General features: G+C 46.8%; 2 protein-coding genes across 2 annotated transcripts; one reads left to right on the forward strand and one right to left on the reverse strand.

Annotated features, from left to right (window-relative positions):
• The first annotated feature begins 18,913 nt into the window (after window positions 1-18,913).
• KCNK15 (potassium two pore domain channel subfamily K member 15) lies at window positions 18,914-25,411 on the forward strand. Its single transcript, XM_033186507.1, is given in 3 exon segments — window positions 18,914-19,256; window positions 24,563-25,232; window positions 25,234-25,411. Coding segments are annotated over 3 exon segments (990 nt in total). The 5' UTR covers window positions 18,914-18,973; the 3' UTR covers window positions 25,271-25,411.
• Window positions 25,412-26,244: 833 nt separating this feature from the next.
• On the reverse strand, window positions 26,245-84,606 carry RIMS4 (regulating synaptic membrane exocytosis 4). Its single transcript, XM_033186508.1, has 6 exons — window positions 84,235-84,606; window positions 46,108-46,246; window positions 32,494-32,606; window positions 32,091-32,192; window positions 31,310-31,449; window positions 26,245-30,807 (listed from the first exon to the last, which is right to left on the reverse strand). Exons 1-6 carry the CDS (start codon window positions 84,329-84,331, stop codon window positions 30,589-30,591), a joined length of 810 nt encoding a protein of 269 aa, XP_033042399.1. The 5' UTR covers window positions 84,332-84,606; the 3' UTR covers window positions 26,245-30,588.
• Window positions 84,607-144,179: the final 59,573 nt, after the last annotated feature.

The raw sequence follows: 144,179 nt of genomic DNA on the forward strand, positions 1-144,179 counted from the left end.
AGGCCACCTGCCGGGAGGAGGGTCTTCAAGGGGCAACTCCAACAGCCTCTCTGGTAGGTATCCCCCCACCTTCTGCCTAGGAAAAGGGAGGCGACCAATGGCCACCATGTATCATGTGCTAACGAAAAGGCCTCCTGCTTCTTCATGGCTAAAATGTGGTCTAGGGTCTGAGGTGCATTCTCAGCCATCTGATTCTCAAGAATTCATCTTTTTTCACTTCCACTGAAATGAATTATGACATCAGGGAGAACCCAAGGGCAGAAGCAGGGGCCAAGTCCTCTTTGTCACCTCCAGGTTGGCTGACAAACTTGGTTGCAAGTGGCCCCATCACACTGGCTTGGTCTTTATCCATGGCCCCTTTGTTAGAGATGTTAGAACCAGAGCAACTCCATTTTGAGCAGGGGCTGGGTAAAATAAGGCTGAGACCTACTGGGCTGCATTCCCAGACGATTAGGCATTCTAAGGCACACGATGAGCTAGGAGGTCGGCACAAGATACAGGTCATAAAGACCTTGCTGATAAAACAGGCTGCAGAAGATGGCCAAAACCCACCAAAACCAAGATGGCGACGAGAGTGACCTCTGGTCGTCCTCACTGCCACACTCCCACCAGCGCCATGACAGTTTACAAATGCCATGGCAACATCAGGAAGTTACGCTATATGGTCTAAAAGGGGACACATGAATAATCCACCTCTTGTTTAGCATGTCATCAAGAAATAACCATAAAAATGGGCTACCAGCAGCCCTGAGGGCTGTTCCGTCTATAGAGTAGCTATTCTTTATTCCTTTACTTTCTTAATGAACTTGCTTTCACTTTGTGGACTCGCCTCAAATTCTTTCTTGCAGGAGATCCAAGAACTCTGTCTTGGGGTCTGGATCAGGGCCCCTTTCTGGTCACACCTCCACTGCCCAATGCCTCCTCACCACTGGCTTTCATGAAAAAGGCTTTAATGTCTTCACCGGGCCAGGTCTTTTCATCCAGTCTCTGTTGGATGGCCAGTAACCTAACATGAACCTCTTCAGCAGCTTCTCCCCTGCCCTGAAGCCAGCAGGGGTGGGACACAGGTGACTGACTTGACTCCCTCTACCCTCTCAACCACCTCCCTGCCACTCACCTCAAGGACACGACCTCCAGGTCCACCAACCCTCCTGCCTCTCTCAGTCTCTGAGGCATCTCGCTGCAGTCCCACTCCCCTGCCTTGCCTTCCTCTCTTGACCCCTGCTCTGTGGCCACCTGACTAAAACCCAAAGTTTGAGAACCTGGTGATATCGCCGCTTACTCCAGATGGCTGACGATCTTTATATTCTGGAGCGGGTCCCAATCCAGACCCCAAGCTTGCACAAGAAATAACTCAGGGAGAGTCCATAAAGTGAAAGTGAGTTTATTAAGAAAGTAAAGGAATAAAGAACGGCTGCTCTAAGTCACAGGATTCTAAGTCACAGGATGAGATAGGAGGTCAGCGCAAGATACACATCACAAAGACTTTACTGGTAAGACAGGTTGCAATAAAGAAGTCGGCTAAATCAGAACCTGGTGGCAGAACCTGGTGCCACGCTGCTTACTCCAGATGGCTGATGTGGCATCTGTGGAATGCAAAGTCTCCCTAAGTCTTTTCCCCACGTCAGGCAGATTGCTTAAGTATCAGACTGCAGTCGCCAGAAGAAATCTAAATTTATTTTAAATGTTCATGTCAACAGTCATATTTGTAATGTTTTTCTCCTTAAAAAACATGGTGTACATATGGATGTTCGTCATTGCTATTTATACCTTTATGCCTGTCTTTATTAGCTAGGGTAAACCAGATCCCAGTAATAAATAAACTCCAAATTCAGTGGCATACCAAGGGACCAGGGGAGGTGGTGGTGTTACAGGAAGGGGGTCCCAATTCAGACCCCAAGAGAGGGTTCTTGGAACTCGCATAAGAAAGAACTCAGGGCGAGTCCATAAAGTAGAAGTGAATTTATTAAGAAAGTAAAGGGATAATGATCCATAGAGCAGCCCCGATAATGGTTACCTATTTTTATGGTTATTTCCTGATTATATGCCAAACAAGGAGTGGATTATTCATGCCTCCCCTTTTTAGACCCTATAGGGTAACTTCCTGAGGTTGCCATGGCATTTGTAAACTGTCATGGCCCTGGTGAGAGTGTGGCAGTGAGGACGACCAGCGGTCACTCTCGAGGCCATCTTGGTTTTGGCGGGTTTTAGCCGGCTTCTTTATTGCAGCCTGTTTTATCAGCAAGGTCTTTATGACCTGTATCTTGTGCCAACCTCCTATCTCATCCTGTGACTTAGAATGCCTTAATCATCTGGAAATGAAGCCCAGCAGGTCTCAGCCTCATTTTACCCAGCCCCTATTCAAGATGGAATCGCTCTGGTTCAAACACCTCTGACCGTGGGAGTTTTCTCCCTGGTAAGAAGGAATATTTTAATACTGGCAATGTTTAGAATTGCTGGCATGTGGTGACAATAAAAAGCAGATTGACTTTTAGATCTTTTCATTACTGTTTTAAAATTCTCTACAGACAGTATACCCCTTTATCACCTGCATCCACTTCCACTACCACTAGTGTCATTGGAACGTCACTGCCAAAGTGCTTACTAGCCAAAGCACAAAGTCTAATTGTGTTACATAACATTCCCAGTGGGTGCTTCTGCTTGGTGGGCTCCCCCACATGATGATCCAGGAATTCAGGCTCCTTCGTCTAGGACTCTTCCTTCCTCTCCCCTTCTCCCAATCATCTGCATCCAGTAAGGCCTGAATAGGTCAGGGAGGAAGCCCAGACAATTAATTCATGGAAAGTCGGAGCCAGGAAGTTGCACACAGAACTTCTGCTCTTGTCTCTTTGGTTAGAACTCAGTCACATGGTCACACCCAACTGCAAGGGAGGCTGGGAAATGTAGTCTATCTACATTTCATGTGCTATCACAAACATCTATCAGTCTTTGCCACAATGTCTTAAATATTTCACAATAAAGAAATGTTAAATGTCTGTGTTAGACAAGAATGTGGATAAACTACCTTCTATGAGTCTTCTTTCTCTAGTATAGGAATTTTACCATGGGACAGATAGTCATGGTTCAAAGTCATGAGACAAATGATGTCAAATTTTATACTGTCCCAGTGACCAGAATGCTAAGTTCACAGAGCTTTCCACTGCCTCTTTCTCCTACTCAGATGCTTTCCCTTCTGTCTCAGTACATGCCTAGACTACATTTCCCAGTCTCCTTTGCAGCTAGGTATGGCCATATAACTCAATCCTTACCAATAAAACATGAAGGGAAGTGACATGTGCCACTTCCTAACCTGAGCCTTACAAGTTTCTGTGCCTGCTTCATGAGTTCTTTCCCCTTCCCATTGGCTGCAACCCTCTGTGCCCCAGCTTCCACTGTGCAGATAGGAATAGTATCCTAGGGCAGTGCAGGGATTCTCAAACTTGCCGAATCACTCAGAGGGCCTGTAAGGACACAGATGGCTGGGCCGCACACATAAAGTTCCTGATTCACTAGGCCCAGGATAGGGCTGGAGAACTGACATTTCTAACAAGTTCCCAGGTGCTGCTGATGCTGCCAGTCCAGGGACCACCCTGGAAACCGCTGTCCTAAGGAATGATGGCATGCACTATGAAGAAACCTGGGTCTCTGAGTGGCCCCCTGGATCACAGCTGCCTTGACAACTTGGCAGCTCAGTTGAAAAAGAAGTAAACTTTTGTCTTCTTTAAGTCACTGCACTGCTGGGCATCTTTGTTACAGCACCTTAACCTTTTACCCGCACTAACAGAGTTGGGATTCTGTCACTTGCAACCAAGAGTCCTGATCAATACAGACTCAAAGCTTAACTTCAGTAAGTTCCACCACCAAGAGAGTTTGCTTCTTTTTTCCTGCTTATCCCAAACCCCCAGTTTTTTCATCCTACCTTAGTATTGACCAGGATTCTGGAAGGAGATATGCATATGCACCAAGCCCTAGGAAGGAGCTGGAAAATGGAGAATATTCCACTCTGTTACAATCTTTTCAAACATTAACATTATTATTATTATCTCAACTACTTGCCTGAGTCCTTTGAACACAGGCCTAGCTCTGAAATGTAGTTGCCATGGGGTCTGGAAACAGCCCAGACACCCACTCCTCATTGGTGGGTACCTCTTGTGCTGTTTTCCTGGGTCTAGGTGAACACTCACACTGTGCAGGTAAAGGAGGGTGCAAATGCAGGATATGGGGACTCATGTGGCTCAAGCTCTACCTTGGAATGTGTGGCTTAAAGCCTTGGAGATCAAGCTTGGCAGCGGGAGAGGAGGTGGGAGGAAGGTTCCATGACCCTGTGAGAAGAGAACTCACAAAGTCTTCAGGGCTCTGTTTCCTGAGGTTAATGGGCCCTCAGCAAGGCACTTTAGAGGGTGTTTCTGTATTTCTCTTGCCTACTCCTTTACCATGTATAGGTGGGCCACAAAGAGGTCTATGTAGAACAGTGTTTTTTCCTATGGTCATTTAGCAAGTCTGGGACAGAGTCCATTTGAGAACCAGGCCTCCTATCTCCCAGCCCAAGGATTTAAACAATGATCCCATCCTCGTGTGGAAAGCAGCCATGTCCCCAATTGTAATATGGGCTCTGGCCTTTGGAGGACCAGAGAGAGCCTAGCAATGACCTCTTCCTTTCTGGACTAGACTCAAACTTTCCCCAGCCTCCTGGAACATGCCACAGAGCCCCACTCCAGCCCCATGTGGTCTTGGTCAAGATTCGTACTCTTCCACCCCCCAGTCTGAATTTCATAGGGTGCTTCATAGCAAATAACAGGAAACCCCACCCAAACTAGTTTGAACAGTAGGAGATGAACTGCCTACAATGTTTTGTTATGTTTTGAGGGTTAAAAAGTTACCTATTGGGTACAATGGCCTACAATGTTAATGGAGTCCAGCAGTAGCGTAAACTTCAGGTATGGTTTGATCAGGGGTATTTCTCTGCAATTCTTTCAGCTCTTTCCTCCTCTGTGTGTTAGCAATAATTTCAGGCTGGCTTCTGTGTTGTGCAGAGTTCCAGCCTCAGCTCTTCACAGCATAGCCTCCAGGAGGATCAGGAGACAAAGGATTCCCAAATTCCTAGCTCAGATCCTAAGCCTCCTGCTTAAACCAGTCCCTGGGGCCAGGGGTTTGACAGGTACTGACCGGTTTGGGCCTGGCTTTCCTGACCCAATTATTATGGCCAGTGAGGGGAGGGTGCTCTCAGTGAGAAGTGTTTTCCAACACTGGTGTGACTGGCATTTTGGGTGAGACAATTTTTAATTTTGCCAAATTATCTTGTACATCCCAGAACATTACAATCCCTGGTCACCCCACCCCCAACTAAGTACCAATAGCCCCCTCCAGGCACCTTGATAATAGGCTTGCCTTCACTCTACTACAAATGCTGTCCAACCCACCCCCAGCAGGGGGTTGGGAGTGCGTAGTACTACTTCCGAAGAGAATCTCTAGGATCAGTTAGTCCCAGCCCTGGAGCTGAGGGTAGGGCTAATCTCACTGAAATCCAGAACTACTAAGCAAGATGGACAGGTAAAAGGAATTTGGGGGCTGGGTGCAGTGGCTTACGCCTGTAATCCCAACACTTTGGGAGGCTGAGATGGGAAGATCACAAGGTCAGGAGATTGAGACAATCTTGGCTAACATGGTGAAACCCCATCTCTACCAAAAATACAAAAAATTAGCTGGGAGTGGTGGCACATGCCCATATTCCCAGCTATTTGGGAGGTGGAGGCAGGAGAATTGCTTGAACCCAGGAGGCAGAGGTTGCAGTGAGCTGAGATTGTGCCACTGCACTCCAGCCTGGGCTACAGTGCGAGACTCCATCTCAAAAAAAAAAAAAAAAAAAAAAAAAAAGGAATTTTGGGGAGATAACCCCTGATTCTGCAACCATCTTCTACTCTGAATAAAGAGGGGATCCATCCTTGCCAGTCCTCCTCATCTCTGCTTCTAGGTCTGGATTGTCTTGGTGATTTCTGGTGACCTTATGCTATTGTTTTTTTCAGGCTTAGAAGCCCTAATTCATTACTCTATGAATCATACCTGTTCTCATGTGACAAGTGGCTCTGTGACTGGGCCACCACTTCTGAGAGGATCTCAGCCTCATCCCTGGGTTTTTCTGCTATCCTGCTACTTCCAGTTGACCAGACACAAGCAGCCCATCCTGGGTTTACCAATCATAAATACAGACCCAGCCTCTCCATCTGAGTCTGCAGGGCAAGGCACAGACACATTCCTATCCTCACGGAAGCTGAGGACTTCATGGAGTTCTCATTCCCTTCCTGCTATTGTCATAAATGGGCAAAGTGAGACCAGAAGAGAGAGCAGACTTACTTAAGGACCATGACTAAGGACAGAAAGGTAGAAGTGGGAGATGATCAGGGAGGAGGCAGTGGAGAAAGTAATGGATGGGAAGTCAGCAGACTTTCTACAGGACGGCTCCACCTGGATATCCACCAGAGTCTCAAACTCAACCTGCTGAAACACAGATTCCATGCGGGCAGGAGCTGCAGCTGTCCTGTTTACCACTGAGTCACCAGCTTCCAGCATTCTGCTTGACATAGAAAGGTACACAATAGACATTTATGGAATGAATGAATGAATGAGCCAACTTCCCCTTCTTTGTTCTCCCAGCACTTGCCCAACCCTCTATCTCCATTACCCTCTACATCCAGATGGTCATCAAGATCTGGTTATTTTTCCTTAAAAAGCTCTTGAATATTGCCTCCCATATCACACACTTTATTCCTGTAAACATACCCTGTATGAGTTATTTATTACTGCATACAAAACAAACCACCTCAAAACTTAGTGGATTAAAACAATTATTTAGCTCACAATTCTGAAGTTGGCAATTTGGTATGGGCTCAGCAGGGTGGTTCTTCTGGTCTCAGCTGGGCGGTCTCATACATCTGCAGCCAGCTGTTGGCTGGGTAGCAGCTTTACTTTTCTTAGCTGGGCTTGCTCACATCACAGGGACTTAGGTGGGATGGCTCAGATCTGCTCCATGTGTCTCTTACCATCCAGCAGTATGGCACTGGCTCGTTTGGCTGGGCAGGGTGGCTGGGTAAAGTTCCAGAAGACAGAGGGAAAGTCTGCAAGGTCTCTTTTGAGGCCTAGGCCTGGAACTGGCCTAAGAAAATTATAAGGCCTGCCCAGATTCAAGGAGCAGAGAGACAGATTTCCCTTTGTGATGGGGCATGAATATAAGGAATAAATAATGACAGCCATTTTTGCAATTTAGCATCAACCCTATTCCAGACCACCCCAGTGTTTTATCAGTTGGCTTTCTAACTGGTCTTGCAATATCACTATAGTCCCTCCCATCCCACCTGTCATCTGTATGCAGTTTCCCAAGTGTTATGGTCTCTTCACTACTAGGTCTTTATACATGCGATGTTCCCTGTGCCTGGTGCTCTCTCCTGCCTTACCTTCCCCAACTTCCAGCCTGGATTACCTTCTCCCTCTGCTCCCATAGCAGCCAGTACTATCACCACCACTGCCATAAGGGGCCTCTGTTGGTTTTGCCTTCCCAGCATATTTTCTCTTTTCTTTGAGGGACAGTCCCCCTATTTTCCTTTGGGAGGCCTTCCACATCAGTCCCCATGGTTCAAAGGAGGCTGATTAAAGCACCCCAGTTGCAGATGCCAATATGTGACCAAGTCTGCTCAATCAAAATTATAGTGATTGGTTCAGGGATAGTCATGTGACCCCATTCCAGCCAATGAGAGTCAACCTCAAGACTGTTTCTGGAACAATTGGGAAAGAGGTACCATCTTTTGACTCAAGTTGCCAGACTAGTAGAGGATAAGCCTGGAATCTCTGTGGGCTATCTTTATCACCATGAGATGAGACCCTGTCTGAAAAATGAACCCACACACACTCCAGAGAATAAGAGAAACAAATTTCAGGGAATATGGTTTGTGAAGCTGGATCCAGCCATGCCTAAAGCCTTACATTTCTGAAATTTTTATTATGTGAACCAATAAATTCCTCTTATTAAACTAATTTGAGTTGGATTCCTATCTCTTCAATTAAGAGTCTTGACAAATATAATTATATGTGGTAATATAATTACCTATCAATTCTTGGCTTTTCTATTGGGCATTCTCCCTAGAAGCTGAGTGGATTTCTGGTTCATCTCTGTATCCCTGGACCCCAGCACAGAACCTAGGACATAGTAGGTATTTAATACATGCCTGTTGAATGGTGATTGAGACCATTGTAGCCCTGATTCTGCCTCTAGTTTGTGAACTTGAGCATCCATTTCTCCTGAGTTTAGTTTCCAACTCTGAATATGGGAATGATCCTTCTTGCCCTGTCTTGTTGAGGGCTGTAATGAGGACCAGATGAGCCCAGGCTTATGAAAGTACTTGACAAACTCTAAAGCTCTGTATACATGCAAGCTATAATTCTATTTTCAGTGATGTACATTTTGTCCTAATTTCACCAGCCCCCAATAAATTATAAGTTCTTGGAGACACAAAACAGCTAGTACATTGGAAGAGCAAAAGGAAAATCTGAGAAACTCAATCTCAACCATCCTTAGAACTGTCTCCATGCAACACAGACTTGTTGCACATGCAAATAAAATAAGGAAGATTGGTACCTGGTGCCCAGTACCTCCCTCCCTCCTACTACCTGCACAAATCAGGGGATGCTGGACAAGAGGTCCCAGCGTCTCTTTAATTTGAGTCATTGCAAGTGACATAATGGGGCAGAGTCTGGCTTGCTATTCTCTGAACTATCTCCTCTTTCCTCCTGAGCACCCAGAAAGGTGACTGAGGTCTCCCAGCCAGGTGTCTGAGGTCTGGCCATGGGATGTGATTCCAGACCTGGATCCTTACAATCTTCCAGACTCCATCTCTGTCTTAATCTTCTGGGCACATGCAGAGAATCCGGTAGAGGACTCCAAGGCTCTAGAACATGATTCCTAACCTTTCTTTATGAACCTAGGGCCCCTTGAGCAGCTGGTAGAGTCTATTGTATCCTTCTCAGTTAATACCTTTAAATGCGTAAAATAAAATACATGGAATTACAAAGGCAACAAGTTATTAAAATGTAGTAACCAAAATGTAAAAAGTATGTGATATGAAACAATAAGATCTAGTCTAATTACTGTAATTTCAATGTCATGATAGTATAAACAGTATTTAAAGTTATCTGTAATAACATCAATATAATATGAAAATATCTATGATTTCTATTGGCAACAAATAGGTACTGCTAATACCACTTTGTTATCTATATTCATAATGGAAAAAAATGTTAAATGTCAGAGGTTAGTGTAAATAAAGATGCAATTATTTTCTCTTTCAAGTTCATGAATTCCTGAATTCCATCCATAGATCCCTTGGGGGCCTGTTGTCTCCAGGAGAGGAATTTCAGCTTTAGGACATGGAAGATCACAAGAAAGGAGCCTGGATCCTCGGATGACCATGTGGAACAGAGATCCCTCCAACACATAATTACCCTGGATGAAAAGACTATTTTTTCCCAGAGCATTGAGACCCTGGGACCAGGCCTGAACCCAGCTGGGTGACCCTGAGCAAGTCACCTAATCTTTGGAAACTCCATATCCTCATAGACTACGTTCCCTGCTGTGGTCTGAATGTTTGTGTCCCCCCAAAATTCATATGTTGAAACATAATCCGGTATTAAAAGATGGGGCCTTTGGGGGTTGAATGAGATTAGCGCCCTTATAAAAAAGGCTTGAGGGAGCTTGTTAGCCCTTTGCCCTTCCCCCATGTGAGAACACATAGAAGTTGCCATCATCCAGGAGAAACAGGCCCTCACCAAACACTGAATCTGCTGGAACCTTGATCTTGGGACTTCCCAGCCTCCAGAACTGTAAGAAATAAATTTCTGTTGCTTATCAATTACCTAGCATAAGGTATTTTTGTTAGAGCAGCCTGAATAGACTACGACAATCCCACTTTTGTAGGACCATCATGAGGGATAACAGCTCTGAGTGCTTATATACTTTATGGTAATTTATACCTGGAGTCTCCAAACATGGGCCAGTAAACTGTACTAAAAATAAGGGCAACCTAGTGAATTCTCTTCAGTTAAATGGATTCCATCAGAAGGACTGTCCTTTACTCTGAGATTATGACCTTCCTAATTTCAGGGGTTATGAAATTAATTCTTTTATAAAATGAAGGTGATTATAAACAGCACTTGCAGATTTTTTCCCATTGTTCTCACTTTGCAAACGGAGTTGCCATTCTTATTTGGATTCATAAATATTTTGAAGTATTGGCCAGGCATGGTGGCTCACGCCTGTAATCCCAACACTTTGGGAGGCTGAGGTGGGTGGAACACTTTAGGCCAGGAGTTCAAGACCAGCCTGGTCAACATGGCAAAACCCCATCTCTACTAAAAATACAAAAAAAAATTAGCTGGGTGTGGTGGCGGGCACCTGTAATCCCAGCTCCTCAGGAGGCTGAGGCATGAGATTGCTTGAACCTGGGAGGTGAAGGTTACAGTGAGCTGAGATTGTGCCGCTGCACTCCAGCTTGGGTGACAGAGTGAGATCTTGTCTCAAAATAAATAAATAAATAAATAAGAATAAATTAAAAAAATATTGAAGTATTATGAAAACCCAGAAGTATGTGGATCATTGCTTTCTATCATCCCAAAAGTATTCATTTGTATTATCACTCAAAAGTAATAAAGCTTAGAGAAGATTTCGTTCCTGACCTGGCACAAGTTTGAATAATAATAGTTAAGATGTATTGAGTTAAGATGTATTGAGGCTTTCAGTGTGCCCCAAGCTGATCTATATATTTCATGTGTCTAACTGGCTTATTGAATAACCTGAACATGATGAGGGATACACATAAATGAATTTAGCTTTTCTTCAACCATTGCCTTTCCAATACATTCAATGAAATCTCTCCTTTTTGCCCATGCCTTTCTGTCCAGTTTCAACATCCAATCATATCATATTTTACACTTTCCCTGAATCAAACTTGGCCCTTCACCTCAAGAATGTTATTTAACAGTCAAGTAGTCTAACTATGTGCACCTTACAAGGCTATGAGGTAGGTACTACTACTAATGGCATCTTACATCCACTAAGGCCCAGAGAGGTGAGGTAGCTTTTCCCAGATCACACAGCTAGTAAGTTTTAGGCACAGGATTCAAATACAGGCTGTCTGGTTCCAGAAACTTGCCCTTAACATTTATTCATAATCTTCTGCTTTATGTAGGCTGAGGGGGCTTTTCAGAGAAGGAAAGCTTTCTTCCACGTCCTGAAGAAAGTCCTGCAGGGGGTGGGCACAGTGACTCATGCCTGTAATTCCAGCACTTTGGGAGGCTGAGGCAGTGGACTGCTTGAGCTTAGGAGTTCGAGACCAGCCTGGGCAACATGGTGAAACCCCATCTCTACAAAAAAATACAAAAATTAGCCAGGCGTGGTGGCTTGCACCTATAGTCCCACCTACTTGGGGGGCTGAGGTGGGAGGATAGCTTGAGCCCAGGAGGCAGAGGTTGCAGAGCCAAGATCGCACCACTGTACTCCAGCCTGGGTGACAGAGTGAGACCCCTATCTCCAAAAAAAGTCCTGCAGGCATGATATGGTGGTATTTGACACCTCTTGTCTGTCCTTGACTTTGGGGCTTTAGCTGTAAATCTGAGACAATAGGAAAAGTCCCATTTAAGAGTCTCTTACATGTGTGTCATTTAACTTAATCCTCATGACAGCCCTATATGGGAAGTGTATTGAACAGGGTAATGCTAGTTGCTATAGCAAACAGCCCCCAAGATCTAGTAGCTTAACACAATAGCAGTTTATCTCTTACCTAATATTGCAAGGCAGGTGTTTGTTCCTGGTTGGAGAGCAGATTTCCTTTACGTGGTGATCCGGGTGACTTCCATGTTGCAGCTTTGCCATCCTGCAGGGCTTTAGGGTTCTCTGTATCTAGACAGACAGGGATGGAGAAGCTCACCTGCTTCCTCAAGGCCCTGCCTGGAAGTGACACGCACCACTCCTGTTCACATTCCATTGGTGGAGACTAGTCACATGGTCATACCTAGATGCCAGGGATGCTGGGAAATGTAGTCTCCAGTGGGGCACATGTCTTCCGGAGACAATTCCACACTATGGAGTCTTTTCCAGAGTTAGTGCACAAAGTCCTCTTACCAATCTGTTTAACCAGCTTGCCAGGCTAACCAGTGCTCTCCATGCTGTCTGAATGCAATGCTACTGCCTCAGGCACATTGAATGCTTATTCTCTAGGCCCCTGGTCCCCTTTGGCTCTTGGCTGTAGAAGGGCATGCTTGCCAACAGTCCACTGGGTCTGTTCCCAAATCAGTTTGCACAAGGCACACTTAATATTGTAACAATGTAACTGAATTAGATATTCCATAAACTGATGAAATATGAGTGCAAAAGGAAGAGATTTGTTTTTCTGAAAACTCAGTGAACACTCGTTGCTAAAAAGAATACTGTCAAATTAGGTGTAGAAGAACCAACTACAAAACATCTGGAAAAAAAACCACAAGAATCTAGAGGGATTCTGCACTCCAGTTGCTATACAAATGTCTGCCGGTCCTTGCCCCACTTTAAAGAAACCAGAATTGACCGGGGACAGTGGCTCATGCCTGAAATCCCAGCACTTTGAGAGGAATTACAGGTATGAGCCACTGTGCCCAGCGTCTGCAGGACTTTCTTCAGGATGTTATACCAGCTTTCCTTCCCTCAAAAGCCTCCTTAGCCTATATAAAGCGAAGATTATGAATAAATGTTAAGGGCAGGTTTCTGGAACCAGACAGCCTGTATTTGAATCAAGCAATCCTCCTGCCTCGGACTCTCAAGTATCTGGGAAAATAGGCTCACACCATGGCACCTGGCTTGAAATTTCAGCTTAATTCAATTTTAATTAATTTAACTATAAATGGCCACATATGGTTACTGGCTGAGGCATTGGATAGGGAAACTCTGTGTTACACTAACATTAGCACATGTATTTCTTCACGTCTCAGGCTCTTTATCTCTTTGCCTTGACTCTTTCTAGCCCATGATGTCTTCTGCAATGCAAGTCCTGCCCCCTTTAATTCAGACAGACAGCTCTTGATTCTACAATATTATGCTGACTGGGAAAGGGAGGGGTGGTCCTTGGCAGGAGGAAAAGGGACAGGCCTCTGTCTGTAGCAGCTAGGCTCAAATTGCCATATGGCAGCAACTGCCACCTGTAACAGCACCGTGCTAAGCTCCTCACTGGCAGGGAGGGGCCGCCGTCAAGAGCAAGAGCTCAGCAGCTGGCTCCCCCTCTCTTTGCAATTGTGACTTTGAAAAAAATCTCTGCATCCTTCTGAGCCTCAATTTCCTCATCTATAGGGTGGAATTAACAATGCCTACTGTTGTTCACTAACGAAGTGAGGCCTGCTTTGTGCTTGGATCATACTAACTACTCAATCAATGTTCTTATTTACTCTAACTCTCAGAGTCACCTCCTACTCAGACCAAATAAACAGCAGGGGAAAAAATAGGGTGGGATGGACAGAGAGAAAGATTCTTTTAAAAAGTGTTTTATTGGCCGGGTGCAGTGGCTCACACCTGTAATCCCAGCAGTTTGGGAGGCCGAGGAGGGTGGATCACCTGAGGTCAGGTGTTCGAGATCAGCCTGGCCAATATGGCGAAACCCCATCTCTACTAACCACAAAAAAAAATTAGCCGTGCGTGGTAGCATGTGCCTGCAGTCCCAGCTACTTGGGAGGCTGAGGCAGGAGAATCGCTTGAATCCGGGAGGCGGGGGTTGCAGTGAGCCGAGATTGTGCCATTGCACTCCAGCCTGGGCAACAAGAACAAAACTCCATCTCAAAAAAAAAAAAAAGTGTTTTATTGTGAAAATTCTCAAATATACATGAAAGTAGAGAGAATGGTTTAGCAAATCTCTATACTCCTATCACTTAGATTTTCAAATCTAAAACCACAGCAAAGTTTTTTTGTTTTGTTTTTGTTTTTTGAGGCAGGGTCTCACTCTGTCACCCAGGCTGAAGTGCAGTGGCTGATGGACCAAACTCCCCAGGCTCAAGTGATGTGATCACGGCTCACTGCAGCCTCGACCTCCCAGGCTCAAGTGATGTGATCACGGCTCACTGCAGCCTTGACCTCCCAGGCTCAAGTGATCCTCCCACCTCAGCTTCCTGAGTAGCTGGGACTACAGGTGTGCACCACCATGCCCAGTTAATTTTTTTTTGTATTTTTTGTAGAGACAAGGTTTTGTTGTGTGACCCGGGCTGGTCTTGAACTCCTGGGTTCAAGTGATCTACCCACCTCAGCCTCCCAAAGTGCTGGGATGACAGGCATGAGCCACCGCACCCGGCCCAGAGTAAGGGTTTTAATAACTCCATTAACTCAAATATATGGATCCTCATGAGGCTGAAGAACAAACCGTCAATGGCTCCAACTAAATGGTCACAAACACGTTAGGACTTCTCTGAGCAGCCCTGCCTAAAACCCATCAGAGAGAGTCTTGTTCAGACAGTTGTCATTTGTTCCCCAAATAATATCCTCATTGGCCTGGGAGCAATGGCTCCCCCTGCTGGGTTTGGCTGTGGTGTTTTCTGGTGATACTCAAGGTTCCATCTCTCTGGATCCCCCAAACCGTATGTTTTGTCTTTCAGTGCCCAGAAAATTATGAGAGACCCCAAATTCCTACCAGCAACGTTGCTTAAATCAGCAAGAGACGGCTTTTAATTTCTGGTAATCTAGATCCCTAAATGATAATCAGGCTACAGAAAGGCCACAGCTGCCACCTCTAAGGAGCTGGCACCTACTGTCCCCTGAGGTTAAAATAATCAATTCTTTCAGGAGAGAGACAAGAGAGAGAACTTATTAGGGAATGTGCCAGGTCTTCTGGCTTCCTGGAAAATTACTGGGCTATAGTCTAATTATAAAAAATCAATCCCTTAAGATCCCAGTAGCCCTGGGGAATAGGTAGTGTGGAAAAGGGCAAAGAAGAAATGAATTGGGTGGAGGGCAGTACTAACTTTTGCTGGGCATATTCTGTGCTGAGCAGTTCTTCACACACTCCATTTAATGCTCATGGGAACACTGTCAGGCAGACATTCCTAGCCCCAGGTCACAGACAAGGAAACTGAGGCTCAGAGAGGTGAAGTTACTTGCCCAAGACAGAACCAAGGTCTGGCTAACTCTGACACCTATGTTCTTCCTTGCCACTGCCTTACCCTGTGTGGCCTTAGGTGGGTCTCTCTCTCTCTCCTTCTGAGCCTCAGTTTCCTCTCCCTGAGATGGGAATGGCCTGCCTGACTCACAAAGGCCTCAGAAGGATCTAGACTCCTAAGTGCTTAAAAGCATGCTTAGGGCCCAGCCTGGGACTGGGATTGCCTTTTTTGTCGTCCTCAAAGCTGACAACCTTGGAGCTCTGAAAGAAGAAAATCCAAGGCCTCATTGAGGGATGCAGGTGTGCCTCTGGTGCGATGCAACAGAGGAAAATCACTGGGTTCCCTTAGGTCTTCAAAGGAGGAAGGAGGGGAGGAGGCAGAGAGGTAAGCTGAAGACGGAGATGTCTCAGGTGTTGCTGTTTTTGATGACTGCTCAGCTGACAGCTTTCCAATCTGAGAAACACACATACTCAAAGTCTAACCTCCTCTGGCTTAAAATAGAGCCACTGAACCAACAATGCCAAGTACAGGGCAGAGTCACCTGCCTGACGGGGCCAGACACATCCCCCGTGGCCCCAGTAACACCCACCCCCAGCAGGCACACCTAAGCGCCTCTCAGCTGTGCATCATGGGATGCTCAGAACAGTGAGGGAGCACAGCCAGCCACAGATCCTCGACTCCATCCCAGAGACAAGGAAAATGAGAACTATAGAGGCAATGGGAGGGGGATAAAGCTAGCAGCATCTGGCCTGACAAGGATCATGACCTGGGTAGCCAGACAGCCCTGAGTTCAATCCTGGTTCAGCCACAGCCTGGCTGGGAGGACTCGGCAGGTTAAGTATCCCTTGGCAGGTTAAGTGTCTCTGTGTCCTGGGCTGTAAGGTGAGAGTCCCGTGAGTGATGTCTGTGACTATGGCTAGCACAGGCAGAGTGTTTGGCCCTGCCCTTGCTTATGGAAAAAGAATTTTCAACACCTACACACACACAGTTGTGAAAAAGGAGGAGAAGCAGCTACTGGCTAAGGGGCACCTGGAGAGTGGCACAAAACAGTTTCTATAATCCTCAACATGGTCCTATGGGGTGAGTGTCATTACTACCCCCGTTTCTCAGATGGGAAAACCAAGGCACAGGGAAGTACAGGTGTTCTGTTTATGGACACCCAGTGGTATGGTTTAGCTCTGTGTTCCCACCCAAATTGCATCTCCAATTATAATCCCCGCGTGTTGAAGGAAGGACTTGGTGGGAAGTGATTGAATCATGGAGGCAGTTTTCCCCATGCTATTCTCGTGATAGTGAGTGAGTTCTCACGAGATCTGATGGTTTAAAAGTGTTTGGCAGTCCCCGCCTCCTCTCTCTCTCCCACTGCTATGTAAGACATAGCTTGCTTCCCTTTTGTCTCTGCCATGATTGTAAGTTTCCTGAGGCCTCCCCAGGCATGCAGAACTGTGAGTCAATGAAACCTCTTTCCTTTATAAATTACCCAGCCTCAGGTAGTTCTTCACGGCAGTGTAACAACGGACTAATACACCCAGCTAGGAGTGGAGGAATTCAAACTCAGGTCTTACTGACTCCAGTTGTGTCCACAACCAGGCCCTCATTAACTCTCCCCTGAGTGGGCCCTGCCCTTCCCCCAAGATCAGGCCATTCCCCACATCCCACTGTCTCCACAAACTCTTTTTGGGCTCTTGTTGGGCTGTGGGTCCTTGGAGCCCCACTCACTCTGACTCTGAGACTTTAGCCCAGGTTTCTGCTCCTCTGAAGTCTGGGCAGAAATTGGAATGTTAAACTTGCTGATGCTGTTGCTAAAAATCAGGCTGAGGTAGTGGCACCAGCACCCTGTTTCCGGCCCACTGAGCTTCATCCTGCTTCTCGGGAGAAGAAGGGATCCAAGGCCCTCTCTACCAGGTACTGGGGCCCAATTCTGCCTGGGAACTGAGTCGGACAGGCACCGGGTTGGACATCCCTACAGGCCCCAGGCATCTGATCACTTGTGATATCTGTAACGGTGGCTCACACTTCTAAACAAATCCTCAGGGCCAAGCTCAGCTCTCCAGCTCCACATCTACTGGTTCATTTAATCCTCACAACCACTGTATTAGCTCCCTGTTGCCGCTGCAATAAGTTATTACAAACTTGGTGGCTTAACACAAATGTATTATTGTCTAGTTCTGTAGGGTGGAGGGCTACACAGGTCTCACTGGGCTCAAATCGAGGTGTTGGCAGGACTGAGTTCCTTTCTAGAGGCTTCCATATGGAAGTATAGCCTCCTCTGGGACCTGGAGGGCCTAGGCTGCAGGCTGGGCCTCAGGGGCTTAACATACGTCAGCGACTTAATACAACAGGACAGAAGCTCAAAACCCGGGCTCCTGATTGGGGGTTGGGGGACGACCTTGCAATGTATCATTCAGCCCCACGGTTTTCCCGTCTTGTGGGCTCCCTCTTGTCTAAAGACTAGGTCTCTGCATTCAGCCTTCCGGTGGGGAAAAGAGATAGAGCACGTGTGGGGCAGGGTTTTATGGGCCAGGCCTGGAAGTGGCATACGTCACTTCTGCCCATGTTCCATGAGCTAAGGCTTGGTTACATAGACCCTGCTAAGTGCAAGAAAGGCTGGGCAATGTGGTCAGCTGCGTGCCCAACTCCACCACCCCAGTGCATCCCGGGTCCCTCCATTTCTCTCCATCTTCACACATTTGGACCACACTAGCCTTCGAACTGGCCTCCACTCCTAGCCACCATCCCTTTTCCCCATGACAGCCAGAGGCTCTTTAAAAAATATAAATCAGATCATTGTGGTGTTGTTGTGTGTGTGTGTGTGTGTTTGTATGCCTGTGTTTGTAATACAGCCTTTCCATGGCTTTCAATAAACCCACATAAGGGCTTGTAAGACCCTGTGTGAAGTTGCCTCTTTGTCTTCCTTCTGCTCCGCCAAAGTATCTGCACTCCAATTCTCTAGCTCCAGCGACACTGGCTTCCCTGCAGTTCTGGTTGTCAAGCCATGCTCAGTTCCGTTTTTAAGCACCACCTTAGGTCGTGGGGTTCACCTTCCCCAAGAAACTATCCCCTTTCCTTCTTTATCACTCTTGTCTTAAATTAGTTTTTTGTTTGTTTGTTAGCTGGCCCTCCTTACTAGGACTTCACCTTTACTTACAACAGGAATGTTGTTTGCACCAGTAGGTGCTTGGTAAATATTTGTCTGAGGATTGATTGACTGAATGAAAGAAGGAAGGAAGGAAGGAAGGAGAGAAGGATGGGAGGAAGGAATGAAAGGAAGGAAGGAATGAAAGGAAGGGAGGAAGGAAGGGAGGGAAGGGAGGGAAGGGAGGGAGGAATGAAAGGAAGGGGGGAAGGAGGCGAGGGAGGGAGGAATGAATGAAAGTAAGAGAGGAAGGAAAGAAAGAAGGGATGAAGGAAGGAATGGAAGGAAGGGAGGAAGGGAGGGAGGGAGGAAGGAAGGAAGGAAGGAAGGAAGGAAGGAAGGAAGGAAGGAAGGAAGAAAGAAAGAAAGACTGGTACAGGGTCACAACATGAGTTAGCGGCAGGAACAGGATTTCTGCAGGCCCGGGGATTTGGGCCTTTGCTTCAGATCTCACTATTCGCAGACACATGAACCCCGGGCAGGCGCGTGGGAGGCGGACAGGGGAGCGGCTCTTCGGTCCGGGACACATGGCGATCCCAGCCTCCAGGTGCCCAGCAGCCGCCCCGCTCCGCCCCGCCCCGCCCGTCACAAAGCTGCCGTGTGGGGCCGTGGCTGGAGGGGGTGGAGCGCGCGGTCCGGGCACATGGAGCAGGTTGGGACCGGGGCGGGTACCGGGGCCGGGGCGTCATGCAGAGGCCGAGCGTGTGCGCGGCAGGGCTGGTCCTGTGTACCTTCTGCTACCTGCTGGTGGGCGCCGCTGTCTTCGATGCGCTCGAGTCCGAGGCGGAGAGTGGCCGCCAGCGACTGCTGGTCCAGAAGCGGGGCGCGCTCCGAAGGAAGTTCGGCTTCTCCCCCGAGGACTACAGCGAGCTGGAGCGCCTGGAGCGCCAGGCTGAGCCCCACCGCGCTGGCCGCCAGTGGAAGTTCGCCGGCTCCTTCTACTTCGCCATCACCGTCATCACTACCATCGGTGAGCCGCCTGGAGCCTCCCTCTGCGCCCGCTCCAGCCCCAGCCGTCCCGCGGCGCCTTTGGGTTTCGGTCCCACCTCTGCCCCCGCCCAGCTGAGCTACTTCAGACGGGTCATTTCGGCTCACCGAGCCTCCCTCGCCTCCCTCGCCTCCCTCGCCTCCCTCGCCTCCCTCGCCTCCCTCGCCTCCCTCTGCTGAATGGAGCTGTCAGCCCACGCAGGCAGGGACGGGAGGAATCAGTAAATCGAGTTTGCCAAGAGGCTGGGTGACCCGGAAGTGCTCAGAAAACGTCCAAGGGGCTTGGAGATAGATGAAGCGGGGCTCTGAGACCAAGAGGCTGGAGCTGCTTTTCTTTGCCTAGTTGCATCACACTTGCTGTGTGACCTTAGACAAGTTGCTCAACCTCTCTGAGCCAGAGTTTTCTCTTCTGTAAAATAGTGTCGCTAATTGGCCTTATCTCAGGGCTGTGGTGAGAGTTATTATCCAGGAGACAGACTATGCACAGACAGGGCCTGTGCTAAAATGACACATACAGAGCACTACAAAGAAAACATAGATTTTTGATTATTGCAACTGTTGTTGTTACCCCATAAGAATGGGGACCTAGTCTGTCTTAGGGACTGCTGTATGACCAGTGCCTAGCGTGCAGTAGATGATCAATAAATACTTGTTAAAGGAATGACTGATAACCACAGGCTCTGGACCTTGCCCTCGGGGATGCAGAGCAGTTCCTTTGGAGCATCTGGACCACCAGCTGTTGCCATGACTACCATCTGGCTGGTATCTGCTGAACCTAAGCCTGGGGGGACAAGGAGGAGAGAAGTGGGCTCTGCAGGGTTCCAGGCTTGGTGCTGGCCACTCCCCAGGCTCCACTGTGAGTGTCCAGGCACCCCCGTGGGGCTTGGATCACCAGGCTGAAAGCCAGTGCCTTGGGGAAAGTTTCTCCATAACGCTCTTGCAAGTGAATGTGAGCTGTGGCTTTTGCAGTGGAGTTAAAAGCATGAGTTCTGGAATCACAGAGACTGGATTTCTGTTCTCATCTCTGTTGCCATGTGCCTTCTCTGGCAATTGATTCTACCTGTCCAAGCCCTGGTTTCCCCAAAGGCAAAATGCAACTGTTCCTACCTCACTGGGTGGTTGTCTGGTTTCAGGAAGGTCAAGCATGTAACACGCTTGACATAGTGCCTGAGGCCAAGTAGGCACTATTCATTAGTAATAATTCGTTATTTGCCAACATGGCCCCAGCTTTTATTCAGCTCTTTTGCCCCCTCCTGTCCACATGGACACCCCTGCTTCCTATCTTGGTACAGCCTGAGACCCTCCTGATTACCGTGCCCACTGCTTTGGGATGCCATCAACCTGTTCTCTCTGCCTTGTCCACATTCTTTGGAGGCTTGCCAGGGGGTTTTGGCCTCTTATCCTGGTTCTTTACCTCTGAGGTACATCTGGGAGGCTGATATAAGAGACTCAAGTGGAAACAGGAGGAATTTTGCCTTTTCTGGCCACTTGGGGGCACCACCACCCTCTGTGGTCCAGTTGGCTTAAGCTAGCCTTGCAGAGAGCCAGGTGCCAGGCCCCAGGAATTTGGGTTTTGCTTGGATGGGAGAGAGGCACTGAAGCAATGGAGGATGTTTTTTAATAGCTCAGGCCCATGGAGGGTGCTGGTTAATAACTCTGGCCCGTGGAGGGTGCTGGGTAATAGCTCAGGCCCGTGAGGGTGCTGGTTAATAGCTCAGGCCCGTGGAGGGTGCTGGGTAATAGCTCGGGCCCGGGGAGGGTGCTGGGTAATAGCTCAGGTCCGTGGAGGGTGCTGGTTAATAGCTCAGGTCCGTGGAGGGTGCTGGTTAATAGCTCTGGCCCGTGGAGGGTACTGGTTAATAGCTCTGGCCCGTGGAGGGTGCTGGGTAATAGCTCAGGTCCATGGAGGGTGCTGTTTAATAGCTCAGGCCCCTGGAGGGTGCTGGGTAATAGCTCAGGCCCGTGGAGGGTGCTGGGTAATAGCTCAGGCCCGTGGAGGGTGCTGGGTAATAGCTCAGGCCCGTGGAGGGTGCTGGGTAATAGCTCAGGCCCGTGGAGGGTGCTGGGTAATAGCTCAGGTCCGTGGAGGGTGCTGGGTAATAGCTCTGGCCCGGGGAGGGTACTGGTTAATAGCTCAGGCCCCTGGAGGGTGCTGGGTAATAGCTCAGGTCCGTGGAGGGTGCTGGTTAATAACTCTGGCCCGTGGAGGGTGCTGGTTAATAGCACTGGCCCGTGGAGGGTGCTGGGTAATAGCTCAGGTCCATGGAGGGTGCTGTTTAATAGCTCAGGCCCCTGGAGGGTGCTGGGTAATAGCTCAGGCCCGTGGAGGGTGCTGGTTAATAGCTCTGGCCCATGGAGGGTGCTGTTTAATAGCTCAGGCCCCTGGAGGGTGCTGGGTAATAGCTCAGGCCCGTGGAGGGTGCTGGGTAATAGCTCAGGCCCGTGGAGGGTGCTGGTTAATAGCTCAGGCCCGTGGAGGGTGCTGGGTAATAGCTCAGGCCCGGGGAGGGTGCTGGGTAATAGCTCAGGCCCGGGGAGGGTGCTGGGTAATAGCTCAGGTCCGTGGAGGGTGCTGGTTAATAGCTCAGGTCCGTGGAGGGTGCTGGTTAATAGCTCTGGCCTGGGGAGGGTACTGGTTAATAGCTCAGGCCCCTGGAGGGTGCTGGGTAATAGCTCAGGTCCGTGGAGGGTGCTGGTTAATAACTCTGGTCCGTGGAGGGTACTGGTTAATAGCTCTGGCCCGTGGAGGGTGCTGGGTAATAGCTCAGGTCCGTGGAGGGTGCTGGGTAATAGCTCAGGCCCGTGGAGGGTGCTGGGTAATAGCTCTGGCCCGTGGAGGGTGCTGGTTAATAGCTCAGGCCCATGGAGGGTGCTGGGTAATAGCTCAGGCCCCTGGAGGGTGCTGGGTAATAGCTCAGGCCCGTGGAGGGTGCTGGGTAATAGCTCAGGCCCCTGGAGGGTGCTGGGTAATAGCTCAGGCCCGTGGAGGGTGCTGGGTAATAGCTCAGGCCCGTGGAGGGTAGTGGTTAATAGCTCAGGCCTATGGAGGGTAGTGGTTAATAGCTCAGGCCCGTGGAAGGTACTGGTTAATAGCTCAGGCCCGTGGCCTTTGGGCAGTTTTGTCCCTCTGAACCTCGTTTTCTTATCTATAAAATGGGAATGAAAACATGTCATATAGTCATTGGGAGGGTGAAATCTGATAATGCATGCAGAATACGTGGATTAGTTACTGTCATTATTAGTTATTATCTTTATTCATTTCACTCTTTGCCAAAACCTGGCACAGTCCCAAACAGCTGGAAGCCTCTTATTCCTAAAGAGACTCCTCTGTTTCTCACTAGCACCCCCTTCAACTTGGTTGAGCTTCAACTTTCATTGAGCATCTAGTCTATCTCGAGCTCTGTGCAGGACCCTGGTGATGGGGACTACAGAGAGGTGACCACCTTCATCCCTGCCCTCAAAGAGCTCAGTCTGGTGACGAGCAGGTCCCGTTTCTCCACAAAATAACAGAGAGGCAAAGTGATAGGGTTATGCAACAGAAATGTGGAAGTGGAGCCACAGGCCTTTAAATGTATGTAGCGCTGATATTTTGAATAAGTTATATATGCATACAGTACACACTTCACAGAGCACAAAAGGGTATGGAATGAAAAGGAATTCTCCCTCCCACCCTGTCTCTCAGCCCATAAATTCCCCTTCCTGGGTCAAATACAGTTACCAGTTTCTTGTGTGTCCTTCTAGATATATTCTCTGCCTATATATTCCTTTAAAACACATACACATACATTATATAGACATTATACACACAGTTTTGTCTCTTGCTTTTTTCACTTAATATATGTTGGCGATGTTTTTACGTCAGTCTCTAAAGAGCTGCATCTTCTTGTTTGTAGGGCTTTTCAGCCTTGGAACTACTGACATTTGGGGCTGTGGGGACTGTCCTGTGCATTGCAAGATGTTTAGCAGTGTCCCTGGCCTCTACTCTCTAGATGCCAGTAGCACACAGACATCCCACTCCTCCCCCCCATTTGTGACAACCGGAATGTCTCCAGATGTTGCCAAGTGTCCCCTCAAGGGCAAAACCACTCTCGATTGAGAACTGCTACTGCGTAGTATCCCATGGTTTGAATGGCACTATAATTTATTTAACCAGGCCCCTTTGGATGAACGCTTACATTGTTTCTCATTTTCACTACGACTGACAGTGCTGCAATTATGACCCAAGTGCACACATATTTTTGCTCACATGTGTATATTGAAGGGCTAACTTCCTAACTGTGGAACTACCTTGGTCAAAGGATTTATATTTTTTGCTTTTTGGCAGGTAGGGCCAATCTGTTACAGGAGGCACATTCTTTTTGGGAAGATCCACCTGACTGTTCCTGGGGTACAGGCTCCTTTGAGAATACCATGAAAGCGACTGCTCCTCTTTCCAGGAAAAGATACACAATGAGATACCCATTCATTCCCCTGCAATGGCACGGTGTTCCAGGACTGAAGGTTGCCCAGTCGTGTTTAGATTCCCTATAGTAGTTGAAGGGACCCAGTAAGAATCCCCACGCCAGACAATCAGAACCAAAAGGTGTTTAGTGTGGGCAGGCTGAGCAGTGGAGGGGGAGGTAGTCAGGGGAAAAGGCATGTGGAGAGGACATGCTAGCTGGGGAAGCAGCTCGGCGTATAGCTGGAAAGTGGGACAAGTTTTGCTTTTTTTTTTCATTAAAACATAATTTACATACAGTAGAACTCACCATTTTCCTGTGTATGCGCCTGACAAATGAATACCTGTCAGGTAACTGCAGCCGCGATCAATTCAGAACATTGCCATCAACCCCCAGAATTCTACCACGACTTCTGTAGTTAAGCCTGTCCCTAACCCCAGCTACTGGCAACCAACCATAGATCTGTTCTCTGTCGCCACAGTTTTGCCATTTCCAGAATGTCATTTACATGGAACCATGCGGTCTGTAGGCTTTGGAGCGTGTCTTCCCCCACGCAGCTGGAGACAGTTGAGATCCATCCTTCGTTGCCGCAAGTTACAGGAGTTCATTCAGTTGCTGAGAAGAATTGCAGTGTTTGGATGCCCCACGGGTTGTTTACTCATTCTCCAGTCGAGGGACACTTGGGTTGTCTGCAGTTTGGGGTGATGAATGACCTAGTTAGGACTAGTATTTGGAGATGCCCTTCCAGCCCCGGGGCCCGGGAGGGACGCCGGGCAGGCAGGCTGCGGGCGGGACTGTAGTCAGCTGGAGCTGGGCGCTCACAGCCCTCCCCTCCGCTCTCCCTGCATAGGGTACGGCCACGCCGCGCCGGGTACGGACTCCGGCAAGGTCTTCTGCCTGTTCTACGCGCTCCTGGGCATCCCGCTGACTCTGGTCACTTTCCAGAGCCTGGGCGAACGGCTGAACGCGCTGGTGCGGCGCCTCCTGTTGGCGGCCAAGCGCTGCCTGGGCCTGCGGCGGCCTCGCGTGTCCACGGAGAACCTGGTGGTGGCCGGGCTGCTGGCGTGCGCCGCCATCCTGGCCCTCGGGGCCGTTGCCTTCGCGCACTTCGAGGGCTGGACCTTCTTCCACGTCTACTACTACTGTTTCATCACCCTCACCACCATCGGCTTCGGCGACTTCGTGGCGCTGCACAGCGGCGAAGCGCTGCAGAGGAAGCCCCCCTACGTGGCCTTCAGCTTCGTCTACATCCTCCCGGGGCTCACGGTCATTAGCGCCTTCCTCAACCTCGTAGTCCTGCGCTTCCTGGCTGCCAGCGCCGACTGGCCTGAGCGCGCTGCCCGCCGCCCCAGTCAGCGCCGCCCGGGGGCGCCCGAGAGCCGCGGCCCCTGGCTGCCCCGCCGCCCGGCCCGCTCCCGGGGCTCCGCCTCCGTCTCCTGCCACGTACACCAGCTGGAGAGACGCGCCCGCGACAACCTGGGCTTCTCGCCCCCCTCGAGCCCGGGGGTCATGAGTGGTGGAGGCACCCAGGCTCGGGGCCCGGCGGAAGTCCATCTGACAACCCCACCCAGGCCCGGGTCGAATCTGGAACGGGAGGATCAGGCTTCAGCTATTAGAGCACCCTCCCCAGGGTTTGGAGACGGTGAGGGGCCTCTAGGCGGTCTTCTGCCACGAGCAGTTTCTCATTACCGTCTGTGGCTAAGTCCCCTCCCTCCTCTCCAAAAATATATTACAGTCACATCATAAGCACAAAGCAGGCTCTAGGGTCACCCTGTAGGAGCAAATTCCTTGTAGTCCAAATTGTATGAGGGCGTGGCCACATCAGCACCCAGGAGAGGCTCTGCACAGGTCTACGTCAGAGCCGACCCTCCAGAGCAACTTTTCTGTTGTGAAGAGGCTGGTTTTCTGAGTAACGGTTGAAACGTGCAACTTTCAACACTGGAATCCTCGCTGGAATTAGTGAGGTCAGACGCTCACATTACAAGAAGCATGGGGAACAAAGGTGGACCAAATGGGACCGTGTACAGTCCAGTGTGGACAAGTGGGTCAATCTCTGCGCTAAATGATCTCATTCTCTGCACGGTGTGTAGAGTGGAGTCAGCCCACGTGTGAACGGCGGCCTTTCTCCCCCAGAGGGCTGATGCTCTGTCCCTGGCCAGCCCCCCTTCAAGATGAGGGAGGCCTTGCTGTCACCCACCTGCCACGTACTGGGACCACTTGGACGCAGCAGAATGCCATGGGACGAGCTGTGTTCCGGGTCCCATCAATCACCAATGTGACCTTGGAGAATCTCATCCTCTCCCAGGGCCTCAGTTTCCACATCTGTAGAATGATTGGGTTCATCCAGAACCCTGCTCCCTCTTATGCATCTCTGGCGGGACTTTCTGGAACAGGCCCCTTCACCATAAGGGGGCAGAGACAAAGCCCGAGGTGTGGCATCCTGGCACCCCGTGGCACTCAAAGCCTCCACTCACTCACTTTCCTTGTCTTCCCAGATAGGGCTGTCTCAACACAAAGCATGAACGAGCCAGGTTAGAAAAGCCAAAAACTTTAATTTCAACATGAGCTACATGGTCATGAACACAATGCAAAGTGACCCCACTCCAACCCAGGGGCCCCAGAAACCCTCCCTCCCTAAAGGCCTGGGCGGCTCCTGCTCCAAGAGAGGGAAATGAGGGAAAGGTGGGTGGATGGAGAGAGGCCCCCAGCCTAAGGACCCGGGCTCCTGCCTTCCCGCCACCTGCCCAGGAAGCAGTCATAGAGTGAAAGGGCTCCAGAGGTGATGCCCACAGCCCTGGGTTTGGCTCCACTCTGACCTCACTGAAGCACTGGGTTCAGTGGGTACCATTGGCCCACCTCACAGTCTCGGCGTCGGGTGAGCTTGTGGACGCTAATGCTTTCCGTCCACTCTGAGGTGCTGCTCCAGACGTGAGGCCCTCCCAGAGGGCCTCGGAGACACCATGGGGGAACAGGGAGTGGGGCTCGGTCCCTGGGCCTGATACAGCGCTGCTGCTCAATAAATAAACGCAGGTAGCCTTGCCTGACGCAACAGCTGTGCCTCCAGAGGGGCTGGGACTTGGTGCTGTTTCTGACACGGAAATGCACCCAGGAACTCCTGGCTGAAGGGAATTGGCTTGTGAAGTGCATAACCACCCCCTAAGCCATCTGCTCCACCTCTGGGTGTAAAAGAGTGAGCTCTGGGCTATTGGAGAACCGAGTTCCAGTCCTGCCCACCCATTAATACAGTGGGACCTTAGGACGTTCCCCTCCCAAGACCTCAGCTCCCTGCTTTGAAATGGGGATGACAGCACAGGCCACCACCTCCTCCCCAGGGGCTCCTGTGAGGGCAGAAGGGCACACTCGAGGTAAAAGCATTCGGAAAACAAAGTCTGAAAAGCACAATAGGAAGGCCAGGTCTCATTGCATGTGAAGGTTTGCTGACGACTTCCCTGAAATGAGGCGCCCACAGCTGCTCCCATTCCCTCACTGCCCCAGGCAGGAGCTGGTGTTTCCTAACTCTCCCACCAGTTGGTCCTGAAGATGCGATGGCCCCTTACTGGGGGCCTCCACCCAGGCCTCAAGGTCTAGACCCAATCCTGTGTACCCTCAGTCAGCTGGGCCAGCCCCCCAGGAGAGCTAAGTCTCCCTGGCAACCCTCTCCCCGAGACCCAGGCCCAGAGAAGTCACTGGCTTATAGAGGTGGAGCCCAGCAGGGCTATGCAGCCCAGGGCTTAGAGGCTAGGAATCCTTGTTCCAGCAGACATGCACTGGAGCAACGGTCTCCTGTTGCCTGAAGAACAGTGGCGCCCCTAGTTCTTCCCCCTTTGTGCCCTTGCTGAGGGGTCTTGTGTGAGTCACTTCCTGTTTCTGGGCCTCAGTTTCCCAACCTCTCAGATGGGCTACAGATTGTCCTGCCCATCTTTTGGGGGCCATTAGGCTTCAAAGAAAGAAGGGAGGAGAAGGTATGGGCAGTGGCAGCCCTACCTCATACTGCCCTGGCTCCAGCTCAGCCTCTATTGGGAGGAGGGGACCCAGGCTGGGGGTGTCACTGAACACACAGGTGACTCCAGGGGTGGCTTTTCCCCCCAAGCTAGGTCTTGATTTCCTTGTCTGTAAAATGGAAATGGACTAATGGTCCCAAAGGCCCTTCCCCTCTACTATGCAAAGGGGGTTCTGGAGAAGGAGAGTGGAGATGGCTCCTTCCTTTCCATGGTATCCTGCATGTGATCTTGGCCCAGAGATTGAAAAGAGTCACCCCCTGGAGACCCCAGCCCCCCTGTGGCCCCCAGTGCCACCCTCTCTGCTCCTCTTCAAACAGTGCAGCCTGAGTCAGCAAGGGGCCAGGCAGTAGTGGGGACAGGATGGGCTTGAAGCTTCTCCAAAGCGAATGATGAAAATGTCACTCTCCTCCCCAAACCCCCATCCCTTGGTGAGGACAGACTGTAGTGCCCACTCCCAATGGTCACAGCCCCTGGGAAGGGGGCACATGCTCACGATGATACAAAGAAGCAGGGCTCCAGCCCCCAGCTGCTCCACCCCTCCAGGAGGTGCGCGGGATTTCACAGAACAAACAAGAAAATCATTGAGGGGGCCCTCACTGACCACCCCCAAGTGTTGTTATTGCTTCGGAGCTCTCTCTCTCTCTTTATAAAGGCTGTGCAGACACCAGGGGAAGGGCTCAGGCTGTCAGGGCCAAGCCCCTGCTCCCTCTGGTTGGGACAGCCAGGCTCTGCCCTGTTTTTGAAAAGCTACCCCTGAACAACCACAGCGGTGATGGCTGGAGAGAGAAGGTGCTCTCCTGGCTCAAAATATTCCAACGGTGAGTCATAAACGAACAGCAGAGAAATCACACTGGTTAGAAAAACAAACAGGCAAGGGGCCAATTCTGTGCCTCGAATGCGAGTCCCTCCAGAGCCCTGCTCCGTCTGCCCCTAGCCTTGGGATTCCACCCACCACGGTCCCAGGAAGCTCTGAAGACTTCCTGGGTAAAGGGGGCATCTCCAACTCCCCTTCCCAGTGCAGGGTAAGCAGCTCTGTGGAGGTGATATACATCGACCAGAACTTTAAAGGATACCCAGGGCTTACACAGGCTAAGGGAAGGGAAGGATTTCCAGATGGAAGGAGTTGCCTGGTGGGACTGGGACTGGGACCGGGACTGGGAACAGGGTGGGACCAAAGGCAGCCTGGGTGTCCTCAGGGGAAAACAACACCCTCTAATGGAGGCCAGGCTCCCTCTGCCAAGGTCCTACAACCCTTAGGAGTGCCTCATAAAGAAAGTCAGTACCAAGAATAATAAATCAGAACAGCCGAGTCTAACAGGCAGCTCCAGCTATAACCCTACAGGGGACAGGGGAAGGAAGGGGGCGGAGGAGGAGGAGCTGGCCTCCTGTGAGCCAGGCTGCCCCATCTAGGCCCAGGCCAGCAAGGAGACAGTGGTCACCTGGAATGTACTTGAGTCTCCTCTCCACCCCCGGTCCTGGGACTCTGTAAGGACTATGCATGAGCTAAGAACAGGCCCCAGGGCTTGGAGCACTAACTACCTAGCTGGCCTGGACTATGCCCTACACAGCAGGGACTAGGTCAAGAGTGGCAGGCTTCTGGGTGCCTCCCAGGGGAGGTGGCAGAAATGTGCTTCTATAAAGAGGGGCCAGCCTCCAGCCTCCCTTGCATGCAAAAGGGCTCCCGCAGGCCCCAGGGAGGGCTGGGCTGGGAAGGCAGCTACCCAGGCCTGCTGGAAAAGGAATCTCCCAGTTCTTACACTCACACATCTTCACTCTTCTCTCGTACCATCATCTTTCCTTCCGCCAAGGTAACTGAGGCCGGGGCAGTGGGTTCTGCCCTTAGTATAGGATGGTTTGTTTAAAAAGACTAAAATAGGGGGGCTCTATTTGCCTCCCCAGCCCCCTGGCCTGGAGGCAGGGGGGGTAGACAAGATGACCTTCGACCTCATGCAACAAGGAGGGGTTCTCCAATTTGAGAAACCCTTATCTTGGCACCACCAATTCCAATCCCAACTTTCCTTAGCCTCCCCCTCCAATACAGCACCCCCCAAATGCTCTCTAGGGTTGGGGTTCTGGAAACTCAGGTTCCACAGCTCCTCCACCAGAACAGAGACGACAACATTCTTTCCAGTCCGCCAGCGGTTCCTAAACTAGCTTGTTGCAATCCCATGGAGCGAGGCACCTGGGGGTCTGTACCAGGCCCCCGGCACCTCCTCCTTTCCTTTGGTCCCTGCTGAACCCCAATTCCTAGAGCCACCAGAAGAGGGGCAGGCAGGAGGGGACGGACAGATGGACTCGGACAGGCTGCGGCAAAGCTCCTTCCACGGGCAGGCAGAGGGAAGCCCAAGCTCCGCTTCAAGTGGGGGCTCTGGGCCCCTGGGAGCTGGCTCCGGATCCTTGCAAAGCTGCCCCTTCATCTCTGGGGCAGGAGTAGCTGCCTGAACCCGGTGCCGCAGGAAAGACACTTGCTGGTAATTGGCACCATGGAAATGGCCGGCTGGGTTCTGGACTTGGCTCTGGGCAGCAAGCTTCCGAGGAGGCAAAAAGGGGGAGAAGTTGGACAGAGTTTGGGAAGGGAGAGTGGTCTGCTCTGCCACCTCAATCTTTCCTTTCTCCGGACTGCAGCCACATCCACCAGGTCAAGAACCAGCCAAGTCAAAAGTGTAGCCAATCCCGTTGGGAGAGGGAAGGTCTCAGGGGGTAGGAGGCAAAGAAGGGGTGAGGAGGGGCCCAAGGGGGGCAGGTCTCCCCATTCTGCTTCCCCACTATGGGGGAGAGCCCCGTCCTCCTGTTCAATGTGCCCCTGGGCCTGGGGTCCCAGGTCAGGGCTGGGTGGTCTCCAGGCCATCTTGGGGAGCCCCTCCCCATCCCAGCACTAAGAGCGCTCTCCGCAGGGCCCCACGGTGCTCTCGAGGGACAACTGGGATGCCTGCCGGAGCAGGGGGCCTGTGGCTGGGTCCACCATGGAGGAGGTGGGGAAGAGCTTGTACCAGCCCACGGCCAGGGTGGTCAAGTCCAGCTCCTCCAGCAGCACGCGAGCCACACCCATGAACTGCTTCCGCTCCATCCGCCCGTAGTTCCCCCACACGATCACCTGCGGGGCAAGAGACACAGTGGTTCAAATCCTGCCAGTGCCACTCACAGGCCGAGAAGCAGAACCTGGGTCGCCCCCATGCCCAATCCATCTCAGTCCTGTGATTTCTACCTCCTTAAAATTGCAACTCCTCAACAGGCCCTGGTGATGCCAAGCCCCTGCCTCCAGAGGCTGGTGACAGTGATGATGGCAATGGGTAGAACACTTGCTGTAGGCAAAACTGCAAATACTTTTCCTGCACACAGCACACATTCCACTGGCACCAGAATGTTATCAGGTAGGTACCGTTAGGGTCCCCACTTTATGGATGAAGAAACTGAGAGTCAGAAGGGAACTTGTTCAAAGTTGCACAGCAAGTTGTGGACAGTGAACTGAGGGCCTCACCTATTTCCTCCAGGCGAGGCCCTCCAGAGACACCCCCCGCCAGGGGTGCCCTCCTGTCATTCTGGTCCTGTGCATATGTGCTCGTGCACATACATGTGAGCGTACTAATGCCCCTCACCTGGAGGACTTTGCCCTGGGGACTCTCGGGAAACAGCAGCACCTGGTTATACAGTGGGTCCAGCGACTTGCGAGCAACTTTGGTCTTCTTCTTGGCAATGCAGACGCCATTCTCTAGCAGGTAGGCCTTGATATAGGCCGCTGGGGACAGAGGCCAGCAGGGGTGAGTTCTAGTTTGGCCCTCAAATCGTGGACAAAGGATGCAACAGAGGGAGGCTGCCCACCCTCTGCTGGAGATAGGTGTGCCCCCATGGGGTCTGGGGAGGACGCACCAGGACACATGGGGGGTGGGCATTTGGGGGCAGCAGGTACAGCGGGGCTTGGGTGCAGCCTGCCCCACCTTCTCTGGTGGTCCTCACTGTCTCCCCTTCCTTTGCTCACTCGCTCACCTGTTTCCTCCCTCAGTCCGTGATGTGCCCACCCTCTCCCTGGCTTATGCGTCCATCTGTGGACCCACTCACTCACCAAGCCTGAGCACCTACTGCAGGCCAAAAACTCTGCTAAGCACTGGGGTATAACGATAAGCAGGAAAGATGGTTCCTGCCTTCCAGCTCTTACCACTGGGCACCATGTGTCCAGTGGAGGAGAGGAACAAGGTCAACAGACAATCTCAACTGGCTCCCCAAACAAACCCTAAACTACCAGTTCCACATAAGACATTACAGTTGGGACGGGGGTCCCCACAGTTGGGCCCAATTTTCTCTCTTCAAGGCCCTCGGTACCCATCAGGATATCCTCCCTGACCTCCACCCCAACCCTGCAGGGGAGGGTAGGCCCCAGACCTGGCAGTGTCTTGGAGCCTGGCTTGGCTGTCAGTCCCCGGGCCTGGATAATGTCCACTTCCAGCTGACCGTTCCGCTCCTGCAAGCCAATCTCCACATCCCCTGCAAGAGGCACCAAGAGATGAGACTGGGAAATGGCTCAGAAGCTCAAGCTGGGACTCAGCTCTTCCCCTCTACTTACAGCTGAAACCCCCTTCCCCTGCTCCCAGCCCAGGATAAGACCAGAACCAACTCCCACCAAGTGCCCAGGCTCTGCTGAGGGCTGGAGAGTGTGCCCTGGGCTCTAGGTGGCATGCGCAGAGGATGGATCAACAGGCAGAGGGGAAGGAGGGAGAGATGCTGGGCTTCTGGTGTGACCCCCCACCTCCCCTAGTCCATTTGAAACCAGCCTTGGGGCACTCACCCATGGGTGTGGTGGCCAGCGTCTGGCGGCCCACAAACTGTGCTGGCCCCATGCTTCCCAGGAAGTCACTGAACTGGGCATCCGATGCCAGGCAAACTCCTCCATAGTTAAGGCTGTGAGAGGAAAAGATGAGACAAAGCACATGTTCCCAGTGGTTCCCAGTGGCTGACTGACAACTCTGGACTCAGGCAGTCAACCTCCATGAAATGGATATGCTGAGACTTCCCTCTTGGGATGGAGATAAGGTTTACCCAGTATCTGGCTCATGTGGTTTAGTGCCTTGATACTCCAAATGTGGTTCAGAGACCAACAGCATCAGCATCACCTGGGAACTAATTAGATACATAGAACTGCAGCCCACTCCACCCCCAGCTGCTGAATCAGAATCTGAATTTTAACGCGAGCCACAGATGATGCCCTTGCATGTGAAAGTGTGAGCTCTACTGCAAGGGGCTCTGGACTCTGAGGGGTGCATTTCTTGCTGCTGCTTGGCCACCTAATATTCACTTCCCCTTCCTCTGGTAACAGGATCTCAAATTTTCTTTGTGGAGCCCCCTCCCCATGGCACATGATCACAGTGGGGTGGAGGGAACAGCTCCTGAGACTGGGTCTCCAGCTCAGCCTGGTCAATCAGGGCATCCCTTCCCCTTGGCCAGTGATCGGCTCAGAGACAGGCATGTGGCCCAGTTCAACCAACAAGAATCAGGCCTGGAAGCTTTGTTTGAACTATGGTGAGTGAGACGCTCTCTTTCCCACCAGATTTGAGCCTGAGATGCAGGACTGGAGCTTCTGGTGCTATGTGGCTACCATCTGGATCCTGAGAACAAAACCATCAAAATGACAGCATTGTGTGAGCTCCTGGATCAAGCTCTGCCTGAAGCAAGCTACTTCATCTTTTGGTTACATTAAGTCAATATCAACAGCAACAACAAAGATAATTTTATTATTTTGCTTAAGACAGCTTGAGTAAGTTCTCCCCACTCCCTTCACTTCTCTAAGTGTCTCTTTCTTATCTGTGAAATGTGAATAATAATGTTCCCGTCTCTTAGGTCTGTTGTATTAAGTGCGATGAGGCACTAAGTACCATGCCTGATGTGCCCCTGTTATCCTGAGGACCAAAGCACTTGCAACCCATTTTCTCATCTGATCCTCACCACAACCACAGGAGGTTTTTTTTTTTTTTTTTGACACAGAGTCTCACTCTGTTGCCCAGTCTGGAGTGCAGTGACACAGTCTTGGCTCACTGCAGCTTTGAACTCCTGGGTTTAAGCAATTCTCACGCTTCAGCCTCCCAAGTAGCTGGGAATACAGATGTGTATCACCACATCCAGCAAATTCTTGTGTTTTTAGTAGAGACAGAGTTTCATCACATTGGCCAGGCTGGTCTCGAACCCCTGGCCTCACGTGATCCACCCACCTCAACCTCCCAAAGTGCTGGGATTACAGGGGTGAGCCACCACACCTAGCCCAAGAGGTTGGCTTTTGATCTTTATCACCATCATTGAGATAAGAAACACATCTGCCGAGCAAAATGGTGACCCTATTCCCTGGCCAGAGCTGATGCATACAGAGTTAGAGGCTTAACCCAAGTCAGGCCAATCAAAACCTCTCTCTGGGAAATAAAAAACAGAATCCTGGAGACTAAAAGTCACAAGAATGGCCTGCCCTCATGCAAAACCCATAAACTCTACTCGCTACCCAGTCCTGGCTGCCCAATTCTTCCCTGAGCCATGTGAGGTCCCCCAGTGTTCTGTTTTTATTTAAGCTATCTGCAGAGCTAATGGCAGAATATTCAGCCTGAGTGCTTTTCCTTCTCCTGATTTCCTAATACCCCTGGCCTGCTTTCCCCATTCAGACAGTAGCCAGGGTGTCCTATGTTTGCTGCCTCAGAGAAGGAATGACCCAGCAGGAGGTACAGAGCAAGAGACTTGGGCTCCTGACTTTTCAGTTCCAAATCTAAGGAACAGACTTGAAAGAATAAGTACAAAACTAGGCTATCCTGCCCCGAAACAGACATATCCTCAGCCTGGGAGAGCAGAGGAAGTCAGGCAAGGAGGGAAGATTGCTGAGATGCTGCAGGATCCTTGAGGAAGGTCTGCAGTCCCCAGCTGGTGAGTGCTGGGGGAGACAGAAAACTCCAGATAGGCTGGGGGCATCTGAAAGCAGAGGAGACCTGCACCCACCCTGCTTATTGGGTAGAGCTAAGAAAAGGGCAGAACACTCTAGAGAAATGGCTGCTTGGGCATCTTGTCAAGTGACCCCCTGGGAGATCTCGGAGGCTCTCTGTATGTCCCTCCACACCCTAAAGAGGAAAATATGATCCAGGTGCACTGGATGGAAGGGCAGATTCATAGAGTCCTGGTGGTCTGGGCATAGAGAAGTGGCTGAGACCAATGGGAAACAGTGACCGGGAGCAGACAGTCAGATCATGTTCCAGGAGATAGCAGAATGACGGACGATGATTGAGGAACACATACTCTGTGCCCAGTGTCTGAGCACCACAATAATAGCAGCCCATGCTACTGGACGCGAGCCCTCATTGACATCCAGCTGGTACACCAGGTGTTATGGCCAGCATCCATATGATCCATTCATTCATCCAACAAATGTTTACTGAGCATATACTATGCACTCTATTATGTCCAGGCACTATTCTGGACACTTGGAACATGTCAGTGAACAGTGATTCCTGCCCTTGAGGTGCTTAGATTCTAGTAACATATTGTACACAATTAATATCATAAACATTACAGTATGTTAGAAGGTGGCAAATGATAGAAATCTTAGGAATAAATAAATAGAAAGTTCTTGTGGGCCGGCGGGTGGGCCGGGGGGGGATGTGGGTTGCAATACAAAATAGTGTGATTAGTAGCTGTGACCTGTGCTTCCGATTAAATACTTTGACTGTTACCCTGGGCCTGTTCTAGAAATTTACATGGCTTCTTTCTACATAAACTTCCCCAGGACACAGGCATAACCTTTGGGAAAATCCTGAACTAAGTGAGTCTAAGTTTTCAGCAAACAGAGGACACAGGGGGACTTGATACACAGATTAGCAACAGTGAACTCCCAGTGCTCACTAAATGCCACAAATGTCAAAGTGCTTTATACTTATTAATTCATTTCAGCCTCACAACAACCCTATGAGGTCAATACTATTACTGGATCCATTTTATAGATGAGCTGGAGAGTTAAGAACCCTGCCCAAATCACACAGGTACTGCACGGCCCCACCCTACCCCTTGGCACTCACTTCTATACTTGGAGGCTACCTGCTCTTATACCTGCCACTAGGTCTGAGGGCTTATTTTCTGGCTGTGAGAATTCTGAATTTTGCTGGGGGAGAAAATTCAGCCTGTGGCACAGGGCAGGCTTGGAAGCACCTGAGCGTTCATGGCCCAGAAGCAGCCCCCACCCAGTGACAAACTGGGAGTCTGCAGTGGGGATAATGCAGGTGAATGTTCACCTAGCCTCCCAAGGCTCCCCAGTGGGCCTGAGCTCCAGCTGCCCTTAGTGGTAGCAGGCTTGATGATGCATCCGTTATTAGCTCCCCTCCCTTCCCATCCCATTCCTTGCAGCTCCCACACTGGGGATTCCTGGGATGGCCTGCCAAATATCCAATTTCCACTTGAATCTTTGAGTCAGGGTCTGCTCTGGAAAAAACCAAACTAAGACAGAAGCTGAGTGGTATCTGAACCCAGAGAGTCAGGCTTCCAAGTTTATTATCTTAACAATTATGCAACAATGTTTTTTTATAGAGAGGAAGTGTGAAAAAAATAAAGTCACTTAAGTGTCTGGGGACTGAAATGTGTACCCACTATTCTTGCAAAACGAAAGACCCTCAATTAACAGCACAGAAGCCATGGTCTAGACCAGGGGTCCCTAACCTTTTCAGCACCAGGGACCAGTTTTGTGGAAGACAATTTTTCCATGGACTGGGGCAGGGAGTAGGGGATGGTTTTGGGATGCAACTGCTCCACCTCAGATCATCAGGCATGAGTTAGATTCTCATAAGAAGCCCGCAACCTAGATCCCTCTCATGCACAGTCACAGTAGGGTTCACGCTCCTATGAGAATCTAATGCCGTCACTGATCTGACGGGAGGCAGAGCTCAGGCGGTAATGCTCGCTAGCCCACTGCTCATCTGCTCTGTGGCCTGGTTCCTAAGAGGCCAGGGGCCAGTAACCCTGGGGGGACCCTGGGGTTGGGGACCCCTGGCCTCTTGCACACTGGTGACGTGGCCTTTCCTCCATGCCCCTGCGTCTCTTTTCCACCCTACCCTCCCAGCCATCTGGGGGGTCAGGCTCCATTTTGTAAGGAGTGTCTGGGCTCCAAAAGCCTGAGAAATGGTGGGGGTCTCACAGATTCCAGGCATAGAAGGAGTGCAGCCTCCCAGGCAGAGGGAGGCCCTCTGCAGCCTGAAATTGAAAGTTTCCTCCAACATCATCATGTCTGCTCCTCAGTTCCTGGTGGGATTGTGAGCAGACAATGGGGAACTGGCAGGCCTGGTAATTAGCGGTAATTGTTTATAATATCTGGGCGGCTGCCTGATTTCCTATCCCAGGGAGCCTTGCTAGCTGCCAAGGAACCCGGCTGACGCCCCAGAAACCCTGAATAGGTTATCACGTCCTCCCGGGGGCTGGAGGAAGGTGGAATAAAGTGGTGGCCAGGCCCTACTAGCCAGAAATCCAACTGCATCAGAGACCTGACTCCACCTTGGGGTCTTTCCTGGAGCACGAAAAGAAGGCAGAGGTCACAAAATCAAATCTGCCTCTACTCCTCACTAGCCAACCGCTTGCTGTGTGACCTCTGACAAGTTGTTACTGCCTCTGCATTTCAGTGTTCTTAACTGCAAACGAAATCACACTGCCTCATGGACAGTGTCTGGTCTTTTCGTTGGCCAGTGCCTGTGCTGTCTCAGTTTCAAACGTTTTTCTGCTTACGGCATCCATGAGCACAGGGGTATAAAAGAGCTTACTGAATTAAGTACTGCATATGTGCTACAACTTTGACAAGTGCTTGTATGCAACAGGAGCTCAATAAATGTTCACTGCCAAGCCCTACAGCAGGACTCACACTGGGAAAATAAAGGATGGGTTGAAGACTGGATTTGGTGTAACACAGACCCTGGATTCCAGTATTATACAACCTGTGGGAAGTGTCTTAACCTCTCTGAGCTGCAGTTTCCTCATGTAGAAAATGGGAATAAATAGTAATCATCTTGCTGAGTTGTTGGGGAGGGTCAGAGAGCTAGTGCAGGCAAGGTGCTTAGCACAGAGGACCTGCTGAGTGAATCAAAGGGTGAGATACCGTGGCCTGCTGGGCCTGCTGCCTGGCCTGGGAGAGCCTCCTTGCTACATTCTTGGCATTTTCATGGCATTTCAGATTCTAGACCTGTTAGTAAGTGCAGCATCTGGATGCCTGAGAACAAGCCCAAGCCATTTTGGGGAGGACTGCAGCAGCGGATCCCTTCCAGGGACATGTGCCACTTGGACAGGCGCAAAGCCCTGAAACAGGATTACAACCTGTGTTCTGCTGGCCTTTTATTTTGTGTTAATGGTGAAATGAGATTTCCTGCATTTCAAATCCTATTACTCTTGTTTGCAGAGCTGAAACCCACTGGTCTTTTATTCTTAACCTCTGAGCTTGGTTTGACCCCTGGATTTTCTGTGTTCTTGATGGTGAAAGAAGTAACTAGGTCACGCAGGGGTTTCACTCCATTCTCTTTTCCAGATGGATCACTCGTTTCAACAGCATCAGAAATTAAAAGGTTGCACAGCCCTTATGGTGATTATGGGTTATGTGGTTCTCAAAGGTTTAGGAATTTATGGGTTCCCTGTCCATCCATTCACTACATGCCCGCCCATCCATCCATCCATCCATGTATCCATCCATCCATCCATATATCCATCCATCCATTTATCCATCCATCCATTCATCCATCCATCCATTTATCCATCCATCCATCCATCCATCCATCCATCCATCCATCCATTTATCCATCCATCCATTTATCCATCCATCCATCCATCCATCCATCCATCCATCCATCCACTTATCCATCCATCCATCCATCCATCCATCCATCCATCTGTCCATCCATTTATCCATCCATCCATCCATCCATCCATCCATCCATCCATCCATCCATTTATCCATCCATCCATTTATCCATCCATCCATCCATCCATCCATCCATCCATTTATCCATCCATCCATCCATCCATCCATCCATTTATCCATCCATCCATCATCCATCCATCCATCCATCCTCCCACAAACTCACCAAACCTACAATATAGTCAATTCTGCTGTAACATGAAATATACATTTCTAAAAATTACTGTGCAATGCAAAATCCTGCTATAAAAATCACAGAGCTTATGGGAAAATGGGGTCAGTGTCACATCAAAAAAAGAAAAAGGCAGGAATGCAGTAAAAATGACAGCATGGTTTTATATATGTTAAATGCTTTAGAAATGCATAAATACTACAATAAAAATGGCACATGACCTTGAAAACAACCTGCAGTTTGCTTGTGGATGGGGCTGTCAGAAGAGGTGCAGCCTGTGAGTGATTTTGAGGCAGTGAGGGAAAAACTGAAGTCAATGGAAAGTTGTACCACCAAGTGTGGACGGGTGTGGCTTATAATAGTAAACTGAGGGTGCCGTGGATGTCTGAGCCACATGCGTTTTGTGTATTCTTATGTGGGTGCAGTTTTCTTCATTCATCCAGTGTTCCTCGTGGATAAAATTGCACCTGAACAAATGCGAAATTTATGTTATGCTCAAATTGTTCCCTAATACTTGAATCATGTTGGAACAAATTCTCGTTTTCAAAACAAGCACTGTAGCAGAATTGCCCTGTGCCAGGATATACCATATCACACAATGCTGACTCCGACTTCTCAAGAATTCAAGATATTTCCAAGCCTGACCACCTCTATGAGACAGTGTGTGGCTCATGGATACAAAGCCAAGGATTTTTTTATTTGTCAAAAATTTGTCATGAGTCAAGCACTGATAGTACTATTTATCAATGTTGATCCATTTAATCCTCTTAACAACTCTATAAAAGCTAGGTACTTGTAATTAATACCCATTTTACAAAAAGGGAAACTGAGGCACAGAATTGTTAAGTAATTGAACCAGAATCACTCTGCTAGGAGTGGAAGACCTAGGACCTAAACCTGGAGAGTCTGGCTCCAGAATTCACCCTCTTAAGTACTACGTTATACTGTCTCTATTTGTCTTGAGGGGACCTCAGCCTTGCCCAGAGCAGAGCACAGGGATTTGCAGGCCAAGCTATGGGGTCAGGCAGGCCTGGAACTGAATCCTGACTCCACCACTCACTAGTCGTGGAGGCACATTCTTCACTTCTCAGAGCCTTGGTTTCCTTCCCAGTAAAACAGGAATAAAGAACAATAGGATAATCCCAGTGCTATTGTAAGTATTAAATGAGATAAACACCTTAGAACAGAGTCTGGCACAGTCAAATGCTCAAGAAATACTAGCGCTTATAAAACAAAACAAAACAAATCCCTGTCTCCTAGCCACAGCTGCATCCAGTTCTGCTTTGTCCTTTGGGCATGGGGATGCTGCTAAATAATAGAAGTGGGGAAGAAAAGGGGTTCTGACCACCCACCCAGACTCTTGAGCCTTTGGTGATCAGGAAACAGCCTTGACAGGACCATGACCCTGAGCCCGGGGGCAGTGGCCCTGCCATCGGCTCATACTCTGCTTCCCTGGGCTGTGAACACAGTGACCCAGACACTCAGAGACCCGGATGCTGATGACCCAGACATCTCAGGACAACAAAGAGCAGAAGGAAGAAGCAGGTGGGCGCTGGGAGCCAGCCTGGAGTGCTTCTGGGTCAACAGAGAGGATGCCAAGGCCCTGGATTCTGTGTGCTGAAGGGGTGGGAAGGAGTGGAATGTATGCATGCTTCTGCTCACACACACCCACCCATTGTTCATCAGAATGTGCAGAGCACCGACTGGGCCAGCTAGACAGGCACTGAACTCAGCGTCTAGTGGGACAGACAGACACACATGTGACAATTAAGATAGAGAGTGTAGGGCACTGTGGTGGGGGAGGGACAGGGGACTGTGAGGGCTGCTGATACAGGCAGAAGAAAGGTAGGCCCGACCCGTTCCATTCCACTTCTGCCCACGCCCAGGACAGACATTGCTAATCAACCTCAGCTCTCCTGCCAAGCCTGGACTTGGCTCCAGAATCCTTCTCAACACAGCACTCCAGGGAACCACTATCAATTGCTGGTGTTGGCACATGAGATACAGCCTTTGTGCCAGTTCTCAGCTGAGGTCTGGAGAAGGAATGAGTCAGAGGGTGAAGAGGGAGCAGGGGTAGAGAAGGAAGCGCCAGGTAGAAGGCACAATGGATGCAAAGACCTGGAGGTGAGAAAAGTGAAGGGTAAAAGTTCAGGGTGGTGGAGTCCCCACATGGTTGGGGACTGAGAGAGGCTGGGAAAGGTCAGAAGAATAAGTGCTGGGTGACAAACTGTGATGTCCAGACAAAAAAGGAGACCTGAAGGTGTCCAGGCAAGAGCAATGTATGGCCTTGACCAGGAGATGGAGATGGGGAGGAATGGATGGATTCAAGAGATCATTAAGAGTAAAATGGCACAGCATGATTATGGATTGGGAATGGATTATGGATTGGAGAGAGAGAGCTGTCTGCGAGAACCCCAGATTTCTGGTTTGGGCAGCCGGTCAGATGGTAGCCCTATGCACCCACACAGTGTAGCAGGCTCTGCTGGGCCATGTCCTCACCCCTTATTATGTCAGTGCTTGCTGACTTCTAACCATCAGCATCTGCATGTCTTTGCCCAGGCTTCTCTGGCCCCTGAAGAGCTTCTCTAGCCTCTAGAGCCTATTTTGCCACAGGAAGAGCCAGAGAGTTAACAGGGAGCAGCCGCTGCTCAGTAACTGGTTAAGAGCTGGAATGTAAATACCTCAGCTCCCTCGCCTCTTGAGGAGATAGCTCCCAGATGCATGTTCCACACGGGTTCCCAGAGTTCCCCATCAGGATTGGCTCTGGTTGCCCCCTGGGAAAGCTGGCTTCTTATGCTTTATTGGGTGCATCACCTCTCTCCCACATGCTCCTCTGCTCTTATTTTCTAGAATCATCTCCCAGGTGAATCACTTGCACTTGAACCCATGTCTCAGGTCTGGTTCTGGGAAAACCCAAACTAGAACACACAGTCAACAGGGAGTATCTCAGGATTAGGGCAGGTGGGGAGTATGGTATGTCTGGAAGGTTTTGTTCTCATGGCCCCATCTCAGGGGGCTTGAGCTCCAGCTCCTGCCCTTTTCCTAGGTGAGATGGGCCTGGCATGGTGGCATGGCTGGTTGACTCTCCATCCTTAACCCACAAAGCTCCAATTTTTGATCAGGCAGAAACAGGCTCAAAGAAAGAAAGCCCTTCCCCAGCCCCAGGGGATCAACCATGGCTGGCCCATCATAAGGCCCATAATGTGGAAAGAGAGAGGGGTTCTGGGTCCTTGATGGCATCCTTGAACTACCAAACCATCCTGGAAGCCTCTACTTCCAGAAACCTTGATAAATGCAACCATTAAATGAGAAAAAGAGTTGAGTGTAAACGTTAAGGGCAGATACCCAATGCTCGGATTTGAATCCTGGCTCAGCCACTGACTGGCTGTGTGACCTTGGGCAACTTATTTACCCTCTCTGAGTTTCCATTTCTTCATCTGTAAAATGGGAATATTAACAGTCCCATTGTCAGGTTGTTGTGAGAATTAAATGAGTCAATATAAGTAAAAGCACAGCACAGTATCCGCACTTAGCAAGTGTTCTCTGCAAGAGTTAGCTATGGCCATTATTACCATTAAGCCAGGGCTTCTCTACCTTAATGTGCATACAAACCACCTGGGGGTCTCATTAAAATACAGATTCGGATTCAGTGGGTCTGGGGTAGAGCCTGAGATTCTGCATATTTAACAAGCTCCCATGCCAGTGTTGCTGGGCTGTGGACCACACTTTGAATAGCAAGGGCTGAAGCCACTGTCCATTGGTATTACATAACCCGAGACTCAAGGCATCCTCACTGGCAGAGCGGCCCAACCCACAGGCACCCCTTCCCCATCCCTGACACCTGGGAACACAGCATTTCCCAAGTTTTCTATACCTGTCCTTTGCAGCTCTCCTCACACTGCTAGTTGCTTAGTCAGTGCCCAAGAGTGGAAGCTCATGGAGGACAGGGTGTCTGAGGTGCCCAACCCAACTGCCTGGCACATTCTAAGTGCTCAATCACATCTGCTGAAATGAAAATCCATGTGGGAGCACTCCTGTGCCCACCTGCAGGAATACATATGCCTGGCGATCCAGCGCAGTCAGACAGACCCAGTGGTGCCAGGGGCTGCAGCCTTGCAGGGGCTGCTCAAGTGAGGCTGGCTCCCTGTAAGCCTCAGCTGGGCTGGCAGAAGCCCAAGGGGTGGGGAGAGGGAAGAACAATCCCTTCCTGTTTCAGAGCCTGGCATTTGGGCCCAACCAGTGCCCCAAATGCCTGCAGAACAAGGAGGCTGACTACAGCTCAATGTCCTCACCCATTCCTTCTGTGTCCCTACCTTGCCCAGGTGTTGGGCAGGTGGCAGCGCTGGGCCTGGCTGGGATCCACCAACACTCAGCCCCTCTCAGGAGGCCGAGACTGTCCCCTGCTGCTGGACCCGTCACCCTCCAACCCACCTGAAACCTCCACAGTTGGGCTCAGAACACCCACCTCAACCCTTTTAGTTATCGTAATCATCACAGTCAACACTTAACTCCGTGCTTACTCTGTGCTAAGCACTTTATAGACACAATTGTATTTGGGGTGGCTCACTATATCTGTTACAACGCAACTGACCAAAATAGCAAAATAGCCAACAAACAGTGGCTTAATTAACAACCAACAATAATAGATAACAATTACAGTGCCGGTCACTGTGCTAAGTTCTTTTACATGTATTAACATATTGAACCCTCACAACTCTGTAAGTATCTGCACTGTTACTGTCCCCTTTCTATAGATGAAGAAACTAGGCTCAGAAAGGTGAAGTAACTTCCCCCAAAGCCACACAGCTACTAAGAAGCTGAAATGAACCACACACCAGGGCAGTCTCATTCTTGAGTCCTAGCTTTGAACCTGTCTGTCATGTAATTAGACTCTCTGGTCCCTTAAAGCCCATTACAGCAAACGGTAACAAGAGCCATGTTCCAAACACCTGTCCCCTGCAGGCATCACCACGTTTCTTCCTCACAACACACTCTGATAATGCTCCCCTTGGTCATGTGGCCTTTCTGAGCTCCTCTTCTATAAAATGGACATGCAGGTTTGACTTCTCTGCTGCTGCTCACTGCAGCACGCTGCCCTTCCCATAATCTAGGTGTCCAGACCTGCCTGCGAGGCTGACAGATGTTTACTGGCCTCCTCAAACATTAGGGAGGCCCACTGATGTGCCCAAGCCCACTCAGGGGCATGAGTGGCAGAGCCAGGATGAGAACCTGAGCTTCCTGACTCCCTGCAACTCACACCTGTCAGCAGGGCCCCACTGCTCCCCAGATGCTGAGAATATCTTCCTCCAAGTTCTGCTGCCTTGCCATGTTTCTCAGGTTAAAGAAAACACTGGCTCCCTTCCTCCTCCTCCTCCTCTCCCTTCCGCTGTCCTCCTCCTGTTCTCACCCACGGGAAAGTCTCGCTAGGAGGTGGGTGGAACAGCAGCATCTGCTAAGGCAAGGCCATTCACGAGGCTGGAGATGCCCAGTTTAGGAGGGGTTGGGGGTGGGTGGGGAAGGCTTTTAGCCAGCAGGAGCCCCCAGCTGAGGGGCAGGGCCAGAATGAAGGGAAGAAAAGGTGGAGGCCCACCTCTCAGTGGCCGTGTGTCTGTCCTTGCACAAGTCACTTAGCTGGTACTGTTCAAAAGAATTTTCTATGTATGATGATGGAAATGTTCTATTTTCTACACCACCCAATATGGTTGTCACTAGCCACAAGTTGCTAGCGAGCACTTGAAATATGGCTAGTGCAATAGAAGAACAGAAAGTTTCATCTTATTTAATTAGCCACATGCGTCTAGTGGCTACTTTTCTGGACAGTTGTGGCATTTAATTTTTCTAAGCCTCAGTCTTCCCATGTGCACAAGAATCATGATGTCCCACCCCACTTCCCTGACTTTAGAGGATAGCTAGGACCATGAAGCGATGCAGTGCTGGGAAATAACCCCTGGCTGGGAGTCAAGACTCCTGGGTTCCAGGCCTGGTAACATGCTTCGTGATGCAGAGTGAGCTCCTTAACCTCTCTGAGTGCCCTGGCCATCTATATGATAAGGAAGTCGCTTTGGATCAAAGTTTCTTTGACCTAGGGATCCACGGATGGTTTTAGGGGACTCTGATAACCCCTGTAGTTATGAGAAAAGCATGTTTGCAGGACTGTGTGTGGGAGAATGAGTGTGTACTTGCACTGGGGGCTGTGTGTATTGGGGAAAACTGGGCCCAGTGCTTTCCTGAAATTCTTAAAGGGTTCTGTGAAAATGAGAAACCCCGAGTCCAGGTGAGTTCCTCTAGGATAAAAGCTTTTTGGCCGGGCGCGGTGGCTCAAGCCTGTAATCCCAGCACTTTGGGAGGCCGAGACGGGCGGATCACGAGGTCAGGAGATCGAGACCATCCTGGCTAATACGCTGAAACCCCGTCTCTACTAAAAATACAAAAAAAAAAACTAGCCGGGCGAGGTGGCTGGCGCCTGTAGTCCCAGCTACTCGGGAGGCTGAGGCAGGAGAATGGCGTAAACCCAGGAGGCAGAGCTTGCAGTGAGCTGAGATCTGGCCACTGCACTCCAGTCCGGGCGACAGAGCGAGACTCCGTCTCAAAAAAAAAAAAAAAAAAAAAAAAGCTTTTTAACAGTGGCGTTCTCAGGCCACATTCCCAGAGACTAATTCAGCAGCTCGGACGTGGGGCCCTGTGAGCTGCATTGGTAACGTGTTCCCGTGATTCTGACGTGAAGCCCACGGAGGGAAACGCTGGCAAGGAGCTAGCCGCACTACTGTCTAGTGAGCTGATGCTCAAGAAATGCTTTTATAAAGCAGTAGTGTATATTTTTCAAAACCAACAGGATTTAGGAAACTAAAAAAGTAAAGAGGAAATAATGATGATAATAAAACCCCTCTCTACCCCCTCCTTTATTTCTTAAGCAGCACGAATATACAGCACTTAGTGCCAAACACTGCCTTATGCTGTGTATAAACATTACCCCTGCATTATATGGATTATAAATGTCTAATCCTCATGACACCCCTATGAAGCTGATGCCGTTACTCCCATTTTACAGATGAGGAAAGTGTGGCACAGAGACCTTGCTCAGGGTCACACAGCAGGAAAGGGGTGGAGCCAGGATTCAAATCCAAGCAGTGGGGCTCACTCTCCCTCGGGACTTTGCTGTTACACTGTCTCCCTTCTGAAGATGGGGGATGAACTTGGAGCCCTGAGCTGGCATCTCCACGGCCTGGAGCTGCCCCAGGGCTCCCAGAGGGGTTGCTCAGTCCCTCCTGTGCCCCACCACAAAAGAATGCAAGAGCCAGAAGGGCTGGTGGCCCCACACTTACTTGCCCTCCGAGCCATAGCTGTTCATGCTGTCCTCAATGGACTCGTGGCTGGCCTGGCGCAGCGTCCGGCTGGGCATCTCCACTGCCAGGCCCGTCTCTGTGCTCCTCTGGATGGCCCCCTTCAGCCTCCGGCTGTCTCCTGGGCAAAGCGGCCAAGAGAGATGGGGAGAGAGACACAGGTGGGAGGGCAACAGAGAGAAGAGTCATCTGGTTAGCAGTGTTTCAGCAGTTGGGGGCTATCCAGCTTCAGCCTCCATCCCCAGTCCATCAACCTCCATGGATCCCCAGCCTCACCAGTAACCACCCCACCAACAAACAGTATTGCATGAGTTTTGTTAAATGATGGATTCATTTACATGTGCTTTTTCTCCCCCTTGAATTCATTTCTCCCCTGAAACCTTCTCCAAATCATTTCTCTTCCTCCTCTTCAGCTACTATTTATTGAGCACCTACTACGTGTCCTACTGTGTCAAGTGCTTTGCATGGATTTTGACCAGGGTTTCTTAACCTCAGCACACTGGCTCTGTGGATGGCATACTGCTTTGCAGTAGGGGCTGCCCTGTGCATCACAGAATGTCTAACGGTATCCCTGGCCTTTGCCCACTAGATACTAGTACAACCCCAACCCCACCCCGCTGCAGTCCAGTTGCAGCAATCAAAAATATCTCCAGACATTGCCAAATAGCCCCTAGGCAGCAAAAATCACCCTTGACTGAGGACTACTCGTTCTGAAATCAGATGGCATGAGTTCAAATCCTGGATATCTATCTCAGTGGCTGGGAGACTTTAGGCAAATTACTCAGCCTCTCTGTGCCTCTATTTGCACAACTGTCAAGTGGGAAGAATAACAGGCTTTTATGAGGCTAAATGGCCCCCATCAGCAGCCCACTCCTTCCATTCTGTGGTCAAACATCATCTCATCTGAGATCTTTCTTGACCACTCCTGGCCCCTCCAAAACAGCAGCCTTCTCCCACCCCCTGCCCCTCTCTGCCCCGACTCCTGCTTTGGTTTTGCTAACGTTTATCACCCAAATGCATTAAACAATATTGGTGTTTTGGCCGCTTCCTCTGTGAAGACCATAATCTCCATGAGGACAGGGAACTTTGTTCACTCTTGAAGCCTCAGCACCAAGAACAGGGTCTAGACCATTGTAGAGCTCAACTAATAGCTGTGGGATGGACCAGTGTCTGCCTTGAGAGCAGCCTTAATCCTCACAACCAACCATAAGGTGGATGCTGCTGTTCATCCCCATCCAGTGCCCAAAACTGGAGGTACAGAGAGGTCAGGACTTGTCCACGCCTGTAGAGCTAGTAAGGCGGGGAGCCAGGACACAGCCCCAGGAGGGTCTCTGCTCCCTGCTCCGTGGCCTAGTGATTCAAGGGACTGTGGGCTTGTTAGAGGTGGGGTAGATCATTAGTGGGATCTTTTTCATGGTCCCACAGAGTCCAGATGTGGGCTTATACCCAAGGGGATCCTTCAATGCTTGCTGATTAACCCACTGGGGAAAAGCAGCCCCAATCACACCCAGTCATCCTGCTCCTACCAGAGGACAGGAGAGCTAGGCCTGCATACCAGGAGCAGGGCAAGGCCAGGACACCTCTCGCCGGTCTTCTCCTGGCCTCCCTCCTCCTCCCAGCTCCAGGATGGTCTCTCCTTCCTCCCTGACTCTAAGAATCACACGCACATGTACACACACACATGCATGCGTAGATACAAACACTGTGTTTCTCAGAACGTGTAGCCTCATATTTCTGTCTCCCACACGTGTCTGTGTTATTGAGACACACAGACACCCACATTCAGAAAAACACACAGCAATACACACACACACACACAGGAAGATGCATGCAAAGACAGTGTGTTAATGCAGGTCTGAGTGTGTTCCCAGCGGTCTCCACACGCCTGTCACTCTGTGTGTTTGAGGCTAAGAGGGTAGGTATATACACATCCTCCCTGGGTGTTTCTGAACACGTGGGAGAGCGTGTGTGCCCTTATATTGGTGTTTCTACTCCAGTCCATCATCTGTTCTCTCCCTAGCTTGCATCTGCAGCCTCCCTCCATCCTCCATCTCCACTGTTTCTGTATTTTTCTGTGTATAGCAGGTACAGTGACACAGAGAAAGACAGAACCACTCACATGCACATTCAGAAACACAGACTCAGACAGAGACATCCCTGTACACACACACACACACACAAACACACACACACACACACACACACACACAGCACTGTACATATGTCCCTGTCAGATGTGCAGGAACAAACACCCCCAGCCCCACACTAGGGATACAGACCCATGACTGGGCACCCTGCAGGCAGGCAGCACACACCTGCCCCGGCTCCCTCCCTCTGCTGAGCCCTGTTCGGGTCCTCCCACCCTGGTTCCATCTCCACCTACCTGGGTCTGACACATTTCTCCCGGAAGAGGGAGGAAAAGAGCATGACAAACAACTCAGTCCCCCAGAGCGGTGCCTTGCATCTGCGTGGCACCCTACAGCCCTGAAAGCAGTTCCCAACTAGGCCCCTAGGATCTGCCTCACAGCAGCCCTGGCTCCCCACACAGGTGAGCATGGTTTTGCAGTCAGAAGGCCCAGGTATGGAGACCTGGGGCAAGTCGGACGGCATCTTCCCCACGGAGCTGTTGAGAGGGTTACATGACAGACGTTTCCCACAGTGCCGGGCACAAAGTAGGCGCCGAACATAAAAAGCCCAACCACTGCAGAGGAAGAAAGACCTTCCAATGTCCCCACACCTGCCCTTGCCAACTGTCTTGCTGATGCCCTTGTAAATGTATTTTTCCCTTGACACACCACCTTCCCCAAACTGGAGACCATGACTGGACCCAACCACAGCAATGTCCACTGTCCAACCTCCCCCTTCTGTGGGTCCTCTCTTGCTAACTGGGCCATGGTCCCCAAAGTGACTGTTCCAATGCTTTCCCAACTACCCCCACCAAGATCCATCCATCTCAGGTGGCTGAGATGTGTTCCCTTTGTTCTGCTCTTCCTCACTTCCAAATGTCACTGTGATCGTTAATAGTGAGTGTCAACTTGATTGGGTTGAAGGATACAAAGTATCATTCCTGGGTGGGTCTGTGAAGATGGTGCCAAATGAGATTAACATTTGAGTCAGTGGACTAGGAAAGGCAGACCTGCCCTCAATCTGGGTGGGCATCATCTAATCAGCTGCCAGCATGGCCAGAATAAAAGCAGGCAGAATGTGGATCTCATCTCAGGGTCTGGTTTGGGAACGTGGATCTCATCTCAGGGTCTGGTTTGGTGACACCTGACCTTAGACAGGCTGGCACCCTAAGCCAGTCAAAGTTCAAAAATCTTCACATAGGTGGGCTCCCGCATCATAACTATACCTGTACCCATTTACACCCAACCAGAACATTGGGAAGGAAATTTATTTCTCTTTTGTATGCTTCTATGTCATTTGAATTTTTATAATTAATGTATTAATTCTATAATGCAAATGAAGGTAAATACAAACAAGTTCATAAATAAATCACAGTTTCAATCATACCACCATCTTATTTAAAACCTTAGCCAGGCACGGTGGCTCATGCCTGTAATCCCAGCACTTTGGGAGACCCAGGCAGGTGGATCACTTGAGCCCAGGCATTTCAGACCAGTCTGGACAACATAGTGAAACTCCACCTCTACAAAAAAAACACAAAAATTAGCCGGGCATGGTGGTGGGCACCTGTAGCAGAGGTAGGAGGATTGCTTGAGCTTGGGAGGTTGAGGCTGGTTGCACTCCAGCCTGGTCGACAGAGTGATATCCTATCTCAAAAAAAAAACCAAAAACCAAAACCAAAAAAATACCTTAGAATGTTTCTTCACTGCCTGCTGAATTAGGTTCAGTTTTTGCACCCAGGCACCCAAGAATCTCCATTTTCTGACTCCCTCTCCATCAGCTACTGGTCTCCCTCCCAGTCTCTATATCCTAGCCCAGCCAGACACCTCAGTGCTCCATCCTGAGAAATACTGTACATCCTCAATAACTTCCCCATCCTGGTTCTCACTCCTTTCTTTTCCTCCCTTCCTCATCTTCCTATCAAATTTCTAACCATCCTCCATAGTTTAGCTTTTAAATAACACCTACAATTTATCAGGCACTCTGTACTTCAGTTTCTTCATCATATAATAGGGATAAAAGCACCAGATTCTCAGAGCTATGTGAGCACTAAATGTTAACAAGCAAGCAATGTAAAAATGTAATAACATTTAACCTAACATTTAACCCTCAGGATGGCCTAGGTAGGCTGGGATACACGGTCAGCCCTCAACAAAGTTGACTATTATTAATATGGTTATTACCATTTTGCTAGATGCCATGCCAAGTGTTTCACAAAGGTATCATCCCACTTAATTCTCACAATAAACCATGAGATAGCTACTGTCCCCCTCTACAGAGAAAGAAAATGAGGATCGAGAAGGTTAAGTAACTTTCCGAAGGACATGCACGAGTACTAATGGAGTACTAATGGAGCTGGACTTCAACTCCAGGCTATTCTGGCTCCAAAGCCATGTTTTAAATGCACCCTAAAGTAAACTCACCAAGCTCCACACCAGAACTCTAACGCCATGTCTTCCACAAAGACGTCTCTCATCAGACTCCTTGAGTCCTAGGGGCATTTCAGTCTTCACTTCTCTTGGGGTAACTATTCCACGGCACCTTGAAACACAGTTCTCATCCATCTAGTCGATGTCTGTGTTTATAGCATGAGCTCATTCGTCATTTACTTCCATTCAGCACCAGGGACAGCGCCCACACTGCCCATCCCCACTGAAAGTGTGTTAAATTGAATTGGCTTTAGGATGTGTCCCCAAGAAAAATGTAAATTCTCTCTGGTAAAGAAAACAAGTAGATCTCACTCTGCTGTTTATACTTGAATATGAATGTGTCTAATGTACGTTCTCCCAAAAGTAAGGATTCATAAGGAACAGGATAATAAAACGATAAATTATGAAAACAGATTCTATTGTTTTTAGTATTTACCCTGTACCGTGTACAAATTATATATACATATATAATTTAACCCCACCATAACTCTGAAAGACAAGTATTATTATCCTAATTTTACAACAAGGAAACAGGCTCAGAGCAGTTCAGCAACTTGTCCAAGGTTATACCAGGTAAGACAGAGCTAGGCTTGAAACCAGGTCTGTGTGAAAACAGCTCATCATATACTCTTAACCATGAGACCTCAGGGATGTGGTGGGGGGAGGGAGAAGGAGAGAACTCAACCAGTCCCCACTCTGACATTTTATTGAAGATGGACATTATCAGCTTTGACTTCCAGATGAGAAGCCCCAAGCCGAGAGAGGCTCCATGACCTGTTCCAGGTTCCCAGGCTCTAAAATCACTAACCACATCCTGGTCAGTGTGTGTCCACTCCGAGTCCATAGAGCAGCCTGTGAAGTTCCCCCAGACACAAGAGCTCTGGGTGACTGGGCTATTTTAAACCAGGATGCAAAAGGCACCAAGGCCCTTGGCTCACTGCTTCCCCTTCCCACAGCAACTACTCTTTCTGTCTCTCTGAGATAAATACCCTGGAGGCTGCTGCCTCTTCTTCCTCCATGGTCAACCTCTCCCTGGCCTGGTTATTCCCAGTGACATGGGCCTCATATGCCTCCCTTGTCCAGGTCTTGAAGTCCATCTGAAAATCAAGGGCTGAGAACCATCTGCAGGTACTCAGGCCTCCACGGCACTGATGTTGCCTCTGGTTGTGTCTCCAAGGATGGGAGGAGGAAGCACAATCCTGATTACTTCTGTGAGGGCCCTAACCTTCCCCTTCTTCTCCCTGGAGCTATAGGAAGCTGCCCTCCCTTAAAATAAGAGACGGTTTCATCTGGAGGGAACTTAGGGATCACCCAGATCAATACCTTTATTGTACAGAGGGCAACTGAGGCCCAAAGAAGGGCAGAAGTCAAAGGCCATGTTGATATTAGAATTCAGGCTGGGGACAGTGGTTCATGGTTGTAGTCCCAACATTTTGAGAGGCCAAGATGGGAGGATTGCTTGAGCCCGAGTTCAAGACCAGCCTGGGCAATATAGTGAGACCCTGCCTGTGGAAAAAATTTAAAAATTACTAGCCGACACTGTAGTCCCAGCTACTCAGGAGGCTGTGGTGGGAGGATTGCTTGAGCCCAGGAGTTTGAGGCTGCAGTGAGCTATGATCATGTTGCTGCACTCCAGCCTGGGTGACAGAGACCCTGTTTCAGGAAAAAAAATTCAGGTCTTCTAACTGCTAACCTCCCTGCTCCTTTTCAGTTGACAGCCTTTCACTATTTCTAGAGCATCTTCAGGAGGCAGCATGGCCTAATGGTTAAAAGCATAGACAATGGAGCCTGAATGCTTGGGTTGTAAACCTGGACCCAGTCACTCTACTAGTTGTGTGATCTTGATAAAGTTACTCAATCTCTCTGTGGCTCAGTTTCCTCCTCTATGCTAACTGGTGTCCACACCACCAGAGTGTCCTCTTCGGCCAGTTTCTTCTCTACTCAGCAGCCCATCTGAGCTTCCCAAACCTCAACTGTGAACACACCATCCCTGTGATTAAAATCCTTCAATGACACCCCATTGCCTGCAGAATAAATTCCAATTTAACACACACTGTCTTTCTGACATGGTCCCAATTTACATTTCAAGCCTCAATTTTTCCCTTTTCCCTAGTGTTCTCTACATTCTATTCACGCTGAATAATTCCAAATCTTCCATGTGACCAGCTGCCCCTCCAATTTCTTACCCATCATCCTGCATACAAAAGTCTCAGCATTCTCTTCTCTTCTGGAGAAAGGTGCTTTTTAAAACAATTGTTTGTTGCAGGATAATACACATAAAGAAAACTGCACAATTATATATCACACAGTTGTAAGTGTATACCCTGATGACCATTACAAAGTTCTATGGAACCAGCACCCAGATCAAGAAGCAAAACACTACCAGTGCCCTACAGAAGGCCCACATGCCACTTCCAGTTACTTTCCACCAAAAGTAGCATTATCCTAACTTCTTTTTTTTTTTTTTTTTTTTGAGACAGAGTCTCGCTCTGTCGCCCAGGCTGGAGTGCAGTGGCCAGATCTCAGCTCACTGCAAGCTCCGCCTCCCGGGTTTATGCCATTCTCCTGCCTCAGCCTCCTGAGTAGCTGGGACTACAGGCGCCCACCACCTCGCCCGGCTAGTTTTTTGTATTTTTTAGTAGAGACGGGGTTTCACCGTGTTAGTCAGGATGGTCTCGATCTCCTGACCTCGTGATCCGCCCGTCTCGGCCTCCCAAAGTGCTGGGATTACAGGCTTGAGCCACCGCGCCCGGCCCGTTATCCTAACTTCTAACAGCACAGACTGGTTTTGCCTATTTTGCAGTTTTCACTACATAAAATCACCTAGTGTATATTCTTTAGCATCTGGCTTCTTTTACCCAAAACAACATTTGTGGGGTTCATCCATGTTGATTGTTTCATTGTAGTTCATTCATTCTCATGACTTATTGTAGTACATTGTGTGAATATATCAAAATGATTTTCATTCATTCTATTGCTGATGAGCATCTGGGTGGGTAACCTCCAGTAATGGGATATTACAAATAGCTCTGCCAAAACATTCTTGTATGTGTCTTTTGGTGACGATTTCTGTGCAGTTCTTCAGGGCACATACCTAGGAGTGCAACTGCTGGGTTACAGGATATGCATTTGAAATGCGTTTTAGGTGGGTTAACCACGGTGTGGACTGGAAAGGTTAACACGTTAGACTATCATTCAGCAGGAAGCAATGTTCTGAAGAAATGAGGCTAAAAATTGGAATGTTTTGAGGAAAACGATGGTGGAAAGACTGTTGATTTACTGTATATCTGGCTCACATTTATATTCCCCAAATGTAATCTTTGTTAAGAGAATATGTATAAAGGGCAAACAGCACCCAGAACAGGAGAGGAAGGAGGGGGAAAGGCCTGGAATACAGCTGGCATTCAATAAATGCTGGCTATTATTATTAACCTCTCTAAAGGTCAATGGTCAACTGCTCACTGATACCACCTCTAGTAAACTCGTTATTTCATCGATTCTAAGACAAGCATTTTTTCAAGATGTGAATGGCAACCAATGGCATGTCAGAGTTAAATTCTGACATGTTTTAGCTTCCTTGGTGGTATATAAAGTTGTGACTTGCAACTGAAGGCCTCTAAAATGCAATTAAGTCCACAGCAAAGAACTGGTGCACGCAGGAACTGTCCGTGGTGCTGACTGAACAGAGAGGACTGGGCCTGCCTAGGGCGAAGGTGGGGCTCACAAGGGAGATTTTAGAACTACGAAGCATCACTATCCTGTGGTTGTTTTTAAACTACAATTCCTTCCCACTGGCTTGCTGATGCCTGAAATCCCACCCTCAAAGAATCACCTTTCCACATAAAGACAGGAACTTCCATTTATCAAGTTGAACCAGAGCCTATGAGAGGTGCTTACCATTCATCATTTCATATAATCTTCACAACCACCAGTGAAGTAAGTATTGTGTTCATTTTCAGAAGGGAAAGCTGAAGCTCAGGGGCTAATGAACCCGCCCATAATTACAAAGCTGGCACGTGGGATGTGATCCTGGTTCAACGCAGACCAGAGTGCAATTTTTGCCCTTTAGGCTGCTCTACACTGGAGGGAGGGATGAGTGCCTCAGACCTTTTCCCAAGAGGATTTGAAGAGGAAAGAGGGAGAGATCACAAAGACACAGAGATGAAATGAGTGAAAGCAAGAGAGGCAAAAGGCACATGATAAGGATTTGAGAACCCTAGAGAGGGAGAGGAAAGATTTTGTGAGAATCAGCTGGGTAATAAATACAGAATGTGCTTTGTAACTCTAAAGAGTTATGCCCCTGGAAGGAAACGTTACTCTCACTTATCCAACAAAATATACATTTATTGAGCTCATTTCCTATGCCATGCTGTTCTTGGCTCTGGGGATTTGAATAAGATACAGTATTTGACCTTAAGGAACTTACAGTGGGGAGGGGACATGAAACAGATAAGTAATTATCATTCAACAAACTCTTTACTAATTGCCTATTCAGGGCCAGATCCTGTGCTGTAGACTTATAACATAGATGAATTAAACCGAGACCTTGCTGAAACTCCCAGTCTACCAGAAGAGATAGGCAAGAAAAGGGGAAATTGTGCAATAATTACAAGGCAGCATAATGTAAGGGCAGAGATATACACAGAATATTATGGGAGCAGAGGAGAAGGGTAATTAATGCAGCACTGGAGTTAGAGCCACGGTGTGGGTTGTAAGCAGAATTGACTCAATGCTGAATTATACTTGATTGCAAATAAAATCAGAAGATTTCATTGTACATGGAAGCACTACTTTCCAGTACAACTGAAGGTTATATTGACAAATAAAAACACGTAGACAGAGTGAAGGGGAAAATGTGGAACCAAATGAAAACTGAAGACAAGAAGTCCCAGAAGCAGACGAAATGCATTTGGGGTGGGGGAGTCCTGTGCTGAGCAGGGGTGGTCAGGGGAAAGTCATTTACTCTCCTCAAGCCAACGTGGAAAGACTTTCTAAAGAAGAGGCATTTCCGCGATCCTCGGAAGGAAGACAACTCACAGCCCCACAAAAAGCTGTTTTTCCTCAGGAAGCTATTTCCATCAGCATTTGGGACAAGCTAAACAAGCCTTGGAAGGAACTGGGTTGTGGGCAAAAGGTAGAGTCTATGGCCCCATATGGCACTGGGAAACTACACAATGCACACAGCATTCAAGACTTCCAGGATTTGCCCCAAACCTATACTACAAGTCTGCCATGATGCACATACCAGGTGTTCTATCCACACGGAATTACTCATCATTCACCAAATACAGCCCACGTACCTCCGTCTTCTTAGGAGAACAGGCTCTGGAGCCAGAAAAACTGAGTTTGGGACTTGAAGCGTGCCTCTGCCACTTTCTGAGTAAACTAAAGAAAGTTACTGAACCAATCTGAGCCTAAGTTCCCCTGCAAAACAGGAAAAATAATAGAACCCACTCCACCTATTGTAAGGATTAAATGCATTAGTAAGCTCTTACTAGGTTATGCCGCAATAACAAGTTACCCCCAAATTTCAGTGGTTTACAGAACAAAGTTCTTGTTCATACTTAACATACTTTTTTTCTTTTTGGAGATGGACTTTTGCTCTGTGGCATGTACTGGAGTACAGTGGTGCAACCTTGGCTCACTGCAACCTCTGTCTACCAGGTTCAAGTGATTCTCCTGCCTCAACCTCCCAAGTAGCTGGGGTTACATGCATGCACCACCATGCCTGGCTAATTTTTTTTTTCCCTTTTTGTACTTTTAGTAGAGATGGGGTTTCACCATATTGGCCAGGTTGGTCTCAAACTCCTAACTTCAAATGATCTGCCTGCCTCAGCCTCCCAAAGTGCTGGGATTACAGGCATGAGCCACTACGCCCAGCCATACTTAACATACTTTATGAGTTAGCTATGGCTCTATCCCACGAACTCTTCTGGGACCCAGGGTGAAGGGGCCAGCCCTACCTGGGACAAGCTGGTCTCATGGTAGAACAATGATGGAACCATGAGGGAGTTATTCCAGCTGCTGCACGTTTCTCTGTGTGTATTTCAAAACTTTTAAAAGAAAAGGAAGGGAAAGAAATATGGCCTCTAACAGAGAGACAATGCCAAACGTGTAGGGGAGGCAGGGAAGCTCCCTCCTCCCCACACACACTGGAAGGAAAACTCCTCAAGGCACCAAATGGTTTGTTCCAACAAGGTAGCATGTTAGCCCATGATAGCACAGATCCATGTTAATTGTGAAATAAATCTCTCATACCCCTTGTGGGACTGAACTCAATGACATACCATTGCACAATGACTGTCACAGTGATACATGCACTCAGTAAATTGCAGCTACTATTATAAACAATACTCTGAGATACAGAGTAGTGTCCCTGATTCTCAGAAACTCTCAGAAAACTGAGGCTCTGAGAACTGAAGCAATTTGCCCAAGGTCCCACAGCAAGTAAAGGCTGGAGAGGAGGAATGCAAAACAAATCCACTCCGTCCAAACAAAGCTGAACACAAGTGTTCACAGTAGCATTAACTGTGACAGTCAAAAAGTGGACACAGCCTGAATGTCCATCCATGGATGAATGAACAAATTGTGGTATATCCATGCAATAAAGTATTATTCACCCATAAAAAGCATGCAGTACTGGGCCGGGCATGGTGGCTCACGTCAGTAATCCCAGCACTTTGAGACGCCAAGATGGAAAGATCACCTGAAGTCGGGAGTTTGAGACCAGCCTGACCAATATGGTAAAATGTTGTCTCTACTAAAAATACAAAAATTATCTGGGCTGTGGTAGCGTGTGTCTGTAATCCTAGCTACTCAGGAGGCTGAGGCAGGAGAATCACTTGAACCCAAGAGGCTGAGGTTGCAGTGAGCTGAGATGGCGCCACTGCATTCCAGCCTGGGTGACAGGGAGACTCTGTCTCAAAAAAAAAAAAAAAAGAATGCGTTATCTATACATGCTTCAACATATATGAACCTTGACATTATGCAAGCAAAAGAAGCTGTTCATAAAAGACCAGCTCTTCTATGACTCTATTTACTTGAAATGTCCAAGATAGGTAAGTCCATAGATCTAGAAAGCAGACTAGTGGTTGCCAAGGACCAGAGAGAGGGGCAAATGGGATATGACTGCTCACGGGTACAGGGGTGACAATAATATTCTACAATTGACTGTGGTGATGGTTGCACAACTCTGTGAATATATTAAACATTAAAACCCATTGTTCACTTTAAACTAGTAAACTGTATGGTATGTGAATTATATCTCAACAAAGTTTATATACATTTCCTTCCAATTCATCTCATCTCCCAGGCTAGGCTGTTAACCCCTATTCTACACTGACCCCAAGAGGGTCAAGGAGCCCATAGTATGGCAAGGAGGCTCCCCCTGAGCCAGAAGCAGTGTGGAAAACCTGCTGCAAAGGCCAGAGAAGGCCAAGCCATACAGTCTGGCCCCTCACATGTCATCTTCAGATAACACATGTGAACATGTATCCCCACAAAGGCCCACAGATGAAAACATGCAGTGGATACATGGGGAGCAGGGATGTAGGGGATGGGGTGGGGTTGGAAATGAGGGAATTCCTTCCTCCCAGTCTCACCAGGGCAAGCCTCAGGCTCCCCACCACCACCTTCCTCAATCAACACATGGCCAGCTTCCTCCAGAACCTGCAAGACCTAGAGCTAGCAAGGCTCAATTAAGACCACCTGAAACCACCTGGCACCAGCACTCACCACAGCAAACCCACCTTGGACTAGCTGTTCTCAGCACTGAGGCTGTAGTGATGTTGGGCTTAGGCAGCACATCCCCTGTTGCTCCAGCTTGGCTCATCCACGTCCCACAACTACTTAAAATCCATCTCTCTCCAGGATAGCAGCTAACCTGGTGTCCACTAAGGTTTCCCAAGAACCTCCCACATACGTGCTTAATGCACACTGGGTCTCCTACTCCTTGGATGAGCAGCGCTACCCTTTATCTTGAAGCAGTTTAAACAAACTCTTCCTTGATTTGGCCTCAGCAGAGTTGCATAGCAGCTGGGCCCCACCTTGGCTAAGGCACCTCCGTTGGTTGCTTTTCTCTCTCTCAAATGAGGGCAGGGACACTGGCTGGCACAAAGCAGGTCCTCCACACAGACACCAAAGTCTGAAGGAATTCCAGCTCATGGCTTCTCAACTTCAATGTGCAAATGGATCACACAGGAATCTTGTTAAAATGCAGATTCTAATTCAGCAGGTGTCAGGTGAGGCCTGAGATTCAGCATTTCTCACAACTCTTAGGTGAGGTCAATGCTGCTGGTCTTTGGCCCACACATTGAGTAGCAAGATTCTAGCCCATTCCATTCACTCTTTTCTGATTTCTTTGCCTTCTTCATTGTTCAAGGAGCCTCTTGAAAATGGATAAAAGTTACTCTCTCTTAGAAAAGGACCTGCCAGCACATACACACAGTATGTTGCATAAAGTTTGGGAGCCTGCAGTCCCTGGGTTAAAAGCCATTCTTCTTCATCTTTTTTTCTTTTTTCTTTTTGAAGAGACAGGCTGTTACCCAGGCTGGAGTGCAGTGGCACAATCACAGCTCACTGCAGCCTTGCCTTCCCAGGCTCAAGTGATCCTCCCACCTCAGCCGGTACTACAGGTGTACACCACAATGCCTGGCTAATTATTTTTTGTAGAGACAGGGTCTCACCACATTGCCCAAGCTGGTCTCCAACTTCTGGGCTCAAGGGATCCTCCTGCCCTGGCCTTCCAAAAAGCTCAGATTACAAGCATGAACTACCTACCATGCCTAGCCTAAAAGCCATTCTTTTGCATACACAAACCTGCAAACCTTAGTTCCTGTGGAAAAGAGGATGCAACAGGGGATAGAAAAAGAAAAAGCCTTGGCAGGGAGTCAGAACTCCTAGGTCTTGTCCCAGCTCCACTACTGACTTCCGGTGTGACATCAGACAACTTTCTGCTCCTCTCTTGAGCTTCAGTTTTCCCACCATGAGAGGAGTGGACTACAATGGGGATGATAAATAGGTTTTCTTTTTTTTTCTTTTTTCTTTTTTTTTTGCCAACTCTGCTAGCTGTTGCCTGAAATACCCTGTGCTAAGAATTCTTAGACTGTGCCTGGACTTGGCAGAAAAGGATGCCATGATTGATTGGTGATGCCTGCCATGGTCCCAGGAAAGGGGGCCTTGATTGATTGGTGTTGTCTGCCAAGATCCCAGGCCTGGAGGGTGACGGGCTTCCTGCCAGATGTCCGCCTACCCCAGAAAGCCCTTCCAGCTGTGACATTCCACACAGCTCATTCACAGTCATGCCAGACTGGGGAAAGAGAAGTCTGTGCCTGTCCTCAAGGGGGCAGGAAGGGATAATTCTTTAAGCTTCTGGCTTCTCAAACCTGCCGCCCTACAGCCCCCTTTGAGAAGAGGTAGCAGAATCCCTGCTCAGTGGTAGAGGACAGCATGTCCTTGTGCTCCCATGCTTCCCTATTTTTAACTCCAAGGACAGCAGCTCAGGCAGAAGCTGAAGTATGGAAGGGCCACCCAGCCTCTGAGGGAGGGAACCACACCCCACCCTCATTCCCAAACTGCTCCATGGTTGGCCAAGTGAGAGCCGAGGCAAGGGACAGAAGGTTCCTCACCTCCCGTGTGAATCTCTCACAGCCCCATCCTATCCTTCCCCAGACAGAGCCAGTCACCCTTCCTTGGTACACCCACAGACCTCTCTGCTAGTCCCTATCCTGCTACACCCTGTATTTGTTCATTCATACACCCCATTTACATATATGTGCCAGCCTTCATACTAGTGCCGAGAACGCAGCATTGAACAAGACCGAATGGGGGTCCTCACCCACTGAGCTCTTCTAGTCTAGGGTGGAAGACAGACAACAAACAGGACGGCAGCATAATTCTATAGTTACAACTATAGTCTAAGTGCTTAGAAGAGAACTGTACCATGGTCACCCCACGTGCCTGTGCACGCCTCAAGAACTGGGATGTTCTCACTCATCTTTCTATCCCTGGAACCTAAGGCCTAACTTGGCAGAAAGGAGGGTTCAGAGATTATTTGTTGATTGAAAATATTACACAAGAGACATCATGTGAAGCTTCAGAGCCCTACAGAAGCCTGTCTCAGACTAGATGAGATTCATTCATTCATTCACTCACAAAGTAATTTTTTGAGCACTTTCTACATATCCAGCACTGTTCTAGGCACTGGACCTAGAGCAGGAAACAAAATAAGGAAAAACGAACTGTCCTCCTGAATCTCCATGCTAGGAGAGGCAAGCAAACATCAAGCCAGACAAATACAGAAAGATAGAGAGGATACTAGAAGGCAATGAGGGCGGGGATGAGTGTTTCTCTCTGAAACAGAGTGATCACAGAAAGCATTCCCAAAACAGGGAACAGAAACATAAAGGCCCATGGCAGGCATGTCTGGTATGTTCGAAGGAGACAACAGTGGCTCTAGCAGACAGAGCAAGGTAGAGTGGTGTGAGATGAGGTTTGAGATGATAGGGCACGAGGAGAGGGCAGACTGAAAAACTGACACTCCTCACACCAAGCTGGCATATAATGGATGGAAGAGATGGTGGTGATGACAATAATGACAATGACGATGTGATGATAAAAGCAGCTAGCATCCATTGGGCACGGGTGACAGGTGCCATGCTACTCAATTAACATGGATTTGTTTACCTAATCCCCACAACAATCTGTGAAATATGTCCTGTATCATACCCATTTTACAGATAGGGAAGCTGAGGTTCAACAAAGTTTACGCAGCCTGGAGGTGGCAGGGCTGGGACAGGAACACTGGCCGTCTGGAGCCAAAGTCCACTGGTTCGCTAATCACACTCTGTCCTGTTCCACATGCACCATGAATACCAGTTTCCTCCCTCCCAGAGTTCCTAAATCTTCTGGAGTCCTTTGAAAATCTGCTGGGAGCTGCTTTTCCCCAGAGAAAAGTTTTGATTTTCTCCAGGAAAAAAAAAATAGAGATGCACAATGATATAACTTGAACATAATTTCAAGAGGTTCAAGGTTATAAACTCCAGCCCTAAAAGTAAACATTTTGTAAGCATTTATAGCAAAAACAAGAATTTTCAGAATTTTCCAAAGATGCAATAGGGGAACACGAGTGTCTGCAATACCAGCTAAAACCACTTCTATACAATTTGTCAAGAGCCTATCAGGAATAAGGCACTCGTAGAATCATATCTCATTTAAACCTCGTTTTAGTTCTGTGAGGTGATTATAATCAGGATCCCTTTACAAACTAGGAAACTGAGACACAGAAAGTTTAAGTAACTTGCCCAGGGTCACAGAGGTGGTATCTGGCAGAACTGAAATTAACCATATATCTAGCTGGCTCCAGACCTCAGTCTCTATTCCAGACATTCTCTTCTGGCTTCTCCAATGGCATTTCTTCATCTTCCCAGACAAGGGAAGAAACTTGCTCAAGGTCTCACAGCTCAGCACATCTGGAGTAGCCATTAGCCACATGTGAACACTTAAACTTTAAACTTTAAAAAAAAAATTAAGAATTCAGTCCTCAGTTGCACAGATCACACTTCAAGTGCTGAGTAGCCACCTGTGACTAGCGGCTACAGTACTGCACAGCGCAGGCACAGAACATTTTTATCATTGCAGAAATGTCCATTGGGCAGCGCTGGGTTAGAACTTGGTCTCTTGACTCCCAGCTTCAGTTTTTCCACTGTCAGAGGCTATTAGACATTAGATTTGCTTGATAAATGAAGTTGAGCTCAAAGAGGAGACAGGAGGCGGGTACAGTGGTCCATACCTATAATCCCAGCAGTTTGGGAGGCCAAAGCAGAGGATCATTTCAGCCCAGGAGTTTGAGACCAGCCTGGGCAACATAATGAGACCCTGTCTCTAAAAAAAAATTTGAAAATTAGTCAGTCGAGGTGGCTTGTGCCTGACTACTTGGGAGTAGTCAAGCTACTTGGGAGGCTGAGGTTTGAGCCCAGGAATTCAAGGCTGCAGTGAGCTATGATCACACCACTGCACTGTAGTCTGGGTGACAGAAAGACCCTGACTCTAAAAATAATTTTTTAAGTGGGTGATTTTACTACCCACTTAAAAAAATGATACTGATGATGCTGATAACAATGACTGCCATTTAGTAATAACTTTTTCACAATGTACCCCATCAACTGGAACAGGGTTAGGCATGTATTAAGCACTCAATAAAACTGTCTTGGATGTTGAATTTACCATGCAAATGTCTTACAGAGCAGTAATAATAATAAATTTCTATGAAGTGAATGCCTTACGGCTGCACTGCGCCCAACCACACCTAATGTCATCAGCTTGACATGTCACGCAATCCTTCCAATAACCTGAGGGGTAAGCACTGTTATTATCTCTATTTACAAATGAGGACACCGAGACACAGCGAGGTTATGTCACTTGTTTAAAGACACAGCTGATAAGGTAGAAGAAAAAAAGGGAGAGGGTGGTTTAAACACAGGTCTCTCTGAATTTAAAATCTATATATTTTTTGCCTACCAAATCAACAGAGTATTTTGTGTACAACAAAGGTCTGTACAAATGTTACTTACCAGTATCATCACAATATGATAATGTCTTTTTTTTTTTTTTTTTTGAGACGGAGTGTCGCTCTGTCGCCCAGGCTGGAGTGCAGTGGCGTGATCTTGGCTCACTGCAAGCTCCGCCTCTCGGGTTCACACCATTCTCCTGCCTCAACCTCCCGAGTAGCTGGGACCACAGGCACCTGCCACCAAGCCTGGCTATTTTTTGTATTTTCAGTAGAGACAGTGTTTTACCATGTTAGCTAGGATGGTCTCGATCTCCTGACCTCATGATCCGCCCATCATCACAGTATGAGAACTTATTTTTTTTAGAGATAGGGCTTTGTTGTTGTCCAGGTTGGAGTACTATGACACAATTGCAGCTCACTGTAACCTTAAACTCCTGGGCTCAGCATTCCTTATACCTCAGCATCCTGAGCAGCTAGGACTATAAGTACACACCACCACATCTGGCTGATTTTTATTTATTACACAGATGGGGGTCTTGCTATGTTGCTCAGCCTGGGCTGGAACTCCTGGCCTCAAGCAATCCTCCTGCCACCTCAGCTTCCCAAAGTGCTGGGATTACAGGCATGAGATGAGCCACTGTGCCCAGCTCAACATGTGAAGATTAATGGGCCCAGGGGGAAGAAGGATTTTCCACATTCGAGCTGCCTGTCAACGGAATGGGGAGCCCCTGGGAGATTGTGAGCTCTCTTTCCTGTTGCTAGAGGCACCCGAGGGAGAATAAACTCCTACCCAGCAGGCAGACTGGGATGGGAACTGGGCTGTGGTCCCCAGATGGGACACTGGATCAGCACAGAGAATCCCAAATGTGGTTGAATATCAGAATCGCCTGGGAGCTTGTGAAGCAACAGAGTCCAGGCTGCATGCCCGATGTTTAATTGAGTGGTCTGGGTTAGGGATCAGGATCCTGGCTGCTGACAAAAGGCACATGCAGAGCAGGTTGAGAGTCACAGACTAACAAAATGCTGAGTGTCCTTCATACCCAAGATCACTGGATTGCAGAAGCCACTAAAGGAACTCAGGACACACTCTTAAAAAACATAGGATTTGCCTAATAATAATGAAGGCACGCTCTGGCCAGTTACTGTGCCAAGCATGATACCCGTGTCCCCATAGACCCCTCCTCCCCAGGCTCCTCTACCCTCCTTCCACTTTTCAACTCCAGCATCCTCTCTTCCAGGAAGCCTCCCCTGATTCCCAGAGTTGGGGACCCCTCTTTGGAGTCCCACACAGAAAAGATTCTCACTTGTGAATGTCTGTGTCTATTTTTACCCGCTGCCACTCCAGGCTGTGACAATGCCAGTGTCTCACTCAAGTCCCTGCGCCCAGCACCTAGGGCCTGACCCAGTGGAGGTGCTCACTAAACATCTACAGAGAGGACTTGCTCTGCTCCATGAAGGATGGACAGAGGAGGCAGCGAATAAAGCAGCCGCTGCAGGGAGGAAGTAATCCAGGTCACCAGGTTGGAAGGAGACAGAACCTACAAATTTTCCCCGCCACTGTTCAGAAGAGGCCTGGGCTATTTATAGCTCACAAGCCTTCTGCTTCTTGCATTTAAATGCAGGGCCAGGCATAGAATAAAATCCTGGGGAGGTCTGTCAGTTTTCAAATTTATTTATTTATTTTCTATAAGAACGGGGGCAGAAAGCAGGGACAAAAATGAGCCACGGCTATTAGGGTGAGCTGCCTCGTGCTGTCCCTAGGCCTGCCTTGCCAAGTCTGTTGACAGAAGAGTGGCAAGCAGTTCTAGACCTGATCCTAGAAATCAGAGTGTCCCTGTGGAGAACGGCCTGTGAAGGTCCTTTTAAGGTGATTTTCAAATGGTAGCTTCAGCTTACAAACTAGTATTACAGCATGACCCTGCGTTGGTTTAAATATGTGTTCTTGTGTGTGTGTGCACGCGCACGCGCACACACCCCTAGAGAGAAATAGCCCTAGTGGTGAAGCATTCTACTTTTGGATTACAGAATTTGAGACATTTTAATTTTCTTTTTGTGTGCTTTCTCTGCATTTTCCCAAAATTGCCACCATGGGTGCACATAGCATATACAGTTTTACGAGGATGTTAGACTCAAGGAAACCAGCTCTGCCACTTGCTAGCTGTCTAACCTTGGGGGAATTACCCAATTTCTTCATCCGTAAAGTGGGAACAGCGACAGAACCTTTCTTAGAGGTTTGCTCCAAGGATTGTATAAGGTAACATATGTGAAATCCTAGCACAGCATCTGGAATGTGGCATGTGCTCAGGAAATGCCAGCTAGTATAACTGGACAAGCATTTGTAACTCGTGAAAGCATGATACCGTTTTTAAAAATTAAAACCATAAATGGCGACTCTCCCACTCCTGGGTGTGGAAGGAGCCCTGAGAAGGGATTGGATTGTGGCTGACTGAGGAGGGCTCAGGGGCCTGAGTTCCAACTTGACCTGCCTGAAAATGTACAAATGACTCCTCCTCTTGATAGTTTTCTGACTTTGAAAAGGTTGGTGGAAGGGGGTGGATGTTAAGTCCTGCTCCTCTAAGCAGAGGCCCCAGAGGACTGACGATGATGCTGTAACTCGGATCTCCAAGAAGGAGCTGATCCTGGTCCCACCCGGCCCCTTTCCTAGCTCCATTTCTTCCCTGTGTCCACTTCCTAATGCACCTGCTTTGTCCCCCCGAGACACAAACCCCAGGAAGCTTCTTCCTAACCACACAGGACCCCAGTGGTCTGGGGCACCTTCCCCACATCCAGCCTGGTAGTCAGCCTCTCGCCCTTCAAGGTGGGACTCAGCACTCTCTGCTCAATGGAGTCACCATTATCTGCTCTGCTTGTCTTTTCTCCTGGGCTGAGAAAGTCCTGGTCCTATTTAGCACCATAACTCCAGTGCTTAGCACACTGGAGTGGGCCAGTGAATATTTTTTGACTGCAAAAAGAATGCTATAAAATATGATCCAGGGCAGTGCCAAGCAGCAGGTAGGCTCACAGACTCGAGTGTCAGGCAGGTCTGTGTTTGAACTTATTATTATACATATATTTTGAGATGGAGTTTCGCTCTTGTTGCCCAGGTTGCAGTACAGTGGCGTGATCTTGGCTCACTGCAACCTCCACCTCCTCGATTCAAGTGATTCTCCTGCCTCAGCCTCCTGAGTAGCTGGGACTACAGGCATGCGCCACCATGCCCTGCTAATTTTGTATTTTTAGTAGAGACGGGGTTTCTCCATGTTGGTCAGGCTGGTCTCGAACTCTTGACCTTAGATGATCCACCCACCTCAGCCTCCCAAAGTGCTGGGATTAGGGGTGTGAGCCACTGTGCCTGGCCTGAACTTATTATTGAACGGCCCTGGGCCAAAGATGGGCCTGTCCTTTCTGAGCTTTAGTTTCCTCATCTGCACATGGGGTATGACAATGGTATACCCCTCATAGTCTGACGTTTCAATAAGATAATCCAGGTAAAGTGTTCAGAATGCTTGGCATATATGAAACAATAAATATTACTATCATAATGAGAATGATCATTAACAATGTAAAATGACTTGGTGGCTACCTCCGGAAACCAGTCTCAGCACTTTCCCTTCAGGTCTGGTTCGGGTCTGTGGGGTCAGGTGCACTCCTGGACAGAGTGCTCCCTGCACAAAAATGCCTGACTGAGAAGGGGCACAAGCAGAGGTACAGCCTGTTTTCCCTTGTCCAGCCGTGTACTCTGCTGGCACTGGAGAAAGGGGAACATTGTTCTGATTCATCCTCCTAGAGGAGGCAGCACTTTTAAAATTCTACCACCAGGATGCGGGGAGGGAGAGAATTGCCTTCCTCTAACTTGTATAAGGATGCTATCTAAGTGCTGTGTCTGGACCAGGGCCCTCGTTATGGGACCATGAGGGGAAGGGCCACCCTGGGCTGTGCTCACTGTCAGTTCTAAGGATGACACAAAGGCCCCTCCAAGATTATGGGGCCCATGGCAGGAGTACAAATGGAGGACCTCATACTTATTCTAAATATATAAAAGTTATAAATCAGGCTATTAAATAAAATATGTTCTATCCTTTCATTCTGACAAATATGTCTTCATAATGACCTTCAAGGCCAGAACAGTTCAAATTTAGAATCCTCCAAGTGCCGCAGATGAATGTGGAGTGGGGAGGGAGCCAGCCCTAGGCCATGGCCCACCCTTTCTTCTTCTGCTCCCATACCCAGAGGGCTCACTCTGCACCTCTGTGCTGGCTGTCACCTCCACAAACAGCACCTTCAAGGCCACACTCAGGATACTACCGATGGATGCATCCACCCTCAGGAGAATGAAGCCAGGGAAGGGGTCGAGACAGACCCTGAAAGCTGACTCAGGGCTATTTGGGCAGGGAATCTCAGGGTCCCCATGTCTAGAACAGGCCTAGAAGGAAGAGTCCCGGTGGGTAATATTCCCTTCACTCAACAAGAGTGAAGCCAGAGGCCTGACTGGAGGAGGGTGAGAGAACATTCCAGTAATGCTGGTGACCCCAGATCAGGGCCCTCCTTGCCCAGGTTTAAAGGTAGAAACAAGGGCTGGGCATGGTGGCTCATGCTTGTAATCCCAGTGTATTGGGAGGCCAAGGTGAGAGGATTGCTTCAGCCCAAGAGTTCAAGACTAGCCTGGGCAACATAGCAAGATCCTGTCTCTACAAAAAAATAAAATTAGCTGGGCAGGCTGGCATGTACCTGTAGTCCTAGCTTTTTGGGAGGCTGTGGCAGGAGGATTACTTGAGCCCAAGAGTTTGAGGCTTCAGTGAGCCATGACTGAGCCAGTGCACTCGAAGCCTGGGTGACAGAGTGAGACCCTGTCTCTAAAAATAAAGGCAGGAACAAGACAGCACCCAATTCTACCACCAGCCAGGTCTGATATTCACCAAATGGGTCATGAGAAAACTCACAAGAGGTTTATATGGGGTGATTCCTTTGGGGATTGTGGTCTCCAATTTTTACCAAACCCTTTTCCAAATCAACAGAGGTACCAACCACTTGGGGGTGAGGTAGGCATGAAGCTTCTCTTACTTTCTTCCCCAGCAAGGCTCAGATTGAGGAGGCACATCTGTGGACCCTGTCCCAGCCTGGGCCTTTTCTGGGGCTGGAGACATTCGGACCCCACTCCCAATTCCTGGCCAGGGCTGAGGTCGCCAACCGTTCAAACTTAGCCTTAACAAAAGAGTGGTTTTCCTTTATTTTTTTATTTTAATTTTTTAAAGACCTAGACATTTACCTCTGGAGAGAAATTATGGGCTTCAAGAGTTCTTGACAAAGAGCTTCGTTCCAGAAATGTAAAGCCGGCATTTTAAATTTGGTTCTTATTCACTGCTGGAAAGTATTAGAATGAAGATTACAAATTTAATAATGTAACACGGCAGGAACTGGCCCGGCCTTGTCTCCAGGAGAGTAATTTGTTCCTGCCTTCAAACCGGTACTTCCCAGCCTCCCAGCATCACCAGACCAGCCTGGTGACACACAGCTGACTTTTTTTGTCTCTTGCGCACTGGCCCACGTGGCCAGCCCAGACACCAGGAGGTATCACTACCCTGGCCTGAGAACTAGGGGCAGATGGTCAGATCTGTCTGGGGAGAGCCACTATAACCAAAGGGAGCCATCTCTGGATCTCTTGACTTCACTCCTTGCCTGCGGCCAGAGAGGTATTTAAAGACTGGCAAACCCCAAGTTTGAGTTTGTCACATCCTTAAAAACCCAAGAGGGGTTCCAACTGACCTTAAGCTCAAGCCCAAGAGCCTCACCTTTAAAGGCCTAGTATCATCCAGTTCTGCCACCTCACCAACCACATACCCCTTTCCCTATGTGGTACATAGCTTTCAAAAGACCATGGCCCATTCCTGCCTCAGGGACCCTGCACAACTGCTAATACTAACAAGAACTAACATTTACTGAGCACTAACTATGTGCCACACACTGTGCTAAGGGCTTCACAGGTGTCCTCTCACCCCTACCCGGTGAGGTAGGCAATGGAGCCAAGCGGTGAAGCTCCAGGGACCAAAGAGCTGGACTTGAATCCTGCCTTGGACCCTGTGTGATCTTGGGCAACTTACCTAATGTCTCTGTGCCTCAGTTTCCTCATCTATAAAACAGGGATAGTCGGCCAGGCGCAGTGGCTCAAGCCTGTAATCCCAGCACTTTGGGAGGCTGAGGCAGGTGGATCACGAGGTCAGAAGATCAAGACAATCCTGGCTAACACAGTGAAACCCCATCTCTACCAAAAATACAAAAAATTAGCCAGGCGTGGTGGTGGGCGCCTGTAGTCCCAGCTACTCGGGAGGCTGAGGCAGGAGAATGGCGTGAACCCAGGAGGTAGAGGTTGCAGCGAGCCAAGATCACGCCACTGCACTCCAGCCTGGGCAACACAGCAAGACTCCGTCCCCCCCAAAAAAAAAAATAGGGACAGCCCCCAAAACAACCCCACAGAGTAGTTTGGAGGCTTGAATGAGTGAATGGAAGTGAAGTGTCAGAATGCAAGGGGTGCCATGTAAGCCATGTTAATTATCTTTATCGGCCTTTTACAGAGAAAGAAACAGAAGCATCACCAAGTGAAAAATAACGTGGAACAGGTCACGCAGCAGCTAAGGAGAGTGTGGTCTCCAGTCTCTGAAGCCCTTAATTTTTACCATGATATGCCCATTGTAGAAAATCTGGAAAATACAAAAAAAGCACAAACTAGAAAGCAAAAACTATCCATAATTCTGTCATGCAGAAGCAATTATAGTTATTTCCATCTGTGGGGAGAGGGGAGCGGGAGGGGGAGAGACAGCCACACAGAGAGTCCAGGATTCCATCCCCCTTCCCATCACTATCGAGTCTGTGTTCACAGCATCCTGTCTCACGCCCTCCCCTCCCCTGCCCTGCCTTCACTTGGCCAACACCACTCACACCTCAGGTCTCTACTGAGCTGTCCCCCTCCCTGTGCCCCCCACCCAACACGTCAGTTCTCCCTGCTATGGCCTTTCCCGGCACCCTGTGCTTGTCTTATATGACTGTTTGTCACAGGCATGATTGGATTATTAGTTGCTCCTTCAAGCTGTGTAATGTCCAACACCTCCCCTCACCCCAGAAACCAGAATGTAATTCCATGACGACGAAGACTGGACTTGCCTTAGGTCACCAGAACAGGGCTTGGCCATGAGCAACTACTAGAGAAGAAAGAAGGAAATAGAGTGGGGAGGAAGGAGAGGAGAGAAAAGGGGAGGAAAAGAGGGATTTGGGATTCAACTCTGCCTCTCCCAAATCAGTGCCCCCTTGGTGGGATGCAGATGGGAGTCACACAGTCCCTGCCCTGCAGGGGCTCACAGTGTGACAGAGAAAAAGTGAAAAGCCAGACTGTGCAAGCACTGGAGACGGAGAAAAGCAAACCACCACGGGCGCTCCCAGGAATGGTCACCTCTACCCTAGAGGAGGGGCGTGTGCTTCCTGGAGGAGGTGATCCTGGAGCCCTGCAGAAGCAGACATCAGGCGTCCCAGTTGAGGAAATGGCCCAAGTAGAGGCATGGAGGGAGAAAACTCAAACAAGACTGTTAAATATGAAGAAGCTGCGGGAGGCTGAGGCAGGAGAATGGCGGAAACCCGGGAGGCGGAGCTTGCAGTGAGCTGAGATCTGGCCACTGCACTCCAGTCCGGGCGACAGAGCGAGACTCCGCCTCAAAAAAAAAAAAAAAAAAAAATGAAGAAGCTGGATTTTGCCTGGAAGGAACAAATGCTTGGAAGAGCTGGAAATACGAAGTCAACTAATCTGGCTCTATACAACTAACTTGTTTTCCGTGTTCATCCTGTGCCTTTCTAGTACATTCTCCAAATAGTCAAACAAGCCATGCCCCTGAGCTGGAGTGAGCAATGCTATCATTCCTCACCTCCTAAACCCTTATCCTGGCCCAGTCTCCTATTGCCAGCACCTGCATTTCTCTGCCTGAGCGCTACTGCCCATGGCAGGCTGGAAAAACACAGGCAATAGCCAACTCTCTGATCTGCCCTAGCAGCTCTTAACCAATGACTGATGGGAACTGCTATATTTTGGGTGGGATAACTAAAGTGCATGTTTTACCCCAGGAGTCCGCAAACTATGGGCCTCGGACTAAATCCATCTTGCTGCCTATTTTTGTAAATAAAGTTTTATTAGAACACAGCTCACCCCTTCATTTACATATTGTCTGGGGCTGCTTTCTCACTGCAACTTCATGATTGAACAGTTGCAACAGAGACTGTATTCCTGCAAAGACTAAAATATCTACTGTCTGGCCCTTTACAGAAGCAGCTTGCTGAGTTCTGTGCTACACTGTCTCCCCAGAAGTCCCCAGCAAGATTAAACTCCAGTTGCCCTCGCTCGAGGTAACCTGCCTGATAACACACAGTCTCCTGACTTCTTTCTCTGCTTCACTTCCTCACTTCCATCCTGGGGTTTCATCCATCACCTTTGTGAACCATATGAAGCATATAAAATTCCATTAGACTGCTTCCACTAATAAAAATGGCAGTTTCAGGCAGTTTGCCCTAATACTTGTACTTGACTCCTTGTGTCAGACTCTGTTCTGGGAAAACCTAAACTCGGAGAGCAGGGGAAGTGTCATCACGCCCATTTATACCCATTTTACAGACAAGCCCTAATTTAAAGCTGTTCTCTGCACACACATTGTCTCCTCAGCAAAGGCAGAGGTCAGCCTTGGTTTGAGACCCTTCCCGCATTCCCCAGTCAGAGCCTTGTCATGTGTCTTTGATATCCACAGTATTATTAAAACACCTGTAGGTTACCTCCTGCTTACAGCTGTGAACCTGTTCATCTAATGAGGAAATCAAAGTTCAAAGAGGGGAATGACTTGCCCAGGATCAGTTGGCAAACTGGCAGAAATGAGATCTCAAATCCAGGTTTCTTTATGACAAATCCAGGGCTCCCATGACAAATCAACTACCCCTTCTGTTTTCACCTCAGGCCACCTATCAGGGCTTCTGCCCATCTCTCTGGATACATGGCCAACTTTCCATGATGATCAGGCAGGTTCAAATATATTAAAATCCTTTGTCAGACACAAAGGATTTCATGTTTGCAAGGTGCAAAGTAGAAAGTCAGGACAGACACCCTCCAAAGAGGGACTTGGAAAGAGGTCCAGAAAGAAGCACCAGATACAGGTATATATTCATGAAGAACATTAAATATAGTACAGAATGCTGGAAAGAACACAAGTGTTAGCATAGGCCTGGGTTTGAAGCCCTGTTCTGCCCCTCACTAGCTGTGTGACCTTGGCCAAGTCAGAAGTCCATGTAGATGCTCAATTTCCATATGGTCAAATGTAATGACTATACCCACCTTGTGGAGGGTGACCTGAAATGAGGGTTGGACATTGCTCAGCACAGAGCTGAGCACACCCACTCTACCCGCTCTGTAGTCAGGAGTTCCCAGAGAGTGGGTGAGTGGACCCCACTGTTGCCCCGGCCAGATCCCCCATGCCAAGCAGGTCCCCCATCACTCAGCTGCCATGAGTATCTGTTGGTGCTGGCTCACAGCTGCCCCATCTTTGGACAACTGCCCTTAGCTCATAGGAGCTGCCTTGCCCCAACAGTTATGCCCTCAGGGGACTATCCTGCTATAGGAGTACCGAAGGCTAGTCAACCCTGCCATGCCATCCATTCTCCAGAGCTCCCCAGGATCTGGCTGAGGTTAGCCTGCAGCCAAGTGCCCATGTCTGGCTGCTTCTTCTCCTGCCCCATGCTGTGTCTCCCTCTCCCTCTCTTGCAGGTTTCACCTGCGAGCACTCCCGCAGTCTATTACTCGCACAAAAATCCATGTCTCAGGCTAAGACGGTGGAAACCATGAAGAGTTCTCCTGTTTTTCTGGATTCTTTATAAAATCAAGCGACTTCTGCAGAGAGTCCAGAGAAGAAGGTACATGTTAAATTCTCCCTTGAGCCGGGCGTGGTGGCTCATGCCTGCAATCCCAGCCCTTTGGGAGGCTGAGGTAGGCAGATCACCTGAGGTCAGGTGTTTGAGACCAACCTGGCCAACATGGTGAAACTTCATCTCTACTAAAAATATAAAAATTAGCTGGGCATGGTGGCACACGCCTGTAGTCTCAGCCACTCAGGAGGCTGAGGCAAGAGAATCATATGAACCCAGTGGGCAGAGGTTACAGTGACCTGAGATCATGCCACTGCACTCTAGCCTGGGCGACAGAGCGAGACTCCATCTCAGAAAAAAAAAAAAAAATTCTCCCTTGCTGGAGCCACACACCTGACTCCCCTCAGGGCCCAGCTGCCCAGTTTGGGGGCCCCTCTGTTAGGACGAAGCATGCCCAGTAGAAGCTGGGCACAAATGGTAGCTTCGTGAGGCCAGATGGCTCGGGGGTGGCTCAGCCGGGGCTTGGGTGGGCCCCAGAGGCACCTGGTCCAGTCTTGGTGTCGGACCCAGGCTGATGAACGATGCTGCTCAAGATATTTGCGAGGAACTAAATTTCATTAGAGGACCCAATTAGTGACATATCTTTCCACCCACTCTCAGGTGATTCCAGGTGGCATTTACTAGGAACACTGAATGCTGGAGATGAAGGGAGCAGACTTGAGGCCTCAGGTGCTACAGGGTCCATGATGGCTTCTTGGGGTGCCTCAGGGGACGGGGAGAGACCCTGAGCTGTGTAACCAGAAACATCAGTGCCACAGACCTCCTGCGAGGCTTCGGGCGAATTGAGATTGCCCTCTGGGCCTCAATTAAGATAGCCACAGTAGATGACCTCAGAGGAACTTCCAACTAAAATAATGACAGCTAACACTCTTAAGACACTTCTACTGCATACCAGGCTCTCTACCAATATTTATTCGTCTAATCCTCTTGACACCTTCGAGGCAGAAAGGGGCTATTATAAGCCCATTTTAAAGATGAGGAAACAGGCTCAGGGAGGTTAAGTGACTTGCTCAGAGTCACACAGCCAGTAAGTGGTAGAGCCAAGATTCAAATCCAGGTTATCTGGCTGTGGAGCTCATTACTTCCACCATGCTATACTGCCTGGTGCAACCCAGCTTCTCTGGAACTCTCACAGTGCCTGGCACAGCAATGGGCACTGCCATCAGTGCTTAATAAGAATTCGAAAACAGGAAAATAAGAAAAAACTGGTAGCCCGGAAGAGTGTGATAGCGGCTTGTGGGAGTGGGACTGGATAGCTGAGCAGGAGGGAGATGCCACTTCCTTGGATGTCCTCTGGTGCTGTATGGCTTTTTTACTATGTATCTATGGTATCAGCACTAATAACAGCATAAAGCATTACGAAAGCTGACAACAGTGCTTGTACCAGGGATGGGACAGGAGGATCAGAAGACGGGGGTGCCCAGGACACTTCCACTGGATATTTTTCATGTGTTTAAAATGTTGTAGCATCTGCATATATTACCTAATCCAAAAAAAAAATACTTACTTTAAAAATTATTCAAGGACCAATCAAGCAAAGATCAGCTAGAGAGAAACTGGCAGGAGGGGGAGCTCTGGGGATGAAAAATAACCATCTAGGGGTTACCGCAGAGTCGGGGGGAGACAAAGGAGGAAATGGAGGGGCCTGTACAAGTGTCCTTCCTTCTCTGGCAGACTCCTCGTATATCTATATCAAGCCCACCAGACTCTCACTCTGCAGGCAGGGATACTGAGGCCCAAAGAGTCAAAGAAAAGTGGGTGTAGGAGACACTGAGACTCAGCGATGAACAAAGTCCTTCTCTCTTTACTCCTAACGCAGCCTTTTAGGCTCCACTGTGCACACAGTAAACACCACATACCTAGACCAGAGCAAGGAGGCCTGACGCCAGCTGTGTGCTGCTCCATCCCATCCTTCCTCTACCCAGATGTGCACATCACATCATTTTTACAAAGTCTACAGGAAGGGGAAAGGCAGCAGCTTCCACCGCTTGGATGTCTTCTATGTGTTGTACATACATTCTCCCGAATTCTCACAAGGTATCTCTAACTCCATTTTGCAAAGGACAGGCTGAGGCCTAGATCAGGTACATACCACGGTCAAGATACACAGCTAGAAAGGGCCAGAGATGCAAACCCAGGTCTTTGGGGCTCCCAAGTCCGCTCATTTTTACTGTCTCAAGCCACCCCTCACAGATGGCATTTCCCATCAGTTTAGGACAAGTCTCACCTGGAAACTATTTGTAAGTGCCTTTGTCTTCAGATTCTGAGTTGTATGGGGCTGGGTGAGAATCTCATCACACCATAAGGTTGGGCCCTTGCCTCCAACCTGAGCTAGACCCCAGTCTTCCCTAGAAAATTACCAGCGACCCCTTTCTTAGAAACATCTGAATAAACGGACTCAGTAAATTCCCTCGGTAGCATTTCCCAACACTTTGCCCCCTTTACATCGATGATTCCTTTAATTTACTTCTTCCCAGTAGAGGCTTATCCTCAAATAAACTTCCTGGTTTTAACACATAGCCCTCCCTTTTCCCAATGCAGAAAAGGGACCATGTCCTGTTCTCTCTGGACAAAAACGGAGCTAGACCTGAATCCTCAGAATTCCCAGAGCTGTCTGGGTGCAATATCCCATGCAATGATATCATGGCCTGATGCATTGCTCATTTTGACTCATTTATCATTTGTACAAATGACTTCCTGGAGGCTTTATGAGGGCCTATGTGTTAAACTCGGCGCAACGCAGGCAGCAGCTGAGACTCATCTGGATCACAGACTCTGTGACGGAAACAAGAGGGCCTGAAGACCGTACCCAGGACTGAATTTGGTACCCAATGTCCCAGCATCTAAGACATCAGGAGCCAGGAGACATCCCATGTTGGCAAGACCCCTTCAGTTCTCTCCAGCCTTTTCCTCCAACCCACTGATTCTCGAGGTAGGGTCCCTGGATCAGCAGCATCCGTATCTGCATCACCTGGGAACTTGTTGGCAATGAAATCCTCAAGTCCCCCCTGCCCCAAAACTAAATAAAAGACTCTGGGTGGGTCCAGCAGTCTGTGTTCAGAAGCCCTCCAGAGGATTTTGAGACTCACTCAAGTTTGGCGGCCCTGCTCTAACCCATTTAAACTGACAACAGCCACTGTGACAATTGCAGCTGCTACCAATGACTGGGAACCTACTATGTGCAGAGGGTTAAACACACACTCTCATCCATTAATCCTCACAGGAAAGGACACCTTATTCCACGTGTCCAGCTCTGGGCTAGGTGCGTTGTGTGCATGATGTCATTTACTCCTCACTATAATCCTCTTTAGTATTATTATGCCCCATTTTACAGATGAGGACATTGAACCCCACAGGGTTGAAGCAACTTGCCCACAGTCATACAATTCAGAAGTGGCAGTTAAGATGAAAATTCAGATCTGTTGGATTCCAAAGCCATGTGCTTTCTGTCCATTCATGGAAGTTCCCCAGGGTCTCTCACACCTACATCAGTCTGGGTCAGGTGAGATTCGAAGAGGGGCGGAGGCAGGCAAGGTGAGCAGAAAGAACCCAGCCTCGACTCCACAGTGCCTTCCAGCTACAATGTGAAAGGAAGCCGCATTATGCATTTAAAGGCACAGCCATCTGTGCCTAAGGAACATAAAAAACAGGGATTCAGGAGGCATCAGTTCTTGGCCTCTCTATAACTTCACCCAGCTGGGGGCCTTTTCTTTTCCTTCTTTAGACCTCAGTTCCTGCACCAGATAATCTTCATCCTCTGCAAGGCTGAGATAATTTGCCCCCTTCTCTGATCTCATCTCTCTAACCACACTGGTCTTGTCCCTAGCCACACTGGTCTGCTTTCTATTCCCTAAAACTCAAACTCGCACTCAACTCTGAGCCTTTGCACAGCTATTCCCTCTACCTGGAACACTCTTCCTCTTCATATTCCCATTGCTGGCTCTTTGTCATTTAGGCTTTATCTCAAATATCATCTCCTTAGCCTTCCCTGACTACCTTACTTAACATTATCTCCTAGCCCATCATCGTTCCATTTTCATTCCACTTAACAGAACCTGAAATTCTTTAATTGGTTACCTATTAATTGTCTGTTTCCCCCACCCCAGAATATAATTCCCTGAGAGCAGAAACCATGTATGACTTGTTCCCCAATATATCCCTAGCACTCTAGCACCTAGAACATTGTTTAACACTGAGCAGCTCATTAAATACTAGCTGAATGAATAAATACCAGAAAAGAAAACCTGGACTCAGAGGTCAAAGCTCTGGATCCTTAATGTGTGACCTTGGCAAGGCACTTCGCCTTTTTGAGCCTGTTTCCCTACTTGCTTCATGAGGAAATGGGCTAGATGCTCTCCAAGGGTCCTTCCAAGACTGGAAGTCTTGGAAAGCCAGACCTGGAAGCAGCCCAGCTGGTCCATCCAGAGAAGGCAGCTGGCCAGGGTCCCGGCAGCAGCTGCCCTCTCCCCACCCCCATCCACATCCCTGCCCAGCCACGCCATCATCTCACTCCCCCATCGCAGAAACTGTTAATGAAGTGCGCACTGCTAAATGCAGTTACAATTACGGGGGCTAAGAATAAGGCGCTGACATCAGCCTCCTCAGTTTCCGAGTGAATCAGAAGGGGAGGGGGGAGGAAGGAGAAAAGGGGAGGGGGGGATGGCGCTCTGGAGCTGTCAAGTGGAAATAGCACAGCGTTAAATATAATCCAGCATTGGCCTACATCAGTCTGGAGAGGTAGGTGATGGCTTGGCCCCCAGGGCCAGGGCAGACAACTGGATTCTTCAAGGAGGCCAGGCAGCCACGGCAGCTGAGGGCCAACTGTGACAGGGATCATCCAGGAACCAATGGCCAGGAAGGCCCTTCAGCGGGTGGGTGGATTGTAGCAGGGTGGTGGACCCTGGTGGGGTACATCACACCCAGGCCTTTGCCACCTGCTGTTCTGACAGCACAAGCATAGCCCCAGGAGCTTACACAGTCCTGTCTCACCCAGGATCTCATTTCATGCCCAGAAGCAGAAGATGGCCTAGAGTCAAACACACTTAGATTTGAATTGCCACCCTACAACCTGAGAAAGTCATGAATTCAACTGCTCTGAGCTGCCTGGCTTTCCTCATCTGCAAAATGGGTACATCTGCAACAGCAGCTACCCCTTCAGGTTGCCATAGGATTCAGTGCAATCACAGAAAGCACTGAACACAGCCAAGCAAGCCCATCAATCATTTTATTTTTATAATCCTGAGAGATGCTTGAACAAAAATAATTAACCCTTTTTTTTCCAGACGAGGCTCAGGAAGGTTAAGAGACTTGCTTGAGGTCAGAGCCAGAGCAGATTCAAATCCAAGCCCAGTTATTTTTCTAATACAAAAAGGCAGTGGAACTGACGAGGAGCGCGGAATGGGGGAAGGTTTATAGTGGGGGAGATACTGCACCCTTTTGAGCACATTCACCGAAAGTAGCACCTTTCCAGCAATTTTTAAAAGACACGAAATGATCGTTGTTACGGCCATAGTGAAAAGACACAGAGGAGGCAAAGCAGAAAAAAGTCCCTGGGACAGGTGAGAGGGTCGGCAGAGGGTGAAGGCTTCCTTCCATTCTCGCTCTCCTCCGCACCTCTGCCTGCACCCCCACTCAGCCTTCAGTTGGAATTGGCTCTGCCTCTGGTTCTAGCGGGGAGTGGGGAGGGACACAGAGCCGCATCCTGAAAGGGAAACAAGGTAGATGGACCTCTGTCTCCCTTCCCACCAAACAGAACCAGGTGGGCCTATGGCAGCTGCAAACCGAGGAAGCTGGAGCCAGGAGTCTGGGGGCTTGGGGATGGGGAAGGGGGTGCCTAAGGGAAAGAGAAGAGAAGGAAAGAGCTCTGATAGCACCAGAGCAGACTTGCAGACCAGTGATCTGTACAATGGGGTAAGGGGTGAATCCTCATGCACCTGATTTTTCTAAGATCATTCTTTCAGGATAATTTGATTAAAATAAAGTGGTTTGGGCTGGGCATGGTGGCTCATGCCTGTAATCCTAGTACTTTGGGAGGCTGAGATGGGAGGATCATTGAGTTCAGGAGTTTGAGACCAGCCTGGTGACATAGTGAAACCCCATCTCTACAAAAAAAGAAAAAAAAATTAGCCAGGGGTGGTGGCGCATGCCTGTAGTCCCAGCTACTTGGGAGGTTGAAGTGAGAGGATCATTTGAGCCTGGGAGGCAAGGATTGCAGCAGGCTGAGATCGCACCACTGTACCCCACCCTGGGAGACAGAGTGAGACCCTGCCTCAAAGTAAATAAATTAATAAAGTGGTTTGTGTCCATACTCTCACCCCACCCCTCAACTTGAACTATGGGAACAACTGATTCAACTTTCCATCATGCTTCAGTTATCCAAATCTAGAAGAGTTCTGCTCAGCTCTGAAAACAATAAGAAAATGGGAAGGGGGGTGTGGTCAGGAAGAAGGGAGATAGGAAAGGTCCTGCCCTGGAGGGTGAGGTTGGGAGTAGAGGCTTCAAAGTCGCAACCTCCTGCCTCCACGTGGTCCTGATCATGAAGGATATTTTAAGGCCTCCTCCCTCATCCACCCAGCCAGCCTCCTTCTAGGGCTGAAGGATTCATTCCCACCATCTTAGAGGGAAGGGGTGAGACAGCAGGACATTTTGTTTCCCAGAAAAAGCTCAGGTCAAATTTCAAGGACAAAAGTTAGCACTTGGTCTGGGAAAGAAAACTGCCACACAGAATAAAGGGGGAGGGGGAGCACTCCAGTGGGGTCATTCCAGGTGCCTGGGGGTGTGGGGAGAAATTGGAACTCTCATTCTCCCTGCCAGGATCTGTCTGGCAGGATATGGGTATCGCCGCCTCATCACCCAGAAGTACTCAGACCACCCCCTACATTTCCCCTCTGTCCAAAAATGGGGAGCGGGGTGCTGTGGTGCTAGTTTTTGGATCCCATTCACTATCCCACCCTGCCCCCAGCCCAACAGATTTGGTCTGAGCGGAAGAGGGTGGTGCCGGGAAGGGCTTTCCAGCCCAGAGATGTGGCCCAAACCGCTAGGAGAGGGACCGGTAGGTAGCTGGCTGGTGTTGCCATGGCAACTTCCTCCCTGCGCTGGATCGAAGCTTCCATCCTATGGGCAAATCAGAGCTGGCTGCTCCAGCTTCTCCGCCCTTCTCCCGGGCGGGAGGGGGAGAACTGGACGCTGAAACCACTTGGTCAGGCTCAGGAACACCATGCTCAATTCCAGACCCTGATGTAACAACCCCCTTTGGCATCTGTTGGAAACTAGAGACACCCCAGCTCCCCAGCTAGGCCCCAAGGCAGAGTGTCAGGGCTGGGGCTGTAGATGTGATTGGTGCAAATGAAGTGGTCAGGAAGAGCAGGGAACCAGTGGCTGAAATCCTCCCCACCCTCTTGACTGGCAGGCGAGTTCCCCAAATCCCTATGTTTAAGCCACTTCAAAGAAGGAGGGCCCAGCTCTACCTTAATAACTACAACGCTGCAATAAAAATTATTGCAATTATATTAAAATTACAAAGCTAGCATTTTGAGAATCAGCCTTCTCCCCTCCCCAAACCCACAGATCCTTTTCTATGGTCATGTTCAGAAACAGCTCTTTCTCAGTAACAAGACAGATAACAGCTAACATGTATTGAGAGCCTACCTCATGCCAGGTACTGTACTAAGACCTCTGCACAGCACAAACAGCATAATAGTTCATTAAAAGCACAGATACTTGGGTCAGATTGCCCAAGTTCAAGGCTTCATTCCCTCACTTCCTGGCTGAGTGACCTTGAAGGAATTAATACGTCTGTGCCTCAGTTTTCTCATCTGAAAATGGGGATGTTAACAGGATGGCAGTTTCATAGGCTTGTTATGAGGAATGAGTTAACATATTTAAAATGCCTGGGAATATGTCTCGCACAAAGGTAATCATTTGTAAAATGTTAACCCTATGCAGTCCATGTTATTATTTTTCTTCTTCCTTACAGATACGAAACTGAGGCCACGTGTCTAACTCCTCCCCAATTACAAACCCAGTGCCAACAAGGCTGGGCAACAAAACGCACACACAAAAACGCCCCCAAGTACATGTTTCCCTAAAGCCCCAGCATCCTTGTGAGAGAGGGCAAAAGGAGCATCTCATGAAATAAGTTCAAAGTGCACGAGGGAAGATGCCCCTTGAGAGGAATTCTAGGAACCAGTAATGACCAGCATCCTGGGCCCACAGGGGGCTGGAAAGAGGTGTGAGGAAGGCTCAGCTTCCTGTGCCCACCCCAGTGGCCAAGGATCTCAAGTCCAAATCAGGAATGAGCTCTGCCCCAGTTAAGGCTAATGAGAAAAAGGCTCCTTCTCACACCTTTTCTCAGGAAACTAGCAAAAGGATGGCAACTAAACCCTGAAGATGGCTCTGGCTCAGTCTGGTTGGAAAAAGATGCATTCGACATGAGTTGGAAGCAGCAACAAAGGGGAGGCTCCGAGATGAGCCGGAGGCCTGTCAGGGACACATTTCTGAGACGGAGCCAGCAGAGACAGACAGGAATTAAGAGGACCAAGGGAGGGAGGGGAGAAGAGAAAGGTGGAGCCACGCCTGTGTCCAGTATGGGAGAGACCATTCCATTGCTTTTAGAAATCAGTTCAGCGCAGTGCTGTTCTAAAAGAATAAATCCAAAAGGCTTCTTTTAGGAGAAAATTAATGACTTTAAGGAGAACGAGAGAAATTAAGCACCAACACAATGCTGCCTACTTCCGACTTTCACCAGATATTCATTATTCTTCCGGAAATGAAAGTTGACTTTCTCCCTCCCCCTCCCAAATTTGAAGCATCCCTCAAGAACAGACAGTGAGCACAAGATGCCCAAATCAAACTCTTGGTCGCCAGCCGCGCCCCCAGGCCTCCTCACCTGGGAAATATTTTCTACAAAGTGAGGTCTAGATTTCTTAAAAATCCTCTTTCAGAGGGAGGGCTACTGGTTTAATGGAAAGAGAACCATAAACCTGATTTTAGTCTCAGCTCTGTGGCTGCCTCACTAGATGACCTTGGGATATATTACACACACACACACATACCCATTCCAGGGCTTCAGTCACACATATACAAACACTCACACAAATACACACACACACCCCCATCCATTTGCGGGCAAAAAGGGGATAGACAAGATGATTTCTAGGTCTCTTCCAAGTGAAACACTAAAGAATTTCAAGAAGCCTGCTGGAAAAAACAAACATGAGTGGACCTTTAAAAATATCATTAATACTACATGAAGTTATCTGTTCTGACTTAAGTGAAACCAGAGCAAGTTGCCTGCAGCCTGCAATAACCAAGGTGTTTGACCCATGACACAGGGTTTGAAGAAAAACCAAACCATTCCTGCCTCTGATGCTCCTACAAACCCACGCTCCTGCCCAGACTGGCTCTTGAGATCCAAGTGGCCTGCTGACCACTCTACTGTGTTGGGGAGGCCCCTACTTCTTCCCTCCTTGCCTTGTCCAGAATAATAATCCAACCTCCCTCAGCTACATCAAGGCAGAAGTTAAACCTCTGAGCCTCAGTTGTTTTTTTCTGTAAAATGGTGCTTGTAAAAATGGTAAAATGTCTCTGCAGTAACCATCTTTACCCTTACCCCCATCCCCACCTCCAGGTCAATAGAAAGACAGGTCTACTGGGGATCTGCCTCACCCATCATTCACCAGTCAACAAATTCTTCTGAAGAACAAGCAGGAAGACATGACCACCACTTCATCCCATGATAGAACCTTGGTTGCCAGGTTGATCAGACAAGGGTCCCCAAAGACTAAGTCTAAACCTGGGCCCAGGAACTTCCTAAAACCGTAGGCTACCTTTTGTGGATGGTGCATACATGCACTTCGGGAGAGACAGTCCATGGTTTCCTCAGAGACTTGAAAGTGCCCATGAAACCATTTTGCTCCTCCAGCACATACGCTCCTCTGTTTTGTGCCCCCATTGAATTCAAATACTCTTGGATTTTCAGCTCACAAAACACTGAACTCCACCCTCACACCATACAGAGCCTTGCATCGATACGATGATCCCCATTTCAGAGACGAGGAAATTCAGGCTCAGGGGTGGCATGACTTGCCCAAGGTCACAGCTAATAAGTAGAGAATGAAGACTGGAACCTGATTCCGATTCCCAATCTGGCATTCTTTGGGGAACTGTCACCCAAGCCCTCTAGCTACCCCACCTGTTGGTGGATTCCCTTCCTCACCCCAGAACCAAATCCGGAGCTCTCATGTTCCTTCTGCCGGGTCCCAGGGCCCTAAAGAGTAGGTTTCCCTACAGCTCCCCACCCCTCCCTCTGGCTGAGGTTGTGCGCAGGCCTGGGAGGAGGAGGTTCAAGCCGCTGGATGGTGGCCGGCTTCAGCCCACCAAGAAAGGCGACTCCAGGGACGAGAGCACCTGAGGTCAGGGGCACACACCAGCGCGCGGACAAGTGTAGAGTTGGCGCCGCCCTACACCTCTCTCTGGGAAGTGAGGGGAGGAAAGGCCGTCACCTGGCCGGTTCCCCTCCGGTTCCCCTCCGTCTGCCCCAGGCGTATAAGAAGCAGGAGTCTGGAGCCCCAGCCCCTGAGGAAAGGAGAGGAGAGACAATTGGGGGCGCTCAAGGCCTCGGGCGCCGGGCAGGGGTCTTGGGCAGGGATCCTCTGGATGCGGCCAAGACAAAGATGGAGAGGTAAGGTCTGCGCGCCACCTCCAATGGCGAGGGGCCCGTCGGAACCCCAGGGTGGGACGACCAAAGGCCCCGGCTTGAAGAGTGGGCACATTCAGGAGACTCGGGGAGGGTGGCAGGTCGGATCCAGGGACGAGGCAAGGGGCCTCCAATAGGCGCAGGTGAGGAGGGAGAGCTGGGTCCTGGCGACCCAAAGGGCCCACCTGCGGGAAAGGTGAATGCAGACGATCTCGGGGTCCCTGGGGGACAAGGCCAGAAGACAGCGCATCCTGGAGACCCTGAGGTCCCGTGGGTGCGGAAGGAGACCCTGGGGGCGCCTTCCCAGGGCGTTGGGGGTGGGAAGGAGGGCGCAAGGGTCGGAGAGGGGGCCTCCGGACCAGGATCCCGGGACACCCCGGGGGTCTGGGGACCGGCCGCGCGCTTACCTGCGTCCTCATCGTCGAAGGAGTTCATGCACGGGAAGTAGATGGCGAGAGCCTCGAAGGAGGCGGACAGACTGAGGCGGCTCTGCGAGCGCTCCATGCCCGCACCAGCGCCGGGCGCCTCGGCCGCGGCGGCGGCGGCGGCGGGCGGCTTGGGCAGCTTGGCCGCCCCATTCTTGACGCGGAGTACGGCGCGCGGCGTGGTGGCGGCGGCCCGGGGCCGGTCCGGGGCTCCGCTGCGAGGCTGGCGGGAGCGGCGGGGCCGGCGGGCGGGCCAGGAGCTGGCGGCGCGCAGAGCCCGAGGCGCACTGTGCTCCCGGCGGCGGCGGCTGTGGCGGCGGCGGCGGCGGCAGCAGTGGCGGTGGCGGCGCAGCGCGCTCTGGCCCGCGGCGCCCCCCGCCGGCCGCGCGGGGCGGGCTTGGAGCGGCGCCGCAGCCAATCCGTGCCGCCGGGGAGGGGGCGCCGCTGCGGGGCGTGGGAGCCCAGAGGCAGCCTGCTGCGGCCCCTGCTAGCCGCCCCGGGGCCGATAGTTGCGCGCTGGGAGGCAGGCGCGGGGCAAGGTTGTCTGGGCCCTGGTCCGAGGGCTATCCCCGACCCCGCCGCGGCCCCCACCCTCAGCCGGCCGACTTGCGGAGAGGCCGGCGTCCAGTCCCCCACCCAGACAGGCCTCTCCCAGAAACACGGGCGCGCTCGGAGGGGATGCGCTCAGAGGGTCCCGCCCAGACGGGTCCGCATTCGGCCTCCCACACAGAGACCCTCGGCTTCACACCTGCACCCACAGAGAAGCTCAAACAGGCACCCACACCTACACATTCACTCTGCAACATGCCCCGCAGACACCCGGACAGATACACCCACAGACCCACCCCCTCACAGATGTGGGGACAGAGACGTCCACGGACACACGCAGACTCACGCAGAGACCTGCAAACACACTCAGGGAGGTAGGCAGGCCACCCCTAGTGCCCGGCCTCCCACACGGGGAGACTCTCAGATGCCACAAAACCCCACGAAAGTTCAGGCAGGCATACACAGCCTCATGCATTCACACTTACCCACAGACACCCCAGAATTCATACACACACTCATACACTCAGATGAACACACAAGTCCAGATCCAGCACATACTCTGTGTCGCCTACCCCGGTGACCATCTCAGCACTGTCAAACACTCAGACTGACACGGCCAGACGCACACCCCTTCACCCTTAGACACACTAGAGTAGCATACACACTCCAAGACACAGCCACACAGACTCCATCCCTCCCAGTGTAGGTGCATCCTGATGAACGGACTGACACCCTCAGACTCAGGCACACTGAGACACACTTGGCAGGCCCACACTCACAGACTCCCATTATCACCCTTGGCGATCCGCAGTCCTCAGACACACACAGGCTCAGATGCTCGCAGCCCCAGGACAGAGAGGAGCAGAATCGGAAAGCCATGCTCCATTCCCTGCATGTGACCTGGGACGTGAGGGTACCTGCCCACCTAATCAGGCCCCAGATGTCAAACAACCTTCCCAGTTGCTCACACACCTCTTTATGAAGCCATCTGGTGACATGGAAACAGTTTTAGCCTCAGAAAGAGACAGCCTGGAGTTTGAATCTCAGCTGTGGTGCCGTCTTTCTGGGTGGCCTATGGCAAAACTCTTTACCCCATGGGTCCTGTTCCTCATCTGTACAGTGGGGACAGGAATCTTCCATTTTGGATGGCTGTGAACTGCCTGTAAGATAACACAGGTGTTTGTTTTCTATTGCTGCATAACAAATGAAGCAGCTTAAAAACACCAATCTAGTGGTTTACAATCCTATAGATCAGACGTCTGGGCAGCCTGAGCTGGGTTCTCTGCTTAGGGCCTCACAAGGTATTGGCCAGACTGGGCTCTTCTCTGCAGGCTCTGCAGAAGAATTCGCTTCCAAGATCATTCAGGTTGTTTGCAGGATTCAGTTCCTTGTGGTTGCAGGACTGAGGTTCCTGTTTCTTTGCTGGCTGTCAGTCAGGAGTTGATCTCAGCTCCTAGAAGCCGCTTTCTGGTCCTTACACATGGACCCCTCCACCTTCAAGGCCAGCCTCAGGATGTCAAGCCATTCTCATCCTTCAGTAAAATCTTTCGACCTTGACTTCTGCGTACTGGCCTGAGAGATTCTGCCTTTAAAGATCTCGTGTGATTACATCAGGTCCACTCGCATGCTGTCCCTTTGACATATAATGTAATATAATCACGGTAGCGATTTCTGATCATGGTCACAGTTTCCACCCACACTCACACAAGGGCGGGATCATACAAGGTATTATATAAGGGCAAGGATCACTGGAGTTATTCTGACACATCTGCCCATCACAGTGTGCAAAACACCTAGCACAGTGCTGGCCTTCGGCAGGTGCTCCTGAGCCCTAGCCCCTTCCCAGGGACCAGATCTAGACTTTGAGGCATCCTGGTGTCATGGTTAAGAGTGCTGGTATAATCATCCCCATCGGCCGGGCACGGTGGCTCAGGCCTGTAATCCCAGCACTTTGGGAGGCCGAGACGGGCGGATCACGAGGTCAGGAGATCGAGACCATCCTGGCTAACACGGTGAAACTCCGTCTCTACTAAAAATACAAAAACTAGCCAGGTGAGGTGGCGGGCGCCTGTAGTCCCAGCTACTCAGGAGGCTGAGGCAGGAGAATGGCGTAAACCCAGGAGGCGGAGCTTGCAGTGAGCTGAGATCCGGCCACTACACTCCAGTCCGGGCGACAGAGCGAGACTCCGCCTCAAAAAAAAAAAAAAAAAATTATCATCCCCATCTTGGCCAATGGTAGCTCCATTTTTCCAGAAATCTTGGATACTGGACTCCTCTGTCACACACACCACATTCAATCCATCAGCAACGCCTTTCATTTCTATACACAAAATGTAACCAGGAACTGACCACTTTTCTGCCCCAAACCCTCCCATCTCACAGTCAAAGTCCGTGTTCTACAAGGTCCTAACTTCTTTGGCTCTGCCACCCCTCTGTCCTCATACCCAGGACACCCTGTTGTCTCATACCCAGGAAACCCCGGTGGCTCACTCGGCTTCAGAACCCCTGTACTGCTGTTCCCTCTGCCTGAAGCCCTCTCCCTTGCAAAGGGCTGTGTAGCTCACTCACAGATCTCGGCTCAAATGTCACTTTCTCTCTGAAGTCTTCCCTCACCACTCTTTATGAAGTAGCAAAAACCCCTCCCTGAAATGCCAGATCCTCTTTACACTGCTTTATTTTTCTCTGTAGCCCTCATCACCATCTGACACGTTTCATATATATGTGGGAGGGGTACCTGTATATATACGGACATGAATATTTTTGTACATGTCTGTATGCGTGTATATATATGCAAACACGCATAGATGTGTATATGCGTGTATATGTATATGTATTTGCATATATATATGCACACATACACAACACACACATTTTTATTCTTGTTTATTTGTTTATTGTCTCTTTTTCCCCTTCCCCAGAGCCCAGAAGGATGCCTGGCAAAAAGTTCGTGTTCAGTAAATTGTTGTTGATTGAACACCAGCCTTAGGAAGGACATAAGTATCCTTTGCATCCTCTCCCCATCTTACAGATAAAGAACTGAGGCTTACGAAGGGGGGACTTACTCAAGGTCACAGTGAGTAGGCCTCTGGTCAAAAATGGTGGGTGGGGGCCGGGTGCAGTGGCTCATGCCAGTAATCCTAGCACTTTGGGAGGCCAGCACGGGTGGATCACCTGAGGTCAGGAGTTCGAGACCAGCCTGGCCAACATGCTGAAACCTCATCTCTACTAAAAATACAAAAATTAGCCAGGCATGGTGGCGGGCACCTGTAATCCCAGCTACTTGGGAGGCTGAGGCAGCAGAATTGCTTGAACCCAGGAGGCAGAGGTTGCAGTGAGCCGAGACCTCACCACTGCACTCCAGCCTGGGCAACAGAGCAAAAACTCCATCTCAAAAAACAAAACAAAACAAAAAAAAGGTGGGTGGGAAATCTAACCCAGCATAAGGATATCGAAGAAGGCTTCCCTGAGGATGTGATGTTGAAGCTGAAAATAGCACCTCCTATGTGCCTGGACTTCTTGGTGTGATTTCTCCTTTCTTGGTTAGCTCATGCCTAAAATTCCATCCATAGGCTTGGGGCCTGTAAGCTTAAATCGTTTACCCTTTGTAAATACATAATGTTTCCCCATGGGAAATTGAAGTGGTCAGCCACTTACACCTGGGTATGAATAATGCATTCTAAGAACAAGTTTGGGGGGTGGAGAGGGATGCTTAAGAATATGAATGAGGGAAGTGGTGGATGTGGATCCAGAGAAGGAAGGGATGGGAAACCAGAGATGAACTTCCAGGTTGGAATTCACAGCCCAGTGAGATGGAGGATGCCAAGAACCAGGCAGCTCAATGGAGTGGAATGGAAGAAGCATTGCCTAACTTGGGTTTAAACGCCTGTCCTTATTTTATTTATGTGATCCTGGGTGTGTTCCCTCAAGGTTCTCATCAAAAAATGAGAGTAGTAGGCCGGGCGTGGTGGCTCATGCCTGTAATCCCAATACTTTAGGAGGCTGAGGCAGGAGGATTACTTGAGGTCAGGAATTTGAGACCAGCCTGGCCAACATGGCAAAACCCTGTCTCTACTAAAAATTAAAAAAATTACCCGGGCATGGTGGCACACGCCTGTAACCCCAGCTATCTGGAAGCTGAAGCACGAGAATTGCTTGAACCTGGGAGGTAGAAGTTGCAGTGAGCAGAGAGCACGCCACTGCACTTTAGCCTGGGTAACAGAACAAGACTGTCTCCAAAAAAAAAAAAAAAAAAAAAATGGAGAGAGAATAATTAACACCTCTTTGCACAATCGTGGTGAAGGTTGGATGTATACAGAGTGCGCCACATGTAATAGTTACTTGATAGATGAATGTGTTGAATGTAAATTCCAAGTGCTTGCTATTGTACCCAGCTCTACAAATACAGGGATGAAAAAAGCAGATCTGGTGTCTGCCTTCACGGAATTTATAGCTTGGTAATATTAGACAAAAAATTATGCCAATCATTATTAAAATTATTTAATTACTACCTTATCTAATAGTTGCATAATAATAATTTTAATTGCAATTGTGGTAAGTGCCATAAAAGATATATATCTATATACTGTGTGTGTGTGTATGTGTGTATGTGCGTGTGTGCGTGTTTGAGTGAGATAGGGTGAGATGAGGTCTTGCTATGTTGCCCAGGCTGGTCTGAAACTCCTAGCCTCAAGCAATCCTCCCGCCTTGGCCTCCCACAGTGGGTAGGATGACAGGTGTTGCCCCTGTGTCCAGCCCAGTACGTATATACGTTGCTGTGCATGTGTGTACGTAAGTGTGCAGCTTCAAGTAGGTGGAGAATCTAACCCAGCATGAGGAGATGGAAGAAGGCTTCCCTGAGGATGTGATGTTGAAAATGGCACTTCCTATGCGCCTGGACTGTTCTTGGTCCTGTTCTTGGTCAAACTTGTTCTTAGAACACATTTTGCTTATTTATATCAGTAAGTAAACCAAATCACTGCCCTCACATTTGCATTTTAAAATAACTCTGGGGCCAGGTGCAGTGGCTCACGCCTGTAATCCCAACACTTTGGGAGGCTGAGGCGGGCGGGTCACCTGAGGTCAGGAGTTTGAGACCAGCTTGGTCAACGTGGAAAACCCCTGTCTCTACTAAAATTATGAAAATTAGTTAGACATCGTGGCAGGTGCCTGTAATCCCAGCTCTCAGGGGAGCTGAGGCAGGAGAAGCACTTGAACCCGGGAGGCGGAAGTTGCAATGAACCGAGATTGCGCCACTGCACTCCGGCCTGAGGGACAGAGCAAGACTCTGTCTCCAAAAAAATAAAATAAAATAACTCTGGGGCTGCTCTGGGAGGGATGGATTTGAGTGAATTCAGGAGTGCCTCACCCCTTCTCTTCAGGTAAGTCCTGATTTAAACCAAAAAGCCATTGCTTGTTTTTCTTTTCTTTTCTTTTCTTTTTTTTTTTTTTTTGCCTCCTAGCAGAGGAAGATGGGAAAGGATGTACCAGTGGAAAGGTGAAGTGGAGGAGGCTGAGTGTCCAAGGATCCTAAAGCCAGATAGGAGGCCATGGCTGTGGGAGGCTGAGACATGGATGCGAAGTAACAAGGCCTTGGCTAAGGAGAGGGCTGGGCCTGAAAGTTCCAGAGATCACTTGAGCAGGACTTGGTGACAGACTGGATGGGGTGAGGGTTGAGAAGGAAAAGGAGGAACAAAGACACTGCCAAGCTCTGAGCATTAAGAGAAACAGCACATACAGATGGAGGCGTCGTCTTCAGGCACCTTTCCCTAAGCTGAAGCCTTCAGAGGCGTGCTCCTTAAATTTTACATATTTTGCAAGACCCAGCTGAGTGGCTTTCATCTAGAGAAGTTAAAAGTGGCTGAAATGTAGTTAGTTAAACCTCTAAGGGGTCCTAGTTGCAGTTTTGTCCGAGAGAGAAAGACTGATCTTGTCTGTGTTCTACCTGCTGTGTGTGTGGTGTGTGTGTATGTGTGTGTGTAAAACTTCCCTGCTAATGTGCATATCTCTGATAAGAATTTATCTTATCAGCACATCTGTGTCATTGTCTTTGAGGCAACAACCTTGTGTCTGAATATGTCCTTGCAAGGCGCATGTCCTTGTGTTAAATGTGTTCAGTCTAGTTGTGAGTGTGACATGTATTCTGGTCTTTGCCTGTACTGATAGGTGGGTATGTATGTGTGTGAAAGACACAAACACACACACACAAAGACAGAGAAAGAGTGCCTGTCTCTGTGTGCACATGAGCCGTGTGTTCTCGTTTCCATGTGGTTCTGTGTTGTGTTTGTGTCTTCCGTAGATGCTGTGTCCTTCCCTGTGTTTGCCTTATCTCTAAGTGTATTCGTGTCTATGTGTAACTGAGTTGAGTTAGCCGTATTCGAGTGTCTGTGTAAGGTTTCTGTAATGCCTGTGCTTGTGTGTGTCTCCTTGTATCCTGGTCAGTGTGAATGCATCCCTGACTGTGTGTGAATGTTGTTTTGTGAACCTGTCCATGTTGACTGGTAGCTTGAGAGGGGACTCATGTTTTCTTCGATTAATCTCAGTCTTTAAGTGGCTAACACATACCTTAGAGCTAATAGGGATAGAGATATTAAAATCTGTTATAAACTCCAAATCCCCTAACTACTTACATAACCATTAATTTATTCTTTCATCTATCCATCCATCCATCCATCCATCCATCCATCTCTCCCTCCCTCTCTTTCTCCCTCCCTCTTTCCTGATTTCACTGGCATTTAGTAGTTATGTAGTTATTTCTCTTAGGCCTGAGGTTTCTCATCTATTAAATGGAGATGATAAAGTAGCTACCTGATAGGGCTGGGGATATCGGGTAGAAATTTAAGTGGGATAGCACATATAAAATACTTAACGTGTTGCCTAACACATAGTAGGTGCTCACTATATTAACGATTGTTGTCACATCACTGTGGTCACTATGATTCAGCAAATTCTCATCAGCACTTTGCTAAGGGCCACCCCTGAGCTAGAAGCTAGTGAGGTCTTATCCATAGCAGAGGCCATTAAATGCCTCTGCCATCACCTTCTTGTGTGACCTCGGACAAAGCCTATGCCCTGTCTGAACCCATAGAGTGAGTAGAGCACCCTTGCCCCACCTTCTTGCAGAGATTCTGGGGGCATCTACACTTCTGAACCTACAAGGAGCTGTGCAGTTATGTAGCAGGTCAGGGGACATTCCAAAGCCTTAAAATGGCAGAGGCCTGTCCTGGGTCATCAAGAGGGTCAGGCAGAGCTGGGACAAAGCCAGACCCCGTGGTACTTCAGGCCAAAGCCAGACCCCCTGGCACTGACAGGCCTTCCTGTCATTTCTGGTCCCTGATCTCCCTCTGGGGATGCACTTAGCGGGAAACCATGGGACAGAACTTCTTCACTTCTCCACCATTTGTCTCTCACTTACTATTTGGTGGGCCTGGCCTTATTTTTAAAAGAAAAAAGAGAATAAGATGGGGAGTGTGATTTCTGTCCCAATAAGTCACTACTGTGAACAAGAGACAGAGACAGAGAAAGAAGGAGAGAAAGGGTAGAAAGAGACAGAAACTAAGAAAGAGACATGGGACACTGTAACAGAGACACAAAGAGACAGAGAATGGAAGAGGCAGAGGCAGAAACAGGAGAGAGGGAGGGAGATGGTTGGAGACAGGAAGATATCAGAATGAAGTAGGGCTTTCTTGCAGACCTCATTTGGGCTGCCTCAGTTTACAAAGCTGTACGAGCCCTGTAGCAAGGACTGCCACTCTCCTCAGGCCACCTTCATCCAACACGCACGTGTACTCACACACTCACACACACATTCACACACTCTTTTTTTTTTTTTTTTTTTTTTTTTAATTATACTTTAAGTTCTAGGGTACATGTGCATAACGTTTATATCATGTATAACTCCCCAATGCAATCCCTCCCTCCTCCCCCCTCCCCCTGATACGCCCCAGTGTGTGATGTTCCCCTTCCCGAGTCCAAGTGATCTCATTGTTCAGTTCCCACCTATGAGTGAGAACATGCGGTGTTTGGTTTTCTCTTCTTGTGATAGTTTGCTAAGAATGATGGTTTCCAGCTGCATCCATGTCCCTACAAAGGACGCAAACTCATCCTTTTTTATGGCTGCATAGTATTCCATGGTGTATATGTGCCACATTTTCTTAATCCAGTCTGTCACAGATGGACATTTGGGTTGATTCCAAGTCTTTGCTATTGCACATTCACACACTCTTAAACATTCATCCTCAAATGCTCATACACGCATGCTCACAAAATGGAGGAAGAGGCAGGGGCCTCAAGGTAGGGGTGGATTCTGGTCATCAGGAACCCCCGTGTGACATTATGCAATGCCAAGACACATCCAATTTGAGTCTCAGTTTCCTCATTTGGAAAATAAATTCATAGACCTCATTCAGTGGTTTCAAGGCTAGAGGAGATCATGGATATAAAAAAGTTTTAGAAATAATGGAAAAGTTTGGGAAAGGACCTTTGGAACTAGGCAAGCTAATTATACAGCTCACATGGAAAAATGCTGGGAAAATGTGCAGTTGAAGAAAGTGGGGAAGGATAATGAGTGATCATGAGCCCTATCAAATCCCAAAACATTCTAAAACTACAGTAAGATTTTTTGTTTAGTTGGTTTTTTGTTGTTGTTGTTGTTGTTGTTTCAGATGGAGTCTTGTTCTGTTGGCCAGGCTGGAGTGCAGTGGCACGATGTCGGCACACTGCAACCACCGCCTCCCTGGTTCAAGCGATTCTGTTGCCTCAGCCTCTCGAGTAGCTGGGACTACAGTTGCACGCCACCACACCCAGCTAATATTTGTATTTTTAGTAGAGACGGGGTTTTGCCATGTTGACCAGGATGGTCTCTATCTCTTGACCTTGTGATCCGCCAGCCTTGGCCTCCCAAAGTGCTGGGATTACAGGCGTGAGCCACTGTGACCAGCCCAGTAAGTTCTTTTAAAGGCCAAAAAAAAAAGTTGGATTCCCTTCATATATAAAGAGCACTTGCAAAACAGTACAAAAAAGGCCATCACTCCTGTGGGAAATGGAGAAAGGCTCTTAACAGACAATTCACAGGAAAAAAAAAAATACAAATGACATATAAACAGGAAAAAGTTATTCAGCATTTCTCACTATTAACAGAATGTCAATCAAAACAAATGCAAGCCACTGCACTCCAGCCTGGGCAACAGAGCGAAACTCCGTCTCAAAAAACAACAAAAACAACAACAACAACAAAAAACACAAATGCAAGCCATCATTACTTACCCATCAGTCTAACAAAGAAGTTGCTTGAAAATAAACTGTATGGGGAAAGGAGTGAAGAAATAGACACAGTCACACATTGTTAGTGGGAGTATATATTAATTGATGAAAACTTTGGAGATTAATTTGTTAGTATCTATCAAAATATTTAAATTCACAAACCATTTAACTTAGCAATTCACCATTTGAACAGAGCAATTCCACTTCTAGGAATTTATTCTACATTCTACATATATACTTGCACATATGCAGGAAGATAATGTATAAAGAATGTTTTGTAGCGTTGTTTATAATCGCAAGAGATTGAAAATAAGCCAGGTACCCATAAAATAAACTATGATACATCCATAGAGGGGAATTCTATAGTCATTAAAATGAACGAGGTGGATGGGTTTGGCACTGATAGCCTAGATATATAATGAAATAAGAAAGCAATGTCTGAACAGTATGTATAGTGCACTCCCATCTGTGTCCAAAATACATATGTATGTAGGCATTTAAATATAAATCTTTGAATGGGCACACAGATTTCAGGAGCCATACACAGGAAGCTATTAATGGTGATTCCCTTAGGTACACAAGACTGAAAACTTCTGGATGGTAGTCCGTGTCTTTTGCTTTATGCCCTTCCCTAGGATATGAATTTTTTTTTTTTTTTTTTTTACCGTGAGCATGTATTGTTTGGAATAAGATAATTTTAAGTACATTTTTCACCTAAAAAAGGGGTTAGTATCCATAGTTAGTAAATAATTACAGCATAAATGTGTTACTTGGACCAGGGTTACCTACAAGCTTCCTGTTATCTGTGACTTCAGTAACATGGATTAGGCTCCGAATCCTCCTTGGGACCACCCTGAGGGTGGGAGTATGCTTTGCCGCCAGTCTCCTGGGAATGGGAAAGTAGGCTAGGCTGCCCAAAATAACCACCTGCCATTTCCCAAGCTGGTCACTTTCTCTCCTGAGCCAAGGGAGGCTCCGGCTGGGTGGAAAAGGTGGATTCGTCTTTCCAGGAACCACAGCCTTTTTCTACTGCACACCTCCTCCCCCAACCAAGCAACCCTGACATCTAAACCTGTCCTTTGATGCCACCCAGCCCGGAAGAAGGAGATGGCTAGAGTCTAGAAACCTAGTGCAAGATTAAAATCTGCTCTGCCACAGGTTTGTATTGTGATCTTGGGGAAGCCACTCTCTCCCTCTGGGCCTTAGCTTCCCCACATGTCAGAAGGGGGATGGGATAGGAGGATTGCTGAAAGCCCTCCCAGCTCTGACCCATTTAACTTAAGTTAGATAGCCATGGGTTCGAATCTGACCTCTGAAAGTCACTAGCTGTGTACCAATGGGCAAACCACTTCACCTCTCTGAGCTTTAATGTGGTCATCTATAAAACGGAGAAAATAATATACTTCATAGAGTAGTTGGGAGATAAAGTATATAAAGCATTAACATTGTACATAGCACATAGTAACAACTCAATAAATGGCAGCCATTATCATCATCCAGAGTCTTACTTGGACCTGGTCCCTCAGAAATAACCCTAGTTTAAGGACCTTTCCCACTCATCCCCAACCTGTACCCAACACCTCTTCTGCCCTGGGAGGGCCATGTGCTCTGACCTAGGAATCAATAAGCATAAAACCTTATCCTTGCTACTGAATTCATATGGAATCTATGTGGGTGTGGTGGCTCACGCCTGTAATCTAGCACTTTGGGAGGTCGAGTGAAATTGAAAAATTGAAATCACCTTAATCATACCACCCAGAAATAACCACTTTTAAACCTGATGTGTTTTTGGACCATACATGATATACGAATATTTCTAATGGGATTATACTGTAAGTGCTTTTATGGCCTGTGTTTTGTTTATTTTTCCACTTAGCTTTCTATCATAAACATCTTCTCACAGCAATAAATATACTACCATCTCATCATTTTAAGTTTCTGAACAACAGGTGACATAATTTAGCTAATTTCTAATGTTGGACATTTAAATTGTTACCAGTTTTTTGCTGTCATGTTAAGTTTAAAGAAATACTTTTGCAATTAGATTACTAAACATATTCATGACTTCACTAGCAGGACAACTGCTGGGTCAAAATGTTGCATGGTTTGAAGGCTTTTAATAAGTTTTGGCAAATTTCCTCTAACGACATTGTACCAATCTTCACTGCAGGAGCATATGACATTCACTCTCCAGGAGCATATGACATTATTTCCCATCCTCATTCTCTAAAACTAGCAATTTTCTTTGTGATTCTGTTTTTCATGGTCTGCCATCAGCAATACCATACTTTTCTTTCTTTCTTTCTTTCTTTCTTTCTTTCTTTCTTTCTTTCTTTCTTTCTTTCTTTCTTTCCTTCCTTCCTTCCTTCCTTCCTTCCTTCCCTCCCTCCCTCCCTCCCTCCTCCTTTCCTCCCTCCCTCCCTCCTTCCTTCCTTCCTTTCCTCTTCCTTCTTTCCTTTCTCTCTCTCTCTCTCTGTTTCTTTCTTTCTTTCTCTTTTTCTTTCTTTTTTTGGAAATGGAGTTTTGCTCTTGTTGCCCAGGCTGGAGTGCAATAGCGCGATCTCATTTCAAACTCCACCTCCCAGGTTCAAGTGATTCTCCTGCCTCAGCCTCCTGAGTAGCTGCGATTACAGGCATGTGCTACAATGCCTGACTAATTTTGTATTTTTAACAGAGATGGAGTTTCTCTATGTTGGTTAGGCTGGTCTCGAACTACCAACCTCAGATGATCACGCCCCCTCCCGCCTTGGCCTCCCAAAGTGCTGGGATTACAGACATGAGTCACTGCACCTGGCCCAGCGATACCATAATTTTACACGTTCCATTTCTCACTACATTAGGCCATTCTTAAGTTGCTATAAAGGAATACTGGAGGCTGGATAATTTATAAAGAAAAGATGTTTAATTGGCTCACAGTTCTGCAAGCTGCACAAACATAGCACCAACGTCTGCCTGGCTTCTGGTGAGGCCTCAGGAAGCTTACAATCATGGCAGAAGGTGAAGCAGGCGTGTGCATGGTCACATGGCACTAGCATGTGCAAGACAGGGGAAAAGGTACCACACATTTTTTGTTTTGTTTTGTTGAGATAGGGTCTCACTCTGTTGCCCAGGCTAGAGAGCAGAGGTACAATATCAGCCCACTGCAGTCTCATCTTCCTAGATTCAAGCAATCCTCCCACCTCAGCATCCTAAGTAGCTGGGACTACAGATGCATGCCACTGTGCCCAGCTAATTTTGCTTTTATTTTTTGTAGAGATGGGGTCTCACTATGTTGCCCAGGCTGGTCAGAACTCCTGGGCTCAAGTGATTCTCCTATCTCAACCGCCCAAAGCGCTGAAATTACAAGCATGGGCCACTGTACCCGGCTGCCACAAACTTTTAAACAACCAGATCTCATGTGAGCTCATTCATCATCAAAGGGATGGAATTAAGTCATTCATGAGGGATCTGCCTCCAGGATCCAAACACCTCCAATAAGGCCCCACCTCTAACACTGGGATTTTGAGGGGACAATATCCAAACCATATCATTCTGCTCCTGGTCCCCCAAATCTCATGTCCTTCTCACATTGCAAAATACAATCATCTCTTCACAACCATTCCATAAAGTCTTAATTCATTTCAACATCAAGTCCGAAGTCCTAAGTCTTATCCGAGACTCATCTCCTTCCACCTATGAGTAAAACAAGTTATTTACTCCCAAGATAGAATTCCATTTCCCTTTCCCAAAGGGAGAAATCAGCCATAAGAAAGGGGTAATAGACCCCATGCAAGTCTGAAACCCAGCAGGGCAGGCATGAAATCTTAAAGCTCCAACATAATCCTTGACTCCATGTCCCACATCCTGGTTCAAGAGGTATATCCTGGTGCAAGCCACCCCTGTGGCTTTGTGGATTGCAGCCTATGTGGCTGCTCTCACAGGATTTGAGTGCTTGTGGCTTTTCCAGGTATAGGGTGTAAGCTGGTGGTGAATCTACCATTCTGGGGTCTGGTGGGTGTTGGTCCCCTTCCCGTAGCTCCTCTAAGCAGTGCCCTGGTAAACACTCTCTGTGGGGGCTCCAACTCTGCAGCAGGCTGCTTCTGCCTGGGCACCCTGGCTTCTCCACATATCCTCTGAAATCTAGGGGGAAGCTGCCAAGCCTCCCTCACTCTTGCATTTCATGCACCCACAGGCTTAATATCATGTGAAAACCACCACAGCTTATGGTGGCTTGTGCTTTCCAAGGCAGCAGCTGGTTCTATACCTGTGGTCCCTTGAACTGAGGCTAGAACTAGAGCAGTGAGGATGCAAGGAGCAACCTCCTGGGATAGTGCAGTGTGGCACAGGGCACAACCATTATTTCCTCTTAGGCCTCTCGGCCTGTCATAAGAGGGGCTGCCTCACAAAGCTCTGAAATGTCTTCAAGGCCTTTTCCCTTTTGTTTTGACTAGCAGGACCTAGCTCCCTTTTATTCATGCAAATCTCTCTGGCAAGTGGTTGCTCCACAGCCTGCTTGGATTCTTTCTCTGAAAATGGCCTTTTCTTTTCTACCACTTGGCTAGGCTGCAGATATTCCAAACTTTTACACTCTGCTTCCCTTTTAAATATAAGTTCCAACTTAAGTCATTTATTTGCTCCTACATCTGAGCATAGGTTGTTAGAAGCAGTCAGGCCATATCTTGAATGCTTTGCTGCTTAGAAATTTCTTCCACCAGATACCCTAAGTCATCATTCTTATATTCCACAGATCCCTAGGACATGAACACAATACAGCCAAGTTTTTTGCTAGAGTGTAACCAAGATGACCTTTACTCCAGTCCCCAATACGTTCCTCATTTCCATCTGAGACCTAGTCAGCCTGGACTTTACTGTCCATATCACTATCAGTATTTTGGTCACAATCATTTAACCAGTCTCTAAGGAGTTCCAAGCATTCCCTCATCTTCCTGTCTTCTTTTGAGCCCTCCAAATTCCTCCACCTTCTGCACATTATCAAGTTCCAAAGATGTGTCCACATTTCAGGTATCTTTATAGCAATGCTCCACTCCTCAGTACAAATTTTCTGTGTTAGGCTATTCTTGGGTTGCTATAAAGAAATACTCGCCAGGCATGGTGACTCATGCCTGTAATCCCAGCACTTTGGGAGGCCAAGGTGGGTGGATCACCTGAGGTCAGGAGTTTGAGACCAGCCTGACTAACATGGTGAAACCCTGTCTCTACTAAAAATACAAAAATTAGCTGGGCATGGTGGAGTGTGCCTGTAATCCCAGCTACTTGGGAGGCTGAGGCAGGAGAATTGCTTGAACCCAAGAATGAGCTGAGATTGTGCCATTGCACTCCAACCTGGACAAAAAGAGCAAAACAAACAAACAAACAAACAAAAAGCAGAGAAATATCTAAGACTGAGTAATTTATAAATAAAAGAGGTTTAATTGGCTCACAGTTCTGCAGGCTGTACCAGGATGGTCCCAGTATCTGCTCAACTTCTGGGGAGGCCCTCAAGAAGCTTACAATCTATGGCAGAAGGTAAAGTGGGAGCAGGCACATCACATGACAAGAGTGGGAGCAGGAGAGAGAGGGGTGAGGTGACACACGCTTTTAAACAACCAGATCTTGCATGAACTCACTCATCAGCAAGGAGATGGTGCTAAATCATTCATGAGAGATCAGCTCCCACGATCCTAACACACCACACTTCCAACACTGAGGACTACAATTTAACATGAAATTTGGAGGGGACAAATATCAAAACCATATTACACCCCATTAATAGCCACCCACTCTGATGTATTAAATGTATGAACTTAGACAAGCCACCTTTAAAACCTTTCTTTACATATACATGTGTTCACAAACAATATATAATAATGCTTTGGAAGGGCATTTTAAAAACCCCATGTAAATACTATCATAATGTATATTTTATTCTGTTGCCTCTTCTAGTTCGATCAAGACTGTTTTTGAGATTTGCGTTAAATTATTTAACTGTATTCATTTTAACTGCTGTTAAATTTTATCTTCATTTTTAAAATTTGTTTTCAGACTAATGTAACTTGTTGCTATCCTTTCGCTATTATAAACAATGAGGCGTGGTGGCTCACGCCTATAATCCCAGCACTTTGGGAGGCCGAGACGGGTGAATCACGAGGTCAGGAGATCGAGACCATCCTGGCTAACATGGTGAAACCCCGTCTCTACTAAAAATATTAAAAAATTAGCTGGGCGTGGTGGCAGGTGCCTGTAGTCCCAGCTACTGGGGAGGCTGAGGCAAGAGAATGGCGTGAACCCAGGAGGTGGAGCTTGCAGTGAGCCGAGATCAAGCCACTGCACTCCAGCCTGGGCAACAGAGCAAGACTCCGTCTAAAAAAAAAAAAAAAACAATGAGGTAATGAACATCTTCGTCCCTGTATCTTTACTAGGGTTTCTGTGCTGGTTGGTAGGGTTAACATTGTTTTTCAAACTTTTTTTATTGTGACCTATGATAATAAACACATTTTACATCACAGTCTCCACATACACAGTCTACACATACACTCTCCTTTAAAAAGTTTCATGAAATAACCCTTATCTTTATTACTAGAAATGTATTCTGATGTGTTTTATTCTATTTCATTCAACTTCCTTTTTAAAATGTTAATTACAACTCACAAATTGGTTTTACAGCATAGTGATGGGTCATGACCTACAATTTGAAAAATGATGGATTAAAATATATTTGGTTTCACTAAATGCTTTGAAATTACTCTTTAGGGTAGATACACTAATTTACAAGACACCTTATCATTGCCCTACACGCTAACCAACACCTGGTTTTATATTTTTTTCTTTTTGCCAGTCTGATGAGTATAAAGCAGCAAGTCATTGTTATTTTAATTTTTCTTTCTTTAATTACTAATAAGTTGAGCTTCTCTTTATATGTTTATTCACTAATCGAGTTTCTCAGAGAGTGAGTTTGCCTATTTTTTGTATTGGGTTGCCAGGTTTTTTCTCGCTGATTTACTGCTGAGTTTCTTATGTAATTTAGATTTTAAGTCCTTTGATTGTTGTTGAAAATATACTGTAAATACCTTTCCTAGTCTGTTAATCATTTGTTAGCTTTGTCTGTGTTGTCATTTATAGAACAGAAAACCACCAATTTCTTTATGGTTTGGAGTTTTTGTCTCTTACTTAAGAAATGTTTCACTAACCCAGTGTCATAAAGATTTGCCTATAGACGTTTTAGCTTCTTAAACTAGCTGAAGTTTGTTTTACATGGTGTGAGATAGGATCTATTTTTATTTTTTCCATACGACCAGATATTTTCCCCAACACCATTAAAAGAATCCATCTTTTCCTCACTGATTTCTGTTGTCAATTCTGTCACATACCAAATATCCACATACACGGTTCTGTTTCTGGATTCTTCTCTTTTGACCCATTAGTCCACATCTGGTAGGGTGATCCTCTATCTCTGCTCTTATTTTTGAGAATAGTTCTTTTAGCTATTCATGGAACTTTATTCTTCCATGCAAACTTCATTATTTGCTTATTTAATTCCTCTCCCCTAAATATTTGGTAATAATTACATGAATTGACACCATTACACTGCTATTTCTTACCATCTACAAACAGTACATTTCTTCATTTACCCAGGTCTTCTTTTGTCTCCTTTGGTAGGTTTTCTCTGACATGTTTGGTTAATTCTAGATAATTCATTTTCTTTTTTTTTTTTTTTTTTTTGAGACGGAGTCTCGCTCTGTCGCCCAGGCTGGAGTGCAGTGGCCGGATCTCAGCTCACTGCAAGCTCCGCCTCCCGGGTTCACGCCATTCTCCTGCCTCAGCCTCCCGAGTAGCTGGGACTACAGGCGCCCGCCACCTCGCCCGGCTAGTTTTTTTGTATTTTTTAGTAGAGACGGGGTTTCACTGTGTTAGTCAGGATGGTCTCGATCTCCTGACCTCGTGATCCGCCCGCCTCGGCCTCCCAAAGTGCTGGGATTACAGGCTTGAGCCACCGCGCCCGGCCGATAATTCATTTTCTTAACCTTCTTTTTTTTCTCCTTTAAAAAATAATCTCCAATTTAATAGAAGGAAATAGTATCTTCTTCCAAAACAGCCATGTTTTATTAGTTTTTTGTTTGTCTGTTTTTTTAGTAGAGATGGGGGTTTCACCATGTTAACCAGGCTGGTCTCGAACTCCTGACCTCAAGTGATCTGCCTGCCTCAGCCACCCAAAGTGCTGGAGTTATAGGCGTGAACCACCATGCCAAGCAAATTATTATCATTTTTTAGAAGTCAGGATCTTGCTCTGTTGCCCAAGCTGGAGTGCACTGGTGTGATCATAGCTCACTGCAGCCTTCAATTCCTGGATGACTCAAAGGACCCTCCCACCTCAGCCTCCCGAGTAGCTGGGACTACAGGCATGAGCCATCACTCCTGAAGAATTTACTTAATTTTTTTTTTTTTTTTTTTTTTTTTAGAAAGAAGGTCTCATTATGTTACTGTGGCTGGTCTCGAACTCCTGGGTTCAAGTGATCCTCCTGCTTAAGCCTCCCAAAGTGCTGGAATTACAGATGTGAGCCACAGTGCCTGACTCTCAGCCAAGTTTTCAATACCCTTCCCTTCATGACACTGCCTCCTGGATCACCTCTTTAGCAAGAGATGACCCCAGAAATCCAGACCATACACAAACCAAACGGAATCAGTAAGGCACTAGCCAGACGGGCACCTATAGAAGGTGCTAAAGCATCTCTGGGACTCTAAAAGAATTTTAGAAATAAAATGACATGGAGAAAACCATATTAACCTGACTTATTCTCAAGGCTATCACTATATGTATTTGAAGGTGATGTAGTTGACTCTTGTATTTTGTGGGGGTTAGGGGCGCCAACCCCCGTGCACTCGAAAACCTGAGGATAACTTAACCTCCCCTAAACTATTAACTACCAATAACCTGCTGCTAACCAAAAACCTTACTGAGAATGTAAACAGTCAATTAACACATATTTTGTATGTTATATGTATCACATACTATATTCTTATAGTAAGCTAGAGAAAAGACAATGAGCCGGGCACCAAGGCTCATGCTTGCAATCTCAGCACTTTGGGAGGCTGAGGCAGGCCGATCCCTTGAGTCCAGGAGCTTGAGACCAGCCTGGGCAACATGACAAAACCCTGTCTCTATAAAAAATACAACAAATTAGCTGAGCATGGTGGCGGGAGCCCATAGTTCCAGCTACATAGGAGGCTGAGGTGGGAGGATCGCTTGAACCCAGGTAGGTCAAGGATGCAGTGAGCAGAGATCACACCACTGCACTCCTGTCTAGACAACAGAGTAAAACCCCGATTCAAAAAAAAAAAAAAGAAAAGAAAACCATGAGAGACAAAATAGATCTACCATACTGTACTTATTGAAACCATAAGTTTGTGTTATTGATTTACAAGATGAATTGTCTGCCTGAAAAAGGCAGGCAACCTAAGCTGCAGACCTCAACCTATCATACATATCAAGCAATTCCACTCTTTCTTATAATGTCACAATTTTTCTCCACTTCTTGGGAGTACTTCTTGCATCACTGGTAGCACTTGTTACGGGTCCCATGATGTCATTCAAGGTTTATGGCATTGCACTAAACACAGCGAAAAATACCTAAGAACTTTGTGAGATCACTTTTTACTGCCACAGGCAATTTACTGGAGAGATGAACTGCTCGTGCAGAGATGATTAGCGGCACACAGCATCTTAAGTGGAAACTTGCAACCCTTGAGCTCACAGCAATAGCAATAGGAGGTGGCTATGAAATTATTACAGTAGTACAGTATGTACTACAGTTTTTTGTTTGTACTTTTTTTGAGACAGGGTCTTGCTCTGTTGCACAGGCTGGAGTGCAGTGGTGTGTTCATAGTTCACTGCAGCCTCGAATTCCTGGGCTCTAGTGATCTTCCCACCTCTGCCTCCTGAGTAACTAGGACTATAGTCATATGTCACTACACTTGGCTATTTTTTTTAACTATAGCTAATTTTACGCAATTATGAGTTAATACTGCATCTTCACATTTGTTGACATTTCTCTTAACTGTGAATGGCGCCATGCACCATCTGTTTGTGTGTAAGTTTTGATGAATTTTAACTTTTTATAATAGATGTGTGTATATTTTATGGTAGTAAATGAAAACAATAGGTAAGTATTTGCATATTTTCATAGGTTGATGACATATGATATTTCCTTTTTCCTTTTCTTGATATTTCTAGGGTACGTTTCATCTGTGGGTTTTTTCAAATTGTCACAAATCTTCAAAAACATTTCAATATATTTATTGAAAAAAATCTGCCCAGAAATAGACCTGCACAGTTCAAACCTGTGTTGTTCAGGGGTTAAGTATACTTTTAAAATAAATACTTGGAGTGTTGGGAGAAGGGAGGATGATGTTAAACTGCCTTCTAGAAAGACAGCTATGCCTAACTACAGGACTCTAATTTCTTTAAGCCAGTAATGCAAGTTTGGGGCCAGAGCTGAATTGCTTGTAATAGATGATGCAAAGTATTGTCACAAGAGGTCTTCCTTCCCAGTTGTTGCTTCATGCATGACCCAGCTTCTCTTCTAAACAAATGTTGAGCAAACATTTATTTAAAGGAAAAAGTGACACTGATTTCTTAGTTGCTCTGGGCATCTGCTTATCTCAGGTTGGCAAGGGGTCTTGGCAAGAATGGAGCAGAAGCCCAAACCTAGATGAGCCATCAAATCAGGCAGACACCAAGGTGACAATTTGGGGCAGGGACCAAGGTCAGAGCCCTGTCACAGGAACTGTGGAACAGACTTCTTGAATTGGGTAGTGGTCCAGTTATTGAAAGACCAGCCCACATCCCAACAGAAAAAACAGTAAAAGATCTGACTAGGCAAATTTCCAAATGAAGAAAAACAAATGGCCAATATGAAAAAAGGAAGTGTTCAGCCTCATTAGAAAGTAAAACAACAAAGGGTATTTTTTTCCTTGTCTGATTGGCAAAGTTTATTTTTTCTTTTTTCTTTTCCTTCCTTCTTTCCTTCCTTCCTTCCTTCCTTCCTTCCTTCCTTCCTTCCTTCCTTCCCTCCTTCCTTCCCTCCCTCCCTCTCTCCCTCCCTCCTTCCCTCCTTCCCTCTCTCCTTCCTTCCTTTCTTCCCTCCTTCCTTCCCTTTCTCCCTCCTTCCCTTCCCTTCCCTTCTCCTTCCTTCCTTCCTTCCTTCCTTCCTTCCTTCCTTCCTTCCTTCCCTCCTTCCTTCCGATACTCATTGTTGAAGGAGTGGTGAAAGGGTATTCTCAAGCACAGCTGGTAGTTGTGTGAGTTGACACAGCTTTTCTGGAGGGCAATTTGGCAGACTGTATTTAAAAATTTTAAAGACAAGCACTCTTTTTGATCCAGCAATTCTACTTCTAGGAATTTCTCCTAAGGAAATAATTAGAAGTGAACACAAAGATGAATAACAGCAGCTTAACATTTACAGGGTGTTCACTCTGTGCAGACAGTATGCTAAGCACATACACTTAGCTCATTTAGCCCTTATAGCAACATGCAATGTGAGGAGTATTGTCAAGTCCATTTTTAGGTGGGGAAACTGAGTCCCAAGGAGATGGTGTAAGTTGATTAAGTTGAAGTAGCTGGTAAGTGACAGGATGCTGAAATCCTGATCTCTTTAACTCGAAAACTCATTCTCTGAACCACCTTGTTATCCTATTCTCTGGAACACTGGGTGTAAAAAAGATACTCTACACAGTCCTGTTTAAAATGGCAAAAATTCTGAAATAAGCTAAATGTGCAAGAATTGGGGAACATTAAATAAATCATGTAGGATCATATGATAAAATACATAGTCATTAAAATAAGTTCTGAAACAACAATGACACTGGGAAATGTTCATGATATATCAAAGGGGGAAAATGATGTATAATAGTTATGTCCCATTTTAATTTTTAAAATGCATATGTGCCATTTTTATGAAGTTTAAAAATAGGAAAGACCAGGGTGTAATGGTCAAGGTTGGAGGGGAAAGAGGTTGTCAGTTGGGAAGCCTGCTGGGTTGCATGGATGTATACATACGCAAAAATTAGGCCAGTTGTACAGTTAAAATTTGTGTGTTTTATACAAGTTTATGTAAGTTATATCTCACTTTAAAAATACATAAATGCATAGAAAAAGCCCTGGCCAAAAAAAAAATATTAGCAGTGATTGTTGCTAAGTATAATTTTCATTTTATTCTTTATACTATTCTGTGTATGTATGGGCTTTTTAATTTTTTTATTTTGTAGTTTCTGGGGGTTTTCTTTAAAGATGGGGGCTTGCTATGTTACCTAGGCTGGACTGGAACTCTTGGGCTCAAGCAATCCTGCCTCAGCCTCCTGAGTACCTAGGATTACAGGCATGTACCACCATGCCTGGCCTTCTGTGCTTTCCTTCCCCTGCATTCCCCATCCCTTCAATGAGCCTGTATTATCTTATTCTCGGGGGCTGGGGCAGAACATGCACATGACGGCCAGGCTGTAGTCCAGACCTAGAACCCTGGAGGTGGCAGAGCTTTTCAAGGACTCCAGTGCTGGGCACCAACCTGAGTCTGGTCTCACAGACACAACACCGTGGTTTCAAGGAAACAGAGAAAGGTGGAGAGAAGTTCAGTGGCCAGCCCTGTTTGGAGGTAAATGTGAGTGAGAGTCCCTGAGTAGCCTTAGATGAGCTAGAAGCAACAACCTTAAGATAAGTTCCTCCGACTTTAAAATTCAGCTGGGCAAAGGCTGCATGTAGCCATCCTGGCCACTGAGCCGTCCTGGTCACAGCAACAATTCATTGTTCAGCTGCCAGTTGGATGCTTTGTTGCTCACTGGTGATGACATCAGGTCTCCAGGGAGCACACTGGCTGTCAATCAGAAGACTTTTTCTGGCAGCAGTGAGACATCTCTGCCTCCTCTCTCTTTTAAAGGGGTAGCTTCTGCCTGGGCAAGGGAACTAGGTTTGGGCCACCTTGATTCTTTCTTTCCATTTCAAGTGTAATTCCAGGGCAGTGGAGAAATTAGAGAAGTACAAGGTAGGTTACTGTGGGTGTTTCTCAAGATCCCAGCTTCAGCTCACTCCTGACAATAAAATCTTGCCAACCAAGACATGGATCAAAATAAAGATGAATCTAAAAATTAAAATCCAGTGGATATAAAAAAATTTCACTAAATGTTTCTAGTGGATCTAAAAAAATTATATTTTAAAAATCTTTGGTATATAAAATTGCTGGTAAATACTAAACAGGCTTAAATATAAAATGAGGAAAAATAACTGAGAATTATCAGTTATTTCCATCTTCCTTACTAAGAAATACTAATTTGATTGAAGCCATCAAATGTGCCTAGTTAAAAAAAAATTCCACATTTCCTAGCTTCTGTTGCAGCTAGGGGTGGCATATAACACAGTTATGGTCAATGAAATACAGACTAGGAATTCGCAGAAAACTTTCCTTTACTGATTTAGTCATTCTCTCCTTTTTCCTGGGTGGAATAAGAACATGATGGCTGGAGCTGCAGCAGCTGTTTTGCAATCATAAGGAAAATCCCAGGAGAATTACACAGCCCCCTTCAACCCTGATATCCTTGAAGCACTGAAATGGTGACAGCAACTGCCTAACTCTTCACTACTTGTTTATTTAAGACACTGCCTTCTCAGGCTTTCTGTAATTCATGGCTAAAAGCAATCTTTTTTTTTTTTTTTGAGATGGAGTTTCGGTCTCGTTGCCCAAGCTGAAGTGCAACGGTGTAATCTCGGCTCACTGCAACCTACGACTCCCGAGTTCAAGCAATTCTCCTGCCTCAGCCTCCCAAGTAGCTGGGATTACAGGTACGTGCCACCAGGCCCAGCTAATTTTTTGTGTTTTTAGTAGAAATGGGGCTTAACCATGTTAGCCAGGCTGGTCTCAAACTCCTGACCTCAGGCGATCTGCCCACCTCGGCCTCCCAAAGTGCTGGGATTACAGGCGTGCGCCACCATGCCCGGCCTAAAAGCAGTCTTTAACTGATTCACTCCATTAAAGTAAAAATAACAACATAGTAAAAGTAGCAACATAAAACGGGAAGTTAGGGGAGAAGAGATGGAAAAGTATAACAGTGCCAGTGTTTTATTGCATGTAGTCACCATCTAAAATTGATATATATGGCTAAAAACAACGTCTGCAATCTCTTAATGTTTTCAGGAGGGATCTTTAAGGGGCTCATATATTTCTTTTGATGGAAAAATTGCTATCTAAAGTTCATAAATTCTTTCTTTGCATTTGTTTCTAAAATTCCATTAAATTCAAGTAAAATAAATGAAATACCCTTCAAAACTTAAGAAGAGTATTATAATATCAAATAATTTTTAGAAATTATTTCTGATTACCTGTCGGTACGGATGCATTGAAAGATGTGTGGAGTGATGTTCATCTCATATGAATTATGTTCATTTCTGGCTTTTTATTTTTGTTTTTAAACTTTTAATTTTGAAATGATTGTAGATTTACAGAAAAGTTGTAAAGATGGGACAGAAGGTCCTGATTTCCTCCTCACTCAACTTCCTCTAAGGTCAACATCTTATGCAATCATGCTACATGTATAAAAATTAAGACATTAACTTGGCAATTATCATAGTATGATGCTGTTAACTACAATGCGTACTTCATTCAGATTTTCTAATTTTTCCACTGATGTCTTTTTTATGTTCTACTTTCCAAACCAGAATACCACATTGCATTTAGGTATCACATCTTCTTTGTCTCCTCTGGCCTATGACAGTTTCTTGGTTTTTCCTTTCCTTTCAAAACCTGGACACTTTTGAAAAGTGGTGGTCAGATACTTTTAGAATGGCCCTGAATTTTGACTTGTTTGGTGTTTTATCATGATTTGACTGAGGCTTTAGGCTTTGGGGAAGAAAACCACAGAAGTGATGTGTCTTATCATCCCATTCATTACATGAAAGGGCACGTGATCCCCACATGACTTCTCACTGGTGATGTTGACCTTGATCATTTGACTTTTTTACTTTATTCTTTGTACTTTTAAAATATTGCTTTAGGCCGGGCGCGGTGGCTCACGCCTGTAATCCCAGCACTTTGGGAGGCCGAGGCGGGCGAATCACAAGGTCAGGAGATCGAGACCACGGTGAAACCCCGTCTCTATTAAACATACAAAAAATTAGCCGGGCGCGGCGGCGGGCGCCTGTAGTCCCAGCTACGCAGGAGGCTGAGGCAGGAGAATGGCAATGGCGTGAACCCGGGAGGCGGAGCTTGCAGTGAGCCGAGATTGCGTCACTGCACTCCAGCCCGGGCGGCAGAGCGAGACTCCGCCTCAAAAAAAAAAAAAAAAAAAAAAATATTGCTTTAATTCCTTATAATGAGTATGTCAAAAAAGGGAATTTGGAAGTGCTACATATACTGAAGAACTCCACAAATGTGAGGGTTAAATTTTTTATTTGAAAGACAGGATTGATGTCCAAGCCTTGGCTGAAAGAGGGAGGAGAAGATGAGTATAGCTACGACATCAATGTTTAGTTGCCTGGAAGCCAGCCAGGGTGGCAGGGAAAGATGAAGATGACTTTGAGATTTATGTAACTGCTAGCAGAGCAAAGAGTTAGGGTCTCATACAAACATTTCTTAATATCGATACATTTTCCTTTAGCCTATAGCCCTGGGTGAGAGTGGGGGTTACCTCACTGGCCAAGTTGGAAATGGCATAACAGCAGAGAGCTGATTCCGTTGCAAAAGCGAGTGGGCATGGGAACTAATGTTGACTAAGCACCAGGTATGTTCCAAGTGCTTGACTAAATCATCACAACTCTGCCTGCTAAGTATGCTGGTCATCTCCATTTTATGGGGAAATAGAGACTCAGAGAAGTAAAGTAACTTGCCTAAAGCCACTCAGCCAGTTAACCATCAAATGTCTATCAGGCCATGTACCAGGCAGGCACAGAAAAGTTACTGTTTGAATCTAGATCTCTGTGACATTAAAGCCACACTCTTCACCCCACCCCCCACATACACACACTTTACACCACCTGCTTCCCAGGAAGGCCTGAAGACACGTACAGGAATCCCAATCGTGGGGAAAGAAGGTGAGCTTCTGCGACTATTCCAATGCATAAGATTTTTCAAATTCTTCACAATCTGTGTCTCATAGATCAGAGAGATCCATGAAACCCCAGGTCAAGATCCCACCACCCTCTGAGTGATTTGGACAGCTATTCTCTGCAATCAGATGGGAGAAAGGGCTTGGGGTAGCTGGAACAGCCTTCCCTTATCCCTGCTCTTGACAAGACCATAGGATGCAGGGAGAAACAAAGAAAGAGATGGCGAGAGGTGAGATGGAAAAAGAGACGGGGGGAGAGAGAAACTGTTTAGTTTTGGATTCCTTATTCCAGTTAGCGCTAAGGCCAGCTCCCAGTCCCTCCTAAGGATGGATTTGAGCCAAATAGAAACCCCTTTTTATTAAAGCTAGTTCAAATTTGGTTTTTATAACCTGAAACCAATGTGGGCACATGGGTGGGGCCCCAGTATCATTTACTATCTGGTGGTAACCATGTCACTGCTGATTTTGTGGTGAAACTGATGAGGTGGAGAAGCAGTTCACCTTCAGCTGGTGGTGCTACTGTTGTTGCTGCCACTGCCAGCAACATGGGGCTTGGTGGTGGTGGTGGTGGTGACCTGTGGTGGTGCTTGTGAGTGTGACGATTATTGGAGGGGCTAGCGATTATGGGTACCAAAATTCCTTGGCAGAGATGCTGGTTATTGGAGGGGCTAAAGATCATGGGTACCAGCACCCCTATTCAAGGTTTGTCTCTTTCTTTTATGCTTTGTATTTCTACAATGGCCCTGGGGAGTGAAATGACTTAGAATTTCATCTTGTCAAGACTGGTAGATGAAAACATGACTGAAGAATTGATGCGCATTCATTCCACCAGTTAAGTCCTGTTGTGTGTATTTTTTAACAATGCACACATTCCCTGGGGCTGTAATTTATTCTACTTGCCATGATGTCATGGTTCACTATGAAAAGTAGGAGCGTGGTGACTTCAGACTCCTCAACACATTAAACCTATGAGCAGAGTGTAACCCGCCAATGTTGTGCCTGGAAGTCCTGAAGACTTCTGGGATGGATTCATCCCTCATCAACGAGGGCTAGTTGTTTTCAGCTAAAGCTTGTGAGTATGAGGGTACAGGGACTGTGCTTGTGAGTAAGCAGGCCGGCGTGCTGCTGGGGGTGCATCAGGTAGAGAGACTATAGCGTGTGCATCTGTTCCCCTCTCTCAATGTCTGCCCGAATCTCCTTCACCCTCCCCGGAGTGAAGCAGTGAGGCAGGAGCAATGCTCACATTTCATTCCAAGCACCTACCTCGTTACATTTTCAGCAAAATAGCTTTCTACCTAAGAAGTATTCTGGGACAAATGTAAAGTTTATTCATCCATTCAATTAATGTCAGTGATGAGCCATGCCCTTGTCTAGATGCTGGGGGTGTAAGAGTGGAAGGAAGGAACCCACAAATCCCTGCTCTTATACAGCTGACACTCTAGTGGCTTTAAACATGTCTCATTCTCATCACACATAGGTGAGGAAACTGAGGTTAATTGACTTAACCGAGGACGAACAGTAAAGGGCAGAGCTAAGATTTTAAGTAAGGTCAGTCTGATCCCAAAACCCGTGCACCTCACCAACTCTATATTATCTTCAGTGAACATTTTTTAAAAATTTGTACTGACCAACATCTTCTTACCATTCTTCAGGTACTAGAAACCTCCATTACTTCTGGTAAACCACTCTTTCCAATGTCCAAGATCATCTAGAAAAACTCCAGTAAAGGCATCCTGTCCTCCTTCAACTGAAGAATGGGTTCATAACCCAAATGTCATTCCAATGCTGGTTTCTGCTATCAAGACCTCCTGGATGTATGACTCTTTTTGTTCTCAAGTTGATTTTTCAGCTTTGCCTATGATTCTGTAAGCCATCCCATATTTTTCCAATAAACCTTTTCTTATCCAGTTATAGAGAGTTCACTTCTGTTGCATGTAACCAAAGAACGAAACTAACACATCGTCCCTGCACCCTCTAGGTCTTAATTTGACCCAAAGCAAGTTCTGTTATCTACTAACTAGAAAGTATTGCACCCACCTCACAGGTAGAAAATCTTGTTTGCTTGAGCCAGGCCTGCCGACATCCCTGGCTTCTGGCCCCTTGTTCAGACCCTAGCCTTCCAGGAAAAGCTTCCCCACTCTGCACTGGGACTGCCAGACTTGCAGATGCTGCACACTCAGCAAAAGCAGTGGAGGAGCCTGAGCTATATTTGAACTTCTCTGAAAGCACACAGACGCAGCCCCCTGTGCTCTGGCTGGCCGAGGGGACTGATAATTAACAGTACTCTTGTTCAGAGCACAAATGGAACAGGTGATGGGTCAGCAAGTTCAGAATCAGAGCCATAGCCAATGTCTCCATCCCCAAGTCTATTTTTGGGTCACCACAGATGCTTATTAACACCACATATCAGGGCTACAGGACAGACAAGAGACTTGTCTTGGGGAACTTGTCAGTCAAAATTACACTGAGTTGTATGTAACAAGTCTGACCAGATACAGTTTTTTTCCCTTCACCTAACAAGAAGTTCAGTGGCAGGCAGTCCAGGCAGGTACAGAGGCTCAAAGAAATCCTTAAGATTTGAAGCTCTTTTTATCTTCCTGATCTGCTATCCTTAGCAGCTGGCTCTCACCCTCATAGTCACAAGATGGCTGCCCCACTTCCAGAAGTCTCACCTACATTCCAGGTAGGAATAAAAGCAAAAGCAAACAGGAGAAGTCATGTTCCTGATGAGCTTTCCCTACCCCTTTGTATGAGGAAGACAAGAGATTCCAAGGAAGCCTCATCCAGATTTTCCTGTACATCTCATTGGTCAGAACTGGGTCAGAGGACCAGCTGCAAGGGTATTTTTAACTGGGCATATTGTCATTCAAACAAAATTGGGATTCTGTTACTAAGTAAGAAAGGGAGTAAAGGCATTGGTTAAGTAACTAGTAGTGTCTGTCACAAAAGGTAGATGGGAAATGGGTCATCATCGAGGGAAGCCTCTAAGGGGCTTAGTCATAGGTTCTCAGGACCACACAAGCTGGACCCATTTCCAGGGTCCCCATGTGGAAAGGCAGAGGGCCGGAGGGAGGTCTTAGGGCTGTTCACAGCCCCACCCCCGTTCTCATGGTAACCTACAGAGAAAACCAGGAGCCACATGAATCTATCCTTTATTTATTTATTTAGAGATGGAGTCTCGCTCTGCCGCCCAGGCTGGAATGCAGTGGCACGATCTCGGCTCACTGCAACCTCCGCCTCCTGGGTTCAAGTGATTCTCCTGCCTCAGCCTCCCGAGCAGCTGGGATTACAGGCATGTGCCACCATGCCTGGCTAATTTTTGTATTTTTAGTAGAGACAGGGTTTCTACTAAAACCATCAATGCCATCTTTAAAGGACAGATTTGACCAGGCTGGTCTTGAACTCCTGACCTCAGGTGATCTGCCTGCTTCAGCCTCCCAAAGTGTTGGAATTACAGGGGTGAGTCACTGAGCCTGGCTAAATCTGTCCTTTAAAGATGGTATTGAGGTCAGGGAAATGTGGGAAAGGTAGAGGGGTTCACCAAAAAAAGAGTCAACCAGCTCTGGTTTCAAATCCAAGTTCTGCCGAATACCAATGCTCTGACCTTGGGCGAATCACTTAACCTCTCTAAAATGGGGGTGATACCTTGCATAGGTTTTGTGAAACTCAAAAAACAAACAAACAAACAAACTTCAAGTATACATTGCACATCATAGCTATCCAAAAAATGGCAGTTATTATTACGTTAATTCTCTCCTTTTCTAAATAGTGAAAATGAAGCCCAGAGAGGGGAAGCAAGATGACCTAAGTCACATAGCCAGATAGAGGCAGAGCTGCAACCCGGCCCAGGCTCTCTGACTTCCACCCTGAGGGGTGTTCCCTATCGTCACTGCCTGTCTCTGCAACAAAATGATTAACGTTCATTAAAGTGTGAAATTAGGTCTGAATGGTAGAACAAAATTGCTTATTTAGAATTTTATTTAAAAACACAAACCTCAAATTGCAGATACTGAAGATGCCAAAAGTCAAGCAGAAAAGATAAAGGCATCTTGATGTGTCCCTCCTGGTGAATTCTGCTCATTGTTACTATCATTTACTGAGTGCCCCAACCGCGTGCCTGACATCACGCTTAAGGGTCTACCTAATGGCGGTGGCTAACATTTATGGAACACTATGTTAGTTTCCTGTGACTGCTATAACAAAATCCCACAAACTTAATGGCTTAAAAACACATCTTTTGTTTTTTTTTTTGAGACAGGATCTGACTCTGTTGCCTAGGCTAGAATTCAGTGGCATGATCATAGCTCACTGCAGCCTTGACCTCTCAGGCACAAACGAGCCTCCTGCCTTGGCCTCCTGAGTAGCTGTAGCTGGGATTACAGGCATGCACCACCATGTCCAGGTAATAAATTTTTTTTTTTTTTTTTTTTAGAGAGAGGGTGTCTATGTTTCCCAGGCTGGTCTTGAACTCCTGGGCTCAAGCCATCCTCCCGCCTTGACCTCTAAAAGTGCTGGGATTACAGGAGTGAGCCACCACACCCAGCCCAAAACACAAATTTATTCTCTTACAGTTCTGGAGGTCAGAATTCCTGAGAATACTGTGTCACGAGGGCTGTGTTTAATGAGCTCATTTCCTTGCTTTTTTCAGTTTCTAAAGGCCACCTGCATTCCTTGGCTTGTGGCCCCTTCTTTCGTCTTCAAAGCTGGCAGTGCAGCATGTTCAGATCAATCTCTCCCCACCACACATAAAGACCCTCGCCTCTGCTTTCATTGTCACAGCTCCTTCTCAGATTGTAACCCTCCTACCTCCGTCTTCCATTTTCAATTATATTGAGTCCACTAGGATAATGCCCCCATCTCAAAATCCTTAATCACACTTACTAGATCCCTTTTGCCGTGTAAGGTAACATTCACAGGTTCTGGAGTTTGGGATGTGGACATCTTTTGTAGACCACTAGTTTAGCTACCACAGCTTATAGGCACCTGGAATTGCTGTGAATTCATATAACCCTCTGGACAAACCTAGGAAGTACATACTGAGGCAGGATAGATAGGCAAGGGAGTAACATGTCCTCAGGCCACAGCAACCATGGCTGTGACTGTGACCGTCCACACAATAAGCCCCAGCATTTGCACTGTAGTCCAGCTCATTCAAGCAAGGCTATCTCCAGTGGGGAACTTCTCCCGTGGAGGGCATGCGCATTTTGATTTTACCTGTCCTCAGACTGACCCTTTGCTCACTATAATGGTAAAAAAACACACCCTTGGGTGGAGACTTAAGATGCTACTGAGACATGCAGTGTGTGAACAAGCATGTGCTACTGCACATGTTCGCCCAGAGGACCATCCAAAACATGCTTACTAGTAACACCTCTTCCTATCCCCTTAGGTAAGACTCCCCTAAAGGGAGTTTCCCCGCTCAGAATCACCCCTCAGGGTGGACTGCGTATTCTGTACCTAACTTTCAGAACATTCTTTCTCCTTTGCAATAAATTTCTCTGTGCTGCATCTCCTTTGCTGTGTGTCTCTTGTTTAACCCACTGCCATTTAGAAAAAAAAAATGTGCCGCTCGCTGCCAGCACTCATTTAACTTTACATTCTCATGCTCTTTGAAGCTGAAGCAAATCTGACTGATTTTCAATGTGAAAATAAAATGTAAAAAATCTTCTTGGAGTTATTTATTTCTTTTTTCTTTTCTTTTTTGAGACAAGGTCTTGCTCTGTCACCCAGACTGGAATGCGATGGTGTGATCTCGACTCACTGCAACCTCTGCCTCCCGGGTTCAAGCGATTCTCCTGCCTCAGCCTCCCGAGTAGCTGGGATTACAGGTGCCCACCACCACACCTTGCTAATTTTGTATTTTTAGTAGAGATGGGGTTTCACCATGTTGGCCAGTCTGGTTTCGATCTCCTGGCCTCAAGTGATCCACCGGCCTCAGCCTCCTAAAGTGCTGGGATTACAGGCGTGAGCCACTGTGCTGGAGTTATTTATTTCTAAAGTTAAATTGTCTCTAATCCTAATGTAACAGAAGTATATCTGATGATTAGTATTTAATTTTTTTTCATGTGGTGAATTGCAAAGCGTGGAACAACACAAAGCAGAACATCACATTCTGCACAAAAATGTTGCCTTCCTCTTCAGATCTTCTTGCCATTCTTGTTGTGTGAGCAGCAAACTTTGCAGCCACCAGTTGGATTCTGTTTCCCTGATGTGGGTGGTATGCTCTTGGGGAAGTGTCTTCCAGACAGGTGAAGAGGTGTGATATCATCAGGGCACGGACGACCTCGAAGACGTTACCACCCTGGCTTGGGATGCTTTTCCAGCATTCTTCCAATCAGTGTCAGTCTGAAATTTACACGGCTAATCGTGTGCTCAGGATTGTCCTTCTCCAGCAGGATGTAGGAGCACAGCACTGCCGTGTTTAGAAGGTGGCAAATGAGCTTCTTATACCAAACCTTGTGCCTTTTGCGCTCAGTTGGATAAGAAGAGAGCATCTGATCAACAGAGTCCACCGCGCCCATATTCTCGTTATATTCCACAATGACACATGGCCTCTTAGTTTTATTTCCATTTCTGTGGTCTAGCTCAATAACAGTATCACTGTGGAATGTTGAAAACATTGTCACCTCCTTGTCAAACCATTTTGGTGCCATAAATTCACCACGGAATTAACAGCATGCATAGGAATGCTGTGTTTTCTAGGATTTGACATTTTCAGTGATTGAGGATCACTATGTTTTGTAAATGGAAATACCACTACTAAAAAGAGAATGCTGTAGAATGATGTCTGCCCAAGAGCTATCTCAGGGAAAATGCTGCAGCCGCACGAGTATTCTCAGGGCAAATGGGAAATGGGTTAAATTATTTTATTATTAATATTTTTTGAGACGGAGTCTTGCTCTATCACCCAGGCTGGAGTGCAGCGGTGTGATCTCGGGTCACTGCAACCTCCACCTCCTGGGTTCAAGCAATTCTCCTGCCTCAGCCTCCCAAGTAGCTGGGATTTCAGGCCACCATGCCCAGCTATTTTTGTATTTTTAGTAGAGACAGGGTTTCACCATGTTGGCCAGGCTGATCTCGAACTCCTGACCTCAAGTGATCCACCTGCCTCAGCCTCCCAAAGTACTGGGATTACAGGTGTGAGCCATTGCACCTGGCTGGTTAAATTATTTTAAACTAAGAAGATAAGAACTGAGGTTCCACAACAGCTATCACCAATACTATCATTTTGCCAATTTTAAATTTACAAGCCATGTTAGTTTCCTATTGCTGCTATAACAAATTGCCACAAACTTTGTGGCTTAAACAATGCAAATATGTCATATTACAGTTCTGCAGGTTACAAGTCTACACCAGCACCTTGGGCTGCGTTCCTTCCCGGGACCACCTGCATTCCTTGGCTAGTGACCTTGTTCATCTACCCAGCAACAATGATTGAGTTTTTCTTATCACTCCAGCTGTTCTTCTGTAGTCGCATCTTCTTCCCTCTGAATTTCCTCTCCTGCCTCCCTCTTCCACTTTTAAAGACCTTCGTGATTACACTGGGTCCACCCAGAGAGTTACACAGAATACTCTCCCTGCCTTAAAATTGGGCAATTAGAAGGGTTTTGTTTTTGTTTTTTGAGACAGGGTCTGGCTCTGTCACCCAGTGTGGGGTACAATGGTACGATCTTGGCTCACTGCAACCTCCGTCCGCCTGTAGGACTCAAGCAAGCCTCCCACCTCAGCCTCCCAAGTAGCTGGAACTACAAGTGGGCGCCACCATGCCCAGCTAATTTTTTTTTTTTTTTTGTATTTTCGGTAGAGATGGGGTTTCATCATGTTTCCCAGGCTGGTCTGGAACTCCTGGGTTCAAGTGATCCTCCTGCCTCAACCTCCCAAAGCACTGGGATTACAAGCGTGAGCCACCATGCCCAGCAGATTAGCAATCTTAATTCCGTCTACAGCCTCAATTCCATTTTGTCATGTAACCTCACATAGTCACAGGTTTGGTTTTAGGACATGGGCATTTGTGAGAGGCCATGATTGTGCCTGCCACACAAGTCAAAGACCCAGAGAGGCTAAATAATTTGCCATAGGTTATATGGCTAGAAAATGGTAGAGCCAGACTTCAAATGCAGGCTGACCCCAGCACTTTGAATGAGTGCTGACCCAAGCACTCTCATTATTAATCATTGCACTACATTTCCCTAGCTCATTTTCCCTTCTCGGCAACCCTACTGTGAGGTAGGTATGGTTATGACTGCTATGTGAAGTTTACAGTTGAAGACATGAAGACTCTTACGGATGACATGGCTTGGCCAAAATTCACACAGATAGTGGAAAGCAGAGGAACAAGGTTAGTGGAACTCAGATAAGAGATGCACCCAAAGCCAGGCATGGAGGCTAACACCTGTAATCCCAGCACTGTGGGAGGCCAAGAGGGGAGGATCACTTGAACTCTAGAGTTTGAGACCAGCCTGAGCAACACAGGTAGACCGTGTCTCCGCAAAAAATTTTTAAAAAGAGCCAGGCATGGTGATGTGCACTTGTAGTCCCAGCTACTTGGGAGGCTGAGGTGGGAGGATTTCTTGAGCCTGGGAGGTCAAGGCTGCAGTGAACGATAATTGCACTACTGCACTCCAGCCTGGGTAACAGAGCAAGACCCTGTCTCGAAAAAAACAAAAAACAAAAAACAAACAAACAAAAACAGAGAAAGAGAGAGAGAGAGGTACCCACAATGAAAGGAGGAAGAAGCTGGTTAACTGTGAGAGCGAGACTGTCATCCTTAAACCAAGAGCATTTCAGAGAGAGAGAGAGAGAGAGGTACCCACAATGAAAGGAGGAAGAAGCTGGTTAACTGTGAGAGTGAGACTGTCATCCTTAAACCAAGAGTGTTTCAGCTGGGTGCGGTGGCTCACGCCTGTAATCTCAGCACTTTGGGAGGCGAAGGTGGGCAGATCACCTGAGGTGGGGAGTTCGAGACCAGCTTGATCAACATGGAGAAATCCCGTATCTAATAAAAATACAAAATTAGCTAGGCATGATGGCAGGTGTTGTAATCCCAGCTACTCAGGAGGCTGAGGCAGGAGAATCGCTTGAACCCGGGAGACCGAGGCTGCAGTAAGCCAAGATCGCACTATTGCACACCAGCCTGGCAAAAGAGCGAGACTCCATCTCAAAAAACAAACAAACAAAAAACAAACCACAAGAGCATTTCAAATACTTTTGTTAAAATCAACAGCTCTTCCCTTAGGTATCCCACAGTTAACTGGACTACTCTCATTTCCTTCAGACCTATTCTCAAATGTCAGCTACTCAGGGATACCCTGACCACCCTATCCAAAATAACAGCTTTCATGCCCCAATCCCCCATTCTCTTATCTCTTCCCTTACTGCTTGTCATATTTCTGTAAACTTTTTGTGCTAGAACAAATGCTTCATGAGAGCAGGTGCTACATCTGTTTTGTACACTGCTGCATTCCCAGGGTCTGGCACCCAGCAGGCACTCCATAATTTTTTAGTCTGAAATCAATAATTACTTAATCCAATCTCAATATTCTCATCAATGGACTTGAGAATAAGCAATGTTATTAATGTATCTACATTTAGATACTAGGACTCTTGGCATTTCAATTGAAAAAGGCTTTTGGAGATATGAAGGACTGGACTAGCAAGAAATTCTCCAAGTTTCTAGCCTTGGCTGGTCATCAGAATTTTAAGGGAAGGCCAGGCACAGTGGCTCATGCCTGTAACCCCAGCACTTTGGGAGGCCAAGGCAGGCAGATGGCTTGAGCTCAGGAGTTCAAGACCAGCCTGGGCAACATGGTGAAACCCCATCTCTACAAAAAAACACAAAAAATTAGCCAGGTGTGGTGGTACTTGCCTGTAGACCCAGCTACTCAGGAGGCTGAGGTGGGAAGACGGCTAGAGCCCAGGAGGCAGAGGCTGCAGTGAGCCAAGCTCATGCCACTGCATTCCAGCCTGGGTGACAGAGCCAGACCGTGTCTCAAAAAAAAAAAAAAAATGTGAGGGAAACTTGATTAAAACACCAATACCCAGTGCTACCCTCGAAGATTCTCATTGAATTGGCCTGGAGAGGGGTCTGAACATCAGCATTTTTTAAGGCTCTCCAGTTGATGCTAAGTGCCTCTGTGGTTGACATTCACAGCCCTGGACCTCCTAAAACAGAATCCCTGGGACAGAGGTTTTCAACCTTGACAGAGCTTTGGAAAATACTGATGTTGGAGTACCACCTCTAAAGATTTTGATGTAATTACACTGGGTGAGGCCCAGAGAATAGATTTTTCATTTTCGTTATTATACTTCTCAGCTCCAGAAAGTCTATGTAGCTCTGTACATTGTTGTCCTGATTTCCTTTAGTTTTTTTTTTTGTCCAAGATTTCCTTTAGTTCTTTGAGCATATTGAACATAGCTGATTTAAAGTCTTTGGCTAGTAAATCCAATGTCTGGGCTTCCTCAGGGACAATTTCTGTCCATTTATTTTGCTCCCTTTTTTTTTTTTTTTTTTTTTTGAGATGGAGTCTCACTCTGTTGCCCAGGCTGGAGTGCAGTGGCGTGATCTCGGCTCACTGCAAGCTGTGCCTCCTGGGTTCACACCATTCTCCTGCCTCAGCCTCCCAAGTAGCTGGGACTACAGGCGCCCGCCACCATGCCTGGCTAATTTTTTTTTTTTTTTTTTTTTTGTAATTTTAGTAGAGACGGGGTTTCACCGTATTAGCCAGGATGGTCTCCATCTCCTGACCTCGTGAGCCTCCTGCCTCAGCCTCCCAAAGTGCTGGGATGACAGGCATGAGCCACTATGCCCAGCCTATTTTGCTCATTTTTTTGACTGAAAAATTAAAGTTAACTTTCCATTTGATGGGTGCCAAAAGTCTTGCACCCAGATCAGCTGCAGACAAGAGTAGAGTTTTCAATGGAAATTTTAAACAAATGAGATCAAAATCCTGAAGCATTTCTCCAAATAACTGTAACAGGGATGAAACATTTGCTAGTGCAATCCTGAAGACAAAGCACACTCAAAGCAATGGCTAGCAAGAGATGGAAGTGGTTCAATCAACGCAAAAAAGACTGATCAAGAGCAAAGACCATGGCAACAGTTTTATGGGGGATGCTCATTTTACTTGCTGACTTTCTAGACAGCCAAAGGATAATAACATCTGCTTATTATGAGAGTGTTTTGAGAAAATTAGCCAAAGCTTTAGCAAAACAAAGCCGAGGAAAGCTTCACCAGAGAGTCCTTCTCCACCATGACAATGTTCCTGTTCATTCCTCTCGTCAAACAAGGTCAATTTTGCAAGAGTTTCAATGGGAAATCATTAGGCCTCCACCTTACAGTCCTGATTCGGCTCCTTCTGATGTCTTTTTTGTTTCCTAATCTCAAAATATCTTTGAAGGACACCCATTTTTCTTTGGTTAATAATGTAAAAAAGATGGCATTGACATGACTAAATCCCCAGGCCTCAGTTTTTTAGGGATGGACTAAATGGCTAGTATCACTTACAAAAGTGTCTTGAACTTGACAGAACTTATGTTGAGAAATAAAGTTTATGTTTTCTATTTTTATCTTTAATTTCACTTTGCCCCAAACTCTTTGAAGTCCCCATGTACATTTATCTTTATATAAGTTAGGTGTGTATATGTATATTTATGTCTATATGCATAGATTGCTGATATTCACCAAACCAGTAGGGGTATTAAGGGTGATTTTTCCTGTCCTTATTGCACTTCTCCAGCTTGCTTATGATGTACGCATACTATTTTCACAAAAGGAAACTGGACTTATGGGTTGAGAGGACTGATTAAGCACATCAGTTCATCTCTTCTGTCTCCAATTATCCCATTGAAATAACACAAGCATTCCAATATTCTAATGAAAACTAACAGAATAATAATAATAATAATACCTACCTCTCAGAATTGTGAATTTTAAAATCCGTCACATAGTGCTTGATGATTATTATCTGCATTTCCCTATCTACTTACAGTTCTAAAGAGAACATTATTACAGATGCTCTTAACCATTCTTGTGCCATGAACTTCTTTGCGGTCTGGTGGAGCTCAAGGATGCCTTCTCAGCATGTTTTTTTAATTAATAAAATTATATATATAGGATTACAAAAGAAATCATTCATGTTAAAGTACATTTATCAAAATATTTAAAAACCAAATCAGTCATAGAATAACATGTGCTTCTACAAGATTTGGAACATGTCTAATAATGATCATAATTTCAAAGTTGTGGTGAACACTAAGTGATATTTTGAAATAATTTCAGCAACAGCAATGTGATGGGAAAATACCTGACTTCCATTGCTGATGAAGTCAGAGGAACACTAATACTACTACACTCTCTTGTTTATGTTCATAATTGAAGAAAATGCTAAGTTTGAGTTGAACTTTGTGAAAATATAGACAATTTTTCTCATAATCCAACTTCATGGCTCTCTTAATTTAATAAAATAGATTTCCATATGTCTTTGCCTAAGTCTATTTATATGTTTGGTCTCTTTCTTATTTATTACAGGCTTTCCTCAAATCTGCTGTTCTTTACATTGTATTAGCCTAAATAAAAATAATAATAAAAACCTATGATGATCCTTGACCGCTTGCTTATATTGAAGGATGAGACTTAGACTAAAAGTTATTGGAAGCTATGTGCATGTGAGGAGGGCTTATTAATGATGAGCTTTGAAAACGATTCATTAGGGAGCCCCTAATATCAGAATCTTTACATCTTTCCTTGTGGACTGATCAAATTCTCCAGAAAAGACTCCTCTAGCTTCTTTTTAGGAGAGGATTATCCTCCCTTAGAGAGTATAGTCCTGGGCAGTGCAGTTTTTCTTTTATTTCTTTTTTTTTTCTTGAGCCATGGCCTCACTCTGTCACCCAGGCTGGAGTGCAGTGATCACGGCTCACTGGAGCCTTGACCTCCTAGATTCAAGCGATCCTCCCACCTCAGCCTCCTGAGGTGCTGGGACTGCAGACACGTACCACCATACCTGCTAATAGTCTTTTGGGTTTTTTTTTTTTTTAACCTAGAAGCCTCATTATTTGTTTAGAGTCAGCATTATTCGTTAAGAGTCAGCATTCTGGAGTCTAGGCTGGGAAAGAATCCTGAGAAGCAACTGGGCAGGGCATCTCAACCTTCCTTATGTGAACTTTCACTTAATCCTTCTGCTTTCAGTCCAAAGCCCCTATCTTTCCCTATGCTCGGTGTCTCTCAAACCAGATACCCTTTCTCTTGCACTCTGCAGCTGTGCTGTCCAATAGAGTACCCTCGGGTCACATGTGGCTACTTAAATTTAATTAAAATAAGCCAGGCACATTGGCTCACACCTGTGATCCCAGCACTTTGGGAGGCCCAGGCAGGTGGATCACTTGAGGTTAGGAGTTTGAGAACAGCCTGGCCAATATGGTGAAACCCCATCTCTACTAAAAATACAAAAATTAGCTGAATGTGGTGGCGGGTGCCTGTAATCCCTGATACTCGGGAGGCTGAGGCAGGGGAATTGCTCTAGCACGAGAGGCGGAGGTTGCAGTGAGCCAAAATCGCACCACTGGCACTCCAGCCTGGGCAAAAGAGCAAGACTCCGTCTCAGAAATAAATAAATAAATAAATAAATAAATAAATAATAAATGTAATTAAAATAAAATAAACTTTCAGCTTCTCAATTTACACTAGTCACGTTTAAAGTGCTCTATAGCTACACAAAGGTAGTGGTTGGCTACTGCATTGGACAGTGCAGAACATTTCCATCATTGCAGAAAGTTCCATTGAACAGTGCTGCTCAAGAACCAGGATTGGAAAATTTTCTCAATAAAAGGCCAGATAGTAAACATTCTTGGTTTTGGATGCGATATGATCTCCATTGCATCCACTCAACTCTGTCATTGTAGTATGAAAACAGCCACAGACAATATGTGGACAATATTCTTAGCTTTCAGCCTGTACATAAACGGGCAACAGGCTGGATCTGGCCTGCAGACCATAGTTTGCTGACCCCTGTCCGAATGCACTGCCTTTTTAAAAAAAATCCCCACACTGTTATTTTAGTGGATCCAGGGAGGAAGTAGGTCTAAGATTGCAGTCTTTTTTTTTCTTTTTTTGAGGCGGAGTCTCGCTCTGTCGCCCTGACTGGAGTGCAGTGGCCGGATCTCAGCTCACTGCAAGCTCCGTCTCCCAGGTTTACGCCATTTTCCTGCCTCAGCCTCCTGAGTAGCTGGGACTACAGGCGCCCGCCACCTCGCCCGGCTAGTTTTTGTATTTTTAGTAGAGACGGGGTTTCACCGTGTTAGCCAGGATGGTCTCGATCTCCTGACCTCGTGATCCGCCCGTCTCGGCCTCCCAAAGTGCTGGGATTACAGGCTTAAGCCACCGCGCCCGGCCGTCTTTTTTTTTCTTTAACCTACAAGTCTGATGATATGTTCAGGACTTGTCTTCTTCCTACAGTTTAGGATCCACAAGCACAGAGCCCTGTATTTCTTATTCACTATTCTCCACCTAGTGTCCAGCGCAGTCCCTGACATGTAATTGTCTTTTAGTAGATCATGTTGAATGATTAAATGCTCACCAAGCCACCCTCTGTGTAATTTGACTTTTCACTTGGATCTGCCTTCAGGAAAGAATGTGCTGGTTTTGCTGAGTAGATACCAGTCTGCTTAACAATTATAATTCAGGTTATCAACGCATACATTGACATTCCGATTTTCCATCTCAATCTCATGAGCTTGGTAAATGTAATTCCACTTCTGAAGGAAGACATCAGCTGCTAAGCCTGTGTAGAATCAAACAAATCTTGGTTACAGCAGTGTGAAGTCACAATTGAATTTGATAAGAAGACTTGTAAAGAGAGGAGAAATAATTTGGAGGACATAAGTACCTGGAGAATTTTAAATACTGCGCTGAAATTGCCCTCTCAGCAAGATAAGGAAGAGAAGGTTATGTAGAATGTTAACATTGCTGTGACTGTTATAGAACAATATGCCAAGGGCATTGTTGGAAACTGGTCTGGTGAGACAAAAGCCACAGGGTAGATGAAAACCATACGTGCCCCAGAAGACTGGTTATCTTAGAGCTTACTGACTGGGAAGGGAATGAGGGATCCTTCTGGGATGCTGGGAATGTTCTATATTTTAATCTGGTGGTGGTTTCGCAGGTGTTCCCATGTGTACTATTTCATTCTGCCATGCTGGTAAGATATGGCACTTTATCTTATAACTGTACATAAGCTATTTCTTAATTATTTTTTTTAAAAAAGAAAGGAATCATGAGGGAAATGCAAATCAAACCACAAGGAGCTATCATCTCACACTCCTTGGGATGGCTACTATCAATTAAAAAAAGGACACAAGGGTTGTATAGGATGTAGAGAAATTAGATCCCTCAGGCACTGTTTTTGGGAATGTGAAATGATGCGGCCACTATAGAAAACAGAATGGCAGACCGCTAGCAAGACTAATAAAGAAGAAAAGAGAGAGGAATCAAATAGACGCAATAAAAAATGATAAAGGGGATATCACCACTGACCCCACAGAAATACAAACTACCATCAGAGAGTAATAAAAACACCTCTACGCAAATCAACTAGAAAATCTAGATGAAATGGATAATTTCCTGGACACTTACACTCTTCCAAGACTAAACCAGGAAGAAGTTGAATCCCTGAACAGACCAATAGCAGGCTCTGAAATTGAGGCAATAATTAATAGCCTACCAACCAAAAAAAGTCCAGGACCAGATGGATTCACAGCTGAATTCTACCAGAGGTACAAGGAGGAGCTGGTACCATTCCTTCTGAAACTATTACAATCAATAGAAAAAGAGGGAATCCTCCCTAACTCATTTTATGAGGCCAACATCATCCTGATACCAAAGCCTGGCAGAGACACAACAAAAAAAGAGAATTTTAGACCAATATTCCTGATGAACATCGATGCAAAAATCCTCAATAAAATACTGGCAAACTGGATTCAGCAGCACATCAGAAAGCTTATCCACCATGATCAAGTGGGCTTCATCCCTGGGATGCAAGGCTGGTTCAACATTCGCAAATCAATAAACGTAATCCAGCGTATAAACAGAACCAAAGACAAGAACCACATGATTATCTCAATAGATGCAGAAAAGGCTTTTGACAAAATTCAACAGCCCTTCATGCTAAAAATGCTCAATAAATTCGGTATTGATGGAATGTACTTCAAAATAATAAGAGCTATTTATGACAAACCCACAGCTAATATCATACTGAATGGGCAAAAATTGGAAAAATTCCCTTTGAAAACTGGCACAAGACAGGGATGCCCTCTCTCACCACTCCTATTCAACATAGTGTTGGAAGCTCTGGCTAGGGCAATCAGGCAAGAGAAAGAAATCAAGGGTATTCAGTTAGGAAAAGAAGAAGTCAAATTGTCCCTGTTTGCAGATGACATGATTGTATATTTAGAAAACCCCATTGTCTCAGCCCAAAATCTCCTTAACCTGATAAGCAACTTCAGCAAAGTCTCAGGATACGAAATTAATGTGCAAAAATCACAAGCATTCTTATACACCAGTAACAGACAAACAGAGAGCCAAATCATGAATGAACTTCCATTCACAATTGCTTCAAAGAGAATAAAATACCTAGGAATCCAACTTACAAGGGATGTCAAGGACCTCTTCAAGGAGAACTACAAACCACTGCTCAGTGAAATAAAAGAAGACACAAACAAATGGAAGAACATACCATGCTCATGGATAGGAAGAATCAATATCGTGAAAATGGCCATATTGCCCAAGGTTATTTATAGATTCAATGCCATCCCCATCAAGCTACCAATGAGTTTCTTCACAGAATTGGAAAAAACTGCTTTAAAGTTCATATGGAACCAAAAAAGAGCCTGCATTGCCAAGACAATCCTAAGTCAAAAGGACAAAGCTGGAGGCGTCACGCTACCTGACTTCAAACTATACTACAAGGCTACAGTAACCAAAACAGCATGGTACTAGTACCAAAACAGAGATATAGACCAATGGAACAGAACAGAGTCCTCAGAAATAATACCACACATCTACAGCCATCTGATCTTTGACAAACCTGAGAGAAACAAGAAATGGGGAAAGGATTCCCTATTTAATAAATGGTGCTGGAAAATTGGCTAGCCATAAGTAGAAAGCTGAAACTGGATCCTTTCCTTACTCCTTATACGAAGATTAATTCAAGATGGATTAGAGACTTAAATGTTAGACCTAATAGCATAAAAACCCTAGAAGAAAACCTAGGTAATACCATTCAGGACATAGGCATGGGCAAGGACTTCATGTCTAAAACACCAAAAGCAACGGCAGCAAAAGCCAAAATTGACAAATGGGATCTAATCAAACTAAAGAGCTTCTGCACAGCAAAAGAAACTACCATCAGAGTGAACAGGCAACCTACAGAATGGGAGAAAATTTTTGCAATCTACTCATCCGACAAAGGCTAATATCCAGAATCTACAAAGAACTCAAACAAATTTACAAGAAAAAAACAAACAACCCCATCAAAAAGTGGGCAAAGGATATGAACAGACATTTCTCAAAAGAAGACATTCATACAGCCAACAGACACATGAAAAAATGCTCATCATCACTCGCCATCAGAGAAAAACAAATCAAAACCACAATGAGATACCATCTCACACCAGTTAGAATGGCAATCATTAAAAAGTTAGGAAACAACAGGTGTTGGAGAGGATGTGGAGAAATAGGAACACTTTTACACTGTTGGTGGGATTGTAAACTAGTTCAACCATTATGGAAAACAGTATGGCAATTCCTCAAGGATCTAGAACTAGATGTACCATATGACCCAGCCATCCCACTACTGGGTATATACCCAAAGGATTATAAATCATGCTGCTATAAAGACACATGCACACGTATGTTTATTGCGGCACTATTCACAATAGCAAACACTTGGAATCAACCCAAATGTCCATCTGTGACAGACTGGATTAAGAAAATGTGGCACATATACACCATGGAATACCATGCAGCCATAAAAAAGGATGAGTTTGCGTCCTTTGTAGGGACATGGATGCAGCTGGAAACCATCATTCTTAGCAAACTATCACAAGAACAGAAAACCAAACACCGCATGTTCTCACTCATAGGTGGGAACTGAACAATGAGATCACCTGGACTCGGGAAGGGGAACATCACACATCGGGGCCTATCACAGGGAAAGGGGAGGGGGGAGGGATTGCATTGGGAGTTATACCTGATATAAATGATGAATTGATGGGTGCTGACAAGTTGATGGGTGCAGCACACCAACATGGCACAAGTATACATATATAACAAACCTGCACTTTATGCACATGTACCCTAGAACTTAAAGTATAAAAAAAAAAAAAAAGAAAGAAAGAAAACAGAATGGCAGTTCCTCAAAAAATTAAAAAACAGAATTACCATATGATGCAGTCATTCCCCTTCTGGGTATATATTCAAAAGAATTGAAAACAGACTTTTAAAGAGATATGTGTACACCAACGTTCACAGCAACATTATTCATAATAGCCAAAAGTGGAAGTTACCCAAGTGTCCATTGATGAATGAATGAATGAACAGAGTGTGATACATGCATGCAATGGATCATTCTTCAGTCTTAGAAAGGAAGCAAATTCTGACCCATGCTACAATATAGGTGAACCTTGTAGACACAATGCTGAGTGAAATAAGCCAGTCACAAAAAGACAAATACCTTATGATTCCACGTATACGAGGTACCTAGATTAGTCAAATTTACAGAGGCAGAAAGTACAATGGGGATTGCCAGGGGGCGGGTGGAGGGAAGAATGAGGAGATATTATTAAATAGGTACAGAGTTTCAGTTTTACAAGACTAAAAGAGGTTTATGGATGGATGGTGGTGATGGCACAACAGTACAAATGTACTTAATACCACTGAACTATACACTTGGAAATTATTAAGATGGTAAGTTTTATGTTATGTATATTTTACCATAATTTTTAAAAAGTAAGAAATAATGTACATATATAAATTTTTCCTGATTATTACAGTTGCTCATTCTTTCCTCATGTTCAGCAATATTTAATGAGAAGACACGTGGCTTTCTGAGAGATACTGCTGTAGGACTACACAGATTGTAACTACAATCTTTAAACCATAAAACTCGTAACTGTTTAACTAGCTGTTATAAAACATGTTTGCTAAAGAAAATTGTACGTGGCCACTTGAGTTGTAGAAAGCGGAGACGACCAGTTTTGTGTGGTTATTTTTGCCCAGTAAAGAAAGTGTAAATTTTTCACTGGGCAGAGAACATTGCTGAATACGCAGTCGTGCTGGGGCCTCCCAGTGGTTGGTACTATAGAGATGGAAGTTGCCTTTGATAGATCTGATCCAGCCGCCACGGCAAGCTTTGTTTCTTCCACACCTGTAAGATAGAGAGCTAGGCTTGAGCAAATATGCTGTATTAAGGAAATCCAACCTAAGAGGTATCTTGGAAGACAGATAGCCACAGCAGGCCACACTTCTCCACCCTGGTGAACTTCTTCTTTTTTTTTTTTTTTTTTTTGTGAACTTCTATATCTACACTAAATACGTATTACTTCTTTAACGAAAAAAATGCATATTTCTAATTAAGCACTTACATAGTGCTTGCTATGTGCCATTTGCTGTCCTTAGTATTTTACAAACATTAATTTATTGGCCAGGCATGGTGGCTCACACCTGTAATCCCAGCACTTTGGGAGGCCAAGGAGGGTGGATTACCTGAGGTCAGGAGTTTGAGACCAGCCTAGCCAACATGGCGAAACCCCGTCTCTACTAAAAATGGGAAAAAATTAGCTGGGCATGGTGATGTGTGCCTGTAATCCCAGCTACTTGGGAGGCTGAAACCGGAGAATCACTTGAACCCAGGACGCAGAGGTTGCAGTGAGTCAAGATCACGCTGCTGCACTCCAGCCTGGGTAAGAGTGCGGGACTCCGTCTCAAAAACCAAAAAAAATTAATTTATTTAACCCTCGTAACAACCCTAAGAGGGTACCTAATATTAGTACCTAAGAGGTAGGCACTAATAGTGTCATCATCACGTTCTACAAATGAGAAGGTTGAAGCACAGAGTGGTCAAGTAACCAGCCCAAGGAAAGCTTGTAAATAGCAGAGCTGGGACTTGAACCCTGTGCCTGTGCTGTCAACAATTATGTTAACACCTGTGCCTGTGCTGTCAACAATTATGCTGCCTCCAAGTCAGGCAGAAGGAATTTCTCGGTGCTGGTGGGGGGGTATCCAAGTTCATTTGTGCTGCTATAGCAAAATAGCTGAGACTGGGTAATTTATAAAGAAGATACATTTATTTTTTCACAGTTTTGGAGGCTGGGAAGTCAAAGATCAAGATACAGATACTAGCAAATTTGGTGTCTGGTAAGGGCTGCTCTCTGCTCTCATGATGGCACCTTCTTTGTTGTTTGAGATGGAGTCTCATCCTATTGCCCAGGCTGGAGTGCAGTTGCACGATCTCGGCTCACTGCCACCTCCGCTTCCCAGGTTCAAGTGATTCTCATGACACAGCCTCCCAAGTAGCTAGGATTACAGGCACATGCCATCACACTCGGTTAATTTTTGTATTTTTAACAGAGATGGGACTTTTCTGTGTTAGCCATACTGGTCTCAAACTCCTGGCCTCAAATGATCCGCCTGCTTCAGCCTCCCAAAGTGCTGGGATTACAGGTGTGAGTTACTGCATCCATCCTCATGATAGCATCTTCTTGCTGCATCTTCACATGGTGGAAGGGGGCAAAAAAGGATGAATACTGTGTCCTCGCATGAAGAAGAGATGGAAGGTCTAAAACAGCCTAGTTAGTTCTTTTATAAGAGCATTAAGCCCATTCATGAAGGTAGATCCCTTATGTCTTAATCACCTCCTAAAGTCCCCACCTCTTTGTACTATCACATCAGGTCTTAGGTTCCAACTGAATTCAGGGGAGGCACACACATTCAAACCATAGCAAGGAGAGAACATCTTCACGTTTCCTTTCTCCTTTTTTTTCTCTTCTTTCCCCACCCTTCTTGGTCCTTCATTTCAAGGAGGGGAAATTGTTTGATTTTGATCTAGATTGGTCAAATCCTACATTTTAAAGGATTTTTTTTTTCCGGGATGGTTTTGAAGAGAGTTAAAAGGTCTATAGCAGTGTTTTTCAGACTTTCAGATCTTCCAGATGTATATTTTTTTTTCTTAAAAGTGTTGGGCAAAGACGTCTGCTTTCAGTAATGATAGAGTAATAGGGACCAGATGGACACTCCCTTAAACAATTAGGAAAACAGGCAAAATGATATGAAACAATGCTTTCCATATATTGGACAACAGACAATGAAGACTATGATTCCTGAGAGAGAGAGAAAAAAAAAATGAGATGAGCCTTAAGATCACCCCTTCCTGTGTGGAGACGGTTTTCACAATGCAGCTCATGGAAGGGAAACTCAAGCAATGGCCAAAGTGGCTAGAATTGACAGGGAAGAGTATTGAAGAGGAGTCCAGAGTTCTAAACTTCAGAAATCTCCAAGGGGTCCTCTTGAGTCTTTGGCTGTGTACTGACTTACACATATGTGAGAAAAAGTACCCAGGGCTGGTGGAGGGGAGGGGGGACTGCTGGAAGGTAGTAGGCTGAAGAGCTCATATAAGGTGAGAAATTGTTTGTGATTCCAACAGTTAAAATGCAGCCACTTCTTAATATGTCGGGCATCAAGCAGAGCCCTCATAAGAAGACTCATCTCAGTCATTAGGCTAAATTAGCTCTAGACTAAAGGCTATTTGGAACCTGCCTCTGACAATCTTAAAAGCAAGGCTAAAATGAACCCAAATGACCTCATGTAACTTAACAGTGTCCCAAAACAAAGTTCAATACTACTTAAAGGAATACAATAAAATCCAGCACCCAATAACAAAATGTACAATGTCCAGTGCTATTCAATGAACTGTTCTCCCTCAAATTCATACATATGTTGAAACCAATGTAATGGCAATTGGAGATGGTGTCTTTGGAGGGTAATTGAGTCATGAGGGCAGAGACCTCATGACAGGATTAGTGCCCTTACAAGAAGAAGCATGAGCTCTTTCTCTCTCTCTCTCTGCAACCCCCACCCTGCCCACCATGTGAGGATACAACAAAAAGGCAGCCACCTGCAAGACAGAAGGAAGGCTCTCACCAGAACCTAACCATTCTGGCATCTGACTGTAGACTTCCCAGCCTCTAAAATGGTGAGAAATAAATGTCTGTTCTTTAAGCTACATGGAGTATCACATTTTGTTACAGCAGCCTGAGCTGACTCAAATATTTGCGTTCTTGACTGGGCATAATGGCTCAAGCCTGTAATTCCAGCACTTTGGGAGGCTGAGGAAGGTGGATCACTTGAGACCAGGAGTTCGAGACCAGCCTGGCCAACATAGTGAAACCTCCTCTCTACTAAAAATACAAAAGAAATACTTGGGCATGGTGGCAGGCACCTGTAACCCCAGCTACTTGGGAGGCTGACGCAGGAGAATCACTTGAATCCAGGAAGCAGAGGTTGCAGTGAGCCAAGATGGTGCCAATGAACTCCAGCCTGGGCAACAGAGCAAGATTTGTCTCAAGAAAACCCCACAAAAAAACATTTTACCATCCTATAAAAAATTTTCAGGTGTGAAAAGAAGCAGAGAAAAAGACCCACAACCAGGAGAACTATCAATTAATACAAATAGACCCAGAAATCAGAGAAATGATGGAATTAGCAGACAAGGGTGCTAATGCAGCTATTACAAACAGGCTTCTTATACAAAATGACATAGAGGAAACCATCAACATAGTAAGGAAAGAAATGGAAGATACAAGAGACCAAAATGAAATTTCTAGAGATGAAAAATATAAGACCTGAAAAGAAAGATACACTAGATAAGATTAGCAGAAGATTAGACACTGCCAAATAAAAGATTAAAAATTTCAAGACATAGTAATAAAAGAGATCTAAAATGAAGCACAGAAAGAAAAAAAGAGGAAAAGATGGAAGAGCATCAGTCATCTACGGGATGATATCAAGTGGCGTAAAATGCATGTATCCAAAAGTCCCAAAAAAGTAGAGCAGAGAAAGGGAAGGGACCACAAAAATATTTTTAAGAAATAATGGCTGAAATGTTCCTAACTTTGATGAAAAGTATAAACCCACAGATCCAAAAACCTGCAAGAATTCCAAGTGGAAAAAAAAAAAACATAAAGAAAAGTACACCAATGCATATATAATTAAAGTTATTGAAAACTAGTGATAAAAAGAAATTCTTCAAGGCCAAGAAGCGATGATAAAAAGAAATTCTTTTTTTTTTTTGAGACGGAGTCTTGCTCTGTCACCCAGGCTAGAGTACAGTGGCCGGATCTCAGCTTACTACAAGCTCCGCCTCCCGGGTTTACGCCATTCTCCTGCCTCAGCCTCCCGAGTAGCTGGTACTACAGACACCCACCACCACACCCGGCTAGATTTTTTTTTGTATTTTTTTTTTCTAGTAGAGACAGGGTTTCACCGTGTTCTCCGGGATGGTCTCGATCTCCTGACCTCGTGATCTGCCCGTCTCCGCCTCCCAAAGTGCTGGGATTACAGGCTTGAGCCACCGCGCCCGGCCAAAAAGAAATTCTTAAAAGTGTTTGGGAAAAAAAGAGTTGAGAACCTTTTGTGGTGATAGGGGCTGTTCTGTATCTTCATTGTGGAGCAGATGTGTTTATCGAAACTACATATGTTAATCAAAACTCATAAAACTGTTTGTTTAAAAGGATGAATTTTACTTCATGTACATTATACCTGAAGAAACTTGAACGCAAAAATATGGAAGGAGGAGATGGCAAGGAGTAAGGAGAAAAGATGAAAAAAGAAGGAGGAAGGAATAAGTGGAATGAGGGTGGCCCAACATGGCCAGATAAGGACAGGGAAAAAAAACAGACCATTTACTATCATCATAATAATTTCATTAAAAAACAAGGACTATTTGGAAATAGAAAAGTTGGTGAAAGAAACTAAGGAAAAAGAATCAACTATCTAGAATTTTTACTCTCCCAATTATTATCAATAAATGTGCTGTTAGGAGAAATTTCCTGTTCCCATTAATACCTGCTGAAATTTTTTATTTCCAGCCTCCTTGGCAACTTGGAATGAATATTACCTAATATTTGTTGAATATTTACATGCCAGCACTGTTTTAAGCACTTTATTTGCATCTTATCTCTTAATCCTTTTAACAACACTAAGGTAGATATTATTGTACCTGCACTAGAGGAATGTGGTTTAACTTTTATGTAACAAAGTTGGGAATTGTTTTTCTGTTACCATGGATTCCCAGGTTGAAGGTCACATAACCGGAGCATGCCAGATGAACCAAACGTGCAACCACACGGGCACCCTAAGCCCTGGGACCAAGGAACAGGGACTGAATTAAGAAGCTCGGGAGTTCTTGACCAGCTTGGGCAACAGAACAAGACTTCATCTCTCCCCAAAAAATTTTAATTAAAAGAAGAAGAAGGAGGAGGAGGAGGAGAGGAGGAGGAGGAGAAACAGCAGCAGCTCCGCAGTAGAATGCAGGATCCAATCAGATTGTGCTCTGGCATCACCCCACAACGGGATCCAGTCAGATCATGCCTCACGGCATCACCTCATTGCAAGATCCAATCAGTTCACATCTCATTACCCTATGCTTATAAAACCTGACCCAGCTCCCAGCTTAGGGAGACAGATTTGAGCATTTCCTCCTGTCTCCTTGTCACTTGGTTCACAATAAATCTTTCTCACTGCAAAAACCCAGTGCTTCAGAGTTTGGCTTTCTGTTGTGCAAGGGTGAACCAACCTAGTTTGGTTCAGTAACATTATTGTCCCCCTATCATAGACATGAAAACTGAGACTCCGAGTGAATAAGTAAATTGCATTGAGGTCCCACAGAGAGAAGGTGGCAGAGCCCTGTTTAGAACCCAGGCAGTCGGGCTTTAGCCATCATCCTGTGCACAAGTATTTCCTGGGGAAGGCTCATGGTGGGAATGGCTCCACAACGTTCATCATCCCCATAAGATTCCTAGTGAGTTGCTTGTGAGTTGGCAGATGTCAATATATGTCAAATACAATGTCTGGAGAAAATGTTTCTGTATCTCCCAGTCCGCCCCACATCAGATCCTATGACTATATGTTCTCTGGTAGTTATTATATTCCCCGTTTGTATGCCACAAATCCACCAGAAGTAAAATAAATATGTGAAGGTGATTTGAGGGTACTATGAGCTATACACAGTTAATAAACGTGTACTAGGCACCTACAATCGGCCATGAACTGTCAGCTATATTTTTGCTCCCAATTTACAGCTGCTGAAACTGGGGCCTCAAGAGGATAAATGACTTGCTATATGATTCCTTTTATATAAAGTTTTAAAAACAGGTGAAACTAATTGACAGTGTTAAAACAAGACTGAGCAACCTTTGGGGAGAAGGAAAGTGTAGTGACTGGGAAGAAACACGGGGGGTCAACCAGTTGTTGGTAATAATGTGTTTCTGGACATGAGTGGTGGTTATCTGAGTGCATAAGAAAAAAACAGAAATGGGCCAGGCTGGTGGCTCATGCCTGTAATCCCAGCACTTTGGGAGGCTGAGACGGGCAGATCACCTGAGGTAGGGAGTTGGAGACCAGCCTGATCAACATGGAGAAACATCATCTCTACTAAAAATACAAAATTAGCCAGGTGTGGTGGCACATGCCTGTAATCCCAGCTACTTGGGAGGTTGAGGCAGGAGAATCACTTGAACCCGGGAGGCAGAGATTGCAGTGAGCCAAGATCGCGCCATTGCACTCCAGCCTGGGCAACAAGAGCAAAACTCCATCTCAAAAAAAAAGACAGAAATGAAATGAGCTGGGTGTGGTGCCTCACACCTGTAATCCCAGCTACTCAGGAGGCTGAGGCAGGAGGATCACTTAAACCCAGGAGTTCAAGGCTTCAGTGAGCTATGATGGTACCACTGTACTCCAGCCTGGGCAATGAAGTGAGACCTTGTCTCTAAAAAATAAATACATAAATATAAACAAAAAGACATAAATGGAAAAGACAGAGAAAATATGAGGAAAAAGAGATTCTGTCAAACATTATGATAAAGATTCTAAAAGTTTTCCACTGATGTTTAAAAAATATTCATCTATGAAGGAAAGAGAATCAGACCAGTATCAGATTTCTCATCAGAAGTCAAAAGCCAGACACCAATAGTGCATTATCTTGAAAGTTTTGAAAGAGATTTTTAAGCTAGAATTCTGTTCTCAGCCAAACACAATCAAATGTGAGGGCAAAATAAAGACATTTTCAGACTTGCCAGGACAGAGGAAGTTTGGGTTTTTGTAGTCTGTTTATTTAAAGTAAGGACAAAACACTAAAGTCTTGTGGTTATAATTGTAGGACAGAATATAATGTTAACTGTGTCAGTCAGGAGATACTTGGATAATGCTTGGTTGAGTTTCATAAACTTTATTTATTATGCTATTGTAGTAAATAACTCCAAGCTCTCAGAGGCTTAAGACAACAAAGATTTATGTCTTTCATATACTACATGTTGACAATACAGTGGCAGGGGGCTCTGTTCTCCTGGGGATGGCTCAGAGGCTCTACCGTAGGGAATGCTGTCAGGTATGACACCAGGGGAGAAGAAAATGTGTGTGTGTGTGTGTGTGTGTGTGTGTGTGTGTGGTGGTGGCACTCACACCAGCCATCAAATGCTCCAGCCCAGAAGTAACAAAGATTACTTCCTCTCACAACTCATTGGCCATAACTAGTCACATGGTTCCACTCAATCAAAAAGGGTGGAGAAATGTAATTCTCAGTGTATCCAAAGGAAATGAGAACTGGATAGGGAGAAACCTTTGAGGTCTCGCCCCCATTAAAAAATTACAATTTAAGGCCGGGCACAGTGGCTCAAGCCTGTAATCCCAGCACTTTGGGAGGCCGAGACGGGCGGATCATGAGGTCAGGAGATCGAGACCATCCTGGCTAACACAGTGAAACCCCATCTCTACTAAAAAATACAAAAAACTCACCGGGTGAGGTGGCGGGCGCCTGTAGTCCCAGCTACTCAGGAGGCTGAGGCAGGAGAATGGCGTGAACCCGGGAGGCGGAGCTTGCGGTGAGCTGAGATCCGGCCACTGCACTCCAGCCTGGGCGACAGAGCGAGACTCCGTCTCAAAAAAAAAAAAAAAAAAATTACAATTTAAAAACAAAAGAGAGGCTGACAAAAAAAAAAAAAAATGGAAATGGGAAGCAGAGAGGAAAGATGGAGAGAAAAGTAAATCATCTTAGAAAACAGGATTTTATTTATTTATTTATTCATTTTATTTATTTATTTATTATTTATTTATTATTTATTTATTTATTTATTTAGAGACAGGGTCTCCTTCTGTCGCCCAGACTGGAGTGCAGTGGCACGATCTCAGCCCACTGCAACTTCTGCCTCCCGGGTTCAGACGATCCTCCTGCCTCAGCATCCCGAGTAGCTGGGACTATAGGCCTGCGCCACCACACCTGGCTAATTTTTTGTATTTTTAGTAGAGAGGCTTTCACCATGTTGGCCAGCTGGTCTCGAATCCCTGACCTCAAGTGATCCACCTGCCTTGGCCTCCCAAAGTGCTAGGGTTACAGGCGTGAGCCAATGTGCCTGGCCAGAAAGCAGGACGTTAAAAGGTGTCATCCATGTGACAAAATAAGAAAATAGGAGTTATATTAATTGAATTTATGAGGAGAAATGAGAGAACTGCAAATAAGCATATAAATGTCAAACAACTGGAGGTGGAGAAGCAGGGATTGCAAGTAGACTATAGGGAATGGCCCATTTGCCCAGCTATTCGTCCTAGTGTGTTCACACTGTGCTATAGTTTGGACATGGTTTCTTTGACTCCTCCAAATCTCAGGCTGAAATGTAATCCCCAGTGTTGGAGGGGTGCTAATGGAAGCTGTTTGGGTTATGGGTAGGATTTCTCATGAATGGCTTGGTGTTGTCCTAGTGATAATGAGTGCTTTCTTGCTCTATTAGTACCCTGGTTGTTAAAAAGCTGGTTGTTAAAAACAGCCTGTGAACCTCCCCTTCTCTCTTGGTTGATTTCTGCCCGTGTGATCTCTGCATACACCAGCTCCCCTTTGCCTTCCTCCATGAGTGGAAGCAGCCTGAAGACTTCGCCAGAAACAGTTCCTGGTGCCATGCTTCTTGGGCAGCCTGCAGAACCATGCGCCAAAATAAACCCTGCCCCGAGTATTCTTTTATAGCAACACAAATAGATTAACATATCATAAACTGGGTGGCTTCTAAACAATAGAAATTTATTTCTCACAGTTCTGGAGGCTGAGAAGTGCAAGATCAAGATGCTTGCAGATTCAGTGTCTGGTGAGGGTCTCTTTCTGGTTCATAGACAGTACCTTCTTACTACGTCTTCACATGGTGAAAGGCCGAGAGGTCTCACTCGGGCCTCTTTTATAAAGTCACTGATCCCATTATCACCTCCCAAAGGCCTTGCCTTCTCACACCATCACCTTGGAGGCTAGGATTTCAACATATGAATTTTAAGGACACACAAACATGCAGACCATGGCACTGTTCTTTACCTTTAGGGAGAAAATCAAAATGATTAAAAGAGGTGATCTCTAGGGTACTGAAGTTGGAAAATAATGTAGTCTTTTTTTCTTTTTCTTTTCTTTTTTTTTTTTTTTTGAGACAGTTTCACTCTCTTGCCCAGGCTGGAATGCAGCAACACAATCTTGGCTCACTGCAACCTCCACCTCCCAGGCTCAAGCGATTCTCCTGCCTCAACCTCTTGAGGAGCTGGACTTACAGGAATGCACCACCACACCCAACTAATTTTGCATTTTTAGGAGAGATGAGATTTCACCATGTTGGTCAGGCTGGTCTCGAACTCCTGACCTCAGGTAATCTGCCTGCCTCGGCCTCCCAAAGTGCTGGGATTATAGGAGTGAGCCACCGCGCCTGACCTCAAATAGTGTAGTCTAAGGTCATACATAGGAGCTTTCACATTGGGCAAATTGCCAGGCACGGTGGCTCATGCCTGTAATCCCAGCACTTTGGGAGGCCAAGGCCGGTGGATCACCTGAGGTCAGGAGTTCGAGACCAGCCTAACCAACACGGTGAAACCCATCTTTACTAAAAATACAAAAATTAGCTGGGTATGTTGGCAGGCACCTGTAATCCCAGCTACTGGGAAGGCAGAGGTAGGAGAATTGCTTGAATCTGGGAGGCGAAGATTGCAGTGGGCCGAGATCTTGCCATTGCACTCCAGCCTGGGTGACAGAGCTAGATTCCATCTCAAAAAAAAATTGCCATTGCCTAACTTCCCTGAACTTCAGCTTCTTCTTCTATAAGGTGGGAAGGTGGGGTGACACCCTCCACTTCCTGGACTTGTATGAGGATTAAGTGAAATTATGTATGGCTAGAGTTTGGTAGAGCAGCTGGCACATGGCTAGATGTACTGGCTAGAGGGACGAGGCCCAAACTGATGTTAGGTCCAGATGCATGTCCTGAAGGAAGAGCAGAGACCTCAGATTCTTGGAGACCATCCAACCTACTGCTTTCCTGGCCATCGAGCACGTGGGGCCCAGTCTTATCCACAGTCACACAAGGAATCAGTCTGTGAGCCCAGGACTAGAACTGGCTCCTGACACCCAGCCCAGGGCCCTGCTGGCCACCCCTGCCACTTCTGAATCATCGACTACATTTGGCTTTGGACATGGAGAAAAGGGAGCGATTTGGGAAGAATGAAAACATTTCCTCTGTTCAAATTGTTTCTTTTTGTGCTGGCAAGTCCAAGGTGTTCTGACAAAGGTCAAAAGTATTTATTTTCTTGAATATCATGGGAGTGAGATTGTGACACAGATGAGGAGGAGTGAGGGGGAGGAAAGGAGGGAGGGGGAGGGCTGTTGCCAACTTCAATAGCTGAAAGGGCTTCTTTTTATTACAGGAAGTGTTTGGTTTGGGGGCATAGAAACAACCTCTAGTTTTCTATCAAAAGGAGCAGAAATTACCATCAGGAAAATCACAGTTTATGAACAGACTGACAATTCGGTAAAGGCTATGCTCCATGCGGCCCTGTCCACCTCCCCAGCTTGGCTCCCGTTCCTCACCCCCATCCAAGTTTTACCAGCCCACTGGGTCCTGACCCACTGCACTCCCTTATGCTGTTCCTCTGACTACACTGCCCGACCCCAGTGCCACCTCAGGCACTGTTCTTGACCTACCTGAGTCCTCCTCTAGGCCTCCTCTTCAAAGACCCTCCAGCTCTTCTTCTGCGTACATCACACCACATCTTTCTGTCTTTGCACTTACTAAACTGCCTCTAAATTGCCCCTACACCCATCTGTCTCTCCCAGTGGACTGCAGATCATATACTGGACCCTCAGGCTCAGGTCTGGCATTCAGACAGAATCCTGCTTTTTTTGGCCTGCTCCATTTGGGGCCACATGGTGTTTTTGAGCTGTTTGTGTTCATCTCCAGAAACTAAAAATTAAGAGATTTCACATTAAAATCCAGATTTTTGGCTTCTCTCAATAAACTGGAAATCCAGCAACATGGGTCCAGCCCTCCTAGCAGTGGTCCCTTTTGGATACAGCATGCCTTTTCCATTTCTTCACAGTCCCCACCACACCCTGCTGTCTCCCTGGCATTAAAGCCTCATGTCAGGAGCCATTTGTCATCATTCTTGCAATACTGTTCCTTCTTATAGTGGATTAATAAGAAAGTGAAGTATTCACGTTCCTTCCTCACACCTGACCCACTTCCCTTATTTATGTTACCAGACTAGAACCTATAGGTACCTGGGCTTTCAACCCTTGCACCAGGCTGAAAACTTCTTGAAAACAGATATAGGCTAACTGTAGTGGCTCACACCTGTAATCTCAGAATTCAGAAAGGCTGAGGTGGAAGATCACTTGAACCTAGGAGTTCGACACCATCCTGGGCAACATAGTGAGACCTCATCTCTACCAAAAAAAAAAAAAAAAAAAAAAAAATCAAAAAAATTAGCTGGGCGTGGCACCCACCTGTGGTCCCAGCTACCTGGGAGGGTGAGGTGGGAGGATTGCTTGAGTAAGGGAGGTTGAAGTTGCAGTGAGTCATGATTGCTCCTCTGCATCCAGCCTGGGTGATAAGGCCAGACCCTTTCTCAAAAAAAAAAAAAAGAAAAGAAAAGAAAAGAAAAGAAAAAATAGATACAGTGCTTCGTATCATCTCTGTAGCTCCAATAGCCAGCACAGTGCATAGCTCAGAGTAGGTCTCTCATAATGAATACAACTCTTGCTACTAGAAGAAGAGAGCCTCTTTATAAATTCTTTCATCTTCTTCATCATCCATTCTAAGGCGGGAAATTAAATAAAGAAAGAAAAATAAAATTAAAAAGAGAAATAAGCTTTCTGGTATTAGGCTGACTTGTCCCAGAGGCAGCAATGGGCATAGCCCAGACCCAGGGAAAGTCTTGATAATACTATCTAAGAAGCCAGGACACAAAGGAATGTGCTCTGGAGACTCTCCTGGCACTCCCTCAACACAGGGAGAAGAAAAACAAATTTTCCTTTGCTTTATGGTATGAGTTTATAGATTCTTGTTCTCTTTGACTGGTGACTCCAAGTATTCTGTTTTATCTAAGCAGTGGAGTGAAGGTCATAAACCGTCTGAGCAGGCCACCTGGGCGTCATAGTGAAGGCCATGGAATAAGCCATGCTAGGCACTAAGCAAACCTAGATAATGGACATCTGGGTTGCATAGCAACGGTCATGTGTAATCCTGAGTTATGAACCTGTTACAATTTGATTTAACTGTCTTTGTCCTGCCTCTGTATCCCTGCTTTCACACCTCTGTAAGCCTGCTTCAGGCTAGCCCACCCCTTTTTAAAGTGTGCATAAAAGTCAAGTGATGTCTTTGTTCTTGGCCCAGTCTTTGGATGTTAAGTCGGCTGGGTCTGTGTGCCCTCAATAAAGATATCCTTCTGTATACACCCCAAGGTCTCTCTCTGGTCCTCCTGATTCCACAACAATTCAACAACTATTTTCTGAGTTCACCTATAAGCCAATTTCCCTCCTCAGTGTTCTTTCTCTTTGATATCCTGGTACCCCTTGTAAACCCCTAATACTCAAACCCCTCCCTAGATTGCCCTTTCAGGTACCTCTTACAAAACTTTGATGTTAGCAGTTGCATAAGAGAAGATCACAAAAACCATTAATTAGTAGTGACAGTATTAATGTCAGTAATAAGTAGATATTAATATTATTTACTGAGAATTTCCCATGTATATCAGTTTGTTCTCACACTGCTAATAAAGACATACCTGAGTCTGGATAATTTATAAAGGGAAGAGGTTTAATTGACTCACAGTTCCACATGGCTGGGGAGGCCTCACAATCATGGTGGAAGATAAATGAGGAACAGCAAACTCACGTCTTACATGGCAGCAGGCAAGAGGGCATGTGCAGAGAACTCCCCCTTATAAAACCATCAGATCTCATGAGACTTATTCACTATCATGAGAACAGCATGGAAAAAACCCACCTCCATGATTCAATTACCTCCCACCGGGTCCCTCCCATGACATGAGGGAATTACGGGAGCTACAATTCAAGATGAGATTTGGGTGGGGACACAGCCAAGCCATATCACCATGTACCAAGAACTTTACATAGATTTCCTCACTCCAGCTTTACAACAACCCTGTGTGTTATTAGTCCTCATATTAGTCAGGACTGTAAGTTGCGAGTAGAAAGAAAAGTAACAACCAACTCTCAAATGGTTTAAGCCAAAAAGTTCATATAACTGAAAAATCAGATCTAGTATTCATGAAAGCATTATGTGGATGACATAATTCTAAGAATTTTACATGTATTAATTCTTTTAATCCTGTGAATAATATTTTAAGAAAGGTACTAATATAATTTCCATTTTGCAGACAGGGAAACTTGAGTACTGAGATCTCACAATGATAAGTCATTCTTACTAGCTGGATGCATCTGAACCCACTTTCTGTGTGTAAGGGAATTACCTACTTCATTCAACTCCTTGGAACCCAGAGGTCAATTCCACAGAGGAAGCAGAAAATGCCATGTTCACCTTGCATAGAGGACATCAGTGTGTGACTTAGGGTTGCCCATCAGGTGCATCTGCCGTGGACTTCGATTTTCAAACTCATATAGAGACTGTTCTCTGGCAGGTGTGGTGGGAGAGTAAGATCAAGCTCCAGAGATGACAATACAGTGAGGTTACGAGCAGCAATGGATGTCTGCAGCCAGAGGGCCAGAAGTGTCCCCAGGCCAATTCTGTTAGTGTGAATGGAGACACCATGCCTGGCTTCTCAACCTCTGAGTTTGGTTCCCCTGTGATTCTATAATCTACTGCACATGCTTTCAACAAAACTCATGTGAGTCAATATTCCATAATAAACTCCCTTACATATATACATCTATCCTATTAGTTCTGTCCCTCTAGAGAACCCTAATACCGTATCATAAAATAAATTAAAAATTAAAGAGGAAGAAACCAAGGATCAAAGAACTTAATTAATTTCTTTAGAGTCACACAGCCACGGAATAGAGAAGTTAGAATTTGAATGGCTCAAATTTTGTTTTGCTTTTTTTATTTTTTTGTTATTGCTTTTCTCATTTGGCTTGCAATAATGTTCTTAATTTTGTTTTTTCCCACTTTCCTGATTTAAATGCTTCCTATAAAAAATGAAAGTAACATTCTTTGAAATCTCATCAGCATATATTAACTACTGTTAACATTTTAGTGGGCATCTTTCATGTCTGTCTGAATGTGTATGGGCAATAGAAGTAACCTTTTTCATAAATCATAACAAATAATACACATTATTTTAATCAAGAGCACCCTTTATAAGTGTAATTTTTTTTCTTACCTATCCTTTTCCTCTTCCTTTTCCAACCTCCATTAATGTCCCTTACTTACTCCACACTTTCTGGCTCACGATAACCCCTGTTAACAACTGATGTGTACACTTGTAGACTTTTCTCCAAGCCAAAATAATTACACATTTCTTT

The sequence above is a fragment of the Trachypithecus francoisi genome, unplaced genomic scaffold (assembly GCF_009764315.1).
Source record: "Trachypithecus francoisi isolate TF-2019V2 unplaced genomic scaffold, Tfra_2.0 Lachesis_group21, whole genome shotgun sequence".
In the NCBI taxonomy this organism is placed as follows: Eukaryota; Metazoa; Chordata; class Mammalia; order Primates; family Cercopithecidae; genus Trachypithecus; species Trachypithecus francoisi.

What these genes read in the sequence shown, in the direction of transcription:
- RIMS4 (XM_033186508.1), bottom strand. Translation starts at nt 84,331, where the DNA reads ATGGAGCGCTCGCAGAGCCGCCTCAGTCTGTCCGCCTCCTTCGAGGCT. An exon ending in AGCTATGGCTCGGAGGGCAA is followed by an intron (nt 32,607 to 46,107) that starts GTAAGTGTGGGG and finishes TTCCTCTCACAG; the next exon opens with CCTTAACTATGGAGGAGTTT. An exon ending in GCTGGCCACCACACCCATGG is followed by an intron (nt 32,193 to 32,493) that starts GTGAGTGCCCCA and finishes TGCCTCTTGCAG; the next exon opens with GGGATGTGGAGATTGGCTTG.